Genomic DNA, 144,179 nt, shown 5'->3' on the forward strand with positions numbered 1-144,179 from the left:
ACCAAAAAAAGTTTCTACGGTAAGTGTCCACAAATAACGAAGATATAACAACCTTAAAAATGACTTATTTCTCGCGACATTCAACCGTTGCCGTTCCAGCCACGAATTGCATTTTGGGCCCCTAAGACGAATCAAAGTTCCATTTAATGATTTTAATACAAAGAATAAACATCAAGGAACACAACCAAAAAAAGTTTCTACGGTAAGTGTCCACAAATAACGAAGATATAACAACCTTAAAAATGACTTATTTCTCGCCATATGCAACCGTTGCCGTTCCAGCCACGAATTGCATTTTGGGCCCCTAAGACGAATCCAAATTCCATTTAATGACTTTACAAACAAAGAATAAACATCAAGGAACACAACCAAAAAAGTTTCTACGGTAAGTGTCCACAAATAACGAAGATATAACAACCTTAAAAATGACTTATTTCTCGCCATATTCAACCGTTACCGGCCCAGCCACGAATTGCATTTTGGGCCCCTAAGACGAATCAAAGTTCCATTTAATGATTTTAATACAAAGGATAAACATCAAGGAACACAACCAAAAAAAGTTTCTACGGTAAGTGTCCACAAATAACGAAGATATAACAACCTTAAAAATGACTTATTTCTCGCGACACTCAACCGTTGCCGTTCCAGCCACGAATTGCATTTTGGGCCCCTAAGACGAATCAAAGTTCCATTTAATGATTTTAATACAAAGACAAAACATCAGGGAACACAACCAAAAAAAGTTTCTACGGTAAGTGTTCACAAATAACGAAGATATAACAACCTTAAAAATGACTTATTTCTCGCCATATGAAACCGTTGCCGTTCTAGCCACGAATTGCATTTTGGGCTCCTAAGACGAATCCAAATTCCATTTAATGACTTTACAAACAAAGAATAAACATCAAGGAACACAACCAAAAAAGTTTATACGGTAAGTGTCCACAAATAACGAAGATATAACCATCCCAAAAATGACTTATTTCTCGCGGCATTCAACCGTTGTCGTTCCAGCCACGAATTGCATTTTGGGCCCCTAAGACGAATCAAAGTTCCATTTAATGATTTTAATACAAAGAATAAACATCAAGGAACACAACCAAAAAAGTTTATACGGTAAGTGTCCACAAATAACGAAGATATAACCACCCCAAAAATAACTTATTTCTCGCCATATGCAACCGTTACCGGGCCAGCCACGAATTGCATTTTGGGCCCTTAAGACGAATCCAAATTCCATTTAATGACTTTACAAACAAAGAATAAACATCAAGGAACACAACCAAAAAAGTTTATACGGTAAGTGTCCACAAATAACGAAGATATAACCATCCCAAAAATGACTTATTTCTCGCGACATTCAACCGTTGCCGTTCCAGCCACGAATTGCATTTTGGGTCCCTAAGACGTATCCAAATTCCATTTAATGACTTTACAAATAAAGAATAAACATCAAGGAACACAACCAAAAAAGTTTATACGGTAAGTGTCCACAAATAACGAAGATATAACCACCCCAAAAATTACTTATTTCTCGCGACATTCAACCGTTGCCGTTCCAGCCACGAATTGCATTTTGGGTCCCTAAGACGAATCCAAATTCCATTTAATGACTTTACAAATAAAGAATAAACATCAAGGAACACAACCAAAAAAGTTTATACGGTAAGTGTCCACAAATAACGAAGATATAACAACCTTAAAAATGACTTATTTCTCGCGATATGCAACCGTTACCGTTCCAGCCACGAATTGCATTTTGGGTCCCTAAGACGAATCCAAATTCCATTTAATGACTTTACAAACAAAGAATAAACATCAAGGAACACAACCAAAAAAGTTTATTCGGTAAGTGTCCACAAATAACGAAGATATAACCATCCCAAAAATGACTTATTTCTCGCGACATTCAACCGTTGTCGTTCCAGCCAAGAATTGCATTTTGGGCCCCTAAGACGAATCAAAGTTCCATTTAATGATTTTAATACAAAGGATAAACATCAAGGAACACAACCAAAAAAAGTTTCTACGGTAAGTGTCCACAAATAACGAAGATATAACAACCTTAAAAATGACTTATTTCTCGCCATATGCAACCGTTACCGGGCCAGCCACGAATTGCATTTTGGGCCCCTAAGACGAATCAAAGTTCCATTTAATGATTTTAATACAAAGAATAAACATCAAGGAACACAACCAAAAAAAGTTTATACGGTAAGTGTCCACAAATAACGAAGATATAACCATCCCAAAAATGACATATTTCTCGCGACATTCAACCGTTGCCGTTCCAGCCACGAATTGCATTTTGGGCCCCTAAGACGAATCCAAATTCCATTTAATGACTTTACGAATAAAGAATAAACATCAAGGAACACAACCAAAAAAGTTTATACGGTAAGTGTACACAAATAACGAAGATATAACCACCCCAAAAATAACTTATTTCTCGCCATATGCAACCGTTACCGGGCCAGCCACGAATTGCATTTTGGGCCCCTAAGACGAATCCAAATTCCATTTAATGACTTTACAAACAAAGAATAAGCATCAAGGAACACAACCAAAAAAAGTTTATACGGTAAGTGTCCACAATTACCGAATATATAACCATCCCAAAAATGACTTATTTCTCGCGACATTCAACCGTTGCCGTTCCAGCCACGAATTGCATTTTGGGTCCCTAAGACGTATCCAAATTCCATTTAATGACTTTACAAATAAAGAATAAACATCAAGGAACACAACCAAAAAAGTTTATACGGTAAGTGTCCAAAAGTAACGAAGATAAAACCACCCGAAAAATAACTTATTTCTCGCGACATTCAACCGTTGCCGTTCCAGCCACGAATTGCATTTTGGGTCCCTAAGACGAATCCAAATTCCATTTAATGACTTTACAAATAAAGAATAAACATCAAGGAACACAACCAAAAAAGTTTATACGGTAAGTGTCAACAAATAACGAAGATATAACAACCTTAAAAATGATTTATTTCTCGCGATATGCAACCGTTACCGTTCCAGCCACGAATTGCATTTTGGGTCCCTAAGACGAATCCAAATTCCATTTAATGACTTTACAAATAAAGAATGAACATCAAGGAACACAACCAAAAAAGTTTATACGCTAAGTGTCCAAAAGTAACGAAGATATAACCACCCCAAAAATGACTTATTTCTCGCGACATTCAACCGTTACAGGGCCAGCCACGAATTGAATTTTGGGCCCCTAAGACGAATCAAAGTTCCATTTAATGATTTTAATACAAAGAATAAACATCAAGGAACACAACCAAAAAAAGTTTCTACGGTAAGTGTCCACAAATAACGAAGATATAACAACCTTAAAAATGATTTATTTCTCGCGATATGCAACCGTTACCGTTCCAGCCACGAATTGCATTTTGTGTCCCTAAGACGAATCCAAATTCATTTAATGACTTTACAAATAAAGAATAAACATCAAGGAACACAACCAAAAAAGTTTATACGGTAAGTGTCCAAAAGTTACGAAGATATAACCACCCCAAAAATCACTTAGTTCTCGCGACATTCAACCGTTGCCGTTCCAGCCACAAATTGCATTTTGGGTCCCTAAGACGAATCCAAATTCCATTTAATGACTTTACAAATAAAGAATAAACATCAAGGAACACAACCAAAAAAGTTTATACGGTAAGTGTCCACAAATAACGAAGATATAACAACCTTAAAAATGATTTATTTCTCGCGATATGCAACCGTTACCGTTCCAGCCACGAATTGCATTTTGGGTCCCTAAGACGAATCCAAATTCCATTTAATGACTTTACAAATAAAGAACAAACATCAAGGAACACAACCAAAAAAGTTTATACGGTAAGTGTCCAAAGTAACGAAGATATAACCACCCCAAAAATGACTTATTTCTCGCGACATTCAACCGTTGCCGTTCCAGCCACGAATTGCATTTTGGATCCCTAAGACGAATCCAAATTCCATTTAATGACTTTACAAATAAAGAATAAACATCAAGGAACACAACCAAAAAAAGTTTATACGGTAAGTGTCCACAAATAACGAAGATATAACAACCTTAAAAATGACTTATTTCTCGCGATATGCAACCGTTACCGTTCCAGCCACGAATTGCATTTTGGGTCCCTAAGACGAATCAAAGTTCCATTTAATGACTTTACAAATAAAGAATAAACATCAAGGAACACAACCAAAAACGTTTATACGGTAAGTGTCCACAAATAACGAAGATATAACCACCCCAAAAATAACTTATTTCTCGCCATATGCAACCGTTACCGGGCCAGCCACGAATTGCATTTTGGGCCCCTAAGACGAATCAAAGTTCCATTTAATGATTTTAATACAAAGAATAATCATCAAGGAACACAACCAAAAAAAGTTTATACGGTAAGTGTCCACAAATAACGAAGATATAACCATCCCAAAAATGACATATTTCTCGCGACATTCAACCGTTGCCGTTCCAGCCACGAATTGCATTTTGGGCCCCTAAGACGAATCAAAGTTCCATTTAATGACTTTACAAATAAAGAATAAACATCAAGGAACACAACCAAAAACGTTTATACGGTAAGTGTCCACAAATAACGAAGATATAACCACCCCAAAAATAACTTATTTCTCGCCATATGCAACCGTTACCGGGCCAGCCACGAATTGCATTTTGGGCCCCTAAGACGAATCAAAGTTCCATTTAATGATTTTAATACAAAGGATAAACATCAAGGAACACAACCAAAAAAAGTTTCTACGGTAAGTGTCCACAAATAACGAAGATATAACAACCTTAAAAATGACTTATTTCTCGCCATATGCAACCGTTACCGGGCCAGCCACGAATTGCATTTTGGGCCCCTAAGACGAATCAAAGTTCCATTTAATGATTTTAATACAAAGAATAAACATCAAGGAACACAACCAAAAAAAAGTTTATACGGTAAGTGTCCACAAATAACGAAGATATAACCATCCCAAAAATGACTTATTTCTCGCGACATTCAACCGTTGCCGTTCCAGCCACGAATTGCATTTTGGGCCCCTAAGACGAATCAAAGTTCCATTTAATGATTTTGATACAAATAATAAACATCAAGGAACACAACCAAAAAAAGTTTCTACGGTAAGTGTCCACAAATAACGAAGATATAACAACCTTAAAAATGACTTATTTCTCGCCATATGCAACCGTTACCGTTCCAGCCACGAATTGCATTTTGGGTCCCTAAGACGAATCCAAATTCCATTTAATGACTTTACGAATAAAGAATAAACATCAAGGAACACAACCAAGAAACGTTTATACGGTAAGTGTCCACAAATAACGAAGATATAACCACTCCAAAAATAACTTATTTCTCGCCATATGCAACCGTTACCGGGCCAGCCACGAATTGCATTTTGGGCCCCTAAGACGAATCCAAATTCCATTTAATGACTTTACGAACAAAGAATAAACATCAAGGAACACAACCAAAAAAGTTTATACGGTAAGTGTCCACAAATAACGAAGATATAACCTTCCCAAAAATGACTTATTTCTCGCGACATTCAACCGTTGTCGTTCCAGCCACGAATTGCATTTTGGGCCCCTAAGACGAATCAAAGTTCCATTTAATGATTTTAATACAAAGGATAAACATCAAGGAACACAACCAAAAAAAGTTTCTACGGTAAGTGTCCACAAATAACGAAGATATAACAACCTTAAAAATGACTTATTTCTCGCCATATGCAACCGTTGCCGTTCCAGCCACGAATTGCATTTTGGGCCCCTAAGACGAATCCAAATTCCATTTAATGACTTTACAAACAAAGAATAAACATCAAGGAACACAACCAAAAAAGTTTCTACGGTAAGTGTCCACAAATAACGAAGATATAACAACCTTAAAAATGACTTATTTCTCGCCATATTCAACCGTTACCGGCCCAGCCACGAATTGCATTTTGGGCCCCTAAGACGAATCAAAGTTCCATTTAATGATTTTAATACAAAGGATAAACATCAAGGAACACAACCAAAAAAAGTTTCTACGGTAAGTGTCCACAAATAACGAAGATATAACAACCTTAAAAATGACTTATTTCTCGCGACACTCAACCGTTGCCGTTCCAGCCACGAATTGCATTTTGGGCCCCTAAGACGAATCAAAGTTCCATTTAATGATTTTAATACAAAGAAAAAACATCAAGGAACACAACCAAAAAAAGTTTCTACGGTAAGTGTTCACAAATAACGAAGATATAACAACCTTAAAAATGACTTATTTCTCGCCATATGAAACCGTTGCCGTTCTAGCCACGAATTGCATTTTGGGCCCCTAAGACGAATCCAAATTCCATTTAATGACTTTACAAACAAAGAATAAACATCAAGGAACACAACCAAAAAAGTTTATACGGTAAGTGTCCACAAATAACGAAGATATAACCATCCCAAAAATGACTTATTTCTCGCGACATTCAACCGTTGTCGTTCCAGCCACGAATTGCATTTTGGGCCCCTAAGACGAATCAAAGTTCCATTTAATGATTTTAATACAAAGAATAAACATCAAGGAACACAACCAAAAAAGTTTATACGGTAAGTGTCCACAAATAACGAAGATATAACCACCCCAAAAATAACTTATTTCTCGCCATATGCAACCGTTACCGGGCCAGCCACGAATTGCATTTTGGGCCCTTAAGAGTGGGCTGGAGGTTGGCATGAAAGTAGTTTCCTGGCCCGATACGATACAGAGACACCTAGCGACATATCAGAGGACTAGGAATTCTTTTCGGCTGTCCTAAGCCTGAGGCCAGAGAACCTTCCTTCCTTCACCACCCCCTCCCCTCCGCGTGACTCCCGCAGTGAGGTTTCCAGGAAAAGGACACCCACCTGTTTCTTTTAATTCTGGTTTCGGAGGCTAAAATTTCTCCACTGGCAAAGCAATTCGCATTTCTCTGCTTGCTGGCTGACTCTTGCATGGAGCGAGACGAGTGGCAGGCTCCAGAGACAGAACATTCATGACTAAAGTTTTGATTGAATAAATTTGGTTGATTACAGTGGCTACTATAATTATGTTGAATTTTCTTGTTGAGGTTGGAATTTTATCAATTGAGAGTAAAGAAGGCGGTAGGGAATATCAGTTGAAAGAAAGTATTTTTCTTTGAAGGGGGTGTTTTTTTATACAAAATCAATATAATAATAATAATAATAATAATAAGGCAAGAATTAGTAACAATTATTATTTCAACTATTAACGAATCGAGTCCCTATTAGAGATGGGCAGGAGCGAAACTACCTGGAATTTAAAAAGGGGAAACGTGGACATGCGTAATAACATATGGAAAAACTGAAAAGGAGAAAGACGGACAAAACAATGTAACAAAATGTACAGTAGTAACAAAGATGTCAGGAAACAATAGTATAATATTGAACATACACTTTGATGAAGTAGTTTTCTTTGTTATGATCTGAATTAAATCCCTTTGCACAGTTCTCATCGTTGGAGTTCACAGCAGCTTTAATCGGCCAAGATTGATTGATTTTGTTTATTTTACTTCGCCTTTCTGCCACTCTTGGCTAATGATGATATGATGTAATCGATGAAGAGACGCTCACGAAGGACACGTATGCCCAGACCGGATTCGAACCCGGGACCACTGGCGTCGTAGCGAAATGAGATAAATACTCCGCCACGGGGCCGGCTAATCGGCCAAGGGTGGGGACAAACTCTCAGTGATGATGGGAATCCCCTGTGGAAACATATGACCAGTTCCTGCATCACATTAGTTGCTCTCTCCTATTGTGATTTTTCCCAATGTTAATTGATTGCTTGCCAAGTGAAATTTCAGTCCAACTAATTATAGTATGATCTTCAAGATCAGCACTATACGTGTTACAAAGTACTCTTAAAAAAATCCCAGTGAATTGGTCAAAATAAAGTGACAGAATTTCGAGGAGAGGCCGAGTCTCTGTGGACCCACACTTGGTTACGCCAATATACGTAAGTAAACCCGTGGTGCTACAGCCCCTGAGGGCCAGAGCCCACCTACCGACTGTAGGCCTCACTTCCAGTCCAACCAGTTATGTGCGGTCAGCACGACGAACCCCTAATCTTTGTTGTAGGTTTCCGTGACTCATTCATAGCTTCCCAATCTCCTCACGATGGTGGGTGGCAACCGGCCCTATACACAGGCCGAAATCTCAGGAGAAAAGTTGATACGTTTCCCCTAAGAGACTCGAACCTGCGCGCGTCCCGTAGACGGAGCTCAAACCATGATGCATCGGACCATACAGTCACGATGCAGAACAGCAGGGCCGTAGCCAGAATTTTATTTAGGGGGGAAGGCTCATCCCTTATCAGCAGCTGCCACCTAAGGGCGAAAAAGTGGGGAATAGAACCCCTGAAAATGAATTTCTCAGTATATTACAAGTTATTGTACAGGATGTTTAATGTAAGTAAAATTAATCACCGCTATACCCTATTTTAATTACATATTTGTAGGATTTCGGAACGGTCTTCAGCCTCACCCTCCCCCCCCCCCGGTCACGTGCCTGCGGGAGAAAATATACATAAGTGCTGATCCCTTATTCTGATTGGCGTTTTAAGAATAGAATATCCTTCAGAGCTTCTCTAAGACATGGTCTTTTAAAAATCAGTTCTAGAGAAGAAACCTTGTCCAATTTACGTTTTCAACTTGTTTCCTTGTGTAGTTTTTAAAGAAGAGAAAAGTTATCACAATTGGTAATCTGCTGGACAAGATCAACGTCGAATATGTAATTGAAACAAAAATTTTAATGTTCGTACCACGATGGTTTTACTGACTGAAAAGTTTATGTTTCATAATTTTGATTGAGCAGAGGGGGCTCTCTAACTGCACCAATCGCCGCCAACCCTATGATAATCGTTTGAGTATCTTGAGTTTCTGTTTTAAGTCTACTTTATATACAGATAGACTAATCGGGACTGGATCTATATTTATAGTGGGATTGAACTAACTATTAGGCGTCCACCGGATACCAAACTCAGGATATTTTAAATTACAAGGGTCACCTTTACCATTATGCTATAGGGGATGCAAAATATATCTGAAACTAAGAAGAAATTTTGAATGCAATGTAGAACGAAGGAGGCACCGTTCACATTGAAGGGGAAGACGCCAGGAAATCCTCCCTCCACTTTCCTAACCTGTACATCTCTAATTTGATTCTCAGCGAAGGCAAGAATTTTATCCAATATTTTATATCACTTTTGTTATTTTTAATGAAGAATTCGAAGTAATAATTTGTCTTTAAATCTCAAGTTAGAAAGTCAGCAAAAATTATGTTTTTATACTAAATTTTACATTAATTGAAGATTTGCAAAGAAACGGTAAACCGTTTTGTTGGTTGATTGATTTAGTGTTTTAAGCCCACTTTATGCACAGTAAGGCTAAGCGGGACTGGACCTACAGTTTAAAGTTGAATCCGAACCACTATGTGCCTCCACCGGGTATCGAACCTGGAACCCCTTGATAACAAGGCTACGACGCTACCACTGCACCATCGGGGAGGCCAGTGTAAACTTTTCGTCATCGTTCCACTCCAAAACAGATGTTTCTGTAAGAGCCACATCAAGTTTGTTTGGAAGTAGTGATGTTCTATGACACACACACACACACACGCATATATCTCCTCAACAGGTACTATAGACCAGCAATGTCAAACTCAATTCGTGAGTAGGGCCGCATAACGATAATGTCAAAACTATCCGGGCCACATATCTATAACCCCAACACCTTAAAATCCAGAACTAAGTGGTTCGACCCAATGGGGTCGGGGAGGGGGGGATTCCAGTGATTATTATTGCAGCATCGATATGTAAATTATATAGACCTCCACCCATATTTTTTCATGGTTATAGTATTTTACATGTTAGTTTCGAGTATAAATTGGTTACAATTGTAACTGTTTGTGTGCAATTATAGTTTCGTTTCGCACAGATTTCACTGTTGTTTTTTTTAACAAGCTTCTCATAAGTCTGCAATAAGTTTTTTGTTAGCATGAAACTCTTAATGCAGACAACAAATGTTTTGTCAGTCATTCTTGATCATTCGGCTGTTTCATTAATCTTCATTATGCAAAACAACTTTTCACCAAGGCAAGTGCAACCAAAATTAATAAAATTTCTACAGCAAAATAGCTTATTCGAGGGTACTGCTATTGGAGATATAAGAAAAATCAAGGATAGCCCACCTCGAGATATTTATTTTTCAATACGAGTTGCACAGCAATTAAATAAGTTCCATTCGAAGTCAGGACTTTCACACGCACCATCTTAAAGAAAAGGGAGCAGAGCAGAACAAGATTATTGCCCTTCGCACCCTCTGAAGTCTTGAAACCTGTTTCCAACTTCATCACGTAGTATTTTTACTTTGGACAAATTATAACTTTATTAAAAAGTTTTAATATAACGGAAGACTGTAACTTTGCAAAATGGCCTCCACTTCCTTCAAAATATCAGCTCTTGTGTCACGGGGAGGAATCATTCAAGTAGTTTTACTGTCATATCGAGATAAGAATCGCATCCACGAGTGAAGGGAGCAAACCGAGCTAGCTCACAGACGTCCGTAATTTCGCATATTGTGAGCGAAAAGGCAACAACACGAACAATTTTCGCTTTCAATTGTTCGTTGACTAAGTAATAAATCCTCTCCTCTGATTTTTTTATTAGCGTTGCTTTTCTGCAACGTTTGGCTAATGGCGACGATGAGGATGAGTAATGATATGATGAAATTGATGAAGGGACACATACAAAGAAAACCCATGCTCAGGCCAGGATTCGAACCCGCAACCTCTGGTGTCGCGACGGGTTGTGCTAACCACTCCGCCACAGATTATGGCAAATTTATTTCGTGATAAAGAAATATTTCTGAATGAATTTACTTTATCAGGGTACAAAATTTCTACGCTTTTCAGTATTCACTTCACAACAAAAGTAAGCATTTCACTTGAAAAATCTGCATTCCTCTTCTATAGTCCTTTTCTTACTCCCACGAAGTTTGGGCAGCGATATGGTTCTCTGAAACTTTTACAGAAACTGGCTTTTCTTCCAGGTAAATCCTTAAAAATCAAGAAACAGACACATAGGCGACAGAAAGTATGCACGCTGCCCTCCCCCAGCTGGCAAGATATTTTCGTACTTCAGAAGTAACCTGTCAATCAGCTTGCTTAGTTGACACAACACCTACTCTATAAGGGAATGTATACCTGTGTAGGGAAAATTGGTCAATGTGTTGAAGTTTGGATGAGTCTGGTCTTGTATCACGAGAAAAGAGAAAACGGGATAACTACAAATGTATAGATAATTTCAAGCATGAAGTGTTAAGTGGGGCCAAGGCGGGCCGCATTAACGAATGCTGGGGCTCACATGCGGCCCGCGAGTTTGACTGGCCGAAATATCAGGAGAAAAGTTGTCACGCTCATCCACGAGACTCGAACCTGCGCGCGTCCCACCGTTGACTCACAAAGTACTACATGTGAGGTAAAACTATCGAAATGTAAAAAGAAGAAGCGTCACCACCCTCCCCGCCTTTTCTACATTTTATTCAAATCGAACACGAGGCACGTATCTAGATATATATTTCGGAGCGGCGTCCTAACGTAATGTCTCAAAATAATAATATTAATAATGTTAAATTAAAATAAGTATAATTATATTAAATTAATTAATATATTTTTATAAGATGAATAGGTAAGAAGGCGGTATAACAACAGTGATACAGTATAACATCACGTATTCATTATCTAGCTTACGTGTAGTTAAGGTCGGCAAAATTTTAAAAAAATAGAAACTGCCCTGGCAAGGAAATTAATGTCAAATAGATAAAGAATATAATATTTATTGAGTATGAAAAAATGATGTTAGATACAGTTGACGAAAGTAAAATTCCTGGTAATATTTTGCATGTTATTATAAGTAGTAATAATTCTTGCATAAATCTTCTTTGGTACTGTCATTCAAAGTCGTATTACTTTCCAATATTTTTGCGGAAATAAACAATTTGCGATTAAACAACCACCTTATTGTCATTACTTAATTGAAGTTTTATGATCTCATTATTTAATTTTTTTGTACTTGGTAAGTCTTTCGGGGGGACGTTGGGACACCTGGACCCCCCTAAATACGTCCTTCGCGGTAAGATCGAGATAAAGTTACTGTGTCACTGGATCCAATTCATGGTAAATATGCTCTGCTTCTCTACAATCAAACATACACAAAATCATGGCCTTCCTGCTTTCTTGGTTTCTTGCCTGGGAAGAGGCAATAAATCAAGCTGTGACAGCTACGGGACCTTCTGACGAGGGGACGGAACCCAGCTGTGCAGAGGATTCAAACACCCGCGCGTACTAGCCCTCACCGTCAGCCTGGGGAAATTTTGCAACAGAGGCATCTAGTGGCCAAGTGTCGAACTATGATGAATGAAATTCGGCTGAAGCGGCCGTATCTTTCGCCGTCGATAATACATGACATTTTTAAACAATCATTTTGGGCTGTGCAAGTGATTTTTAAAAGAAAAGCCCTCCCTAGCTTAGTCATAAAAGGATTGAGCATTACGTTAGTATGCATCATAATGGCCATTTTCGTTGGTGCTACCCACAAATCCTATAACCATTCTGTGCTTATTTACGTATTTCCTTATGGGAAATTGAAAAAAAATAATGGAATTTGTGCATATTTATCGGACTGAAATTGCATAAATGTGTCATGTACTGAAAGTTTCATAAAGTAAGTTCACATCTACTGCGTGTTTTCCGGCAAATTTTTGTCCTAAAACGTTATATTCAACAAAATGCAAAAAAGCCCATGTTAAATTTAAGCACTTTCCACGGCGACCTTCGCCAAACTCCACCTCCCTCTTAAGACGAATCCAAATTCCATTTAATGACTTTACAAACAAAGAATAAACATCAAGGAACACAACCAAAAAAGTTTATACGGTAAGCGTCCACAAATAACGAAGATATAACCATCCCAAAAATGACTTATTTCTCGCGACATTCAACCGTTGCCGTTCCAGCCACGAATTGCATTTTGGGTCCCTAAGACGTATCCAAATTCCATTTAATGACTTTACAAATAAAGAATAAACATCAAGGAACACAACCAAAAAAGTTTATACGGTAAGTGTCCACAAATAACGAAGATATAACCACCCCAAAAATTACTTATTTCTCGCGACATTCAACCGTTGCCGTTCCAGCCACGAATTGCATTTTGGGTCCCTAAGACGAATCCAAATTCCATTTAATGACTTTACAAATAAAGAATAAACATCAAGGAACACAACCAAAAAAGTTTATACGGTAAGTGTCCACAAATAACGAAGATATAACAACCTTAAAAATGACTTATTTCTCGCGATATGCAACCGTTACCGTTCCAGCCACGAATTGCATTTTGGGTCCCTAAGACGAATCCAAATTCCATTTAATGACTTTACAAACAAAGAATAAACATCAAGGAACACAACCAAAAAAGTTTATACGGTAAGTGTCCACAAATAACGAAGCAGTGGTGTATGCTGAGACCAAGATCAGGGCTATCTCCAAATATAGTAGTGTTTGAATTTTAAATGAAAATGTGTCCGTCAAAAAAGAGGGGGGGGGCTCTTCCGCATTCATTTTCGATTTTTTTTTGTTTACATCGATATCTTGCCATTAAAAACAACAATAGTAGGCAATGGACATAAACTAAAATATTTCATGCTTATTTATAAAGAGGAGCGGTCTATAACATGCAATATGTAGGACCTTTATGCGAGTATGAAATAATAATTAACTTCTTACCTTACTTGAAGGTAAACTCCATTCTTCTCTCCTTTTCCGTGAATTTTTTTTTTGCCACTTTATCGAAGAATGTGTCCTCACATGAATTTCTGATGTTCATTAGAACCCCTTTCTCAATAGACATTATAGCTAAATTGCTAAGCCGCGCTTGTCCCTGTGTTGCTAATTGTGGCCCCTAAATGCACATTCTTGCTTCCCCAGAAATGCTATTGCATTAATTAATCTTCTTATAATAATTCTGTTTTCTTTCACTTTTTCTTTATGCAAACTGTCAGCAATCTTCTCTTGCAAATTCAAGGAATGATCAATTCTTTGAGAACCGAATGTCTGTAAGTTACTGAACGCACGTATATGACTAAGTGATTTTTGATGTTTATCGCAAGCAGTTACCAAATAGTTTAAATTACTAAATCCTGTTGTATTCTAAGGACTTTTGTCGGTAGAAAAAAAGCAAACATGCCCAGCAATACGACTTATTAAGTGCACTCGACCCAGCCAACCAAAGATATTTTTGGTAGCTGGTCTCGTGAAAACGCCTAATATATACCTTATTTTTGTCTTTCTGCACGACTATAAGGTCCGGAAGAGGTGGAAGAGGCCTACCTGTCTCTATTATTTGCATCCTATCCTCGTAAGGAAGCCGTGAGAATCGCGTCTTGGAGACAAGTTCGGTGATTAAATCCATTTTCACACGCTCACGGAACAAAAACACAGCACAACAAAAGGATTCCCATCCATGAACACGATACGCGGGCGACACAAAGAACTCGGATCTCTGACACAAGTTTGACCATATATCCCTTCCTTTTGCGGAAACCACCACCGACCCGCGTGGTTGAAAACACGTGCGTGAATGGTTGCTATGACAACATGGATTGTTTATGTTGCCAAACGTATTTCATTAGGATGACTAGGGCCAAAACCCCCACCGCGAGGGCGAAGATTTTGACATTTTGACAGCGGGGGGATGTGGGAGGGGGTATGCTTGAAACAGAAGTAAACAGGATGGCAACATGGCTGACGTCATCAGCGACCGGCTGCGACCACAGTCGAATTTCATGGAGAAGCAGAGTGCCACATTCAGGGGAAAATCACTAAATTTGGCGGATTTATAATGCTTGTATGTGACGAAATTCATGGAACTGTAAGAGAGACGGGCAATGCTCGAAGGGATGGAGAGGGGGGGAGGTGATGTAATTTTCATGAGGCATCCCCCTAGCTTGAATAATTTGCATTGGCACCCCCGCCTATATTTTTTCCCCCAGCGATTTAGCGAATTTCGTATTTCCATTGTTGGCAACACTACAACATCACCAGGATGCAGCGAAGTCTTCACTCTCCAGCGCTTGGGGTTGGAAGCCAGCACCAGGGACCACCAAGGTCGTCACTGCCAGCACAAATACGTCATGGGTTGAAAGGACCGCCTGCTGGTTCAAAGACTTTTCCCTCAGACGAAGAAGCCTGGCGATAAATAAAGACGACCTTACACTAGCGCTTTCCACCGTGGCCGTTACGTGAGAGTGAAGCATCGGTTAAATTTGCTAGTCTATTATTTCTTGTATTTTAATATGGGCTTCGGCGATAGCCTAGGTAGCCTAGAATATACGCGCCTGTAACGAAGATATAACCATCCCAAAAATGACTTATTTCTCGCGACATTCAACCGTTGTCGTTCCAGCCACGAATTGCATTTTGGGCCCCTAAGACGAATCAAAGTTCCATTTAATGATTTTAATACAAAGGATAAACATCAAGGAACACAACCAAAAAAAGTTTCTACGGTAAGTGTCCACAAATAACGAAGATATAACAACCTTAAAAATGACTTATTTCTCGCCATATGCAACCGTTACCGGGCCAGCCACGAATTGCATTTTGGGCCCCTAAGACGAATCAAAGTTCCATTTAATGATTTTAATACAAAGAATAAACATCAAGGAACACAACCAAAAAAAGTTTATACGGTAAGTGTCCACAAATAACGAAGATATAACCATCCCAAAAATGACATATTTCTCGCGACATTCAACCGTTGCCGTTCCAGCCACGAATTGCATTTTGGGCCCCTAAGACGAATCCAAATTCCATTTAATGACTTTACAAATAAAGAATAAACATCAAGGAACACAACCAAAAAAGTTTATACGGTAAGTGTACACAAATAACGAAGATATAACCACCCCAAAAATAACTTATTTCTCGCCATATGCAACCGTTACCGGGCCAGCCACGAATTGCATTTTGGGCCCCTAAGACGAATCCAAATTCCATTTAATGACTTTACAAACAAAGAATAAACATCAAGGAACACAACCAAAAAAAGTTTATACGGTAAGTGTCCACAATTACCGAATATATAACCATCCAAAAAATGACTTATTTCTCGCGACATTCAACCGTTGCCTTTCCAGCCACGAATTGCATTTTGGGTCCCTAAGACGTATCCAAATTCCATTTAATGACTTTACAAATAAAGAATAAACATCAAGGAACACAACCAAAAAAGTTTATACGGTAAGTGTCCAAAAGTAACGAAGATATAACCACCCCAAAAATGACTTATTTCTCGCGACATTCAACCGTTACCGGGCCAGCCACGAATTGAATTTTGGGCCCCTAAGACGAATCAAAGTTCCATTGAATGATTTTAATACAAAGAATAAACATCAAGGAACACAACCAAAAAAAGTTTCTCCGGTAAGTGTCCACAAATAACGAAGATATAACAACCTTAAAAATGATTTCTTTCTCGCGATATGCAACCGTTACCGTTCCAGCCACGAATTGCATTTTGGGTCCCTAAGACGAATCCAAATTCATTTAATGACTTTACAAATAAAGAATAAACATCAAGGAACACAACCAAAAAAGTTTATACGGTAAGTGTCCACAAATAACGAAGATATAACAACCTTAAAAATGACTTATTTCTCGCGATATGCAACCGTTACCGTTCCAGCCACGAATTGCATTTTGGGTCCCTAAGACGAATCCAAATTCCATTTAATGACTTTACAAACAAAGAATAAACATCAAGGAACACAACCAAAAAAGTTTATACGGTAAGTGTCCACAAATAACGAAGCAGTGGTGTATGCTGAGACCAAGATCAGGGCTATCTCCAAATATAGTAGTGTTTGAATTTTAAATGAAAATGTGTCCGTCAAAAAAGAGGGGGGGGGCTCTTCCGCATTCATTTTCGATTTTTTTTTGTTTACATCGATATCTTGCCATTAAAAGCAACAATAGTAGGCAATGGACATAAACTAAAGTATTTCATGCTTATTTATAAAGAGGAGCGGTCTATAACATGCAATATGTAGGACCTTTATGCGAGTATGAAATAATAATTAACTTCTTACCTTACTTGAAGGTAAACTCCATTCTTCTCTCCTTTTCCGTGAATTTTTTTTTTGCCACTTTATCGAAGAATGTGTCCTCACATGAATTTCTGATGTTCATTAGAACCCCTTTCTCAATAGACATTATAGCTAAATTGCTAAGCCGCGCTTGTCCCTGTGTTGCTAATTGTGGCCCCTAAATGCACATTCTTGCTTCCCCAGAAATGCTATTGCATTAATTAATCTTCTTATAATAATTCTGTTTTCTTTCACTTTTTCTTTATGCAAACTGTCAGCAATCTTCTCTTGCAAATTCAAGGAATGATCAATTCTTTGAGAACCGAATGTCTGTAAGTTACTGAACGCACGTATATGACTAAGTGATTTTTGATGTTTATCGCAAGCAGTTACCAAATAGTTTAAATTACTAAATCCTGTTGTATTCTAAGGACTTTTGTCGGTAGAAAAAAAGCAAACATGCCCAGCAATACGACTTATTAAGTGCACTCGACCCAGCCAACCAAAGATATTTTTGGTAGCTGGTCTCGTGAAAACGCCTAATATATACCTTATTTTTGTCTTTCTGCACGACTATAAGGTCCGGAAGAGGTGGAAGAGGCCTACCTGTCTCTATTATTTGCATCCTATCCTCGTAAGGAAGCCGTGAGAATCGCGTCTTGGAGACAAGTTCGGTGATTAAATCCATTTTCACACGCTCACGGAACAAAAACACAGCACAACAAAAGGATTCCCATCCATGAACACGATACGCGGGCGACACAAAGAACTCGGATCTCTGACACAAGTTTGACCATATATCCCTTCCTTTTGCGGAAACCACCACCGACCCGCGTGGTTGAAAACACGTGCGTGAATGGTTGCTATGACAACATGGATTGTTTATGTTGCCAAACGTATTTCATTAGGATGACTAGGGCCAAAACCCCCACCGCGAGGGCGAAGGTTTTGACATTTTGACAGCGGGGGGATGTGGGAGGGGGTATGCTTGAAACAGAAGTAAACAGGATGGCAACATGGCTGACGTCATCAGCGACCGGCTGCGACCACAGTCGAATTTCATGGAGAAGCAGAGTGCCACATTCAGGGGAAAATCACTAAATTTGGCGGATTTATAATGCTTGTATGTGACGAAATTCATGGAACTGTAAGAGAGACGGGCAATGCTCGAAGGGATGGAGAGGGGGGAGGTGATGTAATTTTCATGAGGCATCCCCCTAGCTTGAATAATTTGCATTGGCACCCCCGCCTATATTTTTTCCCCCAGCGATTTAGCGAATTTCGTATTTCCATTGTTGGCAACACTACAACATCACCAGGATGCAGCGAAGTCTTCACTCTCCAGCGCTTGGGGTTGGAAGCCAGCACCAGGGACCACCAAGGTCGTCCCTGCCAGCACAAATACGTCATGGGTTGAAAGGACCGCCTGCTGGTTCAAAGACTTTTCCCTCAGACGAAGAAGCCTGGCGATAAATAAAGACGACCTTACACTAGCGCTTTCCACCGTGGCCGTTACGTGAGAGTGAAGCATCGGTTAAATTTGCTAGTCTATTATTTCTTGTATTTTAATATGGGCTTCGGCGATAGCCTAGGTAGCCTAGAATATACGCGCCTGTAACGAAGATATAACCATCCCAAAAATGACTTATTTCTCGCGACATTCAACCGTTGTCGTTCCAGCCACGAATTGCATTTTGGGCCCCTAAGACGAATCAAAGTTCCATTTAATGATTTTAATACAAAGGATAAACATGAAGGAACACAACCAAAAAAGTTTATACGGTAAGTGTCCACAAATAACGAAGATATAACAACCTTAAAAATGCCTTATTTCTCGCCATATGCAACCGTTACCGGGCCAGCCACGAATTGCATTTTGGGCCCCTAAGACGAATCAAAGTTCCATTTAATGATTTTAATACAAAGAATAAACATCAAGGAACACAACCAAAAAAAGTTTATACGGTAAGTGTCCACAAATAACGAAGATATAACCATCCCAAAAATTACATATTTCTCGCGACATTCAACCGTTGCCGTTCCAGCCACGAATTGCATTTTGGGCCCCTAAGACGAATCCAAATTCCATTTAATGACTTTACAAATAAAGAATAAACATCAAGGAACACAACCAAAAAAGTTTATACGGTAAGTGTACACAAATAACGAAGATATAACCACCCCAAAAATAACTTATTTCTCGCCATATGCAACCGTTACCGGGCCAGCCACGAATTGCATTTTGGGCCCCTAAGACGAATCCAAATTCCATTTAATGACTTTACAAACAAAGAATAAACATCAAGGAACACAACCAAAAAAAGTTTATACGGTAAGTGTCCACAATTACCGAATATATAACCATCCAAAAAATGACTTATTTCTCGCGACATTCAACCGTTGCCTTTCCAGCCACGAATTGCATTTTGGGTCCCTAAGACGTATCCAAATTCCATTTAATGACTTTACAAATAAAGAATAAACATCAAGGAACACAACCAAAAAAGTTTATACGGTAAGTGTCCAAAAGTAACGAAGATATAACCACCCAAAAATGACTTATTTCTCGCGACATTCAACCGTTACCGGGCCAGCCACGAATTGAATTTTGGGCCCCTAAGACGAATCTAAGTTCCATTGAATGATTTTAATACAAAGAATAAACATCAAGGAACACAACCAAAAAAAGTTTCTCCGGTAAGTGTCCACAAATAACGAAGATATAACCACTCCAAAAATAACTTATTTCTCGCCATATGCAACCGTTACCGTTCCAGCCACGAATTGCATTTTGGGTCCCTAAGACGAATCCAAATTCATTTAATGACTTTACAAATAAAGAATAAACATCAAGGAACAGAACCAAAAAAGTTTATACGGTAAGTGTCCAAAAGTAACGAAGATAAAACCACCCCAAAAATCACTAATTTCTCACGACATTCAACTGTTGCCGTTCCAGCCACGAATTGCATTTTGGGTCCCTAAGACGAATCCAAATTCCATTTAATGACTTTACAAATAAAGAATAAACATCAAGGAACACAACCAAAAAAGTTTATACGGTAAGTGTCAACAAATAACGAAGATATAACAACCTTAAAAATGATTTATTTCTCGCGATATGCAACCGTTACCGTTCCAGCCACGAATTGCATTTTGGGTCCCTAAGACGAATCCAAATTCCATTTAATGACTTTACAAATAAAGAATGAACATCAAGGAACACAACCAAAAAAGTTTATACGGTAAGTGTCCAAAAGTAACGAAGATATAACCACCCCAAAAATGACTTATTTCTCGCGACATTCAACCGTTACAGGGCCAGCCACGAATTGAATTTTGGGCCCCTAAGACGAATCAAAGTTCCATTTAATGATTTTAATACAAAGAATAAACATCAAGGAACACAACCAAAAAAAGTTTCTACGGTAAGTGTCCACAAATAACGAAGATATAACAACCTTAAAAATGATTTATTTCTCGCGATATGCAACCGTTACCGTTCCAGCCACGAATTGCATTTTGGGTCCCTAAGACGAATCCAAATTCATTTAATGACTTTACAAATAAAGAATAAACATCAAGGAACAGAACCAAAAAAGTTTATACGGTAAGTGTCCAAAAGTAACGAAGATATAACCACCCCAAAAATCACTTATTTCTCGCGACATTCAACCGTTGCCGTTCCAGCCACGAATTGCATTTTGGGTCCCTAAGACGAATCCAAATTCCATTTAATGACTTTACAAATAAAGAATAAACATCAAGGAACACAACCAAAAAAGTTTATACGGTAAGTGTCCAAAAGTAACGAAGATATAACCACCCCAAAAATGACTTATTTCTCGCGACATTCAACCGTTGCCGTTCCAGCCACGAATTGCATTTTGGATCCCTAAGACGAATCCAAATTCCATTTAATGACTTTACAAATAAAGAATAAACATCAAGGAACACAACCAAAAAAGTTTATACGGTAAGTGTCCACAAATAACGAAGATATAACCATCCCAAAAATGACTTATTTCTCGCGACATTCAACCGTTGTCGTTCCAGCCACGAATTGCATTTTGGGCCCCTAAGACGAATCAAAGTTCCATTTAATGATTTTAATAGAAAGGATAAACATCAAGGAACACAACCAAAAAAAGTTTCTACGGTAAGTGTCCACAAATAACGAAGATATAACAACCTTAAAATGATTTATTTCTCGCGATATGCAACCGTTACCTTTCCAGCCACGAATTGCATTTTGGGTCCCTAAGACGAATCCAAATTCCATTTAATGACTTTACAAATAAAGAATAAACATCAAGGAACACAACCAAAAAAGTTTATACGGTAAGTGTCCACAAATAACGAAGATATAACAACCTTAAAAATGATTTATTTCTCGCGATATGCAACCGTTTCCGTTCCAGCCACGAATTGCATTTTGGGTCCCTAAGACGAATCCAAATTCCATTTAATGACTTTACAAATAAAGAACAAACATCAAGGAACACAACCAAAAAAGTTTATACGGTAAGTGTCCAAAAGTAACGAAGATATAACCACCCCAAAAATGACTTATTTCTCGCGACATTCAACCGTTGCCGTTCCAGCCACGAATTGCATTTTGGATCCCTAAGACGAATCCAAATTCCATTTAATGACTTTACAAATAAAGAATAAACATCAAGGAACACAACCAAAAAAGTTTATACGGTAAGTGTCCAAAAGTTACGAAGATATAACCACCCCAAAAATCACTTAGTTCTCGCGACATTCAACCGTTGCCGTTCCAGCCACAAATTGCATTTTGGGTCCCTAAGACGAATCCAAATTCCATTTAATGACTTTACAAATAAAGAATAAACATCAAGGAACACAACCAAAAAAGTTTATACGGTAAGTGTAAACAAATAACGAAGATATAACAACCTTAAAAATGATTTATTTCTCGCGATATGCAACCGTTACCGTTCCAGCCACGAATTGCATTTTGGGTCCCTAAGACGAATCCAAATTCCATTTAATGACTTTACAAATAAAGAACAAACATCAAGGAACACAACCAAAAAAGTTTATACGGTAAGTGTCCAAAAGTAACGAAGATATAACCACCCCAAAAATGACTTATTTCTCGCGACATTCAACCGTTGCCGTTCCAGCCACGAATTGCATTTTGGATCCCTAAGACGAATCCAAATTCCATTTAATGACTTTACAAATAAAGAATAAGCATCAAGGAACACAACCAAAAAAAGTTTATACGGTAAGTGTCCACAAATAACGAAGATATAACAACCTTAAAAATGACTTATTTCTCGCGATATGCAACCGTTACCGTTCCAGCCACGAATTGCATTTTGGGTCCCTAAGACGAATCAAAGTTCCATTTAATGACTTTACAAATAAAGAATAAACATCAAGGAACACAACCAAAAAAGTTTATACGGTAAGTGTCCACAAATAACGAAGATATAACCACCCCAAAAATAACTTATTTCTCGCCATATGCAACCGTTACCGGGCCAGCCACGAATTGCATTTTGGGCCCCTAAGACGAATCAAAGTTCCATTTAATGATTTTAATAGAAAGAATAATCATCAAGGAACACAACCAAAAAAAGTTTATACGGTAAGTGTCCACAAATAACGAAGATATAACCATCCCAAAAATGACATATTTCTCGCGACATTCAACCGTTGCCGTTCCAGCCACGAATTGCATTTTGGGCCCCTAAGACGAATCAAAGTTCCATTTAATGACTTTACAAATAAAGAATAAACATCAAGGAACACAACCAAAAAAGTTTATACGGTAAGTGTCCACAAATAACGAAGATATAACCACCCCAAAAATAACTTATTTCTCGCCATATGCAACCGTTACCGGGCCAGCCACGAATTGCATTTTGGGCCCCTAAGACGAATCAAAGTTCCATTTAATGATTTTAATACAAAGGATAAACATCAAGGAACACAACGAAAAAAAGTTTCTACGGTAAGTGTCCACAAATAACGAAGATATAACAACCTTAAAAATGACTTATTTCTCGCCATATGCAACCGTTACCGGGCCAGCCACGAATTGCATTTTGGGCCCCTAAGACGAATCAAAGTTCCATTTAATGATTTTAATACAAAGAATAAACATCAAGGAACACAACCAAAAAAAAGTTTATACGGTAAGTGTCCACAAATAACGAAGATATAACCATCCCAAAAATGACTTATTTCTCGCGACATTCAACCGTTGCCGTTCCAGCCACGAATTGCATTTTTGGCCCCTAAGACGAATCAAAGTTCCATTTAATGATTTTAATACAAATAATAAACATCAAGGAACACAACCAAAAAAAGTTTCTACGGTAAGTGTCCACAAATAACGAAGATATAACAACCTTAAAAATGACTTATTTCTCGCCATATGCAACCGTTACCGTTCCAGCCACGAATTGCATTTTGGGTCCCTAAGACGAATCCAAATTCCATTTAATGACTTTACGAATAAAGAATAAACATCAAGGAACACAACCAAGAAACGTTTATACGGTAAGTGTCCACAAATAACGAAGATATAACCACTCCAAAAATAACTTATTTCTCGCCATATGCAACCGTTACCGGGCCAGCCACGAATTGCATTTTGGGCCCCTAAGACAAATCCAAATTCCATTTAATGACTTTACGAACAAAGAATAAACATCAAGGAACACAACCAAAAAAAGTTTATACGGTAAGTGTTCAAAAATAACGAAGATATAACAACCTTAAAAATGACTTATTTCTCGCCATATGAAACCGTTGCCGTTCTAGCCACGAATTGCATTTTGGGCCCCTAAGACGAATCCAAATTCCATTTAATGACTTTACAAACAAAGAATAAACATCAAGGAACACAACCAAAAAAGTTTATACGGTAAGTGTCCACAAATAACGAAGATATAACCATCCCAAAAATGACTTATTTCTCGCGACATTCAACCGTTGTCGTTCCAGCCACGCATTGCATTTTGGGCCCCTAAGACGAATCAAAGTTCCATTTAATGATTTTAATACAAAGAATAAACATCAAGGAACACAACCAAAAAAGTTTATACGGTAAGTGTCCACAAATAACGAAGATATAACCACCCCAAAAATAACTTATTTCTCGCCATATGCAACCGTTACCGGGCCAGCCACGAATTGCATTTTGGGCCCTTAAGACGAATCCAAATTCCATTTAATGACTTTACAAACAAAGAATAAACATCAAGGAACACAACCAAAAAAGTTTATACGGTAAGCGTCCACAAATAACGAAGATATAACCATCCCAAAAATGACTTATTTCTCGCGACATTCAACCGTTGCCGTTCCAGCCACGAATTGCATTTTGGGTCCCTAAGACGTATCCAAATTCCATTTAATGACTTTACAAATAAAGAATAAACATCAAGGAACACAACCAAAAAAGTTTATACGGTAAGTGTCCACAAATAACGAAGATATAACCACCCCAAAAATTACTTATTTCTCGCGACATTCAACCGTTGCCGTTCCAGCCACGAATTGCATTTTGGGTCCCTAAGACGAATCCAAATTCCATTTAATGACTTTACAAATAAAGAATAAACATCAAGGAACACAACCAAAAAAGTTTATACGGTAAGTGTCCACAAATAACGAAGATATAACAACCTTAAAAATGACTTATTTCTCGCGATATGCAACCGTTACCGTTCCAGCCACGAATTGCATTTTGGGTCCCTAAGACGAATCCAAATTCCATTTAATGACTTTACAAACAAAGAATAAACATCAAGGAACACAACCAAAAAAGTTTATACGGTAAGTGTCCACAAATAACGAAGCAGTGGTGTATGCTGAGACCAAGATCAGGGCTATCTCCAAATATAGTAGTGTTTCAATTTTAAATGAAAATGTGTCCGTCAAAAAAGAGGGGGGGGGGCTCTTCCGCATTCATTTTCGATTTTTTTTTGTTTACATCGATATCTTGCCATTAAAAACAACAATAGTAGGCAATGGACATAAACTAAAGTATTTCATGCTTATTTATAAAGAGGAGCGGTCTATAACATGCAATATGTAGGACCTTTATGCGAGTATGAAATAATAATTAACTTCTTACCTTACTTGAAGGTAAACTCCATTCTTCTCTCCTTTTCCGTGAATTTTTTTTTTGCCACTTTATCGAAGAATGTGTCCTCACATGAATTTCTGATGTTCATTAGAACCCCTTTCTCAATAGACATTATAGCTAAATTGCTAAGCCGCGCTTGTCCCTGTGTTGCTAATTGTGGCCCCTAAATGCACATTCTTGCTTCCCCAGAAATGCTATTGCATTAATTAATCTTCTTATAATAATTCTGTTTTCTTTCACTTTTTCTTTATGCAAACTGTCAGCAATCTTCTCTTGCAAATTCAAGGAATGATCAATTCTTTGAGAACCGAATGTCTGTAAGTTACTGAACGCACGTATATGACTAAGTGATTTTTGATGTTTATCGCAAGCAGTTACCAAATAGTTTAAATTACTAAATCCTGTTGTATTCTAAGGACTTTTGTCGGTAGAAAAAAAGCAAACATGCCCAGCAATACGACTTATTAAGTGCACTCGACCCAGCCAACCAAAGATATTTTTGGTAGCTGGTCTCGTGAAAACGCCTAATATATACCTTATTTTTGTCTTTCTGCACGACTATAAGGTCCGGAAGAGGTGGAAGAGGCCTACCTGTCTCTATTATTTGCATCCTATCCTCGTAAGGAAGCCGTGAGAATCGCGTCTTGGAGACAAGTTCGGTGATTAAATCCATTTTCACACGCTCACGGAACAAAAACACAGCACAACAAAAGGATTCCCATCCATGAACACGATACGCGGGCGACACAAAGAACTCGGATCTCTGACACAAGTTTGACCATATATCCCTTCCTTTTGCGGAAACCACCACCGACCCGCGTGGTTGAAAACACGTGCGTGAATGGTTGCTATGACAACATGGATTGTTTATGTTGCCAAACGTATTTCATTAGGATGACTCGGGCCAAAACCCCCACCGCGAGGGCGAAGGTTTTGACATTTTGACAGCGGGGGGATGTGGGAGGGGGTATGCTTGAAACAGAAGTAAACAGGATGGCAACATGGCTGACGTCATCAGCGACCGGCTGCGACCACAGTCGAATTTCATGGAGAAGCAGAGTGCCACATTCAGGGGAAAATCACTAAATTTGGCGGATTTATAATGCTTGTATGTGACGAAATTCATGGAACTGTAAGAGAGACGGGCAATGCTCGAAGGGATGGAGAGGGGGGGAGGTGATGTAATTTTCATGAGGCATCCCCCTAGCTTGAATAATTTGCATTGGCACCCCCGCCTATATTTTTTTCCCCAGCGATTTAGCGAATTTCGTATTTCCATTGTTGGCAACACTACAACATCACCAGGATGCAGCGAAGTCTTCACTCTCCAGCGCTTGGGGTTGGAAGCCAGCACCAGGGACCACCAAGGTCGTCCCTGCCAGCACAAATACGTCATGGGTTGAAAGGACCGCCTGCTGGTTCAAAGACTTTTCCCTCAGACGAAGAAGCCTGGCGATAAATAAAGACGACCTTACACTAGCGCTTTCCACCGTGGCCGTTACGTGAGAGTGAAGCATCGGTTAAATTTGCTAGTCTATTATTTCTTGTATTTTAATATGGGCTTCGGCGATAGCCTAGGTAGCCTAGAATATACGCGCCTGTAACGAAGATATAACCATCCCAAAAATGACTTATTTCTCGCGACATTCAACCGTTGTCGTTCCAGCCACGAATTGCATTTTGGGCCCCTAAGACGAATCAAAGTTCCATTTAATGATTTTAATACAAAGGATAAACATCAAGGAACACAACCAAAAAAAGTTTCTACGGTAAGTGTCCACAAATAACGAAGATATAACAACCTTAAAAATGACTTATTTCTCGCCATATGCAACCGTTACCGGGCCAGCCACGAATTGCATTTTGGGCCCCTAAGACGAATCAAAGTTCCATTTAATGATTTTAATACAAAGAATAAACATCAAGGAACACAACCAAAAAAAGTTTATACGGTAAGTGTCCACAAATAACGAAGATATAACCATCCCAAAAATGACATATTTCTCGCGACATTCAACCGTTGCCGTTCCAGCCACGAATTGCATTTTGGGCCCCTAAGACGAATCCAAATTCCATTTAATGACTTTACAAATAAAGAATAAACATCAAGGAACACAACCAAAAAAGTTTATACGGTAAGTGTACACAAATAACGAAGATATAACCACCCCAAAAATAACTTATTTCTCGCCATATGCAACCGTTACCGGGCCAGCCACGAATTGCATTTTGGGCCCCTAAGACGAATCCAAATTCCATTTAATGACTTTACAAACAAAGAATAAACATCAAGGAACACAACCAAAAAAAGTTTATACGGTAAGTGTCCACAATTACCGAATATATAACCATCCAAAAAATGACTTATTTCTCGCGACATTCAACCGTTGCCTTTCCAGCCACGAATTGCATTTTGGGTCCCTAAGACGTATCCAAATTCCATTTAATGACTTTACAAATAAAGAATAAACATCAAGGAACACAACCAAAAAAGTTTATACGGTAAGTGTCCAAAAGTAACGAAGATATAACCACCCCAAAAATGACTTATTTCTCGCGACATTCAACCGTTACCGGGCCAGCCACGAATTGAATTTTGGGCCCCTAAGACGAATCAAAGTTCCATTGAATGATTTTAATACAAAGAATAAACATCAAGGAACACAACCAAAAAAAGTTTCTCCGGTAAGTGTCCACAAATAACGAAGATATAACAACCTTAAAAATGATTTCTTTCTCGCGATATGCAACCGTTACCGTTCCAGCCACGAATTGCATTTTGGGTCCCTAAGACGAATCCAAATTCATTTAATGACTTTACAAATAAAGAATAAACATCAAGGAACACAACCAAAAAAGTTTATACGGTAAGTGTCCACAAATAACGAAGATATAACAACCTTAAAAATGACTTATTTCTCGCGATATGCAACCGTTACCGTTCCAGCCACGAATTGCATTTTGGGTCCCTAAGACGAATCCAAATTCCATTTAATGACTTTACAAACAAAGAATAAACATCAAGGAACACAACCAAAAAAGTTTATACGGTAAGTGTCCACAAATAACGAAGCAGTGGTGTATGCTGAGACCAAGATCAGGGCTATCTCCAAATATAGTAGTGTTTGAATTTTAAATGAAAATGTGTCCGTCAAAAAAGAGGGGGGGGGGCTCTTCCGCATTCATTTTCGATTTTTTTTTGTTTACATCGATATCTTGCCATTAAAAGCAACAATAGTAGGCAATGGACATAAACTAAAGTATTTCATGCTTATTTATAAAGAGGAGCGGTCTATAACATGCAATATGTAGGACCTTTATGCGAGTATGAAATAATAATTAACTTCTTACCTTACTTGAAGGTAAACTCCATTCTTCTCTCCTTTTCCGTGAATTTTTTTTTTGCCACTTTATCGAAGAATGTGTCCTCACATGAATTTCTGATGTTCATTAGAACCCCTTTCTCAATAGACATTATAGCTAAATTGCTAAGCCGCGCTTGTCCCTGTGTTGCTAATTGTGGCCCCTAAATGCACATTCTTGCTTCCCCAGAAATGCTATTGCATTAATTAATCTTCTTATAATAATTCTGTTTTCTTTCACTTTTTCTTTATGCAAACTGTCAGCAATCTTCTCTTGCAAATTCAAGGAATGATCAATTCTTTGAGAACCGAATGTCTGTAAGTTACTGAACGCACGTATATGACTAAGTGATTTTTGATGTTTATCGCAAGCAGTTACCAAATAGTTTAAATTACTAAATCCTGTTGTATTCTAAGGACTTTTGTCGGTAGAAAAAAAGCAAACATGCCCAGCAATACGACTTATTAAGTGCACTCGACCCAGCCAACCAAAGATATTTTTGGTAGCTGGTCTCGTGAAAACGCCTAATATATACCTTATTTTTGTCTTTCTGCACGACTATAAGGTCCGGAAGAGGTGGAAGAGGCCTACCTGTCTCTATTATTTGCATCCTATCCTCGTAAGGAAGCCGTGAGAATCGCGTCTTGGAGACAAGTTCGGTGATTAAATCCATTTTCACACGCTCACGGAACAAAAACACAGCACAACAAAAGGATTCCCATCCATGAACACGATACGCGGGCGACACAAAGAACTCGGATCTCTGACACAAGTTTGACCATATATCCCTTCCTTTTGCGGAAACCACCACCGACCCGCGTGGTTGAAAACACGTGCGTGAATGGTTGCTATGACAACATGGATTGTTTATGTTGCCAAACGTATTTCATTAGGATGACTAGGGCCAAAACCCCCACCGCGAGGGCGAAGGTTTTGACATTTTGACAGCGGGGGGATGTGGGAGGGGGTATGCTTGAAACAGAAGTAAACAGGATGGCAACATGGCTGACGTCATCAGCGACCGGCTGCGACCACAGTCGAATTTCATGGAGAAGCAGAGTGCCACATTCAGGGGAAAATCACTAAATTTGGCGGATTTATAATGCTTGTATGTGACGAAATTCATGGAACTGTAAGAGAGACGGGCAATGCTCGAAGGGATGGAGAGGGGGGGAGGTGATGTAATTTTCATGAGGCATCCCCCTAGCTTGAATAATTTGCATTGGCACCCCCGCCTATATTTTTTCCCCCAGCGATTTAGCGAATTTCGTATTTCCATTGTTGGCAACACTACAACATCACCAGGATGCAGCGAAGTCTTCACTCTCCAGCGCTTGGGGTTGGAAGCCAGCACCAGGGACCACCAAGGTCGTCCCTGCCAGCACAAATACGTCATGGGTTGAAAGGACCGCCTGCTGGTTCAAAGACTTTTCCCTCAGACGAAGAAGCCTGGCGATAAATAAAGACGACCTTACACTAGCGCTTTCCACCGTGGCCGTTACGTGAGAGTGAAGCATCGGTTAAATTTGCTAGTCTATTATTTCTTGTATTTTAATATGGGCTTCGGCGATAGCCTAGGTAGCCTAGAATATACGCGCCTGTAACGAAGATATAACCATCCCAAAAATGACTTATTTCTCGCGACATTCAACCGTTGTCGTTCCAGCCACGAATTGCATTTTGGGCCCCTAAGACGAATCAAAGTTCCATTTAATGATTTTAATACAAAGGATAAACATCAAGGAACACAACCAAAAAAAGTTTCTACGGTAAGTGTCCACAAATAACGAAGATATAACAACCTTAAAAATGACTTATTTCTCGCCATATGCAACCGTTACCGGGCCAGCCACGAATTGCATTTTGGGCCCCTAAGACGAATCAAAGTTCCATTTAATGATTTTAATACAAAGAATAAACATCAAGGAACACAACCAAAAAAAGTTTATACGGTAAGTGTCCACAAATAACGAAGATATAACCATCCCAAAAATTACATATTTCTCGCGACATTCAACCGTTGCCGTTCCAGCCACGAATTGCATTTTGGGCCCCTAAGACGAATCCAAATTCCATTTAATGACTTTACAAATAAAGAATAAACATCAAGGAACACAACCAAAAAAGTTTATACGGTAAGTGTACACAAATAACGAAGATATAACCACCCCAAAAATAACTTATTTCTCGCCATATGCAACCGTTACCGGGCCAGCCACGAATTGCATTTTGGGCCCCTAAGACGAATCCAAATTCCATTTAATGACTTTACAAACAAAGAATAAACATCAAGGAACACAACCAAAAAAAGTTTATACGGTAAGTGTCCACAATTACCGAATATATAACCATCCCAAAAATGACTTATTTCTCGCGACATTCAACCGTTGCCTTTCCAGCCACGAATTGCATTTTGGGTCCCTAAGACGTATCCAAATTCCATTTAATGACTTTACAAATAAAGAATAAACATCAAGGAACACAACCAAAAAAGTTTATACGGTAAGTGTCCAAAAGTAACGAAGATATAACCACCCCAAAAATGACTTATTTCTCGCGACATTCAACCGTTACCGGGCCAGCCACGAATTGAATTTTGGGCCCCTAAGACGAATCTAAGTTCCATTGAATGATTTTAATACAAAGAATAAACATCAAGGAACACAACCAAAAAAAGTTTCTCCGGTAAGTGTCCACAAATAACGAAGATATAACCACTCCAAAAATAACTTATTTCTCGCCATATGCAACCGTTACCGTTCCAGCCACGAATTGCATTTTGGGTCCCTAAGACGAATCCAAATTCATTTAATGACTTTACAAATAAAGAATAAACATCAAGGAACAGAACCAAAAAAGTTTATACGGTAAGTGTCCAAAAGTAACGAAGATAAAACCACCCCAAAAATCACTTATTTCTCGCGACATTCAACTGTTGCCGTTCCAGCCACGAATTGCATTTTGGGTCCCTAAGACGAATCCAAATTCCATTTAATGACTTTACAAATAAAGAATAAACATCAAGGAACACAACCAAAAAAGTTTATACGGTAAGTGTCAACAAATAACGAAGATATAACAACCTTAAAAATGATTTATTTCTCGCGATATGCAACTTTTACCGTTCCAGCCACGAATTGCATTTTGGGTCCCTAAGACGAATCCAAATTCCATTTAATGACTTTACAAATAAAGAATGAACATCAAGGAACACAACCAAAAAAGTTTATACGGTAAGTGTCCAAAAGTAACGAAGATATAACCACCCCAAAAATGACTTATTTCTCGCGACATTCAACCGTTACAGGGCCAGCCACGAATTGAATTTTGGGCCCCTAAGACGAATCAAAGTTCCATTTAATGATTTTAATACAAAGAATAAACATCAAGGAACACAACCAAAACAAGTTTCTACGGTAAGTGTCCACAAATAACGAAGATATAACAACCTTAAAAATGATTTATTTCTCGCGATATGCAACCGTTACCGTTCCAGCCACGAATTGCATTTTGGGTCCCTAAGACGAATCCAAATTCATTTAATGACTTTACAAATAAAGAATAAACATCAAGGAACAGAACCAAAAAAGTTTATACGGTAAGTGTCCAAAAGTAACGAAGATATAACCACCCCAAAAATCACTTATTTCTCGCGACATTCAACCGTTGCCGTTCCAGCCACGAATTGCATTTTGGGTCCCTAAGACGAATCCAAATTCCATTTAATGACTTTACAAATAAAGAATAAACATCAAGGAACACAACCAAAAAAGTTTATACGGTAAGTGTCCAAAAGTAACGAAGATATAACCACCCCAAAAATGACTTATTTCTCGCGACATTCAACCGTTGCCGTTCCAGCCACGAATTGCATTTTGGATCCCTAAGACGAATCCAAATTCCATTTAATGACTTTACAAATAAAGAATAAACATCAAGGAACACAACCAAAAAAGTTTATACGGTAAGTGTCCACAAATAACGAAGATATAACCATCCCAAAAATGACTTATTTCTCGCGACATTCAACCGTTGTCGTTCCAGCCACGAATTGCATTTTGGGCCCCTAAGACGAATCAAAGTTCCATTTAATGATTTTAATAGAAAGGATAAACATCAAGGAACACAACCAAAAAAAGTTTCTACGGTAAGTGTCCACAAATAACGAAGATATAACAACCTTAAAATGATTTATTTCTCGCGATATGCAACCGTTACCGTTCCAGCCACGAATTGCATTTTGGGTCCCTAAGACGAATCCAAATTCCATTTAATGACTTTACAAATAAAGAATGAACATCAAGGAACACAACAAAAAAGTTTATACGGTAAGTGTCCAAAAGTAACGAAGATATAACCACCCCAAAAATGACTTATTTCTCGCGCCATTCAACCGTTACCGTTCCAGCCACGAATTGCATTTTGGGTCCCTAAGACGAATCCAAATTCCATTTAATGACTTTACAAACAAAGAATAAACATCAGGGAACACAACCAAAAAAGTTTATACGGTACGTGTCCACAAATAACGAAGATATAACCATCCCAAAAATGACTTATTTCTCGCGACATTCAACCGTTGTCGTTCCAGCCACGAATTACATTTTGGGCCCCTAAGACGAATCAAAGTTCCATTTAATGATTTTAATACAAAGGATAAACATCAAGGAACACAACCAAAAAAAGTTTCTACGGTAAGTGTCCACAAATAACGAAGATATAACAACCTTAAAAATGACTTATTTCTCGCCATATGCAACCGTTACCGGGCCAGCCACGAATTGCATTTTGGGCCCCTAAGACGAATCAAAGTTCCATTTAATGATTTTAATACAAAGAATAAACATCAAGGAACACAACCAAAAAAAGTTTATACGGTAAGTGTCCACAAATAACGAAGATATAACCATCCCAAAAATGACATATTTCTCGCGACATTCAACCGTTGCCGTTCCAGTCACGAATTGCATTTTGGGCCCCTAAGACGAATCCAAATTCCATTTAATGACTTTACAAATAAAGAATAAACATCAAGGAACACAACCAAAAAAGTTTATACGGTAAGTGTACACAAATAACGAAGATATAACCACCCCAAAAATAACTTATTTCTCGCCATATGCAACCGTTACCGGGCCAGCCACGAATTGCATTTTGGGCCCCTAAGACGAATCCAAATTCCATTTAATGACTTTACAAACAAAGAATAAACATCAAGGAACACAACCAAAAAAAGTTTATACGGTAAGTGTCCACAATTACCGAATATATAACCATCCCAAAAATGACTTATTTCTCGCGACATTCAACCGTTGCCGTTCCAGCCACGAATTGCATTTTGGGTCCCTAAGACGTATCCAAATTCCATTTAATGACTTTACAAATAAAGAATAAACATCAAGGGACACAACCAAAAAAGTTTATACGGTAAGTGTCCACAAATAACGAAGATATAACCATCCCAAAAATGACATATTTCTCGCGACATTCAACCGTTGCCGTTCCAGCCACGAATTGCATTTTGGGTCCCTAAGACGAATCCAAATTCCATTTAATGACTTTACAAATAAAGAATAAACATCAAGGAACACAACCAAAAAAGTTTATACGGTAAGTGTCCACAAATAACGAAGATATAACAACCTTAAAAATGATTTATTTCTCGCGATATGCAACCGTTACCGTTCCAGCCACGAATTGCATTTTGGGCCCCTAAGACGAATCCAAAGTCCATTTGATGACTTTACAAATAAAGAATAAACATCAAGGAACACAACCAAAAAAGTTTATACGGTAAGTGTCCAAAAGTAACGAAGATATAACCACCCCAAAAATGACTTATTTCTCGCGACATTCAACCGTTACCGGGCCAGCCACGAATTGAATTTTGGGCCCCTAAGACGAATCAAAGTTCCATTTAATAATTTTAATACAAAGAATAAACATCAAGGAACACAACCAAAAAAAGTTTCTACGGTAAGTGTCCACAAATAACGAAGATATAACAACCTTAAAAATGATTTATTTCTCGCGATATGCAACCGTTACCGTTCCAGCCACGAATTGCATTTTGGGTCCCTAAGACGAATCCAAATTCATTTAGTGACTTTACAAATAAAGAATAAACATCAAGGAACAGAACCAAAAAAGTTTATACGGTAAGTGTCCAAAAGTAACGAAGATAAAACCACCCCAAAAATCACTTATTTCTCGCGACATTCAACCGTTGCCGTTCCAGCCACGAATTGCATTTTGGGTCCCTAAGACGAATCCAAATTCCATTTAATGACTTTACAAATAAAGAATAAACATCAAGGAACACAACCAAAAAAGTTTATACGGTAAGTGTCAACAAATAACGAAGATATAACAACCTTAAAAATGATTTATTTCTCGCAATATGCAACCGTTACCGTTCCAGCCACGAATTGCATTTTGGGTCCCTAAGACGAATCCAAATTCCATTTATTGACTTTAAAAATAAAGAATGAACATCAAGGAACACAACCAAAAAAGTTTATACGGTAAGTGTCCAAAAGTAACGAAGATATAACCACCCCAAAAATGACTTATTTCTCGCGACATTCAACCGTTGTCGTTCCAGCCACGAATTGAATTTTGGGCCCCTAAGACGAATCAAAGTTCCATTTAATGATTTTAATACAAAGAATAAACATCAAGGAACACAACCAAAAAAAGTTTCTACGGTAAGTGTCCACAAATAACGAAGATATAACAACCTTAAAAATGATTTATTTCTCGCGATATGCAACCGTTACCGTTCCAGCCACGAATTGCATTTTGGGTCCCTAAGACGAATCCAAATTCATTTAATGACTTTACAAATAAAGAATAAACATCAAGGAACAGAACCAAAAAAGTTTATACGGTAAGTGTCCAAAAGTAACGAAGATATAACCACCCCAAAAATCACTTATTTCTCGCGACATTCAACCGTTGCCGTTCCAGCCACGAATTGCATTTTGGGTCCCTAAGACGAATCCAAATTCCATTTAATGACTTTACAAATAAAGAATAAACATCAAGGAACACAACAAAAAAAGTTTATACGGTAAGTGTCCACAAATAACGAAGATATAACAACCTTAAAAATGATTTATTTCTCGCGATATGCAACCGTTACCGTTCCAGCCACGAATTGCATTTTGGGTCCCTAAGACGAATCCGAATTCCATTTAATGACTTTACAAATAAAGAATGAACATCAAGGAACACAACCAAAAAAGTTTATACGGTAAGTGTCCAAAAGTAACGAAGATATAACCACCCCAAAAATGACTTATTTCTCGCGACATTCAACCGTTGCCGTTCCAGCCACGAATTGCATTTTGGGCCGCTAAGACGAATTCAAATTCCATTTAATGACTTTACAAATAAAGAATAAACATCAAGGAACACAACCAAAAAAGTTTATACGGTAAGTGTCCAAAAGTAACGAAGATATAACCACCCCAAAAATGACTTATTTCTCGCGACATTCAACCGTTGCCGTTCCAGCCACGAATTGCATTTTGGATCCCTAAGACGAATCCAAATTCCATTTAATGACTTTACAAATAAAGAATAAACATCAAAGAACACAACCAAAAAAAGTTTATACGGTAAGTGTCCACAAATAACGAAGATATAACAACCTTAAAAATGACTTATTTCTCGCGATATGCAACCGTTACCGTTCCAGCCACGAATTGCATTTTGGGTCCCTAAGACGAATCCAAATTCCATTTAATGACTTTACAAACAAAGAATAAACATCAAGGAACACAACCAAAAAAGTTTATACGGTAAGTGTCCACAAATAACGAAGATATAACCATCCCAAAAATGACTTATTTCTCGCGACATTCAACCGTTGTCGTTCCAGCCACGAATTGCATTTTGGGCCCCTAAGACGAATCAAAGTTCCATTTAATGATTTTAATACAAAGGATAAACATCATGGAACACAACCAAAAAAAGTTTCTACGGTAAGTGTCCACAAATAACGAAGATATAACAACCTTAAAAATGACTTATTTCTCGCCATATGCAACTGTTACCGGGCCAGCCACGAATTGCATTTTGGGCCCCTAAGACGAATCAAAGTTCCATTTAATGATTTTAATACAAAGAATAAACATCAAGGAACACAACCAAAAAAGTTTATACGGTAAGTGTCCACAATTACCGAATATATAACCATCCCAAAAATGACTTATTTCTAGCGACATTCAACCGTTGCCGTTCCAGCCACGAATTGCATTTTGGGTCCCTAAGACGTATCCAAATTCCATTTAATGACTTTACAAATAAAGAATAAACATCAAGGAACACAACCAAAAAAGTTTATACGGTAAGTGTCCACAAATAACGAAGATATAACCATCCCAAAAATGACATATTTCTCGCGACATTCAACCGTTGCCGTTCCAGCCACGAATTGCATTTTGGGTCCCTAAGACGAATCCAAATTCCATTTAATGACTTTACAAATAAAGAATAAACATCAAGGAACACAACCAAAAAAGTTTATACGGTAAGTGTCCACAAATAACGAAGATATAACAACCTTAAAAATGATTTATTTCTCGCGATATGCAACCGTTACCGTTCCAGACACGAATTGCATTTTGGGCCCCTAAGACGAATCCAAAATCCATTTGATGACTTTACAAATAAAGAATAAACATCAAGGAACACAACCAAAAAAGTTTATACGGTAAGTGTCCAAAAGTAACGAAGATATAACCACCCCAAAAATGACTTATTTCTCGCGACATTCAACCGTTGCCGTTCCAGCCACGAATTGCATTTTGGGTCCCTAAGACGAATCAAAGTTCCATTTAATGATTTTAATACAAATAATAAACATCAAGGAACACAACCAAAAAAAGTTTCTACGGTAAGTGTCCACAAATAACGAAGATATAACAACCTTAAAAATGACTTTTTTCTCGCCATATGCAACCGTTACCGTTCCAGCCACGAATTGCATTTTGGGTCCCTAAGACGAATCCAAATTCCATTTAATGACTTTACGAATAAAGAATAAACATCAAGGAACACAACCAAGAAACGTTTATACGGTAAGTGTCCACAAATAACGAAGATATAACCACTCCAAAAATAACTTATTTCTCGCCATATGCAACCGTTGTCGTTCCAGCCACGAATTGCATTTTGGGCCCCTAAGACGAATCAAAGTTCCATTTAATGATTTTAATACAAAGGATAAACATCAAGGAACACAACCAAAAAAAGTTTCTACGGTAAGTGTCCACAAATAACGAAGATATAACAACCTTAAAAATGACTTATTTCTCGCCATATGCAACCGTTACCGGGCCAGCCACGAATTGCATTTTGGGCCCCTAAGACGAATCAAAGTTCCATTTAATGATTTTAATACAAAGGATAAACATCAAGGAACACAACCAAAAAAAGTTTCTACGGTAAGTGTCCACAAATAACGAAGTTATAACAACCTTAAAAATGACTTATTTCTCGCCATATGCAACCGTTACCGGGCCAGCCACGAATTGCATTTTGGGCCCCTAAGACGAATCCAAATTCCATTTAATGACTTTACAAACAAAGAATAAACATCAAGGAACACAACCAAAAAAAGTTTATACGGTAAGTGTAAACAATTACCGAATATATAACCATCCCAAAAATGACTTATTTCTCGCGACATTCAACCGTTGCCGTTCCAGCCACGAATTGCATTTTGGGTCCCTAAGACGTATCCAAATTCCATTTAATGACTTTACAAATAAAGAATAAACATCAAGGAACACAACCAAAAAAGTTTATACGGTAAGTGTCCACAAATAACGAAGATATAACCATCCCAAAAATGACATATTTCTCGCGACATTCAACCGTTGCCGTTCCAGCCACGAATTGCATTTTGGGTCCCTAAGACGAATCCAAATTCCATTTAATGACTTTACAAATAAAGAATAAACATCAAGGAACACAACCAAAAAAGTTTATACGGTAAGTGTCCACAAATAACGAAGATATAACAACTTTAAAAATGATTTATTTCTCGCGATATGCAACCGTTACCGTTCCAGCCACGAATTGCATTTTGGGCCCCTAAGACGAATCCAAAGTCCATTTGATGACTTTACAAATAAAGAATAAACATCAAGGAACACAACCAAAAAAGTTTATACGGTAAGTGTCCAAAAGTAACGAAGATATAACCACCCCAAAAATGACTTATTTCTCGCGACATTCAACCGTTACCGGGCCAGCCACGAATTGAATTTTGGGCCCCTAAGACGAATCAAAGTTCCATTTAATGATTTTAATACAAAGAATAAACATCAAGGAACACAACCAAAAAAAGTTTCTACGGTAAGTGTCCACAAATAACGAAGATATAACAACCTTAAAAATGATTTATTTCTCGGGATATGCAACCGTTACCGTTCCAGCCACGAATTGCATTTTGGGTCCCTAAGACGAATCCAAATTCATTTAATGACTTTACAAATAAAGAATAAACATCAAGGAACAGAACCAAAAAAGTTTATACGGTAAGTGTCCAAAAGTAACGAAGATAAAACCACCCCAAAAATCACTTATTTCTCGCGACATTCAACCGTTACCGTTCCAGCCACGAATTGCATTTTGGGTCCCTAAGACGAATCCAAATTCCATTTAATGACTTTACAAATAAAGAATAAACATCAAGGAACACAACCAAAAAAGTTTATACGGTAAGTGTCAACAAATAACGAAGATATAACAACCTTAAAAATGATTTATTTCTCGCGATATGCAACCGTTACCGTTCCAGCCACGAATTGCATTTTGGGTCCCTAAGACGAATCCAAATTCCATTTAATGACTTTACAAATAAAGAATGAACATCAAGGAACACAACCAAAAAAGTTTATACGGTAAGTGTCCAAAAGTAACGAAGATATAACCACCCCAAAAATGACTTATTTCTCGCGACATTCAACCGTTACAGGGCCAGCCACGAATTGAATTTTGGGCCCCTAAGACGAATCAAAGTTCCATTTAATGATTTTAGTACAAAGAATAAACATCATGGAACACAACCAAAAAAAGTTTCTACGGTAAGTGTCCACAAATAACGAAGATATAACAACCTTAAAAATGATTTATTTCTCGCGATATGCAACCGTTACCGTTCCAGCCACGAATTGCATTTTGGGTCCCTAAGACGAATCCAAATTCATTTAATGACTTTACAAATAAAGAATAAACATCAAGGAACAGAACCAAAAAAGTTTATACGGTAAGTGTCCAAAAGTAACGAAGATATAACCACCCCAAAAATCACTTATTTCTCGCGACATTCAACCGTTGCCGTTCCAGCCACGAATTGCATTTTGGGTCCCTAAGACGAATCCAAATTCCATTTAATGACTTTACAAATAAAGAATGAACATCAAGGAACACAACCAAAAAAGTTTATACGGTAAGTGTCCACAAATAACGAAGATATAACAACCTTAAAAATGATTTATTTCTCGCGATATGCAACCGTTACCGTTCCAGCCACGAATTGCATTTTGGGTCCCTAAGACGAATCCAAATTCCATTTAATGACTTTACAAATAAAGAATGAACATCAAGGAACACAACCAAAAAAGTTTATACGGTAAGTGTCCAAAAGTAACGAAGATATAACCACCCCAAAAATGACTTATTTCTCGCGACATTCAACCGTTGCCGTTCCAGCCACGAATTGCATTTTGGGCCGCTAAGACGAATCCAAATTCCATTTAATGACTTTACAAATAAAGAATAAGCATCAAGGAACACAACCAAAAAAGTTTATACGGTAAGTGTCCAAAAGTAACGAAGATATAACCACCCCAAAAATGACTTATTTCTCGCGACATTCAACCGTTGCCGTTCCAGCCACGAATTGCATTTTGGATCCCTAAGACGAATCCAAATTCCATTTAATGACTTTACAAATAAAGAATAAACATCAAGGAACACAACCAAAAAAAGTTTATACGGTAAGTGTCCACAAATAACGAAGATATAACAACCTTAAAAATGACTTATTTCTCGCGATATGCAACCGTTACCGTTCCAGCCACGAATTGCATTTTGGGTCCCTAAGACGAATCCAAATTCCATTTAATGACTTTACAAACAAAGAATAAACATCAAGGAACACAACCAAAAAAGTTTATACGGTAAGTGTCCACAAATAACGAAGATATAACCATCCCAAAAATGACTTATTTCTCGCGATATGCAACCGTTACCGTTCCAGCCACGAATTGCATTTTGGGTCCCTAAGACGAATCCAAATTCCATTTAATGACTTTACAAACAAAGAATAAACACCAAGGAACACAACCAAAAAAGTTTATACGGTAAGTGTCCACAAATAACGAAGATATAACCATCCCAAAAATGACTTATTTCTCGCGACATTCAACCGTTGTCGTTCCAGCCACGAATTGCATTTTGGGCCCCTAAGACGAATCAAAGTTCCATTTAATGATTTTAATACAAAGGATAAACATCAAGGAACACAACCAAAAAAAGTTTCTACGGTAAGTGTCCACAAATAACGAAGATATAACAACCTTAAAAATGACTTATTTCTCGCCATATGCAACCGTTACCGGGCCAGCCACGAATTGCATTTTGGGCCCCTAAGACGAATCAAAGTTCCATTTAATGATTTTAATACAAAGAATAAACATCAAGGAACACAACCAAAAAAAGTTTATACGGTAAGTGTACACAAATAACGAAGATATAACCATCCCAAAAATGACATATTTCTCGCGACATTCAACCGTTGCCGTTCCAGCCACGAATTGCATTTTGGGCCCCTAAGACGAATCCAAATTCCATTTAATGACTTTACAAATAAAGAATAAACATCAAGGAACACAACCAAAAAAGTTTATACGGTAAGTGTAGACAAATAACGAAGATATAACCAAACCAAAAATAACTTATTTCTCGCCATATGCAACCTTTACCGGGCCAGCCACGAATTGCATTTTGGGCCCGTAAGACGAATCCAAATTCCATTTAATGACTTTACAAACAAAGAATAAACATCAAGGAACACAACCAAAAAAAGTTTATACGGTAAGTGTCCACAATTACCGAATATATAACCATCCCAAAAATGACTTATTTCTCGCGACATTCAACCGTTGCCGTTCCAGCCACGAATTGCATTTTGGGTCCCTAAGACGTATAAAAATTCCATTTAATGACTTTACAAATAAAAAATAAACATCAAGGAACACAACCAAAAAAAGTTTATACGGTAAGTGTCAACAAATAACGAAGATATAACAACCTTAAAAATGATTTATTTCTCGCGATATGCAACCGTTACCGTTCCAGCCACGAATTGCATTTTGGGTCCCTAAGACGAATCCAAATTCCATTTAATGACTTTACAAATAAAGAATGAACATCAAGGAACACAACCAAAAAAGTTTATACGGTAAGTGTCCAAAAGTAACGAAGATATAACCACCCCAAAAATGACTTATTTCTCGCGACATTCAACCGTTACAGGGCCAGCCACGAATTGAATTTTGGGCCCCTAAGACGAATCAAAGTTCCATTTAATGATTTTAATACAAAGAATAAACATCAAGGAACACAACCAAAAAAAGTTTCTACGGTAAGTGTCCACAAATAACGAAGATATAACCATCCCAAAAATGACATATTTCTCGCGACATTCAACCGTTGCCGTTCCAGCCACGAATTGCATTTTGGGTCCCTAAGACGAATCCAAATTCCATTTAATGACTTTACAAATAAAGAATAAACATCAAGGAACACAACCAAAAAAGTTTATACGGTAAGTGTCCACAAATAACGAAGATATAACAACCTTAAAAATGATTTATTTCTCGCGATATGCAACCGTTACCGTTCCAGACACGAATTGCATTTTGGGCCCCTAAGACGAATCCAAAATCCATTTGATGACTTTACAAATAAAGAATAAACATCAAGGAACACAACCAAAAAAGTTTATACGGTAAGTGTCCAAAAGTAACGAAGATATAACCACCCCAAAAATGACTTATTTCTCGCGACATTCAACCGTTGCCGTTCCAGCCACGAATTGCATTTTGGGTCCCTAAGACGAATCAAAGTTCCATTTAATGATTTTAATACAAATAATAAACATCAAGGAACACAACCAAAAAAAGTTTCTACGGTAAGTGTCCACAAATAACGAAGATATAACAACCTTAAAAATGACTTTTTTCTCGCCATATGCAACCGTTACCGTTCCAGCCACGAATTGCATTTTGGGTCCCTAAGACGAATCCAAATTCCATTTAATGACTTTACGAATAAAGAATAAACATCAAGGAACACAACCAAGAAACGTTTATACGGTAAGTGTCCACAAATAACGAAGATATAACCACTCCAAAAATAACTTATTTCTCGCCATATGCAACCGTTGTCGTTCCAGCCACGAATTGCATTTTGGGCCCCTAAGACGAATCAAAGTTCCATTTAATGATTTTAATACAAAGGATAAACATCAAGGAACACAACCAAAAAAAGTTTCTACGGTAAGTGTCCACAAATAACGAAGATATAACAACCTTAAAAATGATTTATTTCTCGCGATATGCAACCGTTACCGTTCCAGACACGAATTGCATTTTGGGCCCCTAAGACGAATCCAAAATCCATTTGATGACTTTACAAATAAAGAATAAACATCAAGGAACACAACCAAAAAAGTTTATACGGTAAGTGTCCAAAAGTAACGAAGATATAACCACCCCAAAAATGACTTATTTCTCGCGACATTCAACCGTTGCCGTTCCAGCCACGAATTGCATTTTGGGTCCCTAAGACGAATCAAAGTTCCATTTAATGATTTTAATACAAATAATAAACATCAAGGAACACAACCAAAAAAAGTTTCTACGGTAAGTGTCCACAAATAACGAAGATATAACAACCTTAAAAATGACTTTTTTCTCGCCATATGCAACCGTTACCGTTCCAGCCACGAATTGCATTTTGGGTCCCTAAGACGAATCCAAATTCCATTTAATGACTTTACGAATAAAGAATAAACATCAAGGAACACAACCAAGAAACGTTTATACGGTAAGTGTCCACAAATAACGAAGATATAACCACTCCAAAAATAACTTATTTCTCGCCATATGCAACCGTTGTCGTTCCAGCCACGAATTGCATTTTGGGCCCCTAAGACGAATCAAAGTTCCATTTAATGATTTTAATACAAAGGATAAACATCAAGGAACACAACCAAAAAAAGTTTCTACGGTAAGTGTCCACAAATAACGAAGATATAACAACCTTAAAAATGACTTATTTCTCGCCATATGCAACCGTTACCGGGCCAGCCACGAATTGCATTTTGGGCCCCTAAGACGAATCAAAGTTCCATTTAATGATTTTAATACAAAGGATAAACATCAAGGAACACAACCAAAAAAAGTTTCTACGGTAAGTGTCCACAAATAACGAAGTTATAACAACCTTAAAAATGACTTATTTCTCGCCATATGCAACCGTTACCGGGCCAGCCACGAATTGCATTTTGGGCCCCTAAGACGAATCCAAATTCCATTTAATGACTTTACAAACAAAGAATAAACATCAAGGAACACAACCAAAAAAAGTTTATACGGTAAGTGTAAACAATTACCGAATATATAACCATCCCAAAAATGACTTATTTCTCGCGACATTCAACCGTTGCCGTTCCAGCCACGAATTGCATTTTGGGTCCCTAAGACGTATCCAAATTCCATTTAATGACTTTACAAATAAAGAATAAACATCAAGGAACACAACCAAAAAAGTTTATACGGTAAGTGTCCACAAATAACGAAGATATAACCATCCCAAAAATGACATATTTCTCGCGACATTCAACCGTTGCCGTTCCAGCCACGAATTGCATTTTGGGTCCCTAAGACGAATCCAAATTCCATTTAATGACTTTACAAATAAAGAATAAACATCAAGGAACACAACCAAAAAAGTTTATACGGTAAGTGTCCACAAATAACGAAGATATAACAACTTTAAAAATGATTTATTTCTCGCGATATGCAACCGTTACCGTTCCAGCCACGAATTGCATTTTGGGCCCCTAAGACGAATCCAAAGTCCATTTGATGACTTTACAAATAAAGAATAAACATCAAGGAACACAACCAAAAAAGTTTATACGGTAAGTGTCCAAAAGTAACGAAGATATAACCACCCCAAAAATGACTTATTTCTCGCGACATTCAACCGTTACCGGGCCAGCCACGAATTGAATTTTGGGCCCCTAAGACGAATCAAAGTTCCATTTAATGATTTTAATACAAAGAATAAACATCAAGGAACACAACCAAAAAAAGTTTCTACGGTAAGTGTCCACAAATAACGAAGATATAACAACCTTAAAAATGATTTATTTCTCGGGATATGCAACCGTTACCGTTCCAGCCACGAATTGCATTTTGGGTCCCTAAGACGAATCCAAATTCATTTAATGACTTTACAAATAAAGAATAAACATCAAGGAACAGAACCAAAAAAGTTTATACGGTAAGTGTCCAAAAGTAACGAAGATAAAACCACCCCAAAAATCACTTATTTCTCGCGACATTCAACCGTTACCGTTCCAGCCACGAATTGCATTTTGGGTCCCTAAGACGAATCCAAATTCCATTTAATGACTTTACAAATAAAGAATAAACATCAAGGAACACAACCAAAAAAGTTTATACGGTAAGTGTCAACAAATAACGAAGATATAACAACCTTAAAAATGATTTATTTCTCGCGATATGCAACCGTTACCGTTCCAGCCACGAATTGCATTTTGGGTCCCTAAGACGAATCCAAATTCCATTTAATGACTTTACAAATAAAGAATGAACATCAAGGAACACAACCAAAAAAGTTTATACGGTAAGTGTCCAAAAGTAACGAAGATATAACCACCCCAAAAATGACTTATTTCTCGCGACATTCAACCGTTACAGGGCCAGCCACGAATTGAATTTTGGGCCCCTAAGACGAATCAAAGTTCCATTTAATGATTTTAGTACAAAGAATAAACATCATGGAACACAACCAAAAAAAGTTTCTACGGTAAGTGTCCACAAATAACGAAGATATAACAACCTTAAAAATGATTTATTTCTCGCGATATGCAACCGTTACCGTTCCAGCCACGAATTGCATTTTGGGTCCCTAAGACGAATCCAAATTCATTTAATGACTTTACAAATAAAGAATAAACATCAAGGAACAGAACCAAAAAAGTTTATACGGTAAGTGTCCAAAAGTAACGAAGATATAACCACCCCAAAAATCACTTATTTCTCGCGACATTCAACCGTTGCCGTTCCAGCCACGAATTGCATTTTGGGTCCCTAAGACGAATCCAAATTCCATTTAATGACTTTACAAATAAAGAATGAACATCAAGGAACACAACCAAAAAAGTTTATACGGTAAGTGTCCACAAATAACGAAGATATAACAACCTTAAAAATGATTTATTTCTCGCGATATGCAACCGTTACCGTTCCAGCCACGAATTGCATTTTGGGTCCCTAAGACGAATCCAAATTCCATTTAATGACTTTACAAATAAAGAATGAACATCAAGGAACACAACCAAAAAAGTTTATACGGTAAGTGTCCAAAAGTAACGAAGATATAACCACCCCAAAAATGACTTATTTCTCGCGACATTCAACCGTTGCCGTTCCAGCCACGAATTGCATTTTGGGCCGCTAAGACGAATCCAAATTCCATTTAATGACTTTACAAATAAAGAATAAGCATCAAGGAACACAACCAAAAAAGTTTATACGGTAAGTGTCCAAAAGTAACGAAGATATAACCACCCCAAAAATGACTTATTTCTCGCGACATTCAACCGTTGCCGTTCCAGCCACGAATTGCATTTTGGATCCCTAAGACGAATCCAAATTCCATTTAATGACTTTACAAATAAAGAATAAACATCAAGGAACACAACCAAAAAAAGTTTATACGGTAAGTGTCCACAAATAACGAAGATATAACAACCTTAAAAATGACTTATTTCTCGCGATATGCAACCGTTACCGTTCCAGCCACGAATTGCATTTTGGGTCCCTAAGACGAATCCAAATTCCATTTAATGACTTTACAAACAAAGAATAAACATCAAGGAACACAACCAAAAAAGTTTATACGGTAAGTGTCCACAAATAACGAAGATATAACCATCCCAAAAATGACTTATTTCTCGCGATATGCAACCGTTACCGTTCCAGCCACGAATTGCATTTTGGGTCCCTAAGACGAATCCAAATTCCATTTAATGACTTTACAAACAAAGAATAAACACCAAGGAACACAACCAAAAAAGTTTATACGGTAAGTGTCCACAAATAACGAAGATATATCCATCCCAAAAATGACTTATTTCTCGCGACATTCAACCGTTGTCGTTCCAGCCACGAATTGCATTTTGGGCCCCTAAGACGAATCAAAGTTCCATTTAATGATTTTAATACAAAGGATAAACATCAAGGAACACAACCAAAAAAAGTTTCTACGGTAAGTGTCCACAAATAACGAAGATATAACAACCTTAAAAATGACTTATTTCTCGCCATATGCAACCGTTACCGGGCCAGCCACGAATTGCATTTTGGGCCCCTAAGACGAATCAAAGTTCCATTTAATGATTTTAATACAAAGAATAAACATCAAGGAACACAACCAAAAAAAGTTTATACGGTAAGTGTCCACAAATAACGAAGATATAACCATCCCAAAAATGACATATTTCTCGCGACATTCAACCGTTGCCGTTCCAGCCACGAATTGCATTTTGGGCCCCTAAGACGAATCCAAATTCCATTTAATGACTTTACAAATAAAGAATAAACATCAAGGAACACAACCAAAAAAGTTTATACGGTAAGTGTAGACAAATAACGAAGATATAACCAAACCAAAAATAACTTATTTCTCGCCATATGCAACCTTTACCGGGCCAGCCACGAATTGCATTTTGGGCCCGTAAGACGAATCCAAATTCCATTTAATGACTTTACAAACAAAGAATAAACATCAAGGAACACAACCAAAAAAAGTTTATACGGTAAGTGTCCACAATTACCGAATATATAACCATCCCAAAAATGACTTATTTCTCGCGACATTCAACCGTTGCCGTTCCAGCCACGAATTGCATTTTGGGTCCCTAAGACGTATCCAAATTCCATTTAATGACTTTACAAATAAAAAATAAACATCAAGGAACACAACCAAAAAAGTTTATACGGTAAGTGTCAACAAATAACGAAGATATAACAACCTTAAAAATGATTTATTTCTCGCGATATGCAACCGTTACCGTTCCAGCCACGAATTGCATTTTGGGTCCCTAAGACGAATCCAAATTCCATTTAATGACTTTACAAATAAAGAATGAACATCAAGGAACACAACCAAAAAAGTTTATACGGTAAGTGTCCAAAAGTAACGAAGATATAACCACCCCAAAAATGACTTATTTCTCGCGACATTCAACCGTTACAGGGCCAGCCACGAATTGAATTTTGGGCCCCTAAGACGAATCAAAGTTCCATTTAATGATTTTAATACAAAGAATAAACATCAAGGAACACAACCAAAAAAAGTTTCTACGGTAAGTGTCCACAAATAACGAAGATATAACAACCTTAAAAATGATTTATTTCTCGCGATATGCAACCGTTACCGTTCCAGCCACGAATTGCATTTTGGGTCCCTAAGACGAATCCAAATTCATTTAATGACTTTACAAATAAAGAATAAACATCAAGGAACAGAACCAAAAAAGTTTATACGGTAAGTGTCCAAAAGTAACGAAGATATAACCACCCCAAAAATCACTTATTTCTCGCGACATTCAACCGTTGCCGTTCCAGCCACGAATTGCATTTTGGGTCCCTAAGACGAATCCAAATTCCATTTAATGACTTTACAAATAAAGAATGAACATCAAGGAACACAACCAAAAAAGTTTATACGGTAAGTGTCCAAAAGTAACGAAGATATAACCACCCCAAAAATCACTTATTTCTCGCGACATTCAACCGTTGCCGTTCCAGCCACGAATTGCATTTTGGATCCCTAAGACGAATCCAAATTCCATTTAATGACTTTACAAATAAAGAATAAACATCAAGGAACACAACCAAAAAAAGTTTATACGGTAAGTGTCCACAAATAACGAAGATATAACAACCTTAAAAATGACTTATTTCTCGCGATATGCAACCGTTACCGTTCCAGTCACGAATTGCATTTTGGGTCCCTAAGACGAATCCAAATTCCATTTAATGACTTTACAAACAAAGAATAAACATCAGGGAACACAACCAAAAAAGTTTATACGGTAAGTGTCCACAAATAACGAAGATATAACCATCCCAAAAATGACTTATTTCTCGCGACATTCAACCGTTGTCGTTCCAGCCACGAATTGCATTTTGGGCCCCTAAGACGAATCAAAGTTCCATTTAATGATTTTAATACAAAGGATAAACATCAAGGAACACAACCAAAAAAAGTTTCTACGGTAAGTGTCCACAAATAACGAAGATATAACAACCTTAAAAATGACTTATTTCTCGCCATATGCAACCGTTACCGTTCCAGCCACGAATTGCATTTTGGGTCCCTAAGACGAATCCAAATTCCATTTAATGACTTTACAAATAAAGAATGAACATCAAGGAACACAACCAAAAAAGTTTATACGGTAAGTGTCCAAAAGTAACGAAGATATAACCACCCCAAAAATGACTTATTTCTCGCGACATTCAACCGTTGCCGTTCCAGCCACGAATTGCATTTTGGGCCGCTAAGACGAATCCAAATTCCATTTAATGACTTTACAAATAAAGAATGAACATCAAGGAACACAACCAAAAAAGTTTATACGGTAAGTGTCCACAAATAACGAAGATATAACCATCCCAAAAATGACATATTTCTCGCGACATTCAACCGTTGCCATTCCAGCCACGAATTGCATTTTGGGCCCCTAAGACGAATCCAAATTCCATTTAATGACTTTACAAATAAAGAATAAACATCAAGGAACACAACCAAAAAAGTTTATACGGTAAGTGTACACAAATAACGAAGATATAACCAAACCAAAAATAACTTATTTCTCGCCATATGCAACCGTTACCGGGCCAGCCACGAATTGCATTTTGGGCCCGTAAGACGAATCCAAATTCCATTTAATGACTTTACAAACAAAGAATAAACATCAAGGAACACAACCAAAAAAAGTTTATACGGTAAGTGTCCACAATTACCGAATATATAACCATCCCAAAAATGACTTATTTCTCGCGACATTCAACCGTTGCCGTTCCAGCCACGAATTGCATTTTGGGTCCCTAAGACGTATCCAAATTCCATTTAATGACTTTACAAATAAAAAATAAACATCAAGGAACACAACCAAAAAAGTTTATACGGTAAGTGTCCACAAATAACGAAGATATAACCATCCCAAAAATGACATATTTCTCGCGACATTCAACCGTTGCCGTTCCAGCCACGAATTGCATTTTGGGTCCCTAAGACGAATCCAAATTCTATTTAATGACTTTACAAATAAAGAATAAACATCAAGGAACACAACCAAAAAAGTTTATTCGGTAAGTGTCCACAAATAACGAAGATATAACAACCTTAAAAATGATTTATTTCTCGCGATATGCAACCGTTACCGTTCCAGCCACGAATTGCATTTTGGGTACCTAAGACGAATCCAAATTCCATTTAATGACTTTACAAATAAAGAATGAACATCAAGGAACACAACCAAAAAAGTTTATACGGTAAGTGTCCAAAAGTAACGAAGATATAACCACCCCAAAAATGACTTATTTCTCGCGACATTCAACCGTTACCGGGCCAGCCACGAATTGAATTTTGGGCCCCTAAGACGAATCAAAGTTCCATTTAATGATTTTAATACAAAGAATAAACATCAAGGAAGACAACCAAAAAAAGTTTCTACGGTAAGTGTCCACAAATAACGAAGATATAACAACCTTAAAAATGATTTATTTCTCGGGATATGCAACCGTTACCTTTCCAGCCACGAATTGCATTTTGGGTCCCTAAGACGAATCCAAATTCATTTAATGACTTTACAAATAAAGAATAAACATCAAGGAACAGAACCAAAAAAGTTTATACGGTAAGTGTCCAAAAGTAACGAAGATAAAACCACCCCAAAAATCACTTATTTCTCGCGACATTCAACCGTTGCCGTTCCAGCCACGAATTGCATTTTGGGTCCCTAAGACGAATCCAAATTCCATTTAATGACTTTACAAATAAAGAATAAACATCAAGGAACACAACCAAAAAAGTTTATACGGTAAGTGTCAACAAATAACGAAGATATAACAACCTTAAAAATGATTTATTTCTCGCGATATGCAACCGTTACCGTTCCAGCCACGAATTGCATTTTGGGTCCCTAAGACGAATCCAAATTCCATTTAATGACTTTACAAATAAAGAATGAACATCAAGGAACACAACCAAAAAAGTTTATACGGTAAGTGTCCAAAAGTAACGAAGATATAACCACCCCAAAAATGACTTATTTCTCGCGACATTCAACCGTTACAGGGCCAGCCACGAATTGAATTTTGGTCCCCTAAGACGAATCAAAGTTCCATTTAATGATTTTAATACAAAGAATAAACATCAAGGAACACAACCAAAAAAAGTTTCTACGGTAAGTGTCCACAAATAACGAAGATATAACAACCTTAAAAATGATTTATTTCTCGCGATATGCAACCGTTACCGTTCCAGCCACGAATTGCATTTTGGGTCCCTAAGACGAATCCAAATTCATTTAATGACTTTACAAATAAAGAATAAACATCAAGGAACAGAACCAAAAAAGTTTATACGGTAAGTGTCCAAAAGTAACGAAGATATAACCACCCCAAAAATCACTTATTTCTCGCGACATTCAACCGTTGCCGTTCCAGCCACGAATTGCATTTTGGGTCCCTAAGACGAATCCAAATTCCATTTAATGACTTTACAAATAAAGAATGAACATCAAGGAACACAACCAAAAAAGTTTATACGGTAAGTGTCCAAAAGTAACGAAGATATAACCACCCCAAAAATGACTTATTTCTCGCGACATTCAACCGTTGCCGTTCCAGCCACGAATTGCATTTTGGGCCGCTAAAACGAATCCAAATTCCATTTAATGACTTTACAAATAAAGAATAAACATCAAGGAACACAACCAAAAAAGTTTATACGGTAAGTGTCCAAAAGTAACGAAGATATAACCACCCCAAAAATGACTTATTTCTCGCGACATTCAACCGTTGCCGTTCCAGCCACGAATTGCATTTTGGATCCCTAAGACGAATCCAAATTCCATTTAATGACTTTACAAATAAAGAATAAACATCAAGGAACACAACCAAAAAAAGTTTATACGGTAAGTGTCCACAAATAACGAAGATATAACAACCTTAAAAATGACTTATTTCTCGCGATATGCAAGCGTTACCGTTCCAGCCACGAATTGCATTTTGGGTCCCTAAGACGAATCCAAATTCCATTTAATGACTTTACAAACAAAGAATAAACATCAAGGAACACAACCAAAAAAGTTTATACGGTAAGTGTCCACAAATAACGAAGATATAACCATCCCAAAAATGACTTATTTCTCGCGACATTCAACCGTTGTCGTTCCAGCCACGAATTGCATTTTGGGCCCCTAAGACGAATCAAAGTTCCATTTAATGATTTTAATACAAAGGATAAACATCAAGGAACACAACCAAAAAAAGTTTCTACGGTAAGTGTCCACAAATAACGAAGATATAACAACCTTAAAAATGACTTATTTCTCGCCATATGCAACCGTTACCGTTCCAGCCACGAATTGCATTTTGGGTCCCTAAGACGAATCCAAATTCCATTTAATGACTTTACAAATAAAGAATGAACATCAAGGAACACAACCAAAAAAGTTTATACGGTAAGTGTCCAAAAGTAACGAAGATATAACCACCCCAAAAATGACTTATTTCTCGCGACATTCAACCGTTGCCGTTCCAGCCACGAATTGCATTTTGGGCCGCTAAGACGAATCCAAATTCCATTTAATGACTTTACAAATAAAGAACGAACATCAAGGAACACAACCAAAAAAGTTTATACGGTAAGTGTCCAAAAGTAACGAAGATATAACCACCCCAAAAATCACTTATTTCTCGCGACATTCAACCGTTGCCGTTCCAGCCACGAATTGCATTTTGGATCCCTAAGACGAATCCAAATTCCATTTAATGACTTTACAAATAAAGAATAAACATCAAGGAACACAACCAAAAAACGTTTATACGGTAAGTGTCCACAAATAACGAAGATATAACAACCTTAAAAATGACTAATTTCTCGCGATATGCAACCGTTACCGTTCCAGCCACGAATTGCATTTTGGGTCCCTAAGACGAATCCAAATTCCATTTAATGACTTTACAAACAAAGAATAAACATCAAGGAACACAACCAAAAAAGTTTATACGGTACGTGTCCACAAATAACGAAGATATAACCATCCCAAAAATGACTTATTTCTCGCGACATTCAACCGTTGTCGTTCCAGCCACGAATTACATTTTGGGCCCCTAAGACGAATCAAAGTTCCATTTAATGATTTTAATACAAAGGATAAACATCAAGGAACACAACCAAAAAAGTTTCTACGGTAAGTGTCCACAAATAACGAAGATATAACAACCTTAAAAATGACTTATTTCTCGCCATATGCAACCGTTACCGGGCCAGCCACGAATTGCATTTTGGGCCTAAGACGAATCAAAGTTCCATTTAATGATTTTAATACAAAGAATAAACATCAAGGAACACAACGAAAAAAAGTTTATACGGTAAGTGTCCACAAATAACGAAGATATAACCATCCCAAAAATGACATATTTCTCGCGACATTCAACCGTTGCCGTTCCAGCCACGAATTGCATTTTGGGCCCCTAAGACGAATCCAAATTCCATTTAATGACTTTACAAATAAAGAATAAACATCAAGGAACACAACCAAAAAAGTTTATACGGTAAGTGTACACAAATAACGAAGATATAACCACCCCAAAAATAACTTATTTCTCGCCATATGCAACCGTTACCGGGCCAGCCACGAATTGCATTTTGGGCCCCTAAGACGAATCCAAATTCCATTTAATGACTTTACAAACAAAGAATAAACATCAAGGAACACAACCAAAAAAAGTTTATACGGTAAGTGTCCACAATTACCGAATATATAACCATCCCAAAAATGACGTATTTCTCGCGACATTCAACCGTTGCCGTTCCAGCCACGAATTGCATTTTGGGTCCCTAAGACGTATCCAAATTCCATTTAATGACTTTACAAATAAAGAATAAACATCAAGGAACACAACCAAAAAAGTTTATACGGTAAGTGTCCACAAATAACGAAGATATAACCATCCCAAAAAAGACATATTTCTCGCGACATTCAACCGTTGCCGTTCCAGCCACGAATTGCATTTTGGGTCCCTAAGACGAATCCAAATTCCATTTAATGACATTACAAATAAAGAATAAACATCAAGGAACACAACCAAAAAAGTTTATACGGTAAGTGTCCACAAATAACGAAGATATAACAACCTTAAAAATGATTTATTTCTCGCGATATGCAACCGTTACCGTTCCAGCCACGAATTGCATTTTGGGCCCCTAAGACGAATCCAAAGTCCATTTGATGACTTTACAAATAAAGAATAAACATCAAGGAACACAACCAAAAAAGTTTATACGGTAAGTGTCCAAAAGTAACGAAGATATAACCACCCCAAAAACGACTTATTTCTCGCGACATTCAACCGTTACCGGGCCAGCCACGAATTGAATTTTGGGCCCCTAAGACGAATCAAAGTTCCATTTAATGATTTTAATACAAAGAATAAACATCAAGGAACACAACCAAAAAAAGTTTATACGGTAAGTGTCCACAAATAACGAAGATATAACAACATTAAAAATGATTTATTTCTCGCGATATGCAACCGTTACCGTTCCAGCCACGAATTGCATTTTGGGTCCCTAAGACGAATCCAAATTCATTTAATGACTTTACAAATAAAGAATAAACATCAAGGAACAGAACCAAAAAAGTTTATACGGTAAGTGTCCAAAAGTAACGAAGATAAAACCACCCCAAAAATCACTTATTTCTCGCGACATTCAACCGTTGCCGTTCCAGCCACGAATTGCATTTTGGGTCCCTAAGACGAATCCAAATTCCATTTAATGACTTTACAAATAAAGAATAAACATCAAGGAACACAACCAAAAAAGTTTATACGGTACGTGTCCACAAATAACGAAGATATAACCATCCCAAAAATGACTTATTTCTCGCGACATTCAACCGTTGTCGTTCCAGCCACGAATTACATTTTGGGCCCCTAAGACGAATCAAAGTTCCATTTAATGATTTTAATACAAAGGATAAACATCAAGGAACACAACCAAAAAAAGTTTCTACGGTAATTGTCCACAAATAACGAAGATATAACAACCTTAAAAATGACTAATTTCTCGCGATATGCAACCGTTACCGTTCCAGCCACGAATTGCATTTTGGGTCCCTAAGACGAATCCAAATTCCATTTAATGACTTTACAAACAAAGAATAAACATCAAGGAACACAACCAAAAAAGTTTATACGGTACGTGTCCACAAATAACGAAGATATAACCATCCCAAAAATGACTTATTTCTCGCGACATTCAACCGTTGTCGTTCCAGCCACGAATTACATTTTGGGCCCCTAAGACGAATCAAAGTTCCATTTAATGATTTTAATACAAAGGATAAACATCAAGGAACACAACCAAAAAAAGTTTCTACGGTAAGTGTCCACAAATAACGAAGATATAACAACCTTAAAAATGACTTATTTCTCGCCATATGCAACCGTTACCGGGCCAGCCACGAATTGCATTTTGGGCCTAAGACGAATCAAAGTTCCATTTAATGATTTTAATACAAAGAATAAACATCAAGGAACACAACGAAAAAAAGTTTATACGGTAAGTGTCCACAAATAACGAAGATATAACCATCCCAAAAATGACATATTTCTCGCGACATTCAACCGTTGCCGTTCCAGCCACGAATTGCATTTTGGGCCCCTAAGACGAATCCAAATTCCATTTAATGACTTTACAAATAAAGAATAAACATCAAGGAACACAACCAAAAAAGTTTATACGGTAAGTGTACACAAATAACGAAGATATAACCACCCCAAAAATAACTTATTTCTCGCCATATGCAACCGTTACCGGGCCAGCCACGAATTGCATTTTGGGCCCCTAAGACGAATCCAAATTCCATTTAATGACTTTACAAACAAAGAATAAACATCAAGGAACACAACCAAAAAAAGTTTATACGGTAAGTGTCCACAATTACCGAATATATAACCATCCCAAAAATGACGTATTTCTCGCGACATTCAACCGTTGCCGTTCCAGCCACGAATTGCATTTTGGGTCCCTAAGACGTATCCAAATTCCATTTAATGACTTTACAAATAAAGAATAAACATCAAGGAACACAACCAAAAAAGTTTATACGGTAAGTGTCCACAAATAACGAAGATATAACCATCCCAAAAAAGACATATTTCTCGCGACATTCAACCGTTGCCGTTCCAGCCACGAATTGCATTTTGGGTCCCTAAGACGAATCCAAATTCCATTTAATGACATTACAAATAAAGAATAAACATCAAGGAACACAACCAAAAAAGTTTATACGGTAAGTGTCCACAAATAACGAAGATATAACAACCTTAAAAATGATTTATTTCTCGCGATATGCAACCGTTACCGTTCCAGCCACGAATTGCATTTTGGGCCCCTAAGACGAATCCAAAGTCCATTTGATGACTTTACAAATAAAGAATAAACATCAAGGAACACAACCAAAAAAGTTTATACGGTAAGTGTCCAAAAGTAACGAAGATATAACCACCCCAAAAACGACTTATTTCTCGCGACATTCAACCGTTACCGGGCCAGCCACGAATTGAATTTTGGGCCCCTAAGACGAATCAAAGTTCCATTTAATGATTTTAATACAAAGAATAAACATCAAGGAACACAACCAAAAAAAGTTTATACGGTAAGTGTCCACAAATAACGAAGATATAACAACCTTAAAAATGATTTATTTCTCGCGATATGCAACCGTTACCGTTCCAGCCACGAATTGCATTTTGGGTCCCTAAGACGAATCCAAATTCATTTAATGACTTTACAAATAAAGAATAAACATCAAGGAACAGAACCAAAAAAGTTTATACGGTAAGTGTCCAAAAGTAACGAAGATAAAACCACCCCAAAAATCACTTATTTCTCGCGACATTCAACCGTTGCCGTTCCAGCCACGAATTGCATTTTGGGTCCCTAAGACGAATCCAAATTCCATTTAATGACTTTACAAATAAAGAATAAACATCAAGGAACACAACCAAAAAAGTTTATACGGTAAGTGTCAACAAATAACGAAGATATAACAACCTTAAAAATGATTTATTTCTCGCGATATGCAACCGTTACCGTTCCAGCCACGAATTGCATTTTGGGTCCCTAAGACGAATCCAAATTCCATTTAATGACTTTACAAATAAAGAATGAACATCAAGGAACACAACCAAAAAAGTTTATACGGTAAGTGTCCACAAATAACGAAGATATAACCACCCCAAAAATGACTTATTTCTCGCGACATTCAACCGTTACAGGGCCAGCCACGAATTGAATTTTGGGCCCCTAAGACGAATCAAAGTTCCATTTAATTATTTTAATACAAAGAATAAACATCAAGGAACACAACCAAAAAAGTTTATACGGTAAGTGTCCAAAAGTAACGAAGATATAACCACCCCAAAAATGACTTATTTCTCGCGACATTCAACCGTTGCCGTTCCTGCCACGAATTGCATTTTGGGCCGCTAAGACGAATCCAAATTCCATTTAATGACTTTACAAATAAAGAATAAACATCAAGGAACACAACCAAAAAAGTTTATACGGTAAGTGTCCAAAAGTAACGAAGATATAACCACCCCAAAAATGACTTATTTCTCGCGACATTCAACCGTTGCCGTTCCAGCCACGAATTGCATTTTGGATCCCTAAGACGAATCCAAATTCCATTTAATGACTTTGCAAATAAAGAATAAACATCAAGGAACACAACCAAAAAAAGTTTATACGGTAAGTGTCCACAAATAACGAAGATATAACAACCTTAAAAATGACTTATTTCTCGCGATATGCAACCGTTACCGTTCCAGCCACGAATTGCATTTTGGGTCCCTAAGACGAATCCAAATTCCATTTAATGACTTTACAAACAAAGAATAAACATCAAGGAACACAACCAAAAAAGTTTATACGGTAAGTGTCCACAAATAACGAAGATATAACCATCCCAAAAATGACTTATTTCTCGCGACATTCAACCGTTGTCGTTCCAGCCACGAATTGCATTTTGGGCCCCTAAGACGAATCAAAGTTCCATTTAATGATTTTAATACAAAGGATAAACATCAAGGAACACAACCAAAAAAAGTTTCTACGGTAAGTGTCCACAAATAACGAAGATATAACAACCTTAAAATGATTTATTTCTCGCGATATGCAACCGTTACCGTTCCAGCCACGAATTGCATTTTGGGTCCCTAAGACGAATCCAAATTCCATTTAATGACTTTACGAATAAAGAATGAACATCAAGGAACACAACCAAAAAAGTTTATACGGTAAGTGTCCAAAAGTAACGAAGATATAACCACCCCAAAAATGACTTATTTCTCGCGACATTCAACCGTTGCCGTTCCAGCCACGAATTGCATTTTGGGCCGCTAAGACGAATCCAAATTCCATTTAATGACTTTACAAATAAAGAATGAACATCAAGGAACACAACCAAAAAAGTTTATACGGTAAGTGTCCAAAAGTAACGAAGATATAACCACCCCAAAAATGACTTATTTCTCGCGACATTCAACCGTTGCCGTTCCAGCCACGAATTGCATTTTGGATCCCTAAGACGAATCCAAATTCCATTTAATGACTTTACAAATAAAGAATAAACATCAAGGAACACAACCAAAAAAAGTTTATACGGTAAGTGTCCACAAATAACGAAGATATAACAACCTTAAAAATGACTTATTTCTCGCGATATGCAACCGTTACCGTTCCAGCCACGAATTGCATTTTGGGTCCCTAAGACGAATCCAAATTCCATTTAATGACTTTACAAACAAAGAATAAACATCAAGGAACACAACCAAAAAAGTTTATACGGTACGTGTCCACAAATAACGAAGATATAACCACCCCAAAAATGACTTATTTCTCGCGACATTCAACCGTTACCGGGCCAGCCACGAATTGAATTTTGGGCCCCTAAGACGAATCAAAGTTCCATTTAATGATTTTAGTACAAAGAATAAACATCAACGAACACAACCAAAAAAAGTTTCTACGGTAAGTGTCCACAAATAACGAAGATATAACAACCTTAAAAATGATTTATTTCTCGCGATATGCAACCGTTACCGTTCCAGCCACGAATTGCATTTTGGGTCCCTAAGACGAATCCAAATTCATTTAATGACTTTACAAATAAAGAATAAACATCAAGGAACAGAACCAAAAAAGTTTATACGGTAAGTGTCCAAAAGTAACGAAGATAAAACCACCCCAAAAATCACTTATTTCTCGCGACATTCAACCGTTGCCGTTCCAGCCACGAATTGCATTTTGGGTCCCTAACACGAATCCAAATTCCATTTAATGACTTTACAAATAAAGAATAAACATCAAGGAACACAACCAAAAAAGTTTATACGGTAAGTGTCAACAAATAACGAAGATATAACAACATTAAAAATGATTTATTTCTCGCGATATGCAACCGTTACCGTTCCAGCCACGAATTGCATTTTGGGTCCCTAAGACGAATCCAAATTCCATTTAATGACTTTACAAATAAAGAATGAACATCAAGGAACACAACCAAAAAAGTTTATACGGTAAGTGTCCAAAAGTAACGAAGATATAACCACCCCAAAAATGACTTCTTTCTCGCGACATTCAACCGTTACAGGGCCAGCCACGAATTGAATTTTGGGCCCCTAAGACGAATCAAAGTTCCATTTAATGATTTTAATACAAAGAATAAACATCAAGGAACACAACCAAAAAAAGTTTCTACGGTAAGTGTCCACAAATAACGAAGATATAACAACCTTAAAAATGATTTATTTCTCGCGATATGCAACCGTTACCGTTCCAGCCACGAATTGCATTTTGGGTCCCTAAGACGAATCCAAATTCATTTAATGACTTTACAAATAAAGAATAAACATCAAGGAACAGAACCAAAAAAGTTTATATGGTAAGTGTCCAAAAGTAACGAAGATATAACCACCCCAAAAATCACTTATTTCTCGCGACATTCAACCGTTGCCGTTCCAGCCACGAATTGCATTTTGGGTCCCTAAGACGAATCCAAATTCCATTTAATGACTTTACAAATAAAGAACAAAACATCAAGGAACACAACCAAAAAAGTTTATACGGTAAGTGTCCACAAATAACGAAGATATAACAACCTTAAAAATGATTTATTTCTCGCGATATGCAACCGTTACCGTTCCAGCCACGAATTGCATTTTGGGTCCCTAAGACGAATCCAAATTCCATTTAATGACTTTACAAATAAAGAATGAACATCAAGGAACACAACCAAAAAAGTTTATACGGTAAGTGTCCAAAAGTAACGAAGATATAACCACCCCAAAAATGACTTATTTCTCGCGACATTCAACCGTTGCCGTTCCAGCCACGAATTGCATTTTGGATCCCTAAGACGAATCCAAATTCCATTTAATGACTTTGCAAATAAAGAATAAACATCAAGGAACACAACCAAAAAAAGTTTATACGGTAAGTGTCCACAAATAACGAAGATATAACAACCTTAAAAATGACTTATTTCTCGCGATATGCAACCGTTACCGTTCCAGCCACGAATTGCATTTTGGGTCCCTAAGACGAATCCAAATTCCATTTAATGACTTTACAAACAAAGAATAAACATCAAGGAACACAACCAAAAAAGTTTATACGGTAAGTGTCCACAAATAACGAAGATATATCCATCCCAAAAATGACTTATTTCTCGCGACATTCAACCGTTGTCGTTCCAGCCACGAATTACATTTTGGGCCGCTAAGACGAATCCAAATTCCATTTAATGACTTTACAAATAAAGAATGAACATCAAGGAACACAACCAAAAAAGTTTATACGGTAAGTGTCCACAAATAACGAAGATATAACAACCTTAAAATGATTTATTTCTCGCGATATGCAACCGTTACCGTTCCAGCCACGAATTGCATTTTGGGTCCCTAAGACGAATCCAAATTCCATTTAATGACTTTACGAATAAAGAATGAACATCAAGGAACACAACCAAAAAAGTTTATACGGTAAGTGTCCAAAAGTAACGAAGATATAACCACCCCAAAAATGACTTATTTCTCGCGACATTCAACCGTTGCCGTTCCAGCCACGAATTGCATTTTGGGCCGCTAAGACGAATCCAAATTCCATTTAATGACTTTACAAATAAAGAATGAACATCAAGGAACACAACCAAAAAAGTTTATACGGTAAGTGTCCAAAAGTAACGAAGATATAACCACCCCAAAAATGACTTATTTCTCGCGACATTCAACCGTTGCCGTTCCAGCCACGAATTGCATTTTGGATCCCTAAGACGAATCCAAATTCCATTTAATGACTTTACAAATAAAGAATAAACATCAAGGAACACAACCAAAAAAAGTTTATACGGTAAGTGTCCACAAATAACGAAGATATAACAACCTTAAAAATGACTTATTTCTCGCGATATGCAACCGTTACCGTTCCAGCCACGAATTGCATTTTGGGTCCCTAAGACGAATCCAAATTCCATTTAATGAATTTACAAACAAAGAATAAACATCAAGGAACACAACCAAAAAAGTTTATACGGTACGTGTCCACAAATAACGAAGATATAACCACCCCAAAAATGACTTATTTCTCGCGACATTCAACCGTTACCGGGCCAGCCACGAATTGAATTTTGGGCCCCTAAGACGAATCAAAGTTCCATTTAATGATTTTAGTACAAGGAATAAACATCAACGAACACAACCAAAAAAAGTTTCTACGGTAAGTGTCCACAAATAACGAAGATATAACAACCTTAAAAATGATTTATTTCTCGCGATATGCAACCGTTACCGTTCCAGCCACGAATTGCATTTTGGGTCCCTAAGACGAATCCAAATTCATTTAATGACTTTACAAATAAAGAATAAACATCAAGGAACAGAACCAAAAAAGTTTATACGGTAAGTGTCCAAAAGTAACGAAGATAAAACCACCCCAAAAATCACTTATTTCTCGCGACATTCAACCGTTGCCGTTCCAGCCACGAATTGCATTTTGGGTCCCTAAGACGAATCCAAATTCCATTTAATGACTTTACAAATAAAGAATAAACATCAAGGAACACAACCAAAAAAGTTTATACGGTAAGTGTCAACAAATAACGAAGATATAACAACATTAAAAATGATTTATTTCTCGCGATATGCAACCGTTACCGTTCCAGCCACGAATTGCATTTTGGGTCCCTAAGACGAATCCAAATTCCATTTAATGACTTTACAAATAAAGAATGAACATCAAGGAACACAACCAAAAAAGTTTATACGGTAAGTGTCCAAAAGTAACGAAGATATAACCACCCCAAAAATGACTTCTTTCTCGCGACATTCAACCGTTACAGGGCCAGCCACGAATTGAATTTTGGGCCCCTAAGACGAATCAAAGTTCCATTTAATGATTTTAATACAAAGAATAAACATCAAGGAACACAACCAAAAAAAGTTTCTACGGTAAGTGTCCACAAATAACGAAGATATAACAACCTTAAAAATGATTTATTTCTCGCGATATGCAACCGTTACCGTTCCAGCCACGAATTGCATTTTGGGTCCCTAAGACGAATCCAAATTCATTTAATGACTTTACAAATATAGAATAAACATCAAGGAACAGAACCAAAAAAGTTTATATGGTAAGTGTCCAAAAGTAACGAAGATATAACCACCCCAAAAATCACTTATTTCTCGCGACATTCAACCGTTGCCGTTCCAGCCACGAATTGCATTTTGGGTCCCTAAGACGAATCCAAATTCCATTTAATGACTTTACAAATAAAGAACAAAACATCAAGGAACACAACCAAAAAAGTTTATACGGTAAGTGTCCACAAATAACGAAGATATAACAACCTTAAAAATGATTTATTTCTCGCGATATGCAACCGTTACCGTTCCAGCCACGAATTGCATTTTGGGTCCCTAAGACGAATCCAAATTCCATTTAATGACTTTACAAATAAAGAATGAACATCAAGGAACACAACCAAAAAAGTTTATACGGTAAGTGTCCAAAAGTAACGAAGATATAACCACCCCAAAAATGACTTATTTCTCGCGACATTCAACCGTTGCCGTTCCAGCCACGAATTGCATTTTGGGCCGCTAAGACGAATCCAAATTCCATTTAACGACTTTACAAATAAAGAATAAACATCAAGGAACACAACCAAAAAAGTTTATACGGTAAGTGTCCAAAAGTAACGAAGATATAACCACCCCAAAAATCACTTATTTCTCGCGACATTCAACCGTTGCCGTTCCAGCCACGAATTGCATTTTGGATCCCTAAGACGAATCCAAATTCCATTTAATGACTTTACAAATAAAGAATAAACATCAAGGAACACAACCAAAAAAAGTTTATACGGTAAGTGTCCACAAATAACGAAGATATAACAACCTTAAAAATGACTTATTTCTCGCGATATGCAACCGTTACCGTTCCAGCCACGAATTGCATTTTGGGTCCCTAAGACGAATCCAAATTCCATTTAATGACTTTACAAACAAAGAATAAACATCAAGGAACACAACCAAAAAAGTTTATACGGTAAGTGTCCACAAATAACGGAGATATATCCATCCCAAAAATGACTTATTTCTCGCGACATTCAACCGTTGTCGTTCCAGCCACGAATTGCATTTTGGGCCCCTAAGACGAATCAAAGTTCCATTTAATGATTTTAATACAAAGGATAAACATCAAGGAACACAACCAAAAAAAGTTTCTACGGTAAGTGTCCACAAATAACGAAGATATAACAACCTTAAAAATGACTTATTTCTCGCCATATGCAACCGTTACCGGGCCAGCCACGAATTGCATTTTGGGCCCCTAAGACGAATCAAAGTTCCATTTAATGATTTTAATACAAAGAATAAACATCAAGGAACACAACCAAAAAAAGTTTATACGGTAAGTGTCCACAATTACCGAATATATAACCATCCCAAAAATGACTTATTTCTCGCGACATTCAACCGTTGCCGTTCCAGCCACGAATTGCATTTTGGGTCCCTAAGACGTATCCAAATTCCATTTAATGACTTTACATATAAAGAATAAACATCAAGGAACACAGCCAAAAAAGTTTATACGGTAAGTGTCCACAAATAACGAAGATATAACCATCCCAAAAATGACATATTTCTCGCGACATTCAACCGTTGCCGTTCCAGCCACGAATTGCATTTTGGGTCCCTAAGACGAATCCAAATTCCATTTAATGACTTTACAAATAAAGAATAAACATCAAGGAACACAACCAAAAAAGTTTATACGGTAAGTGTCCACAAATAACGAAGATATAACAACCTTAAAAATGATTTATTTCTCGCGATATGCAACCGTTACCGTTCCAGCCACGAATTGCATTTTGGGCCCCTAAGACGAATCCAAAGTCCATTTGATGATTTTACAAATAAAGAATAAACATCAAGGAACACAACCAAAAAAGTTTATACGGTAAGTGTCCAAAAGTAACGAAGATATAACCACCCCAAAAATGACTTATTTCTCGCGACATTCAACCGTTGCCGTTCCAGCCACGAATTGCATTTTGGGCACCTAAGACGAATCAAAGTTCCATTTAATGATTTTAATACAAAGAATAAACATCAAGGAACACAACCAAAAAAAGTTTCTACCGTAAGTGTCCACAAATAACGAAGATATAACCATCCCAAAAATGACTTATTTCTCGCGACATTCAACCGTTGCCGTTCCAGCCACGAATTGCATTTTGGGTCCCTAAGACGAATCCAAATTCCATTTAATGACTTTACAAATAAAGAATAAACATCAAGGAACACAACCAAAAAAGTTTATACGGTAAGTGTCCACAAATAACGAAGATATAACCATCCCAAAAATGACTTATTTCTCGCGACATTCAACCGTTGTCGTTCCAGCCACGAATTGCATTTTGGGCCCCTAAGACGAATCAAAGTTCCATTTAATGATTTTAATACAAAGGATAAACATCAAGGAAGACAACCAAAAAAAGTTTCTACGGTAAGTGTCCACAAATAACGAAGATATAACAACCTTAAAAATGACTTATTTCTCGCGACATTCAACCGTTGCCGTTCCAGCCACGAATTGCATTTTGGGCCCCTAAGACGAATCAAAGTTCCATTTAATGATTTTAATACAAAGAATAAACATCAAGGAACACAACCAAAAAAAGTTTCTACGGTAAGTGTCCAAAAATAACGAAGATATAACAACCTTAAAAATGACTTATTTCTCGCGATATGCAACCGTTACCGTTCCAGCCACGAATTGCATTTTGGGTCCCTAAGACGAATCCAAATTCCATTTAATGACTTTACAAATAAAGAATAAACATCATGGAACACAACCAAAAAAGTTTATACGGTAAGTGTCCAAAAGTAACGAAGATATAACCACCCCAAAAATGACTTATTTCTCGCGACATTCAACCGTTACCAGGCCATCCACGAATTGCATTTTGGGCCCCTAAGACGAATCAAAGTTCCATTTAATGATTTTAATACAAAGAATAAACATCAAGGAACACAACCAAAAAAAGTTTCTACGGTAAGTGTCCACAAATAACGAAGATATAACAACCTTAAAAATGATTTATTTCTCGCGATATGCAACCGTTACCGTTCCAGCCACGAATTGCATTTTGGGTCCCTAAGACGAATCCAAATTCCATTTAATGACTTTACAAATAAAGAATAAACATCAAGGAACACAACCAAAAAAGTTTATACGGTAAGTGTCCAAAAGTAACAAAGATATAACCACCCCAAAAATGACTTATTTCTCGCGACATTCAACCGTTGCCGTTCCAGCCACGAATTGTATTTTGGGTCCCTAAGACGAATCCAAATTCCATTTAATGACTTTACAAATAAAGAATAAACATCAAGGAACACAACCAAAAAAGTTTATACGGTAAGTGTCCACAAATAACGAAGATATAACAACCTTAAAAATGATTTATTTCTCGCGATATGCAACCGTTACCGTTCCAGCCACGAATTGCATTTTGGGTCCCTAAGACGAATCCAAATTCCATTTAATGACTTTACAAATAAAGAATAAACATCAAGGAACACAACCAAAAAAGTTTATACGGTAAGTGTCCACAAATAACGAAGATATAACCACCCCAAAAATGACTTATTTCTCGCGATATGCAACCGTTACCGTTCCAGCCACGAATTGCATTTTGGGTCCCTAAGACGAATCCAAATTCCATTTAATGACTTTACAAATAAAGAATAAACATCAAGGAACACAACCAAAAAAGTTTATACGGTTAGTTTCCAAAAGTAACTAAGATATAACCACCCCAAAAATGACTTATTTCTCGCGACATTCAACCGTTACCGGGCCAGCCACGAATTGAATTTTGGGCCCCTAAGACGAATCAAAGTTCCATTTAATGATTTTAATACAAAGAATAAACATCAAGGAACACAACCAAAAAAAGTTTCTACGGTAAGTGTCCACAAATAACGAAGATATAACAACCTTAAAAATGATTTATTTCTCGCGATATGCAATCGTTACCGTTCCAGCCACAAATTGCATTTTGGGTCCCTAAGACGAATCCAAATTCATTTAATGACTTTACAAATAAAGAATAAACATCAAGGAACAGAACCAAAAAAGTTTATACGGTAAGTGTCCACAAATAACGAAGATATAACAACCTTAAAAATGATTTATTTCTCGCGATATGCAACCGTTACCGTTCCAGCCACGAATTGCATTTTGGGTCCCTAAGACGAATCCAAATTCCATTTAATGACTTTACAAATAAAGAATGAACATCAAGGAACACAACCAAAAAAGTTTATACGGTAAGTGTCCAAAAGTAACGAAGATATAACCACCCCAAAAATGACTTATTTCTCGCGACATTCAACCGTTGCCGTTCCAGCAACGAATTGCATTTTGGGCCGCTAAGACGAATCCAAATTCCATTTAATGACTTTACAAATAAAGAATAAACATCAAGGAACACAACCAAAAAAGTTTATACGGTAAGTGTCCTAAAGTAACGAAGATATAACCACCCCAAAAATGACTTATTTCTCGCGACATTCAACCGTTGCCGTTCCAGCCACGAATTGCATTTTGGGTCCCTAAGACGAATCCAAATTCCATTTAATGACTTTACAAATAAAGAATAAACATCAAGGAACACAACCAAAAAAGTTTATACGGTAAGTGTCCAAAAGTAACGAAGATATAACCACCCCAAAAATGACTTATTTCTCGCGACATTCAACCGTTGCCGTTCCAGACACGAATTGCATTTTGGGCCCCTAAGACGAACCAAAGTTCCATTTAATGATTTTAATACAAAGAATAAACATCAAGGAACACAACCAAAAAAAGTTTATACGGTAAGTGTCCACAAATAACGAAGATATAACAACCTTAAAAATGACTTATTTCTCGCGATATGCAACCGTTACCGTTCCAGCCACGAATTGCATTTTGGGTCCCTAAGACGAATCCAAATTCCATTTAATGACTTTACAAATAAAGAATAAACATCAAGGAACACAACCAAAAAAGTTTATACGGTAAGTGTCCAAAAGTAACGAAGATATAACCACCCCAAAAATGACTTATTTCTCGCGACATTCAACCGTTGCCGTTCCAGCCACGAATTGCATTTTGGGTCCCTAAGACGAATCCAAATTCCATTTAATGACTTTACAAATAAAGAATAAACATCAAGGAACACAACCAAAAAAGTTTATACGGTAAGTGTCCACAAATAACGAAGATATAACAACCTTAAAAATGATTTATTTCTCGCGATATGCAACCGTTACCGTTCCAGCCACGAATTGCATTTTGGGTCCCTGAGACGAATCCAAATTCCATTTAATGACTTTACAAATAAAGAATAAACATCAAGGAACACAACCAAAAAAGTTTATACGGTAAGTGTCCAAAAGTAACGAAGATATAACCACCCCAAAAATGACTTATTTCTCGCGACATTCAACCGTTGCCGTTCCAGCCACGAATTGCATTTTGGGCCCGTAAGACGAATCAAAGTTCCATTTAATGATTTTAATACAAAGAATAATCATCAAGGAACACAACCAAAAAAAGTTTCTACGGTAAGTGTCCACAAATAACGAAGATATAACCACCCCAAAATTGACTTATTTCTCGCGATATGCAACCGTTACCGGTCCAGCCACGAATTGCATTTTGGGTCCTTAGAACGAATCAAAGTTCCGTTTAATGACTTTACAAATAAAGAATAAACATCAAGGAACACAACCAAAAAAAGTTTATAATTTTGGACACTTACCGTTGAAACATTTTTTGGTTGTGTTCCTTGATGTTTATTCTTTATTTGTAAACTCATTAAACTGAACTTTGATTCGTTCTAAGGACCCAAAATGCAATTCGTGGCTGGACCGGTAACGCTTGCATATCGCGAGAAATAAGTCATTTTTAGGGTGGTTATATCCAGTGGCGATTTCTCTGGGTGTGTAAGTCGTGTGTCAACGGCCAAAGGAAAATGAAATAAAGAAGAAAGTATCTGTACTTTTATATATTACGATTTTGAGCGTTTTTCTTCAATTGTCAGTCTCGAGCGCCCGGTAGTTTACGAACGCGGGGCAGCGCGCAGTGGTTGTCAGGCAGGCAGTTCGGTCCCGCACTGCCAGGGCGTTGGAGAGGAAATACAACGTCTTACCACTGCCAAAACATAGGATGACCGCGCATGCGCACCCTGCAACCCACCAGCATGGTTACCTTCTCAAGGCGTTGTATTTGTTTCCAACGATTTGGCTTTCATTCGCCCCGCGTTCCGCGTTGTTTTGCTCGTGATTGTTGTGCATTATTTTTTAAACATGTCGTGTGAAGTGATGTGATTATTTTAAGATGGAGAATAGTGAAACGGTTGTGCAAAAGTATTTAAATAATTCATTTTCTTAGCTTTCGTATTCAGAGAAGAAACAAGTGATTGACAATTGTCGACCATGTCCGAATCTCAGGATGTCAACATGTGTTAAAGGAAAAAGTGGTGCTGGAAAAGTTTTTGAGAGACATTTTCGAAAATAACTCTATGAAATTTCTGACTGGCTTTGCGGGTGTGATGAGGTGAATAAATTTTACTGTTGGACATGTTTATTATTCTAGACTAAAAAAGGTGTTGGGAATTATCAAGGGTATGCGGATTTGAATCATCTCAATACTGCAGTGAGAAAACACAGCGAGTCTGAATTGCATCTTTATAGTTTCTTTAAATTTAGTAATTTTGTTGCCACCCCTACTAGAATTGACGTTCTTTTGGATACCCAACGAAAAGCTGAAATAGAGCTACACAATGAAAAAGTAAAAAAGAACAGGGAAATATTAAAGAGGTTGATTAACGCCGTCTGCTATTTAGCAAAGCAAGAACTGCCATTCCGAGGCCAGGAGATAAATGCAGCATCTCTAAATAAGGGCAATTACATGGAATTCCTTATTGCAAGTGACGAGTTTGATCCCTCATTAAAAGAACATTTATTAAATTCTACAGTTTTTCGCGGTACTTCGGCAGGCATTCAAAATGATTTAATAAATTCAGTTTCGGATGTTCTGAGAGATGAAATTCAAAACACAGACTTTGTGGCTATCATGGTCGAAGAAACATCAAACATTAGCAAAAATCTCATCTCAGGTGTCAACAGTGTTACGTTTTTTTTCGTCCTCACAGAAAAAAGTCATTGAAAGATTTCTTGGATTTCATGACATGAGCGCCGATAAAACTGCAGGAGCTCTTTTTAGTCACGTGAGTGAAATAATGGATAAATATAAGTGTGGGGATAAATTAATTGCCCAGACATACGATGGATATTCTGTAATGAGTGGTCATTTGAATGGCCTTCAAAGTAAAGTTTTGGAAAATTATCCGAAAGCTTTTTTTACGCATTGTTATGTTCATGTCATGAACTTGGTACTGCAACAATCGTTAGAATGTAACAAAGAGCTTAATGTGTTCTTTTGTGGTCTTAAATCACTGTCTACGTTCTTCTCACATTCTCCAAAGAGGTTACACGAACTTTCTGCTTTCATGTCCAGAAAGCTCCCGTCATTAGCTCCTACCAAATGGAATTTTACCTCTAGGCTAGTGTGGACAGTCAATGACAACAGAGAAGCACTGCTTATGATTTTTGAACATGTTAGTGAAAGTGGAGACATCGATCATTTGACTGCAATGACTACAAGAGGATTTTCTAGCTTCCTGAAGGATTTCGAAAATATATTTTTAAAAAAGGCTTTATCCAACTTGCTTGCCTTTTCAGACGTATTATTCAATATATTGTACTCTAAAAATGTTGATATTTTGTATTGCAGTAATAAAATAACTGAATTTCAACAACAGCTGAAAAAGGAAAGTGAGAATTTCGAAACACTATGGAATTCTATAGGCTATCTGGTGCAGTGGAAGAGGAAGAAGTTGTTGAAGTGAAAAGGAGGCGACTGAACAACGAATCACAGAAAGACCACTGCCGGAGGCTTTACTTTGAAATCATTGATAATATCAGCAACCAGATAACAATTAGATTCGCATCATTTGAAAAATTGCAATATTTTGATTTACTAAATCCCACAAAACGGGGCTACTTGAATAAAAGAGAGAACTTTCCTCACCATCTCGTACATAAATTGCAGGAAATGTATGGCAGTCTGTTTAATTTAACCAAACTGCAGAATGAACTTTATGTTTGGTATGCTTCCACCGAAGGATCAGAGAAAACACCAATTGATATTGTAAATTATCTACTGGACACGAATCTAGTGGGTGGGTTTACGGATATATATAAATTAGCAGTGTTGATCGCAACAATTCCTTCCACGACGTCATCTGTCGAGAGATCGTTCTCATCACTGAAGAGGATCCGCACATTCTGCCGATCTACAAACTCAGAACCGGATGACGAATTTAAGTCTTATCTCCATCGAGAAAGAATTACTTTCTAAGCTGCGAGAAGGGGATAAATCCAAATTTTTATGAAGCGGTGATCAGCGCATTTCTCTCTAAAGAAAGAAGAATAGAGCTGGAATTCAAGTAACTGTAAGTAATGAGCAGTTGATTTTTCAAAATTTACTTTTTGGAAGAATAAATAAAGGGGTAAGGGGAAAAGCAGGGAATGTGCATTTTAGCGATTTTTCAATGAACGGGTCATTCTTATGTCCGCGGTGTTTTTTGTAGGGGTGATGGGAGTTCCACCAATCCCTCTGGTTGCAAACTCGTGCTTTAAAAATTAATTGTATGGCGAAGTATTGAACATTAATTTTCTCGTTTAAACAGTCCTTTCTTCTCCTTACCCTTCATATATATTAATATTTTAAATGAAGTATTTACTTCATTTAAAATAATTTATGTAATTTAATGTTTTTCTAAATATTTATAAATTTACACCAAAAAGGTACGGAGAGGGAGGGGTTAACATTCCTTCCTTGCCAACGCCTTAATTTCAGGGTCAGGAGACGCCACTGGTTATATCTTCATTATTTGTGGACACTTACCGTATAAACGTTTCTTGGTTGTGTTCCTTGATGTTTATTCTTTATTTGTAAAGTCATTAAATGGAACTTTGATTCGTCTTAGGGGCCCAAAATGCAATTCGTGGCTGGAACGGCAACGGTTGAATGTCGCGAGAAATAAGTCATTTTTGGGGTGGTTATATCTTCGTTACTTTTGGACACTTACCGTATAAACTTTTCATGGTTGTGTTCCTTGATGTTTATTCTTTATTTGTAAAGTCATTAAATGGAACTTTGATTCGTCTTAGGGGCCCAAAATGCAATTCGTGGCTGGAACGGTAACGGTTACATATGGCGAAAAATAAGTCATTTTTGGGGTGGTTATATATTCGGTAATTGTGGACTCTTACCGTATAAACTTTTTTTGGTTGTGTTCCTTGATGTTTATTCTTTGTATTAAAATCATTAAATGGAACTTTGATTCGTCTAGGGGCCCAAAATGCAATTCGTGGCTGGAACGGCAACGGTTGAATGTCGCGAGAAATAAGTCATTTTTGGGGTGGTTATATCTTCGTTATTTGTGGACACTTACCGTATAAACCTTTTTTTGGTTGTGTTCCTTTATGTTTATTCTTTATTTGTAAAGTCATTAAATGGAATTTGGATTCGTCTTAGGGGCCGAAAATGCAATTTGTGGTTGGACCGGTAACGGTTGCATATCGCGAGAAATAAGTCATTTTTGGGGTGGTTATATCTTCGTTATTTGTGGACACTTACCGTATAAACTTTTTTGGTTGTGTTCCTTGATGTTTATTCTTTATTTGTAAAGTCATTAAATGGAATTTGGATTCGTCTTAGGGGCCCAAAATGCAATTCGTGGCTGGAACGGCAACGGTTGAATGTCGCGAGAAATAAGTCATTTTTGGGATGGTTATATATTCGGTAATTGTGGACACTTAACGTATAAACTTTTTTTGGTTGTGTTCCTTGATGTTTATTCGTTATTTGTAAAGTCATTAAATTGAATTTGGATTCGTCTTAGGGGCCCAAAATGCAATTCGTGGCTGGAACGGCAACGGTTGCATATCGCGAGAAATAAGTCATTTTTGGGATGGTTATATATTCGGTAATTGTGGACACTTAACGTATAAACTTTTTTGGTTGTGTTCCTTGATGTTTATTCTTTATTTGTAAAGTCATTAAACGGAACTTTGATTCGTTCTAAGGACCCAAAATGCAATTCGTGGCTGGACCGGCAACGGTTGCATATCGCGAGAAATAAGTCATTTTTGGGATGGTTATATATTCGGTAATTGTGGACACTTAACGTATAAACTTTTTTTGGTTGTGTTCCTTGATGTTTATTCGTTATTTGTAAAGTCATTAAATTGAATTTGGATTCGTCTTAGGGGCCCAAAATGCAATTCGTGGCTGGAACGGTAACGATTGCATATCACGAGCAATAAGTCATTTTTGGGATGGTTATATCTTCGTTATTTGTGGACACTTACCGTATAAACTTTTTTGGTTGTGTTCCTTGATGTTTATTCTTTATTTGTAAAGTCATTAAATGGAATTTGGATTCGTCTTAGGGGCCCAAAATGCAATTCGTGGCTGGAACGGCAACGGTTGAATGTCGCGAGAAAAAAAAGTCATTTTTGGGATGGTTAGGGGAAAATGGGCTAGCCCCGGACATTTTCATACAGTGATGTGCTTCTTGGTAAGAAGATGCAAAATTGTTTTAAAGCAAGCCTGAAATATTTATTTGGAATGTGATCTTTATTGACAAAGCAAAGTTATCGAAAGAAATGCAAAAAGAAGTACATAAACAAATGATAATACAGATCGCTACATTTGACATATTTTCACATATTGGCGGGTACCACCGGACACTTAAGATAATTGAAAAAAATCATATTCTGCACTTGGAATCCACGAAGTTTACAGTGATCACGTGTAATGGATATCAGTTGATTCGATATCGGTGCAGCAGTCATGGGCCCAGCCATCGTAGGATTGACACTGAACCTAGCCTTCATTGAACGTTTCACCGCAAATGATGAATTCAGTTGTGCTTTCCTGTTCGTCTGGTCGTATGTCCTCTTTGTTATTGTCACAAGCAAGCTGATCGTGGCCCATTTCCGTCCTTTCTTTGCTAGTACATGTGTTGAGGTCACCTTTCTTTCAAGTTGCTTCTTATATGGTGAAGATGTTAGTATCTCGCTCACTGCAGTTCTTCTTGTTCGTGACGCTAAACGTCTCTTACGATTTTCTGGTAATGGTGATAACTTTTCAATAATGGAGAGCCCTTTGCTAGTTGATGGACGAGGAGATTCAGGTTCCTCGGTGACATGTAGAGAACGTGGATCCACTGCAGACGACGGAGAAGAAGCAGCCCCCGTTGCCTCCAGCGCTGCTGAAGTTGAAGGTTCTGGGTCTTCACAGGTTTGAGGAGTGTAACATCTTTCAACGGGAGTCACGTTTACGGTATGCCTCTGCAACAAGGTGTGCTACATCATAAACGGTTCCCTTTACTCCAGCATTCTTGCGCATCCACATCGAACAAGCTTCATTGTATACTCCTTTAAACGGTTTCATAAAAGATCTGTCAAGGGGCTGAGTCTTGTGCGTGGTATGTGGAGGAGTACTGAGCATATGAATACTGTGATCCCTCGCATATTGGATCACTTTCAAATCCTTATGACTGCAATGTCCGTCAACAAGTAGCAGAACTGGAACGCTATCACACAGTGTCAAGAACTGCTACATTTTGTCCGGTGTTACCCTCCAATTGCCTGTCCGGCGCTACACGACACGTACCATTCGACAATAACATGCCTCATACTATCACACAGTCAAATATATACTTGCTGTTCCACACACGATTTGTTCAAACCCTAACCAGTACACTGACAACTATTTGTGTTTCATTTACTTACCTTTATAATAGCAATGACCTTCCTTAAGTTACTTCGGGACGAACACCGCATACACAGAAACAGAGCGGCTTGCAGTACGTCCGCTATTCTTCACCGACCAACTCCTACTACTTGCACGTGCAGGGTAGAACAAAGTCCTTTCTTTTTCTGCTGATACAGTATTGCTAGCTCATACCGCAGTTTCGGAACTCACACTGTCCGATGGTACACGATGTCCGGGGCTACACGATTTTACCCTATATCTTCGTTATTTGTGGACACTTACCGTATAAACTTTTTTTGGTTGTGTTCCTTGATGTTTATTCTTTGTATTAAATACATTAAATGGAACTTTGATTCGTCTTAGGGGCCCAAAATGCAATTCGTGACTGGAACGGCAACGGTTGAATGTCGCGAGAAATAAGTCATTTTTGGGATGGTTATATATTCGGTAATTGTGGACACTTACCGTATAAACATTTTTTGGTTGTGTTCCTTGATGTTTATTCTTTATTTGTAAAGTCATTAAATGGAATTTGGATTCGTCTTAGGGGCCCAAAATGCAATTCGTGGCTGGCCCGGTAACGGTTGCATATGGCGAGAAATAAGTTATTTTTGGGGTGGTTATATCTTCGTTATTTGTGGACACTTACCGTATAAACTTTTCTTGGTTGTGTTCCTTGATGTTTATTCTTTATTTGTAAAGTCATTAAATGGAATTTGGATTCGTCTTAGGGACCCAAAATGCAATTCGTGGCTGGAACGGTAACGGTTGCATATCGCGAGAAATAAGTCATTTTTAAGGTTGTTATATCTTCGTTATTTGTGGACACTTACCGTAGAAACGTTTTTTGGTTGTGTTCCTTGATGTTTATTCTTTGTATTAAAATCATTAAATGGAACTTTGATTCGTCTTAGGGGCCCAAAATGCAATTCGTGGCTGGAACGGCAACGGTTGAATGTCGCGAGAAATAAGTCATTTTTGGGATGGTTATATCTTCGTTATTTGTGGACACTTACCGTATAAACTTTTTTGGTTGTGTTCCTTGATGTTTATTCTTTGTATTAAAATCATTAAATGGAACTTTGATTCGTCTTAGGGGCCCAAAATGCAATTCGTGGCTGGAACGGCAACGGTTGAATGTCGCGAGAAATAAGTCATTTTTGGGATGGTTATATCTTCGTTATTTTTGGACACTTACCGTATAAACTTTTTTTGGTTGTGTTCCTTGATGTTTATTCTTTATTTGTAAAGTCATTAAATGGAACTTTGATTGGTCTTAGGGGCCGAAAATGCAATTCGCGTCTGGAACGGTCACGGTTGCATATGGTGATAAATGAGTCATTTTTCGGGTGGTTATATCTCCGTTATTTGTTGAAAATTATGGTAGAAACTTGATTTCCTTGTGTTCTTTGATGTTTATTCTTTGTATTTGAATCATGAAATGCAACTTTCATGATTTCCTACTATTCCAAATGTTCATTTATATATAGGCTGGGAAGGTCTGGTTTCTGGGATTGCAACCCTGCCGTATGGGGTGTGGCGTGGGCGTGGCTTCTATTTGTGGCTGAGGAAAATGTGGCTAAGTTCACAGACGTCAAATGCTTATATCTCGCAAAGATACTTCGGACACGAAGGTAAATTATGCAATTTCAAGCAGAAATGCTGTTTCTATGACTTCTTTCACCAGCTTCGAGGTTCTGAAAAATGAGCAATTACACATTACATCAACATACCACTTGCAATCTCTCGTCTCAACACTGGCAGAGAGCAAGTTGCATCATGGTTCATACGATATCCCTGAGCAATACAGGTAGCAGCTACGCTATGCGAGTGACTGAACTGTGGCATATTTACGAAAAAGTTCGTAACTACCCGACAAGATTGGAAAATTTTCGGGACGGGAAATGTTCGAAATTTCCCGCACAATTTGCGATAAGTTCCAGACACTTACAATGCAGACGAAAACGTCCAGAATTAGGCAGTGTCTGCTGCCACGTTCTTTTTCTGCTGGAACCTCAAAAAAGATGCGCGTGGCAGTAGACTCGGTCTTTGTTTTATCGTGATTGCACCATGCTATGTATGCAACACATACTGTAAAATTGTAGCGATTACTTTCACAAAAATGTTTTAAGATTAGGTCCCTCAGCATTCTTCTAATAATAAACCTAAATGCTCTCCTAGTTAGGGGCAAGTTCTATTAGCATTAAAATAATATCGTTAAATGCTTTCTAAAGAAAAAAGGTTTTATTTACCTGTACATTCATTCCCACTAACCATAAACTTGCATTTCTCTCGTCTTAATCTGTTCTTAAGATTTGTAACATCCTCTTAGCAGACGAATTACGTGGCAGCAGACTCGGCCCCAGAATTAACGACTTTTCAAAATGATAATTCGGTATTTCCCGACTGCTCGGGATCCCGAAAAGTTGGGAAGTCATTTCCCGAAGTCTGGATCAGGAAGCGAAATTTCTCTTTCACATATCCCAGAACCCGCACCGGAAGTGATAATAAAATCCAGATTCCGGCGCCACGTAATTTAGATCCTTTTTTTTTTTTAGAAAACATTTAGCGATATTATTTTAATGCTAACAGAACCTAACCTAACTACGAGAGCATTTAGGTTTACCATTATTAGAAGAATGCTAAGGGACCTAATCTTAAAACATTTTTATGTAAGTAATCGCTAAAACTTCACAAAGACCGAGTCTGCCACACACATGTCTCCTTTGAGGTTACAGCAGAAAAGAACGTGGCAGCAGACACTACCAAATTTTTCCCAAAATAGGTTTCGACTTTTGGTGATCCGTACATCCCGATCCAACTTTCTGGGATCCCGAACAGTGATGCCAAAAGAAGGGAAATTTCCCTCGGCACAGGGAAATTTGAGGGTGAAAAGGGAAATTTATGGCCGGTTGCACCATCTACACTTAAGGCGAAGAGGGACAATTACGCACCAGGCATGCATTTATTCCAATATCGTCGGAATGAGCAATGCTACTAAAAAGATCTCCGGCAGAAATGAAGAGTATGAATTTCTCCCCATGTGGCAAGTGGAAGCGGTTTCCTAAGTTGATTATTAAGCCTTATACGATTTTTGAAAAATATGATGAATTAGTATTTACCGAATCCCATGTATTCCTTATGGGACATCAACTTCAACTTCAAGTTACGGCTCATCAAATGGGAGTTTCGACTTTTCCTACTGCTATGACATAGTTCTACGTGTCCTTTTCCCGTCCATGTACTTTTCTACGTCATCGGATGTTTGATATTCCCGAGAGAACGAATAAAATAATGGTCCCATAAGCCTAGTGCATTTCTCCTTGTCTCACACGGCCATCCTGGCAGTGTTGCCAAACCTGATGTGCATAATAGAGCTAAATTTCACCATTAATATAGCTAAAGAGGACTTTCAAGGAGCTAGATTAACGAAGGCTGCATAAAGTGCCTACTAGGGTAATTTTAGTTGTCAGAGGGGTGGGGGGTGCTGCTATTACCGTTAGCTTTAAATTTATTCTTAGTTTTCACCGCCTAGATTTGGCGGCATCACCCATCTCAATAATCCAATGATGTTAATATAAAATCGAAAATAAAGGGTTCCCGGATAACAAAATTGTCATCTTCATCTTAGCCACAGCGCTATATATAAAAATACATGGGGAGGAAAGAAGAGGTGGGTGACGCAGCCTATAGCTATACGAATATCACGTCACGTGCAAAATGTACACTCATGGCAAAAGTTGGTAGTTATGGGCCGGAGCCAGTGCTGGCATCATAGTGGGGCAGAGGGCGGGTGCCACAGTTCACAGTCAAACGAGTGCACGAAAGAGCCAGATTTGGCTCCAAAAGAGCGAAGTTGGCAACAGTGATCAGCAGTTGCCCCAGCGAGAAAGACCAAGGGGAAATTGTCCCTCCTCGCCTTAACACCATTTTGCGGTTGTTCAATGTCCGCCTAACGTTACCTACCACTTCAAGTCAGGCCCGTAGCTAGAGGGGGGGCAGGGGGGGCAACTGCCCCCCCCTGAGAGCCTGCTTTGCCCCCCCTGCGAAATATACAGAACACATTCCTACCTGGTATTCTCACTAATCTTTACAATTATATCCTGTATTACTCTAGCAACATAACAAAGACACTTATTGATTTTGTGATTTAATGAGGTGTGTGGGATTCCGAATAATGTCGTACTAGGATTGGTGGGGGGGATCCCTTGCTGATTCAGACTTCGGGAAATTATTTCGTAATTTTCAGTATTTAGAACAGTTATGACATTTTGAGAAGTCTTATATTAAAGGTGCCTAATTTGTTTGGATGTTTTTCTTGGGTGTGTTGCTATGAAGTTTGAACTACTTAATTTTTTGTTTCCCAAGTCTACCATTTAGTAATAGCAATTCATGCAGTAGAAAGAGGGAATGGATATTTCATTGATGAAGAGGCACTCACAAACCACAGGGAGGCAGGGGTCATTGTCCTCCCAAACTTGAACGGAAGTCCATTCTAGGGGGGGGCAAACATTTAAGTAAAATAAAACAAGACTAGCAGAATCTAAGAATAGTAGGACAAATGGATACTCAAGATGGAATTAGTTTTTTCTTCCAGACGGCCAAGGGAACTTGGGGGGGGGGGGGACAGAGGGTCAATTGCCCCCATTGATTTCAAATTTTCGTAAAATTTTCTTGCTCGCTTCGCTCGCAATATCTGCTGTGTCAGAGCCATAGCTATGGGGCCAGAACGGTCTAAATGAAATAAATAATGTGTTAAAGAAAATGCCATGGCGCCCTCTGAAATTATTTGCACCCTATTTTCAGTTTGAAAAATTTGGATCTAAAAATTTTCTTGCTCGCATCGATCCCAATATGATTGTTTTCGGTAATGCATTCTAAATCACCCGAGAGAGAAGTAACACCAAATATGTAGCTACTTCAGACTGTTGCGGCTAAAACGTTTCGTCTCAAATGCACGAATAATTCTTTTGAGGAAAAGGAGACAAAATTTGTATTATTTTTACTGTTGATTTGTTATGAGGCGGATGAATTGATTATGTAATGATTTTAATGTATTCTCATAATATATACAGGGTGTCCGGCTTAGACCTTTAACATTACAAAACAGTATAACTTTAGTTATATTCAACTTTAAATGAAACTTATTGTTTGTATGGGACTGGCAACTATGGCCATTTGCGAGAATCACCAGTACTTCGAGTTGACGTGACGCGCATGCGCGTGTAACGCATAAATTCCAAGATGGCGGAATGGACGGTTCAGCAGAAAGTGTTCTGCGTTCTTTCACTGGCAGCAAACAAATCTGCGAAGCTTGTTCAACGTGCTTTTCGGCGTGAATTCAATCTTCAACGTCACGACAATGTTCTTCCTATTTGCGTATTGCTAAGTGGGATAAACAACTAAGAGAAACTGGAAGTGTTGTGTCGGTGCGCGGGAAGTACGCGAAGCGGAAGGTATCAGAGGAAAACATTGAAGTGATTTGCACTGCATTCACAAGAAGTCCAAGAAAATCAATAAGACGTGCAAGTTTAGAGCTCAACGTTCTTCGGTCTACTATCCATGACGTTGTGCACAAAAGGTTACGTCTACGGGCGTACAAGATCCAGTTAGATGAACGAAATTATCCTGATGATAAACCTAAAAGACAAACGTCTTCGGGTAAAGTGTTAACCAAAATTGACAACAACAATGCTTTTCTGGACAAGGGGTGCTTTTCTGATGAAGCTGCATTCCACACGTGTGGCAAAGTTAACAAGCAAAATTGCCGTATTTGGAGAAGTGACAATCCTCATGAGTTTCGTGAAATTATCCGAGACTCGCCAAAAGTTAATGTGTGGTGTGGGTTAATGAAAGAAAATATAATAGGCCCGTTCTTCTTTGCTGAAGAAACAGTGAGAGGAACGAATTACTTAGACATGCTTCAGCATTACATCTGTGCCTCAAATGCCTCCAGAAACCATTTTCCAACAAGACGGAGCCCCGGCACACTTTGCTATCACTGTACGAGGATTTCTCGATGAGCATTTTCCCAGAAGATGGAAAGGAAGAGGATCTAAACCACTCGCTTGGCCTCCGGGCTCGCCGGATATTTCCCCCCTAGACTTTTTCTTTTGGGGGTTCATCAAAGACCAAGTCTAAAGTATGCCCATCGAGAACTTGGAAGATCTGCGTAACAGAATTCATCATGCGATTAACAATGTGACCCCTCAAATGCTAGTGAATACCTGGACGGAATTGGAATATCGGTTCGACATCTGCTGTGCCACAAGGGGAGCTCATTTCGAGGTTGTGTGAAGTGCTGGTGCTGGGACAAAAAAATGCATGAGTTTTTCTACAAAAATGTAAATTTTGGTAATAAAATTGGGTTTCTCTGCAAAATTATGCTCTTTTGTAATGTTAAAGGTCTAAGCCGGACACCCTGTATATTAAAGAAACTTTGAATGCATACACAATTTAGCGTTAACGTGTTGCATACTTATGTATTTTCTTATTTTACGTCGTTCCATGTTGCATAAATAAAATATATGTTGTACATGAAAGTAATACATGTCATATGTACAAATAGAATTATGTTCATCATGCATTTTGTGTCTTTCAAAAATACAGTTGTGTGCTTGTTTTCCAGTATTAGCTAATGTCAAATTGAACGTGTTGGAAAAATATTTTCAAATAATTTGTTCCATGACAAATGCTTTAGCACAGACTTCTAACACCTTTTTGCGTGATTTTTAATAACGTCTTTGATGCTACTATTATTACTACCACCACTATATTACAATTATCATTATTTGCACGTTTGTCCTGGTACTGGCCCCCCTCCAGTCAAAAATTCGTGGTTGCGCCCACTGGCGTAAGCAGGATTTTTTTTTCTGGAGGGGCTGGAATTGTATAGGTGGATGCTTTCAGTGGCGCAAACTTATAGGGATCCGTGGGAACATAGCTCACCTAAGAATTTGTCGTGTTATTATTATATTTATTATTGTTATATATTTTCGTATTAAAATCAATAAATAATATTTTTAGAATAGCGAGTATGGTGCGTATTAATATCATAATACATGGAAGGGAGAATTTGAGATTTTTTAAACTTATAAGAACCCAATGTTTTTTCAAAATTTGGCATCCCTGACTGCTTTCTAGTGAGCGGCATATACAATAAGATATATATTTACAACTTTCCACTCTCAAAAATGTCAACTGGAGATAATTTTATAGGGCTTGAATTTACCACTCTGGTTTTTCCCGAGCCTATGGTGATTTTACTTGAAATTATCGATTTCTCAAAATTTATGAGGGGGCTGTAGCGTATGCCAGTGGTTGCGCCTCTGCTCACAAAGAACACTCATGCCCAGGCTCGAAACTGGGACCCTTGGCTTCGTAGTGTGTTGTGTAACCATCCCACCATAGAGGTCAGCTGGTGAAAGATGTAGGACAGCTTAGTTGGTCAAATTATTATCAAACACGATGAAAATGTGATTGTGTTTCACATTTATTATTTTGTTTAAAAAGCGACAAAATTTGTAGTTGGATTCTCATTAGATTCCTTTGTGCGTAAAAATTGTGCATACTGGAAACTATAGAGGGAAACATTATGAAGCACGATTTATAAAGGGCTCACTTAATCAGCTCTTCAGAGAGGCTCAAAGCTGTTGGTACATATTAATCGTCTATTAACATTATCGACCTGTAAATATCGAGTAGATACAGTCCCTACTAAACTATATCCTTGTATTCTTTGGCAGCCCGGAAAGGTCATTATCGAAATACTGTTACTTGATGTTGCTCGAACTTTTTTTGTTCGTTGGAGTTTCAAGATATCATCCCTTTCCTGTTACTTATAGCTTTTGGGGGAGGGGGGCAAGTGCACCCTGCTATATCTGCCAATGCGACACAATATTAAAAATTTGCCCCCTCTGGAATTGACTTTGCCCCCCCTACTAAGAATTCCTGGCTACGGGCCTGCTTCAAGTCCCGTGTAACATAAGTAGCGATCGGGGCTCCGCCTAACGCGTAAAGTGCTACTTTAACACGAAATTGAAGAACACTGTGCTTGGGAATTTCGAATCAACTGTGTTTCGAAGGTAGTGTGATATTCTCTTCGTTTTGCATTGAGAGCACAATCTTGACTTGCTGTATCATTGCGAATTCATTGTAATACGAAATTGGAGAGTGGTCCGGTATTGTAAACTCGTTCCGTAATACGGAAATCAGGAAATGTCGTCTTCAAATGACGAGGGTGAATTGTTGGAGATACTTCAACATTTGGATGGAAGAATTCAACGACCTCGTCGTGTGAAAGTGAGGCCAAATTATTTTGAAGAATTAGATGAACTTGAATTCTTTTCTCGATTTCGTCTAAAAAACAACACTGTTCTACAGATCCTTGGTGAAGTGGAAGATGGTTTAAAAACCGTAACAACCAGGTAAGTTCATTTCATATATCTTCTGTAAATGTTCGAACATGTAAACAGAAACTTGGGACGAATGAAATTCGGAATACTGATTGTGCACAAGTGTATTTCTAAATTCCTTACGATGTGTAAGTTTTGCGAGAGAATATGGAATGCATTTTTAACCATTCGTCTACACACATATATTTTTGTTACATGATTTGTACGCTGAGACCTATAACATCATGTGGTACTACTTTACTATACCTGAGACACCTGGGAATGATTTCTTTCGCACTTTTTTACATTGCTAACGTACTATTCTGCATTCCGGAACACTTATTTAAGTGAAATAATGGAATTCGTAACGAAAATAATGTATATTTCTTACATTTACGAGTACTTACTGTTCTTGTTTATTTCCACACACAACATGGCGTTAACTTACCGTTGATCGTAGTAGTATGTCTATGATCGTTCGTTCTGCCAGTGTTTTGTCGATTTGGAGTGTGCAAGCAGTGTTGCAAGCTCCTTTACCGAAAAATACCTACTTTCGGGCCGGATTTCAAAGTATGCTCAAATAAAAAAAAAAATACAATTTTTTTTAAAAAAAACACCTCAGGAACAAACCATTGACGTTATGTTAGGTTAGGTAAGGCAAGCATAGTTTAAATTTTTTTTTTCAAATTTAAAACATTTTAGGAATTTTAAATTGACTTTTTTACTTACTTACGGGGACGAGGTATGCCTACTAGGTTAGGTTCCATTAGCACTCCTTTCGTTCAGTTTAGCATATACGGACAACATCGACTTGTAGCAGCAGCAATATCGCGTATTGTGCTCTCGTGCAGAAAGCAAATGGCGGCAGCAGCAATAGCGCGTCGGAAATAGATTTTCGTAGAAAACCACATGCATTCGCATTAAAATGAATCAAAACTACATTCCCGAACATCAACAACGCTACAGAAAATTATTTGCGTAAGTACTGGTATAAGTACTTTCTCCTGTAAATTTGAAGAAATCCTGGTTTACGCGTACCACGCATTGTACTCTCGTCCACAAAGCAAATGGTCGCGCAATAGCGCGTATAGTGCTCTCTTAAAAATTCAACCGGATCTTCCACACCTGGCAACAACTTCACGGCGCATCCTGGACACGTCATTTTCTGGAGATAACACCGCGTGGCTTGAAACACTGACTACGGGGCCGTGCTACGGGGTTTACGCGTACCACACATTGTACATACTCTCGTTCACAAAGTGAGTAACATGGCTTCTATGTTGTTATGATAAGAATTGCAGTGTTCATTGGATAATTGTGGATTTGGTGAAACGAATTGTGTATTGGTGTAATTCTTTGATTGCTGTTAATTACTGAGATTTGTTATTAGAAGTCAAAGGTTCAGGATGCGATAAATACATACGTGATAGGTTACGAAAAGCGTAAGAAAGTGTGACTATCGAGTGCTACGATTGTGTTGTGACAGACATTATTCTAGTTGTTTCAAAAGGATACCGGGAAACAATTAGATCGTCCCAACATGGAAGAAAGTAGTAATGAACTTAACGCAGCAAATGCTATGTTAGCTTTGGCTGACGTAACGGAAAACCAGAATGACTGGGCAGATAAAAATGATCGAGAAGAAGTTGACATGACGGATCACAAAAGCAAACGTGTTCCCAAAAGGCAAAGAGAGGAAAACAATGAAGTAGGCCAGGAAAAAGTAGCTAAATCACCCACATCTGCTATACCTAACTTTAATTATTCTAGAGATCATTCGGGACCATATATTGTTTTATTAGAAGGAGTGGATAAAAATATTGGCAAACTAAATGGGGGAAGTTTGGGCAATTTCTTTCGTAAAAACGAAATCCCAGTTGATCTAGTAGAGCAATGTGGACGAAATCGGGTGAGAGTCACATTTGCTAGTGCACAAGCAGCCAACACGTTCGTCAAAGACCGAACACTACACACACAACTGGCCGTACTGGTCCGCGTACCCCAATCGTTAGTTCAAAGAGAGGGTTTAATTTTTGGCGTGGCCCTAGACTTAACAGAAACAGATATTCTGGAAGGAATTGATGCTGGTCCCATACAGGCAATAAGTGCCAAACGACAACAAAAGAAAATTTGGAATTCCGATGCGAATTTCACACTCAGAGATTCTACTGTAGTGTGTGTCACTTTTCGCGGAAACAGACTTCCAGAAAAGATTATATTAAATCTCGAAATCAAGGACGTACAACCTCGTATTAGACCTGTCTTGCAGTGCAAATGCTGTTACAGACTGTCTCATGGTGCAAATCAGTGCAAATCGAAAGCAAATTGCCCACAATGTGGATCCCCAAAGCATGGGGAATCTTGCAACAAACCACCCCAATGCATAAATTGCAAAGAACAACACAATGCTCTAGATAAGAATTGTCCAGCTAGGAGGGAAGCTAATGCCATACATACTCGTATGGCAATAAAAAATATTTCTTACTTTGAGGCTAGCCACAAAATACGGGGTACATATGTAGCCCCTCTCACAAAGGCGGAGGTATTACCATCACTACACGATCCACATACATACCCAACCTTACCTACCCTGGAAGCAGGTACCTCTTTTGGGGGACCACCGGCCTCTACAAGAAGAAACACTTATTCCAACATCGTGAGACAAGAACCTCCTACAAATAATAAAGATAACTCTACCCAGGACTGTACACCTCTGGTGCGCCCTACACGTGGAAGAAGACGTAAGAAGAAAAATAATAAGAAAACTTCTGACACCTCGGACTCTTCTACCAGTGACTCAGATGATGATACTTTCCATCCCTCACCCCCGATAGGATCCCGAGCCTTTCCTCCGCCTCGTAGTACAGGAGCTGGTGCACTTGGGAGAATTCCACCCAAGAGTACACCAGAAAGTATCACGATTCGTACGGACGAGAAGGTTCAAGGCCTAACAGAGACTCGTTCCGATAACACTTTACCCCCTATGCGGACATATGGTGCCAGAGACACAATATCTCCCGAACAGCGATCAATATATCGTTCTCTACTTGATCTTATTCCGGATCTATGGGCCTCTGTAGTTAATATACCAGAAATACACGAACAGGAGAAAATAATTAGAAGAATACAAGAACTTACGTCCCACCTCTTGTCTATTATATCGGGTCGTTAATACGCCCCGATATCTTTCACATTTATCCCTATCACCTCCCCTCCCCTATCCTAAAAACATGTCCTTGCCTGTTACTCTACAATGGAACGTGCGCAGTCTATCGGCACGTAAATGCGAAATTCAAGATCTGTTGGCGGATTACCGTCCACAACTTATCTGTCTACAGGAGGTGAAAGGTACTCATCATGAGAACTATCGGTTACCCCACTACATAATGTACGGCCCTCCCTTTGACCAAAATCAACGGGGAGTTGCTGTATATGTCCATGAAAATATACCCCATTCCGTAATTAACATTCCACATTCCCTCTCAATAATAAAAAATTACCAAGGTGAAATAGCTGCCGCCCGAATTAAATATGCTCATTATTTATTTGCGCTTATATCTATGTACCTTCCACCACATTCTCTTTCTCAGAATATCCCACTCTCAGCTTTGAACGAACTTTTTACAATCATTCCGGGTCCATATTTGATAACAGGAGATTTTAATGCACATAATCACATATGGGGTAACTCTCGGACGGATAGGCTGGGAACCACAATAGAAAATTAGGTCACTGAAAATAACCTTATTATTCTGAATGATGGTTCCCCCACACATTATCCTCATAACGGATCCAGTCCGACGAGTATAGACCTCACTTTAGTATCACCACATATATTCAAAAACATCAATTGGTTTAATGATATGGATTTAAGAGGGAGTGATCATACCCCAATTTTCCTTTCTTTACCGGCTAATTTATCGACTACAAGCACAACTGTACCTCCGGTTCGTCGCTGGAAACGCGATTCCATAAACTGGGAAAATTTCCGAACTTCTTTCCTCCGTTTATATTATAGTGATGATTCGGCTTCAGTAAGGACCATTACATATATAGTTGCCGCGTTCATTGGTTCCCCAGGCGGCTGCCTTTGGAACCTTACCCTGCCCGCCCCTCTCCTAATGAGCCAGGACCTCCTTAGCAAGAGCGCCCCAATAAAGCTCCAGGCAACGCGTTGTTGCCATTCTTTGAGAGGGCAGCGGAGGAAAGTCGACGCGCTGCACTCAAAGCATGTGACATAAATAAATAAATCGACACAGATAATTAATTATGGTGTTTCATTATTTCTGTGACACGAAAATACATCATAATAATCATCTGATTCGTCCAATCTTGCATAGCATTTTGTAACGTTTAATAAGAGAATTTAATGTGGCTTACCTTTATTCATCGTCGTCACTCTCTCCAACGTGAATGATGAATCGCTCCTGGTTACGATCAGTGTCGTGATGCATGTACTGGCTTTCAACCTTGATAACATGCTTGATGCATGATGACCATAGCTGGGAGTCAATTGTCGCTGCACCATCCCGCAATAGCTGACACACGCTAGCACTCAGTGTAGGGGTTACATTGTTTTTCCGCACGAACAATTTGAGCTGAGACCATACTAGTTCGATTGGATTCAGCACACAATGGTAAGGGGGAAGACGCAACACTTCATGTCCACGTGAGTGTGCAAGCTCGTCCACTACATATCTTTTTTTTATGTTTGCAGATTTAATGACATCTAATAAAACTGCTTTTATTGGAACTGGGTTTGGTATCGGGATCCTGTGCTGCTCCATGAACGATACAATATCCTGCAACTTTGTATTCATTGTTGGGATTTTGACCAACAGGCGCGAATGGTAACTAGCATTATCCATGATAATGACGCATTTTGTATCGATTGGCATATTTGCCAAAAGATAATTTTCGAACCAATTTTCGAAAACTTTTCCTGTCATTTCATCGTGGCTGTCCGCTTTGCAATCTCCAATGTTCTTTGCTGACAGATAGAGACAATTTGGTACCCATCCCTCACTGTCCCCAGCATGGAGCACCATAATACGTTTTCCCCTCCCTGATGGCGACTTCAAAATACAATTGCATGTACCATCGTCCCACCCCTTCTTGACTGCATCGTAGGTGTCGTACCAAGTCTCGTCCAAGTAAATGAGTTTGCAGCCTTCCGAACGCAGGTCCTGTAGTCTCCGTAGGTACCGGTATCTCCAAGCAACAATTCTCGCCGATTCCATTATTACATTCTTTTTCCTTAAACGACCAAACCGAAAACCAAGTTTTTTTATTAGTTCTCGAAGCGTTGTTTCTTCATAAGGGAAGTCCGACACACTTTTTAAAAGTTTCAATAGTTCACTCACTGTCGGTGACTGTCCTTTACTATAGAACTTGTAAATCTCTCGTCTAATGAAATCACAACTAAACTCGTCCACTTTGTTAAACTTTATTCTTTTATTTCCAGGCTTCTTTGGTGTGACTGGACCTCTCCGAATCACATTTCGCACGGTTTTTCTGTCTAACTTTAATATTTTGGCTGTCTCTGCAATGGCTCCTTTTCCTAGCTTTTTCTTTTCGACATATTCGTGCACATTACACACAAATAACTGACTTCGTTTGTTCAACGTTTTGGTTTTGAATACTTTTCTGTTCGGTGCTCCGGAAGTGCTTGGTTGAGGATTATCTTGGTTCGTTGAATGATCTGGAACTTCGGTTGTGTCCCACGGTCGCCACATGTCGATACAAACTCTGTTTTCCCGTAAGATTTCTAAGATATAACAATAAACTAGAAAAAAATACACTTTGTCAATCGAAGAATACGAACTCGCATACGCACCTCACACTGCTCTCTTGTTGCTGAGTTTGTGAATGTGAAAGGCAGCGAAGAGAAGGCCTTGGGGGAGGAAGTGACTTGGCAACGTCCAGCCTGTTGACAGCATGCTCACCCTGCACGCGTCGCAGGATTGCAATATTCTCAAGGGTGGGAGGATCTGGTTTCCAAAGGAAACCGGCGCGCTTTGATGCCGCCTGGGGATCCAAAGAACGAGGCAAGTATACCCAATTCTTGCAAATGCTAACAATCGCACTCGATGACAGCGGAACGAGACAAAAGTTTTACTCTTTTGACCGTTTTCCAAAACTCTATTGGTGGAACCCAACCTGTGCCGCAATTAAAAAAAGAAAGAAAATATTAGCAAAATTATACGCCAGATATCCTATGCCAGATACCTGGCGAGAACTAAAGAATGCCCAGGCGATAGCGGTATAAACATATATCAAAGCTAAACGTCAGGCATGGAAATCATATTGTCAGTCCCTTGACCTTAACGTGCCAATTAGTATAATTTGGCGGAAATTCAATTCTCTCCGACATCCCCATGTTTCCCATCCACGTCCAATTGATACTTCCTGGGAATCAGATTTTATGGATCTTCTCACCCCCCCCCCCCCCATCCGTTCCTATGCCTTCCCCCTTTCATGACCGTGAACCTACCGAATTTACTGATGACTTCCCAGCTATTTCAGTTAAAGAACTAAAAAATATCCTTGATAAAATCAAATCCACGGCACCTGGCTACGATGGTATTACCTATGAAATTCTAAAGCACTTACCAGTTCAAGGGTTCGAAATTCTTGCTGCGATTTATAATTATGTATATCGCAGAGGAAAAATACCACGTGGCTGGACCCAACATATTGTGATACCTATTTTAAAACCAAACAAACCAATCATGCAAGCCTCTTCATATCGACCTATAGTTTTGATACCAGTTATGGCTAAACTATTCGAACGTACCCTCCAACATAGAATCGTTTGGACACTAGAAAAACGCCAATTTTTCCCATCCACACAATTAGGATTTCGCATCGGTCTTGGTAGTCAGGATGCTATTGCTACACTCACTGTTGCTATCCAAAATAGCCAACTCCTGAGACAATTTTGCTTCAGCTTATTTGTTGACACAGCCAAAGCATATGACTCCGTTGACATTTCAATATTATGCAATCTTCTTGATTCAATAAACATTCACCCCATTGTGGCTAAAATAGCTTGGAATCTATATCAGGAACGTATTCTGGTCTTCTGGTTTCATAATGATGTGAAGGGCCCGAGACTGGTTCGGAGCGGAATACCACAGGGCTCCCCTCTGAGTCCCCTCCTCTTTAACATTTACACCAAATATATACATCAAATACCAAGGGCCACTCACAACATCATTCAATATGCTGACGATTTTTGTTTTTATCAAAGTACATCAGACACCACACAAGGAATTTTAGAATTGCGCAACCTGATTCATACTCTACGTGTTCAATTATTATCTCGCGGTTTATCTTTTTTGCCGAGAAATAAAAAATTATAATCTTTAACCCTTATACATCAAACCGACACCCTAACAATCTGACACATATACTACAGATTCCGGTAGTATCTTCTTGTACTTACCTGGGGGTTTCCTTTGATAGAAAATTAGATTGGAAAGTCCATATTAACAAACTGCTAGCAAAAGGAAAACAAATAATCAATCTTCTAAAAGGCTTGGCGAACACGAAATGGGGTGAACACCCCTCCATTATGACTTTGTTCTACAAAAATTGCTTTCGCTCTTTATTCGAGTATTCGGCACCCGTTTATGGTGGGACGATTGATACTTGGTCCGATAAAATAGACATTTTACAGAGACAGGCACTCCGTGTTTGTCTAGGATTAATGAAATCTAGTCCAAATATTAGTGTCTACAGCGAGAGCGCTGAACAGGCCCTTTCATTTAGACGCCAGTATTCTACTACGAAATTTCTATTTAAAATATGGGAAAGACACACCCATCCTTTCAATAAAGCATTTGCAATACAACGACAACTGGGTGAAACTTTACTCTTGGATAGATCATGTTCTAGATATTACTTTTTTTATTGTTACAACATAGATAGAGAAGCATATCACTTAAGTTACACTATACAAAATCCCTTGATTTACACTTTGAGGATTCCTACCGAGTCACCTGTCAATGTCAATTATGTTGATTTCGGTCGACATGAATATTATAAAGAAATTTGGCCAGACTATGACTTCATATACACTGACGGATCAAAAGATGACGAACATAGTCAGACAATTCTCGTTACCGCAAGACATCTCCATATTTTCGGCAGAATGTTATGCCATACACCAGGCATTGCTCTATGCCCGTGCAGCGGGATTTAAAAAAAACTCTAATTCTAACGGACGCAATGAGTGTTTTATTTACACTCGATCGTTGTGGAAAAGATGCATACCGCATGCCCATTCTCCCGTCCCTGATCTTACAAACTATATTAAATCTCCGCCAAAATGATCAACGAGTGCAATTTACGTACGTAAAAGCTCATAGCAATCTTAATATATATCAGGATTTAGTGGACCAATATGCAAAAAATATGTGGCCGCGGTGGCTCAGTCGGTAACGCGTCTGACTACCATGCTAAAGGTCCCGGGTTCGATCCCCGGCCGGTTCAAATCCGGGAACTTTTCTAACGATGGAAGCGGCCCCGGCGCCCACCCAGCGTCGAATAACATGGGTACCTTGGGAAAACCTGGGGGGTAAAGGCGGTCAGGGCGTGATGCTGATCACATCACCCCACTCACGACCGGATCAAGAAAATGTGGGGCGTTACCCCCACACCCCCTATACGCCTTCATGGCATGGTGCTATGCACAGGGGAACACTTTACTTTTTTTTTTTAATATGCAAAAAAGGCGAAGAACACTCCTTTTCCTACTCCCCTTCGTTTATCCTATACTGATCTTCTACCCCGAGTTAAAATGAAACTTAATTCCCAATGGGAAGCTCGGGCACTTAATCAAATTGCAAATACGACCACTTATAAATGGTACGCAGAAAAAGTAGTCAGTCGACCCTGGTTTCATAAACTGAAACTTCCTCGTGAAGTGATAACTTTCACACTTCGCCTACGAACGGGACACGTTTGCGCAAACGAACACCTAGCAAGACTGCATCAAAATCCCTCCCCTGCTTGTGATTGAAGAGAAAACAAACAAACGCCAGTTCATCTCTTCTTCCATTGCCCGTTAAGAAGCAAATACAGACACGCTCTTTTTAACAGTTTACACAGAGCCAACGCCAGTTCATCTCTTCTTCCATTGCCCGTTAAGAAGCAAATACAGACACGCTCTTTTTAACAGTTTACACAGAGCCAAAATACCATTTCCCATATCCATACCATCCCTATTATCGTCTCCTTCACCACGTACGATGTGGATATTATATAGTTTTGCCAGACAGAATGGTATTCAATTTTGAAATTTGTGTGTATGTTCAAGCTTCTGATCAGTGCTAAAATACAGTGAAGTGTAATATTACAATATCTTTACGACCACAACTTACTATGACTTCCATTCAATGGTACTTCTGCTCACAAGTGTACTACATCGCAGACCTTTGAACAAAACTGCCATATACCCGGCGGTAAGGGTCACGAAGAAGAAGAAGAAGAAGAAGAAGTTCACAAAGCAAATGGCCGCGCAGCAGCGATGCCAACCCTAGCATACTGGTGCTAAACCTAGCATAATTTAACCGTCTTTGGCACCTAACACCCTGTGTTTGGCATAACAGCCAAATCTAGCATAATCTGCAACCGCCGATAGATATTGAACTCAAAGGAAAATGCTCTGAAGAAGTAAACATAAAAGTAACTGCACATCTCTATTTCAGGAGTGGACATGTTTCCAACAAAAGAGAGTAAACCAGCCCAGGGATCTCGCCGCATCTTCCTGCCATAAAATCGAAGAGTAGGATTGGGGCGGCCCACCCTCAAAAGTTTGTCCTTTCCTAGCACCGACACAAGGGGTCAGCTATTTGCAGTGCCCGTATTTTCGCGAGGAATGTTTAGTAGAAAATTTCATTGACAAATAAAGCTCATGTGGCGCACTCCTTTGTCGGCAAATTTGGACCATCTTTGTCTTCAGCATGTGTTCGGTTCGGTTCAGTCGACTCGACATCTTACCATTTCGGAAACCGTCTCCCGCGACCAAAAAAGCGTTGTTCCTGTGTATGATTTTAATTCTTCGTGCGTGCGTCTTTCAGTGTATTTTTGAGCATGTGTTTGAGTGTATCTGTGAGTGTTTTTTTTTTGTTTTTTTTTTTTGCTTTTTAATTTTTTTTATATAAAATATTATTTGGAACAATTTCGAAAAATGAGTATCTTCTAGTAGCAAAAGAAGTAACTGTGAAACTCCCGAACAGAAAGATAAGGACCGTGGGGATTTAAACCAGAAATGGGAGTCGTATGCTCAGAAATATAGAAAGGAGTGGGAAAGAGGCAGTTTTCATTTTTTGGTTTGGCGAGTACCTTTTTTCCTTTCCTTTTCTTTTTTTTTATTTGGAAAAATGATTAGTTTACATATAAATGCATTGTATGAGCATTTGAAAGTTGCAAAGAACTAGCAAAAAACTGTGTGTCTATAGCAAGGTGTTCATAACGCAAAAAAATGCAGTAGTATATGAAACAAAAGTAAAAAAAAAGTAAAGTGTTCCCCTGTGCATAGCACCACGCCATGAAGGCGTATAGGGGGTGTGGGGGTAACGCCCCACATTTTCTTGATCCGGTCGTGAGTGGGGGTGATGTGATCAGCATCACGTCCCTGACCGCCTTTACCCCCCCAGGTTTCCCCAGGTACCCATGTTATTCGACGCTGGGTGGGCGCCGGGTCCGCTTCCATCGTTAGAAAAGTTCCCGGATTTGAACCGGCCGGGGATCGAACCCGGGACCTTTAGCATGGTAGTCAGACGCGTTACCGACTTTTTTTATTTTTTTATTTGAAACTATTACATATTATTGTGCATGTTATACATTTTAGGTCATTATAAAGTTAACATTACATTTAGGAAATTTGCATATAACATATCTCTTTTACAACGAGGGATCATTTGGTATTCCTGGTGCAGGTGATTGATAAATTGGGTGTGAAAATCTTGTTGCCTATATATGGATACAAAAAGGGCATATTGGCCTAAGAGCCATTGTACACTGTGGCGTTTTGTTCTTGGATAATATACAAAGGAAGGATACAAAAGAATATCTACTGAAATGTTACGTTCTGATGTACGACAAATTGTACTCACAAGTTTTTTGATATATAACCATGATTTTTGGATTATTTGACATTCACTAAGCTTATGCACTAAATTATCTTGTACATTACATGTAGCACATATTGGAGTATTTACTAATTTTATATCATAAAGTTTAGCTCCAGTAATGAATATTTGGTGTACAATTATATACCACGCTGATCTGACTCTTAACGTAAGGTGGCGGGCCTGTATATTATTCCATACTTCCCGCCAATTGACTCTTGGATTCCGATCTACAATTTTACACTGTTTTTGTGATAGTGAACACATTCTTCTATATATTTTTGATGTCTCTTGCGTTGGAAGGATAGGAGATTGTATTAAAGCGTAACTGATATCCACTATTGTATTTTTAAAATACCATAATCTGTCTGGAAGTCTTGTAACATCAATGGGGGCCTCCAGGTGAATGTTGTCCAAGGCGTGTCTCAGAACTTTACTTGTGAGGCTGTTAGGGTGTTGAATCAGTGTCGTTACATCAGCTTGAATACGTAGAGCCTGGCTTTTATATTCCACGTTTACAAGGTTCATTCCCCCTTCTGCATAGGGTAAACAAAGCGTTGCGTGATTTACACGCAAGATTTGACCGTTCCAGACAAACCAGCTCACAGCATTCTTGAGCTTAAAAATATCCAGTTGCCGCAACGGGAGGATTTTTGCTACATACCACACCTTGGAGAGAGCGTACACCTGTACAAACGTCACTCTTGACTGTATACTAAGTATTCGAAATTTATTCATTTGTAGAACTGCTTTAACACCATTTATCACTCTGTCATAGTTTAACTGGATCATTCGTTGAAGGGAGCGCGCGAAAATGATTCCAAGTATTTTTATCGATGGAACAACATGAAATTCTCCGCTCTGAGGGTAAGTTATATCCGGGTTTAAATACATAAGATTTGATTTTTTCTGATTTACTGTGAGCCCTGAAAGGGGACCAAATTCCTGTAATACTTTAGACGTTGCAGCAATATCAGTCTGCGTATTTATTAATACATTAACATCATCAGCATAGGCCAACACCTTAGTGTTTATAGATTGTATGGTGATGCCTTGTACTTGCTTTTCTAATGCAGAAAGAAGAGGTCTCAATGAGATACAGAAAACTATCATCGATAATGGGTCACCTTGTCTTACTCCCTTGTGAATAGGAAGTTCTCTTGTCATAAATCCATTTATTTGTATTTTGGATGTTGCGTTACTATAAAGGCTTTTAAATGCTGACAAAAAATGTCCACGTATACCGTACTTTTGAAGCACATTAAATATGTAATCATGGTGTACCGAGTCAAATGCTCGTTCAAAATCTATTGTTAATATAGCATTATCATGGTTATTTCTATTGACTCTATAACAGGTAAGCACTTCACGAAGCGTTTGTAAGACATTTGTAATTTTCTTGTTCATACCAAAAACATATTGTGTATCTCCAACTAGTTTTTCTACATAGGGCATAAGTCTGCCTAGCATACAGCGAGAGAATATTTTATAATCAGTACATAAGAGGGTAATGGGTCTATATTGACCAACTTCAATGGGTTTCACACATTTTGGTATTAAAACTATAATCCCAGTAGTTGAGGATTTTCCCATTTTATACCTTCGGAACACTGCATTTATCCATTCAGTTAGTGTTTTTCCCATCAACGTCCAAAATGTTTGGTAGAGTTTGTTTGGTATCCCATCCAGACCAGGTGCAGAAAACGGCTGCCCCGACTTAACCGCACGGAATACTTCTTCGCTTGTGTAGTCGTTATTTAATTGCTCACTTTCCTCATCGTCAAGGACCTCGGACAAGGATTCCAAGTTATACGTCAAATCTACATTTTGTGTTATTGGTTGGGAAAATTGATTCTCAAAATAGTTGTAAAATCTGTTACGTATTTCCGGGGCGGTTTTTATTTTAATTCCAGAATTATCGTTTATTTCGCTAATAAATTGTCTTTTTGCATTGTGTCTTTCTTGCAGTACATGGCTTATCGATGCAACCTCTTCTTTATCAAAGTGGGGGAGTCTGCTGCGAATTTTTACACCTTGTCGTCTTTCAGCTGTCATCCTCAGCAGTACAGCTTGTACACGTTTTACCTCTGTTTGCACTTGTTTCCCTTCAGTGGCTTCATGTATAAGTTCACGCAGCACACGGTAATAAAAATTATATTTATTATTCCAGTCACTAGAACGTTCCTTACAATAACTAAGACAAAACCGTTTTATGCCCGGTTTAAGAATTTCATCCCACCAGCGAATTATATCACTTTGTCTGGTACGGTGTGCTTCCCATACATTCCATTGGTCCTGAAAGGCTCGTTGGAAATTTGCATCTGTAAGGATAGAAGCATTTAATTTCCAGTAGCCATACCCTCTAGGTACTATTGGTATATCCACATTTATCGCCATGATTACGGCACTGTGGTCTGAAAAACAGGTGGGTGTTATACTAAGTGACTTGATTTGTTGGCGTAAATGTGGTGTTACATAAAATCGATCTAAACGGGAAGCACAATTATTACGAATGTACGTGTACCCTTTCTGTCCAAAATATTTGTCATTCCATACATCTGTAAAATTAAACCCATTTACTAATTTTTGCAAAGTATTGGAGGTATTAAAGCCAGGTCTTTGGTCCTGCGGATGCAGGACACAATTGAAATCGCCCACGCAAATTATATGTTCTCTTGTACCCTGCATTTCAGTAGCGACATCCGTCGCAAAAAACGCATCCCTCTGTTTCCTAAATTGTGTCCCTGAAGGTGCATATAAATTATATACCCAAACATTAGCTATTTTTGCTGAGATAATTCTACCATTGGGATGGCACATCACATTTGTAATCGGTACGGTGTTACGTACTAACAGGGCTGTTCCTGTCGCTTGAAAGGTTGCATTATTATAGACTAATATGTTTGGGGGGAGGTTAAATGCTGTTATTCCACATTCTTGAAGAAGTGCTATATCTAAAGATGATTGTAGGAAAAAATCTCCTAGCGCCTCCTGTTTAGTAAAAGATCGCATTTTGTTAATATTGATCGTAGCTAAACGGAGAGTAGTCATCATATATACAATTAACAGAAATTTAAAAACTAGGGTTACCCAACACTTCGAATTATACATTTTGCCCAGTTGACACTAATATTCTTACACTGTTTTTCCACTCCCTTCCATGCCACGAAACGTAAACCTTGCATATGTGCACGTTACCTCGTGCAAACACGTGACCAAGCCACATATACCTTTACTCATTTTACACATGCTATTTCTGACTTTCATTTTTACTTGCACCCACACATTCACTAGACACACTAGGGGAAACACTGAATTTGGATCCGATCACAGGTTGAAAATCAACACTCGGGGCCAAATTTGTCACACTTTGGGATCTGGTTATACGCACTGGGGAGGGGGCTATTGCCTGCTGCTTCACGTTCTTCTTGTGGTGGGGGTTAGGTGCCACATTTTGTTGTACTTTTTTCTTCTTCAACTGCTTCTGTTCCTGGAGTCTCTTCACATTTGATTTTCTTTTGGCATTGTCCTTAGTTCCTGTTGTGGTTTCACCAAGCTGAACCTTGTTTTGTTGATCTTCCATTGTATGGGATCCTCCTGCTTCGTACATGTCAGTCTCCATTTGAAGATTACTCGTAGTGTCAGACTCGCGCATCGCTTGATCAGTTGTTTCCAGACTGTCAGTCACCAACACATTATCCCGTACGTCACTGTGGAGGTTGTCTAAAGATGCCACCTCTTCCGCCCACGATGTGCTGTGGATAGACGCAGGTAGAGGTGTTTCCTTGGTAGGGTCTAGTTGGTGTTCTGAAACATCAGCATTTTTCGGCTCTATTTGCAGATTTTTATCGCGTTCATTGTTCACAGCTTTTTCTTGCAACTGCATTGGAATTGGCAACACTGTAAATTGTGTGTCAGCCTTTATCTCCGTCTCATGCGCTGAACGTTGGCTAGGTGGTCTATGTACCTTTGCTGCATATGACTGCTTAGGCTGGATTTCTACAGGAGTAGCACATGCTCCAATATTGTCTTGTATCACTCGCTCCCCCATAGCACCACGTCGTTGTGGACAAAACCGTGCTGTGTGTTGAGTGTCTGCACATATTTTACAGGTAGGCTTCTGTCCATAATATGTTACCCAATATTGCATACCCTGTATTGATACATAGGACGGGATTGGCTTATTCAGAACCATTCTCACCAACTTAATGCCTGTACGAATTTTATAAATATGCTCATCCGAATATCGCTCGTCCACCGGAGGGGTCTTAATTTCACCATACTGCGCAAGCACTGTACGGATATGGCTATCGGTTATTTCCATTGGTATAACATGTAGTCGCACTAGTGTAGTTGTCCTATCAGCCCAGTCTAATCTAATTTCATGTTCATCATCCTCATCACAATACACTAACTTCCCTTCAAATTTATTAATTAACTGTTCGCCTAATAGACGCGTCACTAACTTAATATAAACACACTTACGGTATTGGTCCAGTTCAATACTTAATACCTGGTCTTCAGTCAATGCAAGAGTATCCCGTATCCAACGATGAAGCATCAGCGATGTTGGGCACTTCTTCACACTTGAAAACCATAACTTTAGCGTATTTACGCGACGAATTTCCATTTTCCTTTCAATTCAACAACTTTACGTAACTGAAAATTTACGCGTTTCGCGTCGTCTAGCACGCCAGAGTCCAGATGACTCACCGGTTCACGAGCAGAGGCACGGCGATGTTGCTCGCGCGGGCACTTCCGCTTAACTGATTTTTTTTTTATATAAAATATTATTTGGAACAATTTCGAAAAATGAGTATCTTCTAGTAGCAAAAGAAGTAACTGTGAAACTCCCGAACAGAAAGATAAGGACCGTGGGGATTTAAACCAGAAATGGGAGTCGTATGCTCAGAAATATAGAAAGGAGTGGGAAAGAGGCAGTTTTCATTTTTTGGTTTGGCGAGTACCTTTTTTCCTTTCCTTTTCTTTTTTTTTATTTGGAAAAATGATTAGTTTACATATAAATGCATTGTATGAGCATTTGAAAGTTGCAAAGAACTAGCAAAAAACTGTGTGTCTCTAGCAAGGTGTTCATAACGCAAAAAAATGCAGTAGTATATGAAACAAAAGTAAAAAAAAAGTAAAGTGCTCCCCTGTGCATAGCACCACGCCATGAAGGCGTATAGGGGGTGTGGGGGTAACGCCCCACATTTTCTTGATCCGGTCGTGAGTGGGGGTGATGTGATCAGCATCACGTCCCTGACCGCCTTTACCCCCCCAGGTTTCCCCAGGTACCCATGTTATTCGACGCTGGGTGGGCGCCGGGTCCGCTTCCATCGTTAGAAAAGTTCCCGGATTTGAACCGGCCGGGGATCGAACCCGGGACCTTTAGCATGGTAGTCAGACGCGTTACCGACTGAGCCACTGAAACATATTTGTGAATTATACACCCCCCTTCCCACCCGGCAGTAATTGAAAGGTAACGACGCTTAACTTGGTCATGTCATCTTCCTTCTCAACATCTGCTAGAAAAAATATGTGAAGTATTTTTACAAATTTACTGAGACACATGCCCTAGTTCGACCCTTGGTAAGGTATGGACATGTAATTATGTTTTATCCATCCCATACTAGTCCTTAGAACATTTCATCAGTTCTTCATTCACCGTCTTTGTCCTACTTAGTCCCAGAGGCCATAAGGCTAGAAAGCGACTTAAAATAAATAGATCTTAGGGTGGGATAAAATATAACATCTGAAAATAGTAATAAAATATATTATTATTAATAATAATAGTAATAATAATAATAATGCCCTAGCACAATTGGTACATTCTAGCATAATTTCACAGTTCGAACAGCACTTTTCGTAGCTGATGTGTTGGCAACGCTGCCGCCCAGCAATAGCGTGTATAGTAGCACAGAGTAAGTCAAAAATCAGACCAAAATTTTTAGCAGTGTTATTCCTGACAATGGGCAAATTGTTTATTTTGAGCTCGATCTTAATATTTTTAATTAACGACCTTGAATAATTAGAACCAATGATCATGAAAGTGGATTTTTCTGGATTTATTTTAAGACCGTTAGATACACACCAGTTACTAACGATGTTCAAGTCAGAATTTAGTGACTGAAGATTATGTTCCAACGAAGCGTAATGATCTGAGAAATAAATATAACTGGGTATCGTCTGCGTAATAATGTGGAGTGAAAAATCTTATGACTTGCTGCAAATCTGCAGTGTAAAGGGTGAAGAGGAGGGGGCCTAATATCGATCCTTGCGGCACGCCTGCTTTCAGCGTTATAGGTTGAGACACGTGAGATGGTGAATTATGTAATACGACCCTTTGACGTCTGTTAAATAGATATGTTTGAAACCAGTTTAATGTTGAAGGAGAAAACTTGTAATATTTAAGTTTGGCTAATAATAAATCATGCTGCACAGTGTCAAAAGCCTTACTGAGATCCAGAAGTACTAAAATAGTGACTTGCTGTTTATCAATGGCATAGAGAATATCACCGGGTATCGAACCCGGGACCCCTTGATTACAAGGTTACGATGCAACCACTGCACCATACGATGCAACCTTGTTAAACCATAAAATAAGTTAAGCCCCTATCACACGGAACTAGATTTCTAGTAGGAATGCTCTAGTTGACGCTGGACTGACTACCCATTTGCTAGTTTTCGCCTCACACGGTACTTGTTATACCGTACTTGTCGATAGTCTTTCGTTTCCATAATGGCGGCAGCTCGAGATGTAAACAACGTATCACTTCGCACTTTTAAAATACGATAACTATCCAACCGAGAGGAATATCGCATCGCATTAAATGGTTTTAGGTAGAGAAGAACGGCGCTGATAAAATACGTACTTTACAACGTTTACTATACACGTATGGAAGAATATTTTAGCTTTTTCAATTGTAAACTTGCCTTTCGTGTTGTATGCACTCGGAAGCCACAGACAAAAAAAGGCTACTTTACAAACTCACAGAATATCTTCACATGGCCAAACTTTGCTCTGATTGGCTGTTCCACAGAATCTAGTCGAAGAAGTTAGTAGCAATTAGAACATGTCCTATTCCTCAAAACCAGTCAAGCAGTCAGCCAGGCGGCCATGATTACTACCCAGAAAGTTAGTTCATCGCCAACTAACTAGAAATCCAGTTCCGTGTGATAGGGGCTTTAGACACCCTACATTCTAGTTAAACTCGAGTCCCCATTTGTCTTGTATTTTTGGTTATTTTATTTTAATTTTCTTTACATTAGCCATCTGCTGTGATCTTAGCTCGCGTTAATTCGAAGAAAACCCTTAAAATTTTTCAACGCCATCTCCTGGTGGGGACTTGCGGACCTCCTGGAGAGAAACTGAAGGTAAGGCGTTGTGCGCTCTCCCTAACGAGGAGTATCAGAACTACCAAGAGTGCTCAGAAAACTACCGGTGCTCAGTCAAGCGTGGTGAAGGGTGACGTCCATAAGCGGGATTGCTCTGGATATAAAATTACTTACTCTGTGATAGTAGTGCTACAGCACCTAGAATAACGTAGTGTGGAAAACGGCATGGTTTTGCTCTCTCTCGCTGGTTCCACGCGAAAATGAAATCCGCTAGAGGCGCTGGTGTTGACACCGGGGTACAGCGCTCGACTGCTTATAATGGAAGTAAATGGGGTTTTTTGCTGCAACGTCTGATTCTTTTCCTTGTAACATTTCTTTGCATCAGAAAATTGTTATGATATTTGGTACAGTAGTCGCGAAAATATTAAAGAATATTATGAACCGTCGATCATGACCTGTCCTTGAGTTTTTTATTAACAATACGGAAGAAAACATAGGTATGGATTGTAACACGTAACATGACAATTGCTGCGAGAATTAGTATTGTGTATGCATTATCCTGAAAGGTTCATTAATATTGTCATTGTCACAAATATTATTTTTATGGAAATTCACACAGACAATACTCGTTTATTTTAATTAATTAATTAATTAATTTTATTATTAATTTAATTAATTTGCGGTTTATTTTCATCAAGTACAAGGTAGACATTTTACAGCCAAGTCACGAGTAAAAATGCACAGTCCTTAACACCAAAGTTCTACTTACCAATCGACACGAATGTAAAGCAATTTGTTGATAGAGATGACAAGGTACAGCCTAATCGAGTAAATAGAAAAGCGCGACAGCGATACAACTGCGCAGTGTTGCAACCAGCGAGAGGGATAGCGGGAGGGATTTTAAAACCAGCGAGAGGGATAGCGGGAGGGCTTTTCCATTCATTTGCTTGCAATACGTGTAATTAGTGACGCGTAATGAAGAAGAGCCGAACATGTATCGACAGAACAAATATCAATCTACAGAATTCAATTTTTTTTGTCAAAAAATTTTCTTTAAAATCACATATTTTGAACCCACAATCTTCAGATCACAGAATACTTCTTCGATGCAGGCCGATGTTCGCGCCGCGATTTCTCAAGAAGCGGTCAGCGACTCAACATGATACACACATGTATCGATAGAATAAACATTAATCTACCCAATTCATATTTTTGGTCCACCAATTTTCTTCAAAATCACGTTTTTTGAACCCACAATCTTCAGATCACAGAATACTTCTTCGATAAGCAGGCAAATGTTCGCGCCGCGATTTCTCAAGAAGCGGTCAGCGACTCAACATGATACACACATGTATCGATAGAATAAACATTAATCTACCCAATTCATATTTTTGGTCCACCAATTTTCTTCAAAATCACGTTTTTTGAACCCACAATCTTCAGATCTTAGAATACTTCTTCGATAAGCAGGCCAATGTTCGCGCCGCGATTTCTCAAGAAGCTGTCAGCGACTCAACATGATACACACATGTATCGATACAATAAACATTAATCTACCCAATTCATATTTTTGGTCCACCAATTTTTTTCAAAATCACGTTTTTTAAACCCACAATCTTCAGATCACAGAATACTTCTTCGATAAGCAGGCCAATGTTCGCGCCGCGATTTCTCAAGAAGCGGTCAGCGACTCAACATGATACACACATGTATCGATAGAATAAACATTAATCTACCAAATTCATATTTTTGGTCCACCAATTTTCTTCAAAATCACGTTTTTTAAGACAACAATCTTCAGATCACAGAATACTTCTTCGATAAGCAGGCCAATGTTCGCGCCGCGATTTCTCAAGAAGCGGTCAGCGACTCAACATGATACACACATGTATCGATAGAATAAACATTAATCTACCCAATTCATATTTTTGGTCCACCAATTTTCTTCAAAATCACGTTTTTTAAGACAACAATCTTCAGATCACAGAATACTTCTTCGATAAGCAGGCCAATGTTCGCGCCGCGATTTCTCAAGAAGCGGTCAGCGACTCAACATGATACACACATGTATCGATAGAATAAACATTAATCTACCCAATTCATATTTTTGGTCCACCTATTTTCTTCAAAATCACGTTTTTTGAACCCACATTCTTCAGATCACAGAATACTTCTTCGATAAGCAGGCCAATGTTCGCGCCGCAATTTCTCAAGAAGCTGTCAGCGACTCAACATGATACACACATGTATCGATAGAATAAACATTAATCTACCCAATTCATATTTTTGGTCCACCAATTTTCTTCAAAATCACGTTTTTTAAACCCACAATCTTCAGATCACAGAATACTTCTTCGATAAGCAGGCCAATGTTCGCGCCACGATTTCTCAAGAAGCGGTCAGCGACTCAACATGATACACACATGTATCGATAGAATAAACATTAATCTACCCAATTCATATTTTTGGTCCACCAATTTTCTTCAAAATCAGGTTTTTTGAGCCCACAATCGTCAGATCACAGAATACTTCTTCGATAAGCAGGCCGATGTTCGCGCCGCGATTTCTCAAGAAGCGGTCAGCGACTCAACATGATACACACATGTATCGATAGAATAAACATTAATCTACCCATTTCATATTTTTGATCCAACAATTTTCTTCAAAATCACGTTTTTTGAACCCACAATCTTCAGATCACAGAATACTTCTTCGATAAGCAGGCAAATGTTCGCGCCGCGATTTCTCAAGAAGCGGTCAGCGACTCAACATGATACACACATGTATCGATAGAATAAACATTAATCTACCCAATTCATATTTTTGGTCCACCAATTTTCTTCAAAATCACGTTTTTTGAGACAACAATCTTCAGATCACAGAATACTTCTTCGATAAGCAGGCCAATGTTCGCGCCGCGATTTCTCAAGAAGCGGTCAGCGACTCAACATGATACACACATGTATCGATAGAATAAACATTAATCTACCCAATTCATATTTTTGGTCCACCAATTTTCTTCAAAATCACGTTTTTTGAACCCACAATCTTCAGATCATAGAATACTTCTTCGATAAGCAGGCCAATGTTCGCGCCGCGATTTCTCAAGAAGCGGTCGCCGACTCAACACGATAAACACATGTATCGATAGAATAAACATTAATCTACCCAATTCATATTTTTGGTCCACCAATTTTCTTCAAAATCACGTTTTTTGAGCCCACAATCTTCAGATCACAGAATACTTCTTCGATAAACAGGCCAATGTTCGCGCCGCGATTTCTCAAGAAGCGGTCAGCGACTCAACATGATACACACATGTATCGATAGAATAAACATTAATCTACCCAATTCATATTTTTGGTCCACCAATTTTTTTCAAAATCACGTTTTTTGAACCCACAATCTTCAGATCACAGAATACTTCTTCGATAAGCAGGCCAATGTTCGCGCCGCGATTTCTCAAGAAGCGGTCAGCGACTCAACATGATACACACATGTATCGATAGAATAAACATTAATCTACCCAATTCATATTTTTGGTCCACCAATTTTCTTCAAAATCACGTTTTTTGAACCCACAATCTTCAGATCATAGAATACTTCTTCGATAAGCAGGCCAAAGTTCGCGCCGCGATTTCTCAAGAAGCGGTCAGCGACTCAACATGATACACACATGTATCGATACAATAAACATTAATCTACCCAATTCATATTTTTGGTCCACCAATTTTCTTCAAAATCACGTTTTTTAAACCCACAATCTTCAGATCACAGAATACTTCTTCGATAAGCAGGCCAATGTTCGCGCCGCGATTTCTCAAGAAGCGGTCAGCGACTCAACATGATACACACATGTATCGATAGAATAAACATTAATCTACCCAATTCATATTTTTGGTCCACCAATTTTCTTCAAAATCACGTTTTTTGAACCCACAATCTTCAGATCACAGAATACTTCTTCCATAATCAGGCCAATGTTCGCGCCGCGATTTCTCAAGAAGCGGTCAGCGACTCAACATGATACACACATGTATCGATAGAATAAACATTAATCTACCCAATTCATATTTTTGGTCCACCTATTTTCTTCAAAATCACGTTTTTTAAGACAACAATCTTCAGATCACAGAATACTTCTTCGACAAGCAGGCCAATGTTCGCGCCGCGATTTCTCAAGAAGCGGTCAGCGACTCAACATGATACACACATGTATCGATAGAATAAACATTAATCTACCCAATTCATATTTTTGGTCCACCAATTTTCTTCAAAATCACGTTTTTTGAACCCACAATCTTCAGATCACAGATTACTTCTTCGATAAGCAGGCCAATGTTCGCGCCGCGATTTCTCAACAAGCGGTCAGCGACTCAACATGATACACACATGTATCGATAGAATAAACATTAATCTACCCAATTCATATTTTTGATCCACCAATTTTCTTCAAAATCATGTTTTTTGAACCCACAATCTTCAGATCACAGAATACTTCTTCGATAAGCAGGCCAATGTTCGCGCCGCGATTTCTCAAGAAGCGCACGTCGACTCAACACGATACACACATGTATCCACAGAATAAACATCAATCTACCCAATTCATATTTTCTGTCCACCAATTTGCTTCAATTATGAAGATGAAACATGTATTATGTATTATGCTCTTAAACTGATGAAATGAGAAAGTGTTAAGTTTTAATTAAGGGACTATCATTATGCATGGAAACCAATGATTTTACTAGTATGATGAAACAGACTGATTTTGGTATACCCCAAGTCCTGAACGTAGCAGCAGTTCGGCATCTTTGACATAACCCCAGAGGAAGCCGACCGGAACCGTTTCTGGTTTCGAGCCACCACCTGTTTTTCGGCAAAGCGCTGTTGTCGCTTTTGCGTGCAGTGTTTAGACATCCATTCATTCACTGCGACGTTTTACTCCCACGGTCTTTATATTGTATTAAAAAAATTGCACAATACAATAACACAACCTAGCAAAGATAAATAATCGCAACCTCGCGTTCAAAAATCTCTAAAGAAACTGAATTAGCAACATCTCATTTAGTCCACGTGGAGTTGATGAGAGCTGTCATTTCTTGGACGGACGCTATTGGTGGAAAAGGTTTCAGGGGAGGATTTACTGGACTCCACGTGGACCTGATATATGGTTGTAAGGGGGAAAACTGATCTTTCGGAACTTTCTTTGAAGTAAAGTGAGGTTTCTTTGGGGACCAGCACTATATATCTCTGGGGTACATTTTCAAACTTTATTGCTTTTTTGACACTATTTGAAAGAAACAAATTCCTTTGCGTGAGAGGCAGCCACCTCTTCTCTCATTATTTTCTCCTGTGAAAGACGAGCGGAAAGTCTTTTGACCTTGACAAGGAAGGACATCTGAACCTCTGAACCCCCTGTGGGGATTATCTGCTTTTATAGCTTAGCATGCTTTCCTTCTTGGCGTTTCGATGGGGACGTAATTAAAGTGAAAACGATCCCGTTAACCTTCTATAGTGTATTACATCCGAAATTGCTCAACTACTTTATAACCCTTGGCTGATTTACCGGGCTACAATGGCAGGTGCTTTACCCCTCCCACCAAGTCCCATGATTAAATATATAATGAAAAGTGAGGAATGACAATTGTTCCCCACGAGCGGAGAGACGTTCGAGCAACATAAAAATAAGTTCCTTCAAAAATATCCTTTCAGACTGTGAGGTTTAGTACTTTAGTCTCTCGTCCTCCCGAGATATAGTCGCTGGCTACTCTTGTCCTACCGCCTACAGTACAATTAGTCGATATGTTAAAAGTTGAAATGTATCACAACTGAATATGGAATCCAGGCTATCTTGAATACACGTCGATAATATTAGTATACTGACAACATTAGTACCCACCATGAACTGCAATTGCGGTGATGCCCATTTTTTGCAAAGAACAATAATTGAAAAAAGGCCGCGGTCGTGTAGTCGGAATGGCGTCTGACGCGGGATACCCGGCTTCGATTCAAATCATTGGGCACTCAAATCGATGTGTGCCAGAAGGCAACCCTGAGGGATAAAGGCGGCTAGACCGTGGTTACAGCGCCAAGGCACTGTACCGTGGTACTGATTATATCACCTCCAAAATGGCCCTAACCCATATCCTCTAAATGTGTCTTCATGGAACGGTGCTATATGCACGGGGAACTTTACATTTCACCTTTTTTTAAAGAAAGGAGATAATTTATTTTGTACTTCGCTCAAACATGGGTCTCGGAGTCTCCCTCGGACCCTAGTTTGCCGTAAAGGGAGAATCTTGCACCACTATAGGCATTGAACTGGTTACGTAAATCATTTTGCAAAATATTATGGGCACTACCAACAAATAATATCTATATGTTAATATTTATCGTTAAAATCATTTACGTGACACTCAACAAACAAAAAGGAACTCTTGATTAATGATCGATTACTGCTGTTACACTGTTACTAATGTCTTGTATTAACTTTCGCATTAGTTTTATGGGGGAATTTTGTATGCTATTTACAGGATCTGCGGAGCTCTTATGACCGCCACTGAGCAAAATCCCGCAAAACCTCGTTATCTTTCAAACTGGGTGGCAACGATGGTTTACTTTCCCTTGGTAGATAAGATTCAGCATAGTGCGGGGTAAAAGTGGCATACACTTCTTACCGTATTTGTGCGGTAAATAATTCATAACATTTGAGATATTTACAGTTGACAGGACGCCTAGTCTACACGGATCGTACTCCAAATTTTGTTCCTTTCCAACAGAAATAATACTCGTCAGTAGGCAGCAGGCCCGTACCTAGATTTTTTTAGGGATGGCCAGATTAGAATATATGTGTCTGTGTGTGTGTGTGTGCGCGCGTGTGGCGGACTTCACCGACGGCATAGTGGTAACGTGGTGGCCTTGTAATCAAAGGGTTCCGAGTTCGATACCAAGTGGAGGCTAATAGTGCTTCGGGCTCCACTTTAACTGTAGGTCCAGCCCTGAATAACCTTTCTGTGCATAAAATCGATTCAAAATCTAACTCAAACAAACACACATATATGTGGTATTCATAAACCATCAAATTAATATCTGGCCGGCCCCAGTGGCAGAGTGGTAGTAAGCACATCACGCTACAACGCCAGGGGTCCCGGGTTCGAAAAACGGCCTGGGCATGGATGTTTGTGAGTATCCATTCATCAATTTCATCATATCATCACTCATCTCCATTTTCGCAAATAGGTCAAAAGTGGGTGGCACAGCAAGCGAACTAAAATAAAGCAAATCAATCAATCAAAAATCACAAACCTTTACTAACATGTTCAAAATGTCAAGAAATTATGAAATATTTGAAAAGTGTGTATTAAGTGTGAGATTTTATTTAATTCTTGCTTTCTATTAACAATGATCAATAAGATTTCATACTTCTATTAGTCTTGCATTCGTGTTTTACTTTGATTGCATATATGTTGCTATTGTTGCAAAACTGTTAGTGGTTGCTCGAATGGAAATATTTCTTTGTCTGCGCTCAGTGCCGGATCTACAAGCCACAAAATCCAGAAGTGCGGGGGGGGGGGGGAGAAGTAAGCCTTTAGGGGCCCTCATCCATTTGCATAGTAGAGGGTTCGTATATGTGTGTGTAAAAACTAAACGTAGTTACTCAGGGGTACAGAATGGAATATAATATGTGGATATACAGTTAAGGTAAAGTTAAAGTTCCCTGTGCATAAAGCACCGTACCATGAAGGCACATTTAGCGTACGTGGGCACCACATATTTTCGATGTCGACCACTTTGGAGGTGATGTGATCAGCACCACGCTGCGGCCACCTTTACCCTCCACCACCAGGTACCAATTTGTTTGAGGCTGGGTGGGCCCTAGAGCGGCTTGATGCTGGGACAATGCCGGAAAATTTTCGACCATAGATCACCCATCCCGGGTCTCCCGTGTGGCAGATAGGCTAGAATTTCGCGAGAAATGCAGAAGTGAAGGTTTCTTCAACCTATCTTAATCAGGAAAAAGTTATCACTGCATGATTTTAACAAATGTATAATTTTCCAGGTGTGAGAAAACAGTGTCACATATACAGGGTGTCTCATCTAACATTGCGACCTGAAATATTTCGTGAACAACAAAAAATATTGAGAAACTGCTTTCGCAGATATATAGGTATGAGAGGGGCTCATGGAATTAATGGACACAATACGTTCCAGCTACGTAAGGAAGTACGATTTTCAACACAAACTTAGTTTTTCTTAATGGAAACCCCATTTTGTTTTCAGCTCATTTGAAAGCACGGAAAAAATCATTAAGAATGGCTTTTGTTACATTGAAATACGTCAAGCAGTTCTCAAGTAATTGTAACCTGAAATTGACGCTTGAAACAAACATTCTCACAAGTTGATTCGTGTGTCGTAACATGCATATCCCCCTTTTGACGGCATTCGTGTATCGTAACAAACATGTTACTCTTCTGCATACTATGCGTTGTGCTTAGGAAAGTTGTTACCTTCGAACAACTGCGGGTTACAATACAATGTATAGTTTGTAAATAAGTTTGAGTTGGTTTTTTAAGTCCACTTTATGTACAGTAAGGCTAATCGGGACCGGACCTACGGTTTAAAGTGGGATCCGAACCACTGTGCCATGTGCCTCCACCAGGTATCGAACCCGGGACCCCTTGATTACAAGGCGACGACGCTACCACTGCGCCATCGGGGAGGCCCTTGTACATAGTAAACTCTGACAAATTATCTAAAATATTCTGATACATCTTTCTGAGTTAACAAATAACTGTTAATTAAAAAGTAATTATTTTAAACATTCCGCCATCAGTTAAATGCAGAAATGTTAGTGCATTAACATCTTTCTAATTTTTAATTGGCGTTCATTTATTTACGTCATAATTTTTAGTACATTGGAACAATCAACTCTTCTCGTTTGGTCATGATAAATCTTTAAGTTTTCAACTTTGAAACTTTGCAGCTTATACCTTTTTTCCTTCAAATTGATTTATCAAATAAAGCAAGGGCGTAACAAAGTACACTGATTAACAAAACGTTTGTGATAGTGTACGTAGGTCAGAACTGTTGCTGAGAAAATAGTATTTTCAGACTCTGAAAAGGCCGGGATGATACTTATCGTGGCGAGTGTAGGAAAAATATGGCACATGCGTGCAGACTGTATGCGCGACGGCATTTGCGCTCGGCTCTGCCGACAGGCATAGTGAAGGATGCGCCTTCACGCTCAACTTCAGGTTACTATTACAGGTATAAGCTGCAAAGTTTCAAAGTTGAAAACTTAAAGATTTGTCATGATCAAACGAGAAGAGTTGATTGTTCCAATGTACTAAAAATTATGACGTAAATAAATGTACGCCAATTAAAAATTAGAAAGATGTTAATGCACTAACATTTCTGCATGTAACTGATGGCGGAATGTTTAAAATTTATACTTTTTAATTAACAGTTAACTCAGAAAGATGTATCAGAATATTTTAGATAATTTGTCAGAGTTTACTTATGTACAAGGGCCTCCCCGATGGCGCAGTGGTAGCGTCGTCGCCTTGTAATCAAGGGGTCCCGAGTTCGATACCTGGTGGAGGCACATGGCACAGTGGTTCGGATCCCACTTTAAACCGTAGGTCCAGTCCCGATTAGCCTTACTGTGCATAAAGTGGACTTAAAAGACCAACTCAAACTTATGTACAAACTATACATTTTATTGTAACCCGCAGTTGTTCGAAGGTAACAACTTTCCTAAGCACAACGCATAGTATGCAGAAGAGTAACATGTTTGTTACGATACACGAATGCCGTCAAAAGGGGGATATGCATGTTACGACACACTAATAAACTTGTGAGAATGTTTGTTTCAAGCGTCAATTTCAGGTTACAATTACTTGAGAACTGCTTGACGTATTTCAATGTAACAAAAGCCATTCTTAATGATTTTTTCCGTACTTTCAAATGAGCTGAAAACAAAATAGGGTTTCCATAAACAAACACCAAGTTTGTGTTGAAAATCGTACTTCCTTACGTAGTTGAACGTATTGTGTCTACTAATTTCTTGAGCCCCTCTCATACCTGTATATTTGCGAAAGCAGTTTTTCAATATTTGTTGTTGTTCAACAAATATTTTAGGTCGCAATGTTAGATGAGACACCCTTTTTATCCCATCACCCCATTCCCATTTACAAATTTTGAGTTGAATTCAATATGACCAATGGGGTTCCCTCAAAACCTACCTGTTGACCAATTGTACCCAGCCTAACTCGTTTACATTTTATAGGAGGTGTTAAGGGACTTTTGTTTTGATTTATTTCATTTTACTTCGCGTTTTGTGCCTCTTGGCTAATTGGCAAAAATGGGGATGAGTGATGAAATGATGAAATTGATGAATGGACATTCTCAAACAACCATGCCCGAGCGGGATTCGAACTCGGGACCCTTTATATACACTACTACTCAATATGCATAAAATATTAATCAGAAACTTACTTTAATCAGAGCAGGAAGGACGTATTTAGGGGGTCCGGACCCCCACTCCCCACCCGAAAGACTAATTAAGTGCGAAAATTAAATAATGAAAATATACTCGTTTAGCCTTTGTTGTCTAATATCCTCTGAACTTATTGGAAGACAATATTGGGATCATACGACTTTGAAGGACAGAATGGACGTATTTAGGAGGTCCGGATACCCCCCCCCTTCCCACCCGAAAGACTTATTAAGTACGAAAGTTGAGCAATTAAAATATTAGCATTTGTTGCATAATCGATGGTTATTAATTCCCTTTGAACTTTTTAGAAGGCAAGGATTGGGATTGGGATCATACGGCATTGAATTACATTACAAGGAAAATTTCTGTACATTATTACTCAAAATAAGATTCATAAAATATTACTCAGAAACTTACTTTTCTCCAACTAATTGTAACATCATTTTTGTTATTAGATACATATTCAATTCTTCATCTATTTGACATTAATTTTATTTCCAGGGCGCTTGCTTTTATGTAAATTATTCCGATCTTAACTACAGGTAAGCTATGGAATGAATATGCGCTGTTATATCTCTATTCTTATACAGTATTTTTATCTATTCGTATAATAATAATATAATATTAATTTATGTATTGTAATTATTATAAATTTGATTTAATATAATTATTTTAATTAAACATTATTATTATTATTATTCCTGAGACACTTGGTTTGGAACCCCCCCCAGAAACATATTTCTAGACACGTGTCTGTATTAAACAGACGAATCATAGGAGTAATCAAGATTCTTGTTCTCGATCTGACAGACACACTTACTCAGAACATTTTTCCTAGCAATCTTGCCTTCACACTAAGGATGGCCAAAAAATATCCAGATTCCGAAAAATCTAAAATCTCGATTTGGAAATTTTACTATCTGAATTTCTGGATAGAGGCTTATACAGGGTGTTTCTAAAGGTCGTTTACAACGCTTGGGAGGTGATTCCTCACACGAAAACAAGCAAAAAGTCTAAGTTCCATTTTTACGACTGAGGCTTCGTTTCCGAGATAGGAGCCTCGCAAAAGGTGACAAAGTGAACGTCACACCTAACTGGGACGAATACTATCACAGATAGAGAGGCGGTTCCAAGGGAATCATAAAGGAATCGTATGTGCTCAGTCCGGAAGTCACTATGAAAAGTTCACTGCACGCATGCGCAATGGAGTCCTCAAAGGAATTGGGGATTTCCAGCAACAACAATGCATGGAAAGGTATGTAACGCAGCAAGAAGGACCGTGACAATGAGAAATGCGTTCAAGACAACACATCCCGACCTCAAACATCAAAACATGACCACCGTACACAAAATCCGAAAAGTTGAGCACGGTTGCATACCCCAGTTACACGCGAGGAATGAACGAATCATGTCATGTGGCATACGAGAGACAGGAGGAGGGAAAGAAAAACACAATATCAGATGATTGCGACAACGTGTATTTTTACACGCGACAACTACGTAATATCCCCCCCCACACACACACACACACAACAAACAACAAATGCTACAATATCTTACGCACAGACAGTCCGTGTCACTGTACACCAACTGAAGATGTCACTTTCACCACACAAAGGGGGTGGGGAGCAATACCAAAAGTGTTCGCACGCGATCATTGTGACGTAAAAGAGACCAGTTTTGGAAGCGCTGCACAGGCAAGTCTGGCTCTCGTAGTCTACGTTTGACCTTCATGACTGCTGTTCCCGCGAGAGGAGCTCGAAGGGTTGGTTCTCTCCGGCAGTCGTCCCAATCGTGTTGCAGGTGCTGGGATATGATCAGCAGTTCGCTCTAGGTTGTCATACGCATTGAAGAGTACTAGTATGTTGCATTTAAAGAAGTTGACGTGGTGGAGTGGGCAAGTCAAGTATCGCAACAATTGGTCTGTGGTGTTCGTACGGTGATACGGCCAATTTGTGCAGTGTGCCAGTGTTAAACAAAAACAATACTTTGCAGTTCCAGCTCCCTATTACACAGATGGCTGCGTATACGACCCAGCAGCTAGCAGACATGCATCTCATGTATGGGGAGGCACGTGGTAATAGCCGTGAGGCAAGGCGTCTTTATGGAGAACGCTTTCCACATAGACGTTTACCGTCTCACACCTTCTTTCAGGTAGTGGACAGTCGACTGCGTGAAACAGGGTCAGTGTTACCACCGCGACAAGAAGTTGGAAGACCCCGAAGTGTACGCACACATCAGTTTGCAGAAGATGTGTTAACAGCGGTCGCAGAACATCCTGACACCAGTACGCGAGTGCTCGCTCGGGCACGAAACACGTCTCATGTGAATGTTTGGCGAGTGTTGTCAGATGAAGGAATGCACCCTTTTAAACTGCAGAAAGTACAAGAACTGTTACCTCGTGACTTTCGCCCTCGTATGGAGTTTTGCCAATGGTTGTTGCATCAGCTGGACACAAACCCTCACTTCGGGGCAAACGTATTGTGGACAGATGAAGCCATTTTCACCAGGATGGATGTCTTCAATAGTAGAAACAGTCATGTATGGGACTTTGACAACCCACATGCACTTTTTGTGGCCCATCACCAGCACAGGTTTTCAGTGAATGTGTGGTGCGGGATAGTACATGATCATTTAATTGGACCATACATTCTCCCTGTTCGCCTGAATGGTCGCACGTATCATGCATTTCTTAGTGAGGTTCTGCCTGAACTGTTGGAGACCGTACCTTTGGCACTGCGGCAAGAAATGTGGTACCAACACGGTGGTGCACCAGCTCATTTCGATCGTAATGTACGACATTTCCTGCATGACGTGTTTCGCAATAGGTTCATTGGTAGGGATGAGCCTGTGCCTTGGCCACCGAGGTCGCCAGATCTCAACCCTCTCGATTTTTTCTTCTGGGGAGAAATGAAAACCCTCGTATACGACACACCTGTCACATCAGCTGAGGACCTCGTTGCTCGCATCAACGTCGCCGCCGCGACGGTAGCAGATACACCTGGCTTGTTTGCTCGTACTCGACAATCCTTGATTCGTCGCTGTCATATCTCTGCGTAGAAGTAAACGGCAGACATTCTGAAAACCGTCTGTGATTATTGCCCTCGGCAAATACCAGTGAGAACACTTTTGGTATTGCTCCCCACCCCCTTTGTGTGGTGAAAGTGACATCTTCAGTTGGTGTACAGTGACACGGACTGTCTGTGCGTAAGATATTGTAGCATTTGTTGTTTGTTGTGTTTGTGTGGGGGGGGGGATATTACGTAGTTGTCGCGTGTAAAAATACACGTTGTCGCAATCATCTGATATTGTGTTTTTCTTTCCCTCCTCCTGTCTCTCGTATGCCACATGACATGATTCGTTCATTCCTCGCGTGTAACTGGGGTATGCAACCGTGCTCAACTTTTCGGATTTTGTGTTCGGTGGTCATGTTTTGATGTTTGAGGTCGGGATGTGTTGTCTTGAACGCATTTCTCATTGTCACGGTCCTTCTTGCTGCGTTACATACCTTTTCCATGCATTGTTGTTGCTGGAAATCCCCAATTCCTTTGAGGACTCCATTGCGCATGCGTGCAGTGAACTTTTCATAGTGACTTCCGGACTGAGCACATACGATTCCTTTATGATTCCCTTGGAACCGCCTCTCTATCTGTGATAGTATTCGTCCCAGTTAGGTGTGACGTTCACTTTGTCACCTTTTGCGAGGCTCCTATCTCGGAAACGAAGCCTCAGTCGTAAAAATGGAACTTAGACTTTTTGCTTGTTTTCGTGTGAGGAATCACCTCCCAAGCGTTGTAAACGACCTTTAGAAACACCCTGTATATAACCACTTTCCATTTTTCAGGTCAAATTTATTAACAAAGCTCTCAATGTAGTGCACTTTAAGTATCACTTTTATCCCCCAGAGTTTCCTCCAAGTACCCACTTTATACGATGCTGGCTGGGCGCCAGAACCGCTTGAACATGTGCAAAAAATCCAGGTTCTCCCACCGGGGATCGAACCCGAGTCTCCAGAATGCTAGTCAGATCATATACTCCGTAAAAAGAAAAAGTCCGCATTTGGCAACCCCAAGTTCACACGTCTTGCAAGAACACTGTTATCGTCACTAAGCTAGTGTAACTGGGATTATCATTGCAGGAAAGGAGCCTTTCTTCAGACTCTTCTTTGCTGTAATTCCTACTAATTCGGATTATAAATCACATTCGTAACACACTGGTTTAAAAAGAAAAATAGCAACCTGAAATTGTCTTTCAATAGCATTTGCTCGGAACTTCTCATCGGACGGAAATATGTGGTAAACAATATGGGAATTTTTCGTTCTTTTAATATACCTATATATATGAGCTTGCAGCGGAGTGAGACATTATTTATTGTCACCCAGACACTACAATATGAAACGCATAAAAAAATTTACTTGAAATACACGAATATAAGCGCAAGGAAAGAACATAGAAACAAGTTTCCCTTGCTAAAACTAGCGGATACCAAACTTTCCCCAGCGATCTGTCATTACTATGACGTCACAGTTTTACAACCACCTTGGCTTGCTCAAAAGGGTCGTTATGAATGAACAGACCTTCCAAAGCAGGCGGCAAACAATTCAACGGATCTTCGGTAATATTTTACGAGGGGTTCAAGATCTGTAGATCCAGCATTGTCTGCAGAGCTGTAGCTGTAGCTAGAAATGTCAGTGCCCAGGACACGAATAGATTTTCACACTTCCTGTACCGAATGTTCACTTCCCCACCTGGATGTAGCTGACATATTTGGATATTAAAGAAATGTTATGTTTGAATCTGATAAAAATACACCTTTGCATTCAAGAATTATGGCTAATATAAGGACAGTCAGTTGTGTAGCCAACTTCGTCTTCATTGTACCAACTCGTTCTTAGCGACTCCGACACCCTTCCTTGTTCTCTGTTTAGATAAAACCAGTTATTTCAGTGTCAGTCTGTCTTAGTACATGGTAATTTCAGACCAACATTTTTTGATAAGATGGAATTCTGAGGGGATTTTTTTCCCAAGAATCACTGCATCATCGGCAAGAGCTGTTATCATCAATTTGCAAAGGAGATATATTCCGGGAAACAAATGGTTAGATATGTAGGAATCAGGAAACAGGAAACTGATTCTTATCTCCAGACACACGGATTCATCCGGAAAGCTGAAAATGTTCATTCTCAACACATTTTAGAATAAATACCATCGTTTGACTTAGTGTAAATTCTATATTTACTGCACAAGCCATTCAACTAGGTTTTCACATATCTTAACATTGTTGTATTTAGAGCTGAGTTAATGTAAGATGATGGTTGGACACAGTGATCATTGTTTACCATTTATCCTTACTTTCGAAAAGCGCAAGAGGTAGAAAAATAACTCTGTCCGGGAAACATTTTTCACAGTAGCCAGAAATCACGTCAGTCACGTAGTTTTGAACAAGGCCATTATGTGGGAAAGGAATATTAAATTGTAAAGTAATTAAAAGTTAATATTATATTCTTTATATAAACTTCAGAAAAATACTTTTTCTGTCAATGGTAAAACAAGCTTCCGCAGCAATCAATTGTTCAATTAATACACTTTTGGTCGGCTTGTCCTTTGGCATTTTGAAACGCATGATATCTTCACAGATAACCACCTTATCCCTTTCACACGCACAACAAAGAAAATGAGCTTCCAGCTAGAAAAAAATAGATGGGGGTTGTCGTCGTTTTGACCGAGTATGAGTTACCATCCAGTTGTCCAGTTTGCTTACCATGATTAAGCAAAATTTAGAATTTCCAAAGATCTGACATTCCTTGTGACTCTCAATCTGGCGAATCACTTCAATACAAACAAAGACTTACATTCTTTAATGTGGGTCCACCCCATGGCGCAGTGGTAGCGTCGTCGCCTTGTAATCATGGGGTCCCGAGTTCGATACCCGGTGGAGTCACATAGTAGTTTGGATCCCACTTTAAACTGTAGGTTCAGTCCCAATTAGCCTTACTGTGCATAAAGTGGACTTGAAACACCAATTCAATCAATTCAATGTAGGGAACGTCACAGCAAAATAGGCAGTTTTAGGTACGATTAAGCAAAATAGGCACTAACCCTCAAAAGAGACATATAGGTATTATAAAAGTGCGTTTTAGGACTAGGAACAGCATGATAAGGACTTGAAACATGAAAGCCTATGATTTATTACAAAGGAATAAAGAAGGCAAATAGGCAAAAATTCGCACTCTAGTAAAAAATGATACAAATGGGATGGTGGAGGTTGGTCATTGAAGATAAAATACTGTGGGTGGTGGCGATTAGTAACCGAAATAATAATTACATGTCGGGGGTTAGAAATTGAAAATTACGGGGCTAGGGGTTAGTAATTGAAATTAATAGGGTGCGTGGGTTAGTACTGTCATAAAATGGGCTGGCTGGTGTTTGTAAATGAAAATAATAGGGTGATGGGAATAAGGGACATTCACAATATATACGAACGACGCAACATAGTTCCACAGAGGATTACACTGGCAGCGGGCCAGGCGCCAGGGCCTCGTTAACCTGCAAAATTACAGTCACTTCGGTGTACTATGTGGAAGTGATCGATTTTGTTGTTTTAAGTCCACTTTATGCACAGATAGGCTAATCGGAACTGGTCCTACATTTTAGAGAGGGATCTGAACCACTGTCCCATGTGCCTCCACCAGGTATCGAACCTGGGACCGAGGTGGTACGAATTATTAATTGAAAAGAATGCGTGGTGATGAGGATTAGTAACTCATGATAATGTTGTGATTGAGATTAGACATTGAAAGTAATAGGGTAGTGGAGAATAATAATTGGTAATCAATGGAAATGTTGAGATTTGTTAATTGAGATACACAAATTTGTGGAAAAACTGAAAATGTACTTGATATAATGATTATTTATTTATTCCTTTATTTTTTGCACCAAGTCTGTCTAAGCGAAGGAAATGTTACAAACATTTTTCATTACATTTTATACTTGTCAATTGTTCGAGCAGAAAGTTAACGATAAGATATAGCGTCAGCATGTCTGAAGGTTAAAAGTCTGCCCTTGCATAAATATTCTGTCGACCTGTAGTCAATGGTCCCCAGTTGTGCTCTAGGCTGGGCACATTTTGTGTTTCCAGTTAAAACTGGTACGCTGTCTCGAGTAACCTATGTTTGAAAAACGTGTAATTTGAAGAAAGAAAGAAAAAAGTCAATCTCACTCTCATCTTCAGTAGTTGAAGACAGGTTTGTGTTTAGTCGGCTGCTTTTGCGTTTGTTATTGCTACACATACTGTATGTATAATATGTATTTTGAAACCATTCCACAGGCTAATTCTGTTGTTCGTGTTCTCCGTTGTCCTTCCCCTACTCCAGGTCGTTAATAAGATGGATAGAAATCACACTAGGAAGTTAGCTATTAAAAGTTTGAAAGAACCACGATATTTCAAGAATAAAAATAAAATACAGAAACTCGGTAACTCAAAGTTTGGTATAATACGTGGGTGACACTAAAAGTTTTTAGATGCGGCAACACTGATTGCAGCAATACATTGTCTCTAGGATATGTTGAAGTTAGTAGTCTGTGAAGTGTGATAATGCTGCAGAATTTATAGTTGTTAATTGTTGTGTGCCAGAAATTAGTCAATTATTGTCGTGCGTGTACAGTAAAATGGATTTAACACGGGAGCACTTCAGAGCAATGATTTTTTACGATTTTCGAGCAGGTTTAACGCAGCAGCAATGTTATGAAAGGCTCCGAAATGCATTTCAGGAGGAAGCCCCATGCCGTGCGACTGTGTTTAATTGGTTTTTAGAATTTCGACGTGGACGTCAGAAACTCAGTGATGAATTACGTGATGGTCGTCCTGTGACAGCAACTTCTCAAGAAAACGTCGACAGAGTGCGTCGCATGATAGAGGAGGATAACCGGGTGACATATGCAGTTATTAGTGCAACACTGGGTATTGGTATGAGTCAGGTTCAAACGATCCTGCATGACCGCCTTGGTGTCAGGAAGCTCTGTGCCAGATGGATCTCACACTATCTTACTCAGGAGCAAAAGCAGGCACGGCTTACATGATGCATGAAAATGCTGGACAAATTTAACCAAGGACAATCAAATGCAGTGTATGACATCGTAACAGGTGACGAAACTTGGGTGTACTGTTATGAACCCGAGAGCATACGACAGTCGACGCAGTGGATCTTCCTGGATGAAGCCCCACCAACAAAAGTCAGGAAGGGACGAAGTGTTGGCAAACAAATGGTTGCCACTTTCTTCAGTCGGACGGGCCATATTGCAACAGTGCCGCTACAGGGACGTCGGACCGTTAATGCTGAATGGTACACTACGGTTTGTTTACCGGAGATCGTACGGAAAGTTAGTGAAAAACGCCCACGAAGTCGCATTATTGTGCATAAAGACAATGCGCGCAGCCATACAGCAGTACGAACAATTGAATTCTTCAAAGCCTCCAACATCGAAGAAATGACTCATCCTCCTTACAGTCCCGACCTCGCCCCTTGTGATTTCTTCCTGTTCCCTAAAATCAAGGATACATTACGAGGTTCTTCATTTCCTACTCACGAGGAGGCAGTCACCGCCTTTGTTCAGTGCATTCAAGAGGTGCCTGCAGATGTGTGGTCCCAGTGCTTTCACACTTGGTTTGAGCGGATGAACAAGTGTATCAACTGTCATGGAGAATACTTTGAAAAATTATAGCATTCATACTTTTGGTCTCCAGTGTTTTACTTGCGCGTGTCTAAAAACTTTTAGTGTGACCTATCGTAAATTGTTAGAAATATCGTTGTTATCATGCATCCAAATTATAATTATTCAGTTCACTGATAACCGAGATCATCGTATGAAATTTGGTATTTAGACTAAAAAAAATATCTCAGCGAGTCATATTATAAATTTATGATGCACGTTAATTACTGTAATAAATGATAAACTGATGAAACAAAGGCCACAATGAAAACCCGAATTCTACCAGAGGCTTCGCAACAACACATTAGAGTAAATACTACGTTTTCCCATGGCTGGGCGATTTTCGAATGGAATACATGCTTTTTGTGCCTGTGTATTTTCCGAAGGAAAAATACACTATTGAAGAGAAATTTATGGTGGCATCAGTCTGACCATGAAATATGCGTCTATCTCGAAACAAAGTATTTGTCGTTCTAAATGTTCTCAACACGATGTACGTATTATGGTCATTGAATTGAATTTATGTTTTTAGTCCACTTTGTGCACAGATAGGCTAATCGGGACTGGGCGTACAGTTTAAAATGGGATCCGAACCATTATGTGCCTCCACGAGGTATCGAACCCGGGACCCAGGCCCGTAGCCAGGAAGGGGCCAGGGGGGCTGAGCCCCCCCTGGAACTACCGTCAGCCCCCCTGGCACTGAGGTCAGCCCCCTTGACATTAGGTAAAACTATTTTGTGTAATTTGTTTGCAGTGGCAAATATGCAGACAGCAGATATTATTTTCCTCACAACTTATGAAGGATGAATTCAGGGGGCATGAACAGCAGCTATTACATTCGTTCATCTTATTTATAAGAAGAAGTCTTAAGTAGCGGCAAGTATTTAGGAGATTTCTCTTCTCTAGACTTCAGAAAGTTTCTTCAGAGGGGAGCTTCTTTATTGTCCCATCCCTAACATCCTGCTCATTCGTTGTCCCTGTAGCGACCTCCCATTTATACAGAAATCTGTGACTTCGTTTCATGTCATTATTCAAATTCCCTCCGCATCTGCATCAAAGGTTAGCAGACCCCAAGTTTTGAGAACGAAGGGGAGGTTTTTGTTTCGGCAGGGGAGTGGAATGTACGGTAGGCCCTATGATTGAATATTGTTCATCTTTTCTTGGGTAATATTAATATCTGTATCATCAAACGTAGTATGGAATGTGTAGTAAGGGATGATTTCAGTAGCAGCCAATTAACACTTCAAGTGATATTTTAAATGATATAGAAAGATGTAGTATTCGTGTGATATTTCTAAACGTTATGTAACTTAATGACCCCCTCACCCCCACACATAATTTACCTTCATTTAACACTCTTAAACTTTTGAAAAATTGACTTGATTTACAAAGCCCCCCCTGATAACCTGTGAGCCCCCCCTGGAGATCAATTCTGGCTACGGGTCTGCCGGGACCCCTTGATTACAAGGAGACGAAGTTACCACTACGCCATATTATGGTAATCACGTATATAGGAATACACAATTTCCAGTTTTTGCTAATTTTTTACCAATTTAATATCCAGTGCAGACTTCATTCTTAGTGACTACTACAATTCACAACTTACAACCGTTTTAGTGTTGGTAGGGGTATAACTTTACGTAAAGTAATTTAATTTAAGAGTGCATAGTTTAGAAGGGGCATGGATGCCAAATTGGCCAAATTCAAATTTGTTGCCACGGTATCGATATTAAATTTATAACTTTTGAGCTGCAATTATTATAGCCGTTACATACCCTTCTTGACTCATTGGAAATTACATTTCAGCAAAAACCAGGTTTCAAGATGGCAGAAAATAAATAGATTTTCAATGTTTCTTTTTAGCAGTTAGATACGTTTGAATATTGATCCAAATTTCCACTTCAATCTATTTTAATACGACAGACCTACTCTAATCAGAAAATCTGAAAATACACTTGGTGCGGTTGATGCGCTGGAGAACCATAGTGACAATGGAGAGAAAACTCCCGTTTTGACAAGAGTTTGGTTTTTCGCCACTACCGAAATCTGGACAGGGGCCGTTGAATGAATGGAGGAGAAATATGATCCTTTTCTTGCCTGCGCTCTTAGGGGTTGGTGCGGGGCAGAGAGGGGGGACGGGAAGAAGGTGACAAAGGACAAGGCTGAGGGGGCTTTCTTTCTTTATAGCTCCGAAGGAATCCCGCTAGGTGGCTTGTTGTCGAGTGGGAGATGGCAAAGCACAAACCTATTCTTAACGGGACGGGCTATAAAATCATTACCGGCAGCTCCTGGGTTGCATCTGTTTTCGACAGGCAAGCAGTAGAAAAATGAGTACAAGTTTTGCTTTGGCGTTCATGGCGCGGGAAATTTGGGAGCAGTGTTTCAAACTGTAAGCAAAATTTACTGAGGAACAATTTTGCAACATTTGCCATCAAATTAAAATTTGCAGTAAAATACAGAAACCTTTGCCGGGGTCACTGCCCCTCTTAAGACGTCCCTGTGTTGTGGACATTTTGGTGTGTGTGGATATATCAATGACCATACTCCGATGGGCAAGTATCGATCTTATCCAGTGTAACGGGGGATGACGGGGATTTTCCCCACAAACATTTTTATCTTCGGCAGAAGAAAACATTTTTAATCCCTAACATGAAAGTTTTTACCCCCCCCCCCCTCCAAAAGAGAATGAAATTGAGGCAAAGCAAGTGCATCCTACTTGGCGCCGTTGCTCTATCCAAACTTTATGAAAACCTGTTGCCATGGCAAGTAGAGGTGATTTATTCAGCTTTAATCGTTGATAGTTGATCACACACATTTCTCGCCGTACGGCACATGCCGTAGGTTAAGTTTCTCCAGTGTTACTAGTTAAATAGCTCTTCAGTGCATGAGTTTGTGTTTCTTAGTATATAAATACACTGTTTCTAAATTACGTGTAATGTCGTAGGCTAGAACCACTGTTCGAAGACACTGAGAACTGCATGGCAATGGCTTAATTTAAACGAACTTGAAACATATACAAATTTTGCACATATAGGCGGCGCCAGGATTAATCATGTAGGGAGGGGGTACGGAATATGACATTTGGAGGGTGCGAAGGCATCTATAAAAGTATGCCAAGGGAACTGCCAAAGGCTATGTGCTACTAGTGACTTGCTTAACTATTCCTCCATTTTTCCACATGTTTGGAAATTTCAAACGAACAAAGTTTATTGAAGGCAGGCAAATTGCATATATTCTTATGTCTTAACAGTCCAAGAAAGTGTTCATAGAGTGTATACATACAAACACAAGTTACAGTCGTATTGAACTATATAGTGAAATACGAAACTAAACATCTTCCGTACTTTCAATTTATTTCTTTAACTTTACTTTGCTTCTGTGCCACTTGCACGAAGATGATGTTGAATGGCGATAAAATTAAAATTATGAAGTATCAATCAAAAGCGTACATGAATAGCATACAACACACTCCCCACAGATGATCATACTGGCCGAGAGTCTAGACGCCTGAGTCTCGTTAGTCTGCTAAATGCAGTCGTAGGTATACTACGTTGGAGTTTTGGTTTTAAGTAAACTCTATGCACAGTAAGATTAAATCTACTGGACCTACAGTTTACAGTGGGATCCGAACCACTTGTGCTTCCACCTGGTACCGAACGTGGAGCCCCTAGATTACAAGGCGATGGTGTTACCACTACGCCATCGGGGAGGTCGGGGTGCACTAGGTGGAAAAGAGGTTGACATTTGGTAGGGTAATCCCTTACATCACATTCTTGCTTTTATAAACACACTTTTTGAACCTTTGTAATGCAGCTATAATAGAGTTACAAAATAAAAATATTACTACGAGAATAACATGACAACTTATTTTTTAAAATTGTGCTTCTGAATTTCTAAAATTTAATTGTTTGTGTTAATAGGAAAAACTACAAATTTATATTTTTCATCTGAGGTAATAAGTTTATCGTGCCTATGAATTTCTTGACGAGTCACAGACGAGATCGAAACCTTCTGTTCAAGACCAACATGAGGCCAACAGGATCTATCAAATGGAGTTCCTTCCTGAGTGGCTATAGCCCCAGGCGTCCTACCACCCACTCTTAGTATGTGACCGTTCTGCGCGCTTGTAATCATCCCATATTGGGGAAAAAGTGTGTGTGGGGGGGGGGGGGGTGGAAGCAGAGGCTACCAGAGCAAGGATTTAATTACCGAACCTCCAACATGACCTATGTATATGCCTTCAAGGTATGGTGCCATGCAAAGACGATACCCTTACATTATTTTTAATGAAGCAATGCTACTTGTCTTGCTTCTATCGTTTTCCACTTAATGCACAGAAAGGCTAATGGGGATTGGACCCACACTTTAAAGTGGGATACGAACACAGGGTGGCTACAAACAAGCAGAAATGAAATTCCCTGACTTTTCCAGGTTTTTTAGGACAAATTTTACATTTTCCCCTGACAATTACAAACTAAACTAAATCGATGTTTTTGCAAATGGAAATAATAAACTCATACAGATCCACGTATGGTTTTGTTAAGTACCAATACCATCTTCTATGAAATTGACTTAATGAGATAAGAGTGAAGAGTGATTGATTAATAAATACAATTTGTAATTTATCAGTCTCCTTATACATTCTCGGTATTATATGTTCATATTTCCACTGAGGTTTGGAACCATGGGCGTCCGCAGGATTTTTTCCAGGGAGGGGCAAGGAAGGTTTTTTTTTCCAGGGGAGCCCAAAATGGCATATTTTCCCCAATAATAGTGTTCATCCTTCAAAAAACATTGCTTAAATTTGAATTTATCATGTTCGTGCAATAATTAACACACATTATTGTGGCTGAAATTAAATTATATGTGTGAAATATGTAATTTTTGGTTGACTTTCGTTTTCCAGGGGGGGGCACGGCCCCCCCTTCCGAACGCCCATGTTTGGAACTCTCTGCTTGCAAGAACCATGAGTGCGGACTCATTATTTAATGCATAAAACTACTTCTCTCTTCTCTGTAAAGCAAACAACTTAACTCTTGCATATAAGTGAAACAATTGAATCGAACAAAAGAAAGTGTCATATTTCCTTACATTATCAATGGGATTTCTGCTTCAGTACAATATATCCAAGTGAAGTACTGTGAAACTGACAACATGCATTTAGGCCTATACCATTGATGCTGACGAAAAGGGTACGTAGGTATTAGAAATTTAACGCAAGGAATTTATAGAATTGCATTGTATAGGTACCTGATTTAGCTAACCATACATTAAAACAGGAACACTCTAATAATAAAATCTTCTGATAGTTCATATACTTGGGGCATCCTGAAAAAAGCTCCAATGGTGCCTATACGCAGCACTATTGGACAGAGAGCGACACACACACATGCAGGCAGGAAGAAGTGGCATGTAGTTGTAATCTGGTACAGTTGCAATGCAGCCGTTTTAGGACAGTTCTAGGTTAAAGATTGCAGCTCTCATACAGTCTCCCACCGACTGCGATGTAGCCTACATTGCACACTGTTACTAATGCAATAAATTACAACTGATATTCTTGTTTTATTTATGCCTAATCGGTAGGGACCTTGTTTTTTTGTTATTTTATTTTCAAATTGGTGCATTTTCAACTATTCATTGATTTCAAAAAAGCATATGATTCAGTCAAAAGAGATAAATTATATAATATATTAGTAGAGTTTGGAATACCTAAGAAGCTTGTTAGTATGATAAAAATATGCACCAGTGAAACAGAAAGTAAAATTCGTGTGGGTATTAATATATCTGACAAATTTACAATTCATGATGGATTAAAACAAGGAGATGCATTATCTCCATTGCTCTTTAATTTTGCCTTAGAATATGCTGTTAGGAAGGTAAAAGAATCTAAAGAAGGACTAAAATTAAATGGTGTGACTCAGTTGTTAGCATATGCAGATGATGTAGACTTACTGGGAGATGATGTGAATACAATTAAGAATAGGTAATGCTAAAATATTTTTCAAAACTGCTAAAGAGATAGGTTTGGAAGTTAACAAAGAGAAAACTAAATATATGCTTACAGGCCGAAACCAAGTATTAGGTAATAATCAAAATCTAATTATTGATAACAACTCGTTTGAACCAGTTTCCAAATTCAAATACTTAGGAGTAATATTAACAAATGAAAATTATATTAAAGAGGAAATAAAAAGTAGGCTTAATTCAGGAAATGCATGTTACTTCTCTCTTCATAAACTTTTGTCTTCTCGTTTAATATCTAAGAAACTAAAAGTTAAAATATACAAAACAGTAATTTTGCCTGTAGTATTATATGGATGTGAAACTTGGTCCCTTACATTGAAAGAGGAACATAAATTGAGAGTATTTGAAAATAAGATCCTTAGGAAAATATTTGGACCTAAAAGGGATGAGGAGACAGGTGAGTGGAGAAGGTTACATAATTTAGAAGTACATAATTTGTATTCATGTCCAGATATTGTTAGAATGATTAAATCAAGAAGACTTAGGTGGGCAGGCCATGTGGCACGAATGGGAGAGGAAAGAGGAGTTTACATGATTCTTGTTGGGAAACCTGATGGTAAGAGACCTGTAAGAAGGCCAAGACGAAAATGGAGGGACAACGTTGAGATGGACCTAAGGGAAATCGGTAGGGATGGAAAAGAGTATATAGAACTTGCTCAAGATAGGGAAAGATGGAAGGCCTATGTTGCTGCAGCCATGAACCTTCGGGTTTAAGAAGGCTAGAGAGTTAGTTTTTAGTTAGTGCATTTTCTTATTTTTTTATTTTAGCGCATTTTCTGGCAAGTATCTGAAATTATACCTTCATGGTGTTTTTAAAGTACTGTTTCAAATTGTAAGTCACATGGTTTACGCCTCTTCGTGAGAGTTTGATATCTTGAAAGTTATTTTGGGAAAGTTATTTTCCATACCTTTTTTTAATTTTAAGGTAAGGATTTTAGATAATGTTATTTTCCCCGTATATACTGAAGGGTGCATAATGACCATAAGTGGCGACGCACCCAAAAAATTAAAATCAATCAATCTCACGTGACAGATACCGATATATTTTGTTTTAGAACATTTTACTGCCAAATATACCGAAACTTAATACTCCATTGTGCTTTTAAACTATTATTTTAAATTGTAGGTCACATGGTCTACGCATTTTCGTGACAGTTTGATATGTTGGAACAGATTTTTGAGGAAGTAAAAGTAAAGTGTTCCCCTGCACTTTTCCATGAAGGTGTATAAGGGTGTGGAGTTAAGGCCCCACACTTTCTTGATCACGGCTGAAGATGGGGGTGATGTGATCAGCACCACGCTCCTGGCTACCTTTATCCCTCAAAGTTTCCTCAAGGTACCAGCTTCATATGATGCTGGGTGGGTGCCGGGGCAGTTTGAATAGGTGGAAAACATCCAGGTTCTCCCCCGCAGGGGATCGACCCGGGTCTCTCGCATAGTAGTCAGACGCCCTAACGACTGAGCTCCATTATTACTCGCTCGACAAATGCCAATGGTGCGCACTTAGCTTGGAAATTCAAAACCTATCTCGTGCGACAAATACGAAAATGTGGCTCCCGTGTGACGGTAGATACGCACTCGATCTCCTGTTAGAACCCTGCCACTTTGCTCTGTGATGCAAATGGTTTTGCTAGAAGTTGAAAAAATTGTGGGAAATACATGATTTAATGTGGCTGTCGGAATTATTCCATGTACGTATAACTCTATAGTTTACTCTTGAGTAAAATGTTGGAAAACTTGCATGTTCTATGTACACAAACATGGCCTAGAAAAGACAAGAATGTTGGATTTCATATAATTTTTCGTTCTTTTAGGACATTTCTTTAAAAAAAATCGCTAAAAACGCCAACAATTCGCATTATTTCGATATTTCGAACGGGCAAAAAATGTGTCGAGACATCACTGCACATTCTTGAACATAACTTCGCAGCAATTACCATTTTTCACGGTTTTGGCGTTTGCGAAAAATCAATATCCCTACTAATCGGAAATTACTTTCTGGCCACCCCTCGTATAAATCAGTAGATGGAAAGTGAGAATTTAGCAGGGCTGGCAGAGAAAAGTCAATTCTTGAAGAGAGTGATTTGCTTTTGTGATTGAATGATTCGAGTAAATATATTAAAATATTTTCGTATTTATTATTAGTATTTTATTTCATAATATTGGACATTAACCTTACTCAGTGAGAGAGTAATGACCATCTCCCACGAGTTTAAACAGACAGGACAGAAAGTGGCGTTAATTTCATTGCAATACTAGTGTTGCAGTAAATTTGAGGTTGGGAGCATGCACTTGCCAATTTTTATAACTTTCACCAATGCAGATTTATGTTCAACTTTTTCGTGATAGTATTCAATATACCGGGTCATCCGTTTGGGATGTCAGGAAAGTAAACCTTTATACACAAGAGGTTAATGTACGTATCTCCGAGCAGCTTGTTGTAATATAAGCAGAAACGATGTAAGTTTCGAATGGTGGAGGTTTACAGACTTCAGCCACATGGCGGCGCTAATGTGCATGGTAACAAAGGTGGTGATCACGGCACAACAGCACACCCAGTACGTCGTATGGAATGCGAAATTTTCGAGTATTCCATGCATGCTACTGCCGCCACGCAGCTGAAGTCAGTAAACCTCCACTCATTCGAAACTTACATCCTTTGTGCTTATATTACAACAAGCTGCTCGGGGATACGTACGTTAACCTCTTGTGTATAAAGGTTTACTTTTCTGACATCCCAAACGGATGACCCTGTATATCCCGTTTGGTTGGATTCTTCTTGATATCTAAGAATAGTGCAATGTCATTGTAAACGTATGTTAACTTGTGCGAAACCAGTAATACGTCAGGATGATGAAAGAAAACCTTCGTAAGCACTGCTGCATTAAATAAGGTGAAGTGAGCCAGAAGAGTAATAAAATTCCAACAGCATATTTGCAGTCTAAAGCCCTTCTTCTTTATGCATGCGATTTTTGTTGGATGTTGCAGTACATGAAATTTCTGTCGCATGTTGTAGTGAGATACTTTGTCGGGTGGCAATATTCGACAAAAATCGTATGTATCAATGGAACCTATTTGTTTCCATGTTCTTTCAGTTTGTCCAACAAAATGCCTTACTACGACGTCCGACAACTATCGCTCGGCGCCACCCGCTCTTATCCCATCCATCTGTTGACAAGTCCCCTTACTAGTCCCATACGGACAAGAAAAAATGATAATTCAATGTGCTCTATGGACCTTCATACTCTTATGTTTGGGTGGAAACTCTGACACAGGTCTGGGGCAAACCTGGGAAATTCATATTGATGACCAACCTCCCCCTCTCCGCCACATATCCATGCCACATTTTCGAACAGTTTTTCACATTTTGGCTCATTATTCAACTTGTATGGCACCCAGGAACATCAAACATTTTTCAATCTCTTTGGAAACGTCCATTCCTTGAAGAGAATACTAAGGTTTGCGCCATTTCCCCCCAAAAGAAAGCGGGAGGAGAGGGAGGAAACTCCAGATTTTTACGTTTTTTTCATAGAAATTTGGTGGTCGCGCCCCCAAACCCCCCCTTCCTCGGTTCGGCGTTCTGAATTGTACAAAGCTGCATGCTATGATGTTTTAGCTGCAAAACAAAACTTATCCGAAGTAGTTTGCTCCCATAGTACCCGAGTTATAACAATTTTCCTCCAAAAATGCAAATTACCTATTTTTCGTAAAAAAAAAAAAAATCACAGTTTGGCTTATTATTCAACTTGTATGGCACCCAAGAACATGAAACATGTTTCATTCGCTTCAGAAATGTCCATTCTTTGAAAAGAATATTAAAGTTCGCACCTTCTTCCCAAATAGCGGGAGAAGAGACGGCAAACTCCAGATTTTTATGGTTTTTTCATTGAAATTCGGGGGCTGCGGCCCCCAAACCCCCTTCCACGGTTCGGCGTTCTGAATTGTACACGGTTGCATGCTCTGATGTTTTAGCTGAAAAACAAAACTTATCCGAAGTAGATTGCTCCCATAGTGCCCGAGTTATAACAATTTTCCTCCAAAAATGCAAATTACAGATTTTTCGTAAAAAACAAACAAAAAAAAACACATTTTGGCTTATTATTCAACTTGTATGGCACCCCAGAACATGAAACATGTTTCAATCTCTTGAGAAATGTCAATTTTTTGAAAAGAATACTAAATTTAGCGACTTCTCCACAAAAGAGCGGGAGAAGAGGGGCAAACTCCAGATTTTTATGTTTTTTCCATTGAAATTCGGGGGACGTGCCCCATCCCCCAAGCCCCCCTTCCTCTGTCCGGTCTTCTGAATTGTATACGGTTGCATGCGCTGATGTTTTAGCTGCAAAACAAAAGTTATCCGAAGTAGATTGCTCCTATAGTGCCCGAGTTATAACAATTTTCCTCCAAAGAGTGTTCGAATTTAAAATGCCCGGGCAAGAGAAATTTCTCTCTCTCTCTCTCTCTCTCTCTCTCTCTCTCTCTCTCTCTCTCTCTCTCTCTCTCTCTCTCTCTCTCTCTCTTTTTCCTCCTGCCATCACTGGTTTCTGGCGCCGTGGTTGTGTTGCGCATAAAAGGGACCTAAAAGTTACGAACGAGATTTCCTGTTCCCGTGCAGAGTTCTATAACGATATCTTTAAATAAATAAATAAATAAATAATAAAAAAAAGTCAATGAAAACGAAATTCTCTGACATTTCCCTGACTTTTTTTTTCCCGGTTTTCCAGGTCTGTCGACACCCTGGAACCTCTATGTGACACCCCCCCCCCCCCCCCGGGTATCGGGTGTCTTGCTTCTTTGTGTCGGAGTGAGATCTGTAGGTAGTGTGGCCTCTCACGCCTCTGACCTTGGATTTTCGCAATCGGGAGCAGAAAAGAAATGTTCATTTTCAATCCACCTGGTTTTAAGCTAATGTGAACTCGTCCCACTGTTTACGATACAATTCGAATAATTGTCCGAGCTCCTACAGGGAATCTAATCCGGGCATCCTTCATTATAAGTGGACATTTCTTGTTACTACTCTATAAGAAAGGATATTCCATCAGAAATGGCAAATTCGCGATTATTCTGTGCTTTTCGGAGGGTTTCATACACCTACCGGATGGCGTAGTGGTAACGTCGTTAACTTGTAATAAAGGGGTCCCGAGTTCGATGCACAATTCGTATCCCAGCCCCGATTGGACTATCTGTGCGTGAAATGGACTTTAAACAAACCTTAATAAAAGATCAAAGAAAAACAGCTTTCCAGTAACATCCTTGATAAAATAAAAGATCAATTGTTTACAGTTGATATGTAACAGTACTTTTCACCACGGCGGCAGAGGGCATTAAGCGATCGAGTAACGATCTGTCCACCGAAGGTTCCAGATTCGAGCCTCAACTTGGACATCAATTATTCATCCTTATCTGAGGGAGGGGGGAATACACAATAAGATTTCGTATCATTTTCAACCGTTGTTTTTAAAGTTGTTCAAAGGAAAATGTAATCGGGGGTTGTTTCAATGAGGGTTTGCAATTACCACTTCGGTTTTTCCTGTGTTCTTTACTGCTTTCATTTTAAAATATTCAAAATTTCGGGAGAGGTTGTTGCCTCAGACTCCCCTCTGCGAACGCCAGTGTACTGATGTCTCTTTCATGCATACAACATTTATCGGCATTTAGTGCGACAGCTTGTCGGATGAAATCTGGAACTTTTACGAATCCGATAATTGTCGAATTTTGACGTACGAACTTTCGGTATTTTGTACAAATTCAATAAATGCCAGATACTTGAAAGTTTGCCTAGAAATATGTAATAGATACAAACCTACATCAAACAAATGTAATATTCAGAACATCACTTATTTCAATGCTTCTCCTCCATAAATCAGGCAAAATGTACTACCAACTCCGAATGTCCATGCCCTTTCACCAAGGGTGTTCGGGAAAAGAGGAAATAAATAAATTGGTATAATGCAGAAAAGGAGCATAACCTTAGGTGGCACGCTTCACCATTTGAAGGTTAACAGGATCGTTTTCACTTTCATTACGACCCCTTCGAAACGCCAAGAAGGAAAGCATGCTGTGCTAACAGATAATCAATCACCACAGAGGGCTTCAGATGTCCTTGTCAAGATCAAAACACTTTCCGCTTCAAGACTGCTAGCTTTCAAGCGGAATGAGTTTTGATCTTGACAAGGACTGATATGCATCTGACACACCTGAGATATATTTACCTGTAAGAAATTCTGTTTCCGCGATTTCTCAAGAAGGGGAGAGCGGCTCAACACGATACATGTATCGACAGAATGAACATCAATCTACCCAATTTATATCTTTTTCCACCAATTTTCTTCAAAATCACGTATTTTGAACCTACAATCTTTATATCACAGAAAACTTATTCGATAAGCAGACCAATGATCGCGCCGCGATTTCTCAAGAAGCGGTCAGCGACTCAACACGATACACACACGTATCGACAGAATAAACATAAGTCTACCCAATTCATATTTTCTGTCCACATATTTCCTTCAAAATCACGTATTTTGAACCCACAATGTTGAGATCACTGAAAACTTTTTCGAAAAGCAGACCAATGTTCGCGCCGCGATTTCTCAAGAAGCGCACGTCGACTCAACACGATACACTCATGTATCGACAGAATGAACATCAATCTACACAATTTATATTTTCTGTCCACCAATTTTCTTCAAAATCACGTATTTTGAACCCACAATCTTCAGATCACAGAATACTTCTTCGAAAATCAGAGCAATATTCGCGCCGCGATTTCTCAAGAAGCGCACGTCGACTCAACACAATAAACACATGTATAGACAGACAGAAGAAACATCAGTCTACACAATTCATATTTTCTGTCCACGAATTTCCTTCAATTATGAAGATAAAACATGTATTATGTAATATGTTCTTAAACTGATTAAGTGAGAAAGTGCTAAGTTTTAATTAAGAGACTATCATCATGTATGGGAATCAATGATTGGACTAGTATGATGAAACAGACTGATTTTGGTATATTTGTGGGGTACATTTTCAAACTTTATTGCTTTTTTTACACTATTTGAAAGAAACAAATTCCTTTGCGTGAGAGGCAGCCACCTCTTCCCTCATTATAATCTCCTGTGAAAGACAGGAGACTGTGTTCTATCTTTCACAGGAGAATATAATGAGGGAAGAGGTGGCTGCCTCTCTGGCAAGGAATTTGTTTCTTTCAAATAGTGGCAAAAAAGCAATAAAGTTTGAAAATGTATCCCACAGATATACCAAAATCAGTCTGTTTCATCATACTAGTCCAATCATTGCTTTCCAAGCATAATGATAGTCCCTTAATTAAAACATAGCACTTCTTCATTTCATCAGTTTAAGAACATATTACATAATACATGTTTCATCTTCATAATTCAAGGAAATGTTTATTATGTCGATACATGTGTGCAGGCACGTATCCAGAGGGGGGCTCAGGGGGCTCGATCCCCCTCCGAAATTTTTCCATTTACACTAGATAAAATGAGGTTTTTGACTTGTGTGTGTGAAATAAAATATTGTGATTATAATTTAAGGAGAAATATAATTATCGAGGATAGGCGGAGAATGTTCTAGAACCCTGAAGGATAACCATGTTATTGATAATATTGTATGTAAACTTTTCTTGCTCTCGGTGTTGTCGCAACAAACTTGAGCATTATTTAAATATTTGTCAGCATTTGGAAGTTGCACAACAAAGCACTGTTGAAGGTAGCGTCATGAGTCGGGCGATTCGTTGCATTACTACAAAAAAAAGTGCGGAACATTCCAGAATATAATATGGATATAAATACGCGGATTCAATTTCACAGTTGGTCTGTACAACAGAATAATTCAATAAGACTTCACGAGTAAGTGTGACAGTCGATTAGTGATCAGTCAGTGTCCATTGACAGTTTTATAAGATGTAGAGATTTGGGGGGAGGGGGAAGAAGAGGACTAGTGACACATTTTCCTGGAAAGTGCTGAAGTGTACCACTATTAGTACAAGTTCGGGTCCAAAGCTGAAGACATTGCCGACAGTGTAGTGCTAGTTTCGGGTCATGAGCCGAAGAGATCGAAGGTCTCTAAAGTAATTATTTCAGCAGTAATGGGCATTGGAGCATCATTTTTTTTATTATCTTAAAAAAAGGAAATAAGCTGCACAGATCGACTGAAAAACTAAGTTTTGAGTGACGATTTATTAGTGACCGGACCAAGTTTCCTGTATGCAGTCCGAAAGTTTCGTGGGTTAAAAAAGAACTTTTAAGTCAACTGTTCTGGAAAAACACTCAAACACTAACTACCACAAAGGGGCAGCTATGAAGGCCGAAAATTTTATGAATGTCGAGAAGAGAAAGCAAGAAGATGTTGCATATGTGGAAATTTTAGCGGAAAAAGCAATCTCGACCATGACTCCAAAACCAGGGTCTTGGCATATACCGTGCCATTCGTTGTTCTACCAAGTGAGCTACCGAGTCACCCTTGGCTTCGCTTGATCTTTTGCTGTCGCCAGGGACGCCGACTTGTCAAAATTATTGGGGGGGCTCTGATCACTGAAATAAATTTATGAATAACTCACTTTCTCCCTTTCTTAAGTTTTGGCCTCAGTGTTCGGAATCTCATAAAAGCCCATGAATTCCTTAAAAATATCAAAATTTTTATTCATAGTTCGAATGCAGAATATTAATTGTCCACGGATGGAAATGTCACAACTTTCGTCAAACATAATAACAAAATATACCAGACTTTTAATATATCTGCTACCACGGAGCGCAAAACAGATCTCCCTAATATATGAATGATCTCGTTCTGAATGTCATGTGAGAGCCATTTGTAGCCCGAACGTCCCATCCACTCTTTTGAAACTCTTTTTAGCAAAAATTTTAACAATACTCACAATTACATTAAAAAGTCATGTGTTTTGCTGTCTCTGGTCATAGCCCCCCCAAAGTTAATGGTCTAGTTTCTAGAACATTTCAAATATATATTTAAAGTTAAGTTCATGTGGCACAATTCAGAGTAAACTTTACAAGAGAAGCAAAATAATACATTAGATCCTCTTAAGTAAAATTATTTGGGAGGCTCTCGTTAACATTGGGGGGGCTCGAGCCCCCCAAGCCCCATGGAGTCGGCGCCTATGGCTGTCGCTGTAGAGCAATGGCACGGTATGCCTGGTGGAGTCAGCATTTTCCGCTAAAATTTCTGCATAGCACATCTCTTGTGTATGCCCAAGCGTAAGATGTTGCTTGTTTAATTAACAAGCACAGAAAAAGGAGATTGAATACAACTAAGGGACATTCCCACTGGTTGACAAGATATTTTTCTTCTGTGGTTAACACGAGCTGCCGTTTCAAGGTGACAATGAGATTGACTCACCAGGTTTCACACCGAAGCTACAAGCTATACGTGTCGCTTGAGGATTTCACAAATCGAACACAGGCTTGTGCAGCCTGTCGTGCCGCTACGGTGTGAAAAGTTTCTGTTGATTGGGTCACTCATTGCAAACGACGTGTGTGTGTGCCTTCGGTCTGAATTATTCCTAAATCTTGAAGATCCAAGTCACAAGAATGGAAAATTAGGATTTTTGTTAAGGTTACGTTTCGAAGGCAGGCGACAACACCATAAAGGATCATATCCAAACCTGGGAGAACACACTCGAATGGATTGTCCATTGCATAACAGCTTCGTGAAACGGACACACATACACATACTGAGATAATTTCGACACCAACACAACGTTCGTACATTGCAACAGAGCAGTCGAGTAATAAAAAATGTCCCGATATCATGTTCTGAAAGAAGAAAAAAACAGCAGCTTAAACAGTGGCAGATTTAGGAAACAGTTGCTCTCCATTTTTGGCCCCGCACTATGCTTTTTAATGCTAAACTTTGTCTACCAAGAGAAAGTAAATTTTTCTTTCCCCCCCCCCCCCCACCGTTTTGGAACTGAATCGCCACCATCGACTTTAAACCTTGCGAGGTTCTATCTATACCCCTGTAAAAAAATGATGTTTAGCCCCCCCCCCCCGAAAAGAATTTCTGGATACGTGCCTTCATGTGTGTATCGTGTTGAGTCGACGTGCGCTTCTTGAGAAATCGCGACGCGAACCTTGGCCTGCTTATCGAAGAAGTATTCTGTGATCTGAATATTGTGGGTTCAAAAAACGTGATTTTGAAGAAAATTGGTACACAAGAAATATGAATTGGGTAGATTAATGTTTATTCTATCGATACATGTGTGTATCGTGCTGAGTCGACGTGCGCTTCTTGAGAAATGGCGGTGCGAACATTGGTCTGATTTTCGAAGAAATTTTCTGTGATCTGAAGATTGTGGATCAGGTTTGGCATGTTTAAAACAAAAGTGTTTAAAACACTTTGTTTTAAACGTTTAAAACACTTTGTTTTAAACGTTTAAAACACACGGCTTTGTTTTTTTTACAAATGTTTTAAACGTTTAAAACAATGTGTTTGAAACAGGCGCGGTTGGCCCTATAGCGCACAGGATCAGTGAACCCCCAGTAATATACGATAATCACCTCGAGAATGAACAATGAACAATGTCTTTAAATTTTCACATTATTTCGCTAAAAATTCTACACAATAAGTCATGTATTTGTGCCCGTAACACGGCGAACTCTCTTGCTGAGAAGAAGAAACCGCGAATCGGCCGCCCTGATACAGACCCTCAGTTGAACCCCCACAGGACAGCTCGTGCCATTGTGAAAGCTTCGTGCGGGAGCAGAAGCGCGAGGAGGGTATAGGACAAAATACATGGGAGATGAGATTTGCAGAACCTATGTTCAACCCAACGGTCATGCGCAGTTCGTTCTCTCGCAGAAGGCGCGGGACAAGGCTCCTTTCTCGCTGCTTCCTCCCTTCCAGTGTTGCTGCGTGCGGTTCAAGTTTGAAGCGCACACATTACATATTCAATCTTCTCTTGTATCATTTTTGCACCGAACTTCTTGGAATAAATGCAAGATTGTGTCAGAGATGGATGAGTGGAAACAAATAGAAGCTGGAATTAGATGCGATGAATTAAAATAAAGGAGATACATTACCAAAATACCTTGTGCATGCATTCAGAGGTTTTTCCTTAAAGGTGGAAACACTTCGGGTTCGCGAAAGAGAAAGAATGGCGCGAAGACGTGACTCGCTGTCGCTCGGTGTCAAAGTCTCAAGTTTTTTAGTTTTTGAAGTGCTTGCAGTGGCGTATGCTGGTTCTAACGAGTGGGTAATCTCCGACCCTTGATCATCAAACTCCAAAAGTTTCCGTGCATTTTATATCAGGATCCATATGGGATATAGGAATATTTTGTGGGAATGTTTGTCTTATTGTGGCGACCACAATCAATTAATTCTCATTATTGCAGTTTAATATACGTGAAGAATTTCAAATAATAAAACAAGACAGTATTATAAAGCAAAATAAAAAAAACTGTGAAATATAAAATTAAAGACATGCACTAGTGAAATAGAAACCCTCATTATTAATTTAAGTGCAAAATTCAACTTACCCCAGGACCCGATTACTTGTAGTTGAACTCCAGTCTTCTTATTTGAGAGGTGAACTTCCCAATAACGACTTCATGAAATGGAAAGGTGGGGTTGTTCCGAAGATTACGTAGCAACTCCTTTTCAATTGATAGCAGAGCAAGTCCACTTAACCTGTCCTGTCCTTGGGTTGATCTGCAGAATGATTTTATTCTTTTGAGTGCCGAAAAAGAACGTTCAACAGAAGCTGTAGTGGATGGTATAGTGAGAATGAGTGTTGCCAACTTATATCCTTCTGGCAAGGCAACAGTTAGTTTGTTCTTTACCATATTAGAAACTATCTCGTAAATTGACTTCCCAGTAAAATTGAGATCTTGAGATGCATAGAGAACGGCGAGTTCATTTTTCAGCCTCACAGAATCAAAGTGTGCACCATATTTTTCCAATAGAGACATGAAAGCTCTTTCTGGAAAGTTACTCTTAAACACTGGGAACTGAAATGAATCCAAGAGGGAAACAAAGTGCAATGTATGAAAATCGCCAAATCTATCGAAGTTGACCATGTATGTGTCGATCACTTCATTAAACAATCTTCTGTAACTAGTTTCTGGTCTTCATTTTTTCGTTTCCTTTCCAGGTCTGCAACTTCTCTCTTAGTCGAGTACCATACTTGCGCAAAACCAACTCTCATTTCTTTAAGTATTTGCATCACGTTATGAATTTTTTGTGAACAATAGGCTATGTCCAAACTCTTAGTTTGCAATGTGTTGTATAACACATCAGTAAAGTAAAGTAAAAGTAAAAGTAAAGTGTTCCCCTGTGCTTAGTACCACGCCATGAAGGCGTATAGGGGGTGGGGGGTAACGCCCCACACTTTCTTGATCCGGTCGTGAGTGGGGGTGATGATCAGCACCACGCCCCTGACCGCCTTTACCCCCCAGGGTTTCCCCCAGGTACCCATGTTATTCGACGCTGGGTGGGCGCCGGGGCCGCTTCCAACGTTAGAAAAGTTCCCGGATTTGAACCGGCCGGGGATCGAACCCGGAACCTTTGGAAAATAGTTCGAGCAAAAAAACAAGTTTGGAACTTGTTTAAGAAAGAAATGCACCCATTCGCCTGTAGCATAGTCTCGGAATCCCATTCCCCAGCACTTTCGGCAATATTCTCAAAGAACTCTATTAGTTCACTTCTGCTTTCCTTTATTGTGTTGACAAGACGCGAAGAGAAGTTCCATCTGGTAGGTGCAACTTTTGGCAACTTTTTCGCGACAAATTCTTTTAATGCTTGGGTTATTTTCGTCGATTTAGAGAAAAAAGAACCCAATCCAGATAATGTTGTAAAAAAGAGCGCTACATTCTTTGATTCTGCAGACCGATTGCTGAAGTACGTGGCTCTGACAATGGACAAACAGCGCCTGAGGATAGACTTCCCTAACTTTCGCTTGCAGTCCACTAGTGCTTCCAGACATTACTGATGCCCCGTCATAAGTCTGACTGCAGAGTTTATTACTTATGCGGTAGTCTCGTATCACATCTTGGACAAGCGTGAACAAACCATTGGCTGTTCGGTCAGCACTAACGTCAGTGAAAAACAAAAATCTTTCTTGTGCATGGCCATTTTCGTCAACATAACGAATGCATGCTGACAATTGCGATTTATTAGTAATGTCAGTTGTTTCATCTAATAATATAGCTACAAAATTAGCTTTGTCTACCTCGCCTTTTATAGCTTCACTGACCACGCTACAGACTGCCTTAATAAGGCCATTTTGAATTAGAGGAGACGTGCCTTTAAAGACCGTTGCAGTTTGCAAGTGATCGGCAAGTTGCGAGTCATACTCGGCTGTATACTGCAACAATTCTACAAAGTTTCCTTTGTTCAAGGAGTCACTTTCTTCACCATGGCCTCGAAAAGGAAGTTCTTGCTTTGCGAGGAAACACACTGCATTTATTAAGCGCACTAGTATATCTCTATTTCTCTTCACCATTTCATTGTGCCGTACCACATCCAAAGCACGCTGTTTGTCCAGTTGCACGTCAATACGTGTCTGTGCGAAAGATTGCAACTTAACAAAGGAAGTTATATGACTTTTTGATTTTTCATGTTTGGCACAAGCGTTGCAAAGATAGTTTAGCTTACAGTATCCGCCACGCGTCCAAACATTCTTTTCAGCCCCGAAAAGTAAGCACGGCCAACAAAAAAGCTTATTAACACTTGTACTTCCTGTCAACCATGGTGTTTTGTCATAATTTGCCTGCGAGAAATGTCTCACATATTCCCGATTTTTGTCTTTGTATATAGAAGTAAGTTCAAGCGATGGCACTGGCCTACCTGTATTAACAATTTGCAACTTCTCCTGGCTCAGTAGTCGACCTCCGTGGCGGTGTGGTTAGCACAGCGCGCTGCAACGCCAGGGGTTCCGGGTTCGAGTCCCGGGTAAGGCATGGGTATTTGTGTTTGTCCAAACGTGAAAAACTGAGAATACTGTAAAAATTGAAAAGTGTAAAAGTTGAAAAAGTGTGAATGACGGGGGATACCACCGCGTAGGGGTATTCCTTTAAAAAAAAAAAAAAAAAAAAAAAGTCGGTAACGCGTCTGAGTACCATGCTAAAGGTCCCGGGTTCGATCCCCGGCCGGTTCAAATCCGGGAACTTTTCTAACGATGGAAGCGGCCCCGGCGCCCACCCAGCGTCGAATAACATGGGTACCTGGGGGAAACCCTGGGGGGTAAAGGCGGTCAGGGGCGTGATGCTGATCACATCACCCCCACTCAAGACCGGATCAAGAAAGTGTGGGTCGTTACCCCCACACGCCTTTATGGCGTGGTGCTATGCACAGCGGAGCACTTTTTTTTCTTCTTTTTTTCCTGAAAAGATCTTGTTCCAAAAGGTTTCACATCCATTATCCTTTAACACAGCACTATCACGACAAACACTAACACCTAAATAAATATTAAACACCAAGCACAGCACAAAGCCAACGACCACACGCATTCAGTTTCACGCGTCAAACTTCTGTTGTGTTCCTGGCTCAGAATGAAATTCCCTATGAATGATAAAAAAATTCCCTTTCCGAGCTCCAAATTCCCTGCGATGACAGGTTTTAAAAGTTCGAAGCAGTGCAGGCCTGAGCCAGAAATTTATTTCGGGGTGTGGGTGGAGAGGAGGGTACTCAACCCTTATTAGCAGCCGCCACATAAAGTTGAAAAAGTGGGGGTAGAAGTTCTGAAGATAAATCTCAGATAATTACAACGTATTATGCAAGGTGTTTAATCCTGCAAATGAAGTAAAATTAATTACCACTATACACTTTTTAAATTAGATATATGTAGGATTTCGGGGAGGGGATTTCAGCTCCCCGAGTCCTCCACCTGGCCTGATGTGTTTGTTCCTTATATGTTTTAGTCGTTCATCTTCATCACTATTAATCGAAAAAAGTGGAATAGTAACTTAAATTAACTAATATATATATAATTTATTTATATCTTTTCCTTTAAAAAATATTCAGTTCCGTGAAGGAAGTACTCTCGCTGCTTTTGAAGATTGGAGAGAAGAAACAATCGCTAGTTTTGCAAATACAAGAATGGGGGGAGTCAGCTTATAGGTGCATTAATTGCTTAAGTTTTGAATTTTAATTTAGTTTGCTTCATCTTCAATATTTAAGCTTTTTCCTTTTGATAAATTTCTATGTAACAGACATCAGCAAGACAGAAGTAAATGTATAGTGAACATTAGCGTAGAATTGGTTTGCTTATGTTATTCATATTTTCCTGTTCTTCGCACTTTACCGGGTATGTTTTCCCTATTTCCCTTACAGAAGGCAATTTGTGAACCCAAAATTCCCGTTCCTGAGAAATGTCCCTGCCATAAAAAACACAGTTTCTATGTTTAGCGACGACATAGCCTTCGGGAGAGAATTGTGGAGGAGGGTTGTAGGAGGTCAATGGTCGCCAGCGGAGGGAAAGGCAAACTCTAGGGGTTGAGACCGGTGGATTCTCACCTGAAGGAGCTTACCCTGGCCACGGAATCGCCGGGCCTGAGAAGCAGAGTTTCCTCCCCCTCTTTTCTTTCTCTTCCCTCCTCGCCAAGGGTTGTAAAGAAGCGGGTGGAATGACGTCAGGGTGAGATTCCCTAACGTCATTCCACCGGCTGGAGAAAGGTTGCCGGACATTCAGCGGCAAACGGTTGGAAACATTCGCGGCGCGCTGGAAGCAAAGAAATGTATGCATCGAAATTGGTTTGGAAGAATATTGCGAAGAAATGTATAATTTTTTTTTTAAAAAAATAAAGAAATACAGCCGGGTCATCTGCGATTACCTAGATGACCCAGAGTATACGCCGCTGAGTGCTTGGATACTTGTTGGAAAGTATTAAGTGATGCTGCGAGTGAAACGAGGGATGGACTTTACCTAGGTTATGTCATTTGATGCAGTGTAGGCGTTGCTGTCCGCGCAGGTAAGAAATGACCGATAGAAATGCACATAATTAACGTAAACAAACTTCCTTGTCCACTGAAAAAAAACGTGTGCTGGTCGACCAGCCCCAAATTTGAACAAACCTGTCGCGTATAAATGAAAGGGTCTCAGGTTCGATTTCTAGTATGCGCATGCCATTAGTTGCCATTTCCCTTTAACAAATGTAGGACCAGTTCTGATTAGTCAGCATGGACGTCCGGAAGGGGAAAAGGGGGCCGCCCCCCCATGGAAATTGAATGTAAACCAAAAATTATATATTACACGCATATAATTTAATTTCATTCACAGTAATTTTTGGTAATTATTATAAAAGCGTTGCAGTAACTTCAGACTGAAGGAGTGTTTTTTGCTCCTCGTGGGAAAAAAAATATATTACTTGCCCCTACTTGAGGATGTCCATGATATTCCAACAAAACTCAACTTTTTTCATAAAGGCACAATTTATTGTAGTTTCAGCCCTAAATTTATTCGCACACCCCTACAACAAAACCTTATACTCCCAGATAAAAAGAATTCTTGACAAAGCTTTTAAACCCTCCCCCATCCTTTTGTTGGGCGAAGGAAGTATATTTTGCGGAAAGTGAATATATGTCACATCACTTCAGTGAACCCCCGGGTAAATAATGCACGAGCCGCGCCTGGTTTGAAACATGTTTTTTTTACAAGTGTTTAAAACACATTTTGGTGGTAGATATTTTATAGTATGTGATAATTTTTTTTGTTTGGCAACCCTGTTTTTCTTTGAATCTGTGTCAATTAATCCGTGCTTTACAGGTATCACTTATCGCTCAACACTTGAGCAACCTTATGTTCTGACGTCACGGGAGAAAGCTTTTTAATTTTAAGCCAAATGCCTATGTTGTTAGGTTAGACAGGCTAGCTATGTCTGCACAAGGTAGCAAAATTGTTGTGCGACAAGAAAGACCCGTGCTTTACTGTAAACATCGAAACCTCTCAGTTCCTTGTTTCGTATCGTCCTGTAAGTTTGGGACTGGTGGAAGCTTGAAATGGAAACTAATATCTAAATACACAATGCGTTTTGATCATGACGTGATCTTTTTTTTTTTTTTTTTTTTTTGCGATACGATTCATTGGTCTGTATAACTGAATGAAGCGCAGATGCTTACTTTTGGTAACATAATTTTGTACTTTGAAAAAATTCATCTGGAGAATCTATTATGACACTGCAGATTGTTTTCTGCTATATAAACTGTTCAGGCAGCAGGAAATATTTCACCGTGATTTTTTTCAGGACGAGGATAGGAATTCTATAATATTTAGTTTCTTGAAATTTAGA

At 38.8% G+C, this 144,179-nt stretch overlaps 1 protein-coding gene across 1 annotated transcript; it reads right to left on the reverse strand.

Moving 5' to 3' along the window:
• Positions 1 to 87,590: 87,590 nt before the first annotated feature.
• On the reverse strand, positions 87,591 to 88,943 carry LOC145982458 (uncharacterized). The gene has a single exon (XM_083115933.1). The coding sequence runs from the start codon at positions 88,941 to 88,943 to the stop codon at positions 87,591 to 87,593; it is 1,353 nt and encodes a 450-aa protein (XP_082972059.1).
• Between the last annotated feature and the right edge of the window lie 55,236 nt (positions 88,944 to 144,179).

This window comes from Lepisma saccharinum, unplaced genomic scaffold, assembly GCF_977018435.1.
Source record: "Lepisma saccharinum unplaced genomic scaffold, izLepSacc3.1 HAP1_SCAFFOLD_182, whole genome shotgun sequence".
Taxonomy (NCBI): Eukaryota; Metazoa; Arthropoda; class Insecta; order Zygentoma; family Lepismatidae; genus Lepisma; species Lepisma saccharinum.

What these genes read in the sequence shown, in the direction of transcription:
- LOC145982458 (XM_083115933.1), bottom strand. Translation starts at nt 88,943, where the DNA reads ATGTGGCGACCGTGGGACACAACCGAAGTTCCAGATCATTCAACGAAC.